This window comes from Chionomys nivalis, chromosome 4 (genome assembly GCF_950005125.1).
Source record: "Chionomys nivalis chromosome 4, mChiNiv1.1, whole genome shotgun sequence".
Classification (NCBI taxonomy): domain Eukaryota; kingdom Metazoa; phylum Chordata; class Mammalia; order Rodentia; family Cricetidae; genus Chionomys; species Chionomys nivalis.
In genome coordinates this window covers 77409887-77554065 of record NC_080089.1, presented here as the reverse complement: position 1 = coordinate 77554065, position 144179 = coordinate 77409887, and the positions used below count along the sequence as shown (strand labels likewise).

At 43.4% G+C, this 144179-nt stretch overlaps 4 protein-coding genes across 4 annotated transcripts; 2 read left to right on the top strand and 2 right to left on the bottom strand.

Moving 5' to 3' along the window:
• The first annotated feature begins 38166 nt into the window (after positions 1-38166).
• On the top strand, positions 38167-41456 carry Eef1a1 (eukaryotic translation elongation factor 1 alpha 1). The gene is made up of 8 exons (XM_057768496.1): positions 38167-38278; positions 39218-39395; positions 39498-39677; positions 39761-40057; positions 40139-40289; positions 40372-40628; positions 40716-40950; positions 41042-41456. The coding sequence occupies exons 2-8, from the start codon at positions 39252-39254 to the stop codon at positions 41164-41166; spliced, it is 1389 nt and encodes a 462-aa protein (XP_057624479.1). The 5' UTR covers positions 38167-38278; positions 39218-39251; the 3' UTR covers positions 41167-41456.
• A 4079-nt stretch (positions 41457-45535) lies between these two features.
• Positions 45536-69387, bottom strand: Mto1 (mitochondrial tRNA translation optimization 1). Its single transcript, XM_057768751.1, has 12 exons — positions 69105-69387; positions 67938-68137; positions 67736-67853; positions 65088-65377; positions 60775-60887; positions 60491-60681; positions 60039-60169; positions 57378-57582; positions 57032-57203; positions 52813-52931; positions 48495-48655; positions 45536-47134 (listed from the first exon to the last, which is right to left on the bottom strand). The coding sequence occupies exons 1-12, from the start codon at positions 69316-69318 to the stop codon at positions 47018-47020; spliced, it is 2031 nt and encodes a 676-aa protein (XP_057624734.1). The 5' UTR covers positions 69319-69387; the 3' UTR covers positions 45536-47017.
• Positions 69388-75049: 5662 nt separating this feature from the next.
• On the top strand, positions 75050-86158 carry Cgas (cyclic GMP-AMP synthase). The gene is made up of 5 exons (XM_057768095.1): positions 75050-75767; positions 78918-79137; positions 80232-80474; positions 81191-81293; positions 84161-86158. The coding sequence occupies exons 1-5, from the start codon at positions 75138-75140 to the stop codon at positions 84501-84503; spliced, it is 1539 nt and encodes a 512-aa protein (XP_057624078.1). The 5' UTR covers positions 75050-75137; the 3' UTR covers positions 84504-86158.
• A 3761-nt stretch (positions 86159-89919) lies between these two features.
• Ddx43 (DEAD-box helicase 43) lies at positions 89920-121523 on the bottom strand. The gene is made up of 17 exons (XM_057768600.1): positions 121268-121523; positions 113703-113758; positions 111542-111668; positions 109429-109560; positions 107272-107353; positions 103536-103692; positions 103180-103298; positions 102068-102178; positions 100533-100674; positions 100100-100200; positions 97871-97958; positions 96669-96796; positions 96395-96504; positions 95320-95458; positions 93798-93885; positions 92418-92549; positions 89920-90045 (listed from the first exon to the last, which is right to left on the bottom strand). Exons 1-16 carry the CDS (start codon positions 121521-121523, stop codon positions 92436-92438), a joined length of 1950 nt encoding a protein of 649 aa, XP_057624583.1. The 3' UTR covers positions 89920-90045; positions 92418-92435.
• Positions 121524-144179: the final 22656 nt, after the last annotated feature.

Sequence of the window (144179 nt, the reverse complement as noted above, 5' to 3'; positions counted from 1 at the left end):
CACTGCGGCAAGCAGACGTCTTTCCTCCCTCAGCAGTCACTGCCTCCTCACCCCACCCCCGCGCACCTACAACCAGACACTCATCCTCCATGTCTGCAGAGTTGCTACGGTGGACAGCTGGTGTAATGGGATCCTTTCAGACGAGAGCCATGGTGGCCAACATCTTTCTTACAGGATCTTAACGTCACAGCCTGTCCCATCCTGTCATACTGTTCTTATTTGTACACTTATCCCTTGATGTGCACACTTGGATTTCTCTAGTTTGGGGCAGTTATTAATAATGCCCGTGTGAGGAGCTGAGAGATGATTCCGTGGGGAAGGTGGCCTGCTGCAGCGCCTGGCCACCTGAGCCGTCTCTGACCTCAACACTCTTTGCCTGGTCTGTGCTTCACTGTGTGAATGCGCGCGCGCACACACACAGACACAAAGACACAGATACAATGTAATTTAGAAGGTTTTTTTTTTTTTGGTTTTTCAAGACAGGGTTTCTCTGTGGCTTTGGAGCCTGTCCTGGAACTAGCTCTGTAGACCAGGCTGGTCTCGAACTCACAGAGATCTGCCTGCCTCTGCCTCCCGAGTGCTGGGATTAAAGGCGTACGCCACCATCGCCCAGCTAATTTAGAAGGTTTTTTTTTTTTTTTTTAGATAATGCTGGTATAAAGAAACATAAATGAATAAAAAATAAATAAATAATGCTGGTATGAACACTCTCGTGTGCAGACATTCTGTGTTCACATGTGGTTTTTGGTGGTGGTAATGGTTTTTTGTTTGTTTGGTTGGTTTTGGTTTTCCAGGACAGGGTTTCTCTGTGCAGTTTTGGAAGCTGTCCTGGAACTCATTCTTAGACCAGGCTGGCCTCAATTGTTTTTCTTGACTATGGTGATTCCACTTCTGCTTTAATGAAACAGACTTAACGGGGGCAGGGAAAACAACTATGAACACAGAGCAAAATGTTAACAGCATTCATGAATTGTGAAGGGAGGATTAGGTTTTTTCTCTTTGACATCTTTTTTCTTAAGTAGATAGGAAGACGAGTGTAGAGGGAAGTTTTTTAACTTATTTATGAGCTTGGGTGTTGGGGCCCCTGGGACTGGAATTATAGACAGTTGTAAGCTGCCAGGTGGATGCTGGGAATTGAAGTGGGGTCCCCTGGAAGAGCAGTCAGTGCTCTTGACCACTGAGCCATCTCTCCAGCCCCTCACTTTGGTATTTTTAATTTGTCTTGTGAGACAAGGTCTCATACCTCCATGGCTGGCTGGCCTTCAGTCCCTGACCTTTGTGCTTTTGTCTCACAAATGCTGGGACTACAGGCATATGCCACCAGGCCTGGGTCCTTTATTTAGTTAAAATGCTTGAAAAAATTAAATCAATCAAGAGAAAAAGAAAAAAAAAATTCAGGGTCAACCCAGAACTGCCCGACGGCTAAGAAGGCCAAAGCAGGGCTGCGCAGCACTGGGCTTTGAGTGCTGGCACCCTCGAGCCTCACCGCTTGGCTGGGCTGTGAAGTGTCACTGTGGGGACAAAGTGGCTCTTGTTGATATTCGCATCAGCCGCGGGGCTTGCCAAATGGCCCACATTTACTTTCCCCGGAGGATGTCCCTCAGTTCTGTCTCTTCCTCCACTTCCTTACCAAAGTATAAATGCCCCACCCCACCCCCTTTTTTTTAAGTTTTTTAAATAACCACGTTTTTCTGTTTTGAGACAGGGTCTCTCTGATGTAATGACTTAAAACTGAGCTGACTGGCCTTGAACTCCTGATCCTCCTGCCTCCATCTCGCAAGTGCTGGGATTACAAGCGTACTCCACCATGTCCAGCTAACAACACTATTTAAGTATTTATGTATTCTTTCATTCATTCATTCATTCATTCCTTTAAAACCCGTGTGAAGCTCAGAGGACAACTTGTTGAAATCGGTTCCCTCTGTCCCAGGGGACTGTTCTCATGTGTTCAGGATTTACGCAAGCGCCTTAACGGCGGAGCCATCTCGCCTGTCTAAAGAAGAAATGTGGTTTTTAGAGAACAGATTTTTAAAGCACACATGCTCCTCTCTTCTGAGGCTGGGGTTTCAATGCCCCACTCACCGCGTGGGTCCTTTGGTCCTGGACGCCAGAGAAACGCAGGTTTGCACCCTGGCGGTGGGCGCTTCCCCTGGGAGATGAGCAAGCGGTTACAGCTCTTGGGAAGCACGAGTTTGACTCACGCCTCAGCGGACTCCGGAAGCCCGATTAGCAAAGCCTAGATTTCTTTGTCTAGGGAAAGGAGATGACTCACAGCCACCACGTGCAAAGAAAGGCATTTAAAAGGGCTCAGCGGCGCAGCTTAGTGGAAAGTCACTGCGGGCCCGGGAGTCCGGGCGCCACCTGCCCGCGCTCCCGTCTCTGGCCTCAGGGGGCAGCAGAGGCACGAGGCAAAAGCGACCTACTTGATTCTTGCTTCTCCATTTCATTCTAGATTCTAGATCCTTGCTTCTCCATTTCATTCTAGAGAGTAGCTCTTAACAGCAATTCTGTCCAAGCGACCAGAATTTAATCCCAGCACTAACATGGCAGAGGCAGGCGGATCTCTGAATTCCAGGCCAGACTGGTCTACATAATAAATTCCAGCCAGGGCTATGTAGACCCTGTCTCAAAACAATACTGCCTAATACAGCACTAAGGGTCAGGACTTCAGAAGCATCCTCAGCTAAACAGTGAGTTTGAGACCAGCCCAAACTGTAGGGCTCTGGGCACAGAATAAGGGCCTAGCATGGTAGCATATGCTTGTAATACCTGTAATGCCTGAAAGGATGAAGTAAGAAGATTGCAAGTCTGTGGCTAGCCTGGTCTACAAATGGAGACACTCTCAAAACAAAAGAAAATCAAGAACCCATCCCAATTTTTTTTTGGGGGGGGGGTCGAGACAGGGTTTTTCTGTAGTTTTGGAGCCTGTCCTGGAACTAGCTCTTGTAGACCAGGCTGGCCTCGAACTCACAAAGATCCGCCTGCCTCTGTCTCCCGAGTGCTGGGATTAAAGGCGTGCACCACCACCGCCTGGTCCCATCTCTATTTTGACCACATCTCAGGCATAAACTTCCCTCTATAGCTGAAGGCAAGCATGGATCTCAGTAAAGAATTTGTCTTCCTGCCAGGAACAGAGACTCCGCAAAGAAGTTGGCTGAGGCCCTGAAGTTAGAAGGAGGTTCCTAAAAAAATACCGACAGTTGTTTAATACAGAATGTGTTGTCTTTGGGATTTCTTCTGCAGAACTCTCAAGGAATAGAGAAGCCGCGGCCAGTATCGAGAAAGCCAATAGCAACCAGGCTTGGTGGTGCAGTCTCCTAATCCTAATACCTGTGAGACAGAAACGGGGGCTTGCTAGATCAAGGTCATCTTGACCTACATAGTTCTAGGTCAGCCTGGCTAGATAGCGAAACCCTGTCTCAAAAAGAATTTATTTAAAGAACCGGTGGAAATGTCAATAGAACGTGTTGAATACCAACTTTTCTTGTGGGAGGGCGTCTCCCAGCATGTAGTATAAACAACAGTCTAGGCTGAGACAGCTGGCTCTGAATTTCTCCGTGAGTCCCACCAATACCTGCAGAGCTGCTGCTCTCATCCCAGCACCGCTTGAACCCCATCCAATTTGAGACCAGGCATCCCAGGTCACTAAAAGCACCTACTCTACTAGGGAGAGGAAGATCTGCCTTCAAGCAAGATCTTGATGATCAATGCTCTCTTCTCCTAGTGTGAATTCCAGGACAACCAAGGCTACATAGAGAAACCCTGTCTTAAAAAAAAAAAAAAAAAAAAAGCAAACTAGCAATGATGATAATGAAGAGGAAGAGGATGATGCGATGATGCGATCGATGCTGAGGATGCTGTTGAGGATGCTGAGGATTCTGAGGATGCATCTCAGTGGCAGAGTACCAGAGCACTTGGTTAATATATATGGAGTTCTGAGTTCAGTCTCCGATACCACCAAAAACAAAACACACAGAAAGAGTTAAATTTCTCGGCCGGGCGGTGGTGGCGCACGCCTTTAATCCCAGCACTCGGGAGGCAGAGGCAGGCGGATCTCTGTGAGTTCGAGGCCAGCCTGGTCTACAAGAGCTAGTTCCAGGACAGGCACCAAAAACTACAGAGAAACCCTGTCTCGAAAAATCCAAAAAAAAAAAAAAAAAAAAAAAAAGAGTTAAATTTCTGGGATTTAGTATTACATTTTTGCAAAGCAAATTAATTCAGACCAACTGCCATTCAAGTTCCACCAAACACAGAGTTAGTTTTGGTCAGGGCAGGTCTGAACTGATCAATACCATATGCCCCACCCCTCACAATCCTGCAAACCAAAATATACTCAGTATGGGTTCCGGAGTGACAGCCTGGGGACCTACATTGTGCCAACCAAACTGAAACAAAGTGTTTGTAATTTCTGTGGTTTGTACTGACCAAAGAAGCCTGGGATTTTGATTAGTGGGAATTGTTTTGCAACCAAGAACTGTCAGGGGGCTGGAGAGATGGCTCAACGGTTAAAAGCATTGCCTGCTCTTCCAAAGGTACTGAGTTCAATTCCCAGCAACCACATGGTGGCTCACAACCCTCTGTAATGAGGTCTGGTGCCCTCTTCTGGCCTTCAGGCGTACACGCAGAAAGAATATTGTATACATAATAAATAAATATTTAAAAATTAAAAAAAAAAAAGAAGAACTGTCAGGCCCAGGATCAGGAGGACGTCAGCATCAAGAATCAGAAGGATGTCAGCATCAAGGACTGAAAGAACAGGCAGACAAAAAGAACACATCCTTAATAAGATCAATAATTATACCTGCCTGTAAGGCGGAGGCAGGAGAATCACCGTAAGCTTAAAGTCAGCCTACTCTACATAGTGACAGGTCTACATCTTGTCCCTATTAATAATAGTTCTTTTTATTTAAGCCAGACTGTGTCAGAACATCCAAGAGCACTCAACGGTCAGAGCTAACCACTGAATCCAGTTCTTCAAGTTTCTCTGCCGTGGTGCCTCACCAGGAAGATACGTAAGTGATTCTTCTGTGGCGCAGTGGTGGGAGCGACCAATAAAGTGAGTCTGCACAACAGCAAGTGTCATCTGAAGAGCATGGGCGGGTGGGAAGTCCCTTCTCAGATAAGTCAGGCACTGCTTGTACCATCTGCCAGGTCGGTCATTTGTCACAGCCTTTCAACACCTCTCCTGGACCTAGTAGATGCTGGGGCTGTCCAAAAGCTGGATAAGCAAACTCCCTTTACCAGGAGGCTGCCCAGAAAGTCATTCCAATGCGCTATGGCAACCTTCTCTGGCAGGCACTGAAAATAGGATCAGCATGTCCTAGGCCAACCAACGTTGTGAGGGATGTGGAGAGAAGGTCAGAAAGATAGCCGGGTGGCGGTGGCATGCGCCTTTAATCCCAGCACTCAGGAGGCAAAGGCAGGCGGATCTCTGTGAGGTCGAGGCCAGCCTGGCCTGCAAGAGCTAGTTCCAGGACAGGCTCCAAAGCTACAAAGAAACCCTGTCTAGAAAAACCAAAAAAAAAAAAAAAAAAAAAAAGGAAAGGTCAGAAAGAAAGATTGACAAGAACATTGGCAACTATGTGGCTTTAGACAGCAAGGAAGGGCCACTGGAGAGAGAGAATTGAGAGGGAATTGCTCATATATATTCAATTCATTCCACAGTATTGATTAGCAACTTGTGGACGAACCTTGAAGCCAGCACTAATAGTTCCCTGATGGTACACAGGCACTGTAGCCCCCACAACAATCAGGAAAGAAGACACTTCCCAGGCAGTCAGGAAAGAAGACAATTCCCAATGTGTCTTGGAAGACAGCCTGCACCAGTTAGGGGAAGTATTATGGGAAGAAGAGTGTGAGTTTGCGGGCAGAAAACTGGCCTCAGTGCCAGGACGATGTGGGAAAGCCGCAGACCTCCAGGGGATGTTTTCTAGTCTCTGGTGTGCACCATTATCGCTCACAGCCCTGGAATGCCTACTTTACCCTAAAAGACGCTTTGTGAGTGCTAAAACTGTTGGTTGCGTTATGACTCCTTTATAAGGAAAAAAAGAAAAGAAAACCTACCTCTGTTGGCGCTTTTTCTCTTGTATACATGTGTGTTTGAAATGGGGTCTTGCTATGATGCGTAAGCTAGCTGTCTTCTAAGCTTTGGAAATTCATGTTAGCTTCCTGAGTATCTAGAATACAGACATTCGACACCTCATCTAACTTATCTGGTTGGTTTTTAGTGTCCAGAAAGTATTACTGCTGTGTGACATTTCCTAGGATGTCTCTTTATCCCAGCTCGGTCAGCAATGACAGACTAAAGAACCCCACCCAAGTACAGCTTGGTGAAACAGTCGATTTATTTGAAGCTATTTACGGAGCATGAGTTAGAAGATACTTATTGGGAGCATGACCAACTTGTGGACGGCTGTACTACCGCCACCATACACCACTGCCTCCGCCTCCACCTCCTCCTCTAGTTCACAGCTTTCCTCTGGGAGAAGACAATGTTTTTATGCACCTTGGTGCTGCCTTGTGAGGCCTGCCAACTTCAACAAGAGAATAGACTGTCTCATGCGGATAGTTACAACTGTTCTGATTTCAAGATGGCAATGCCTGTGTTGTCCTGAAAACAGAGTTCCTCAACATTCCACCTCTTCCTCTGGCTTCTCTGGCTTTATATTCTTTTTGTTTGTTTGTCTTTTATTTCTGTTTTTGTTTCTCGAGACAGGGTTTCTCTGTGTAACAGCCCTAGCTGTCCTGGTACCAGCTCTTATTGACCAGGCCGGCCTTAAACTCACAGAGATCCGCCTGCCTCTGCCTCCCCGAGTGCTGGGATTAAAGGCGTGCACCACCATTGCTGGGCCTGACTTTACATTCTTTTGGTTCCCTCTACTTCAATATTCCTTGAGCTTTTTTTTCCCCTGGAGTGGGAGTGATACAGATGTATTTTTTCCTACTTAGTGAGGAGCATTGGGCTTTTATGCCATTGCAATAGTCATGTATTCTCAGAACTTTGACTGGTTATGAGTCTCTGAAGTAACCACTGTCTACTGCAAGATGCAGCTTCTCTGACCATGGCAAACAGCAGCAGCAATCAATGGCCATACACAAATGTTTAGAGGGCAATCATAGCCATCTAACAAAACAGCAAATTTCCCACTAGCTCCGTGACTTCCTTAGCTACAGAGTTTTTCTCTTTGCTCACAGTACCAAATATGGGTTCCTTTATATCCAGTTGGAAAGTATTTGGTTGCACCCGTAACCATCACGCCGTTAGTGCACAAGCAGGTACATCTTAGCAAGATTCTGGTAATCCAGAATTCTGCCTGCCTGACATGATGTCTATTGTACTCATGAATTCACAGCACAAGATGAGTTGAGATTCCAGCAAGAGGTAGAGAGGGGCTCCTGAAGCGCCACTCCTAGCTGAAGGACTACAGGTAGCTGACAGCTGCTGCAGGCTGGCCATGCTCTGGTTCACCTTCCCGTGTTCACGCGCACACTGGCCGTACTACTTGGTTTTAGATGGTTGTGCTGAAAAAGAAGAGGCCATGAAGGTCAGAGGGAGACATGTCCGGTGGTCCAGGAACGGGAGATGAAAATTAAGGGGGACATTATTGTGACTGGTTGTATATATGTATAAAATTGTCAAGGAATAAATAAAATATTCTATAAGCCAGCCAGCATTCTGGCATGGAGAGGAAAGGAGTTCACTGGTCCCTAACCTTGGCAGAGGAACCATTAACAGCTGATGGTTTCCGGGAGAGGGAGAGTCAGTTTTCTTTTTTTTTTCCTATTTATTTATTTATTTATTATGTATACAGTATTCTCAGTGCTCTGCCTACAGGCCAGAAGAGGGCACCAGACCCCATTACAGATGGTTGTGAGCCACCATGTGGTCGCTGGGAATTGAACTCAGGACCTTTGGAAGAGCAGGCAATGCTCTTAACCTCTGAACCATCTCTCCAGCCCCAGAGTCAGTTTTCTTTAAGGGTGTGACTGTGTTCCAGTGAGCAGCTCTTCACCCGTGAGTACATGAACAACATAAATTGGATTTGGTAGGATATATATGCAAAAGAGGGTATAGTGAGGGGTAGAAGGTTGAGAGTGAACCTGGGAGGAGTTGGGAGTACGAGTTGGGGTTAAGGTCAAAACAAACTGTATTCATGTATGAATTTGTTGTTGTTGTTGTTGTTTTATTTTTTTGTTTTGTTTTTTTGTTTTGTTTTTAAAGACAGGGTTTCTCTGTAGCTTTGGAGCCTGTTTTGGAACTAGCTCTTGTAGACCAGGCTGGTCTTGAACTCACAGAGATCCCCTTGCCTCTGCATCCCGAGTGCTGGGATTAAAGGTGTGCACCACCATGGCCTGGCTCTTTTCATTTTAATTGATTTTTTGAGCTCTACATTTTTCTCTGCTTCCCTCTCTGCCTCCCCCCTCCCCTTCAACCCTCTCCCAAGGTCCCCATGCTCCCAATTTACTCGGGAGAGCTTGTCTTTTTCTACTTCCCATGCAGATTAGATCCATGTGTGTCTCTCTTAGTGTCCTCATTGTTGTCGAAGTTCTCTGGGATTGTGATTTGTGGGCTGGTTTTCTTTGCTTTATGTTTAAAAAACACTTATGAGTGAGATCATGTGATAATTGTCTTTCTGCTGCCTCTACATTTCAAGAGCTAGGGTTAAAGGTTTGAACTACAATACCCAGCAAATATATTTTTTCAAAATATATTTATTGTATGTGTATGGATATTTCACCTGCATGTATGTTTGTACACCATATGGCTGGTGCATTTGAAAGTCGGAAGTGGGTACCAGATTAACTGGAGTTACACATGGTTGTGAGTCTTTTGGAAAAGTAGCCAGTTCACCTAACCCATGAGCCATCTATCTAGCCCCTATAAATATAATTTTTAAAAATAGTCTTTAGGGGGCTGGAGAGATGGCTCAATGGTTAAGAGCACTGACTGCTCTTCCAGAGGTCGTGAGTTCAGTTCCCAGCAACCACATGATGGCTCACAACCATCTATAATGAGATCTGGTGCCCTCTTCTGGTGTGTGGGTATACATGGAAGCAGAATGTTGTATACATAATAAATAAATAAATCTTTAAAAAAAAAATAGTCTTTAGGGCCAAGTGTGGTGGAACATGCCTTTAATCTCAAACTTCAGAGGCAAATATCTATAGATTCAAGCGCAGCCTGGTTTATATAGCAAGTTCCTAGACAGCCAGAGCTCCATAGAGAGACCGTTTCAGTGCTGCCTCTACCCCACCCCCACCCCAAATCCTTAGGGCTGTTGTAGGATTTTTCTCAGCCACCTTGACGATGATCATCTGTGCCTTATCCAGCTGTAAAACGTCCAAGAATTAATATCTGTGACTGAGTTAGCCCTGTGTGGTGATGCAGGCCTGTAGGAGCAACACTCTGGAGACTGAGATAGAATTGCTGTGAGCTCAAGTCAGTCTGGGCTCCATGGTGAGTCTAAGGCCAGCTTGAGCTTCCGAGACCATGCTTCAATAGACAAACGAGAGTCTACCAACAGTCTTTACCCTTAGGAGGTCAGTGCCTTATCCATTAGGTTACTGGGGCAGTGGTGGTGCACACCTTTAATCCCAGCACTCAGGAGGCAGAGGCAGACGGATCTCTGTGAGTTTGAGGCCAGCCTGGTCTACAAGAGCTAGTTCCAGGATAACTAGGCTGTTACACAGAGAAACCCTGTCTACCAACATCCTACATCTTGTCTGGTTTCTTCTCTTGATCCCTAAACTGCCCTCTCTATGGGCTGGAGAGACGCTCAGTGATGAAGAGCAGTTACTGCTCTTGGAGAGGACCTGAAATCAGTCCCAGCACCATGTCAGGTCACTCACAATCACCTGTAACTCCAGCTCCTGGGGTATCTAACACCTCTGACCTCCGTGGGCACCTGCATTCATGCACACATACTCACACTCAGAAACACACACATACACATAATTAAATAGAATGTTTAGAAAAATAGATAAACTGCCCTTCCTAACTCCCATTTCACTGGATGCTTTGACAGCAGTTCATGATAACCCTTTAACATTCAACTCAGACACTCAAACTAGAAATTCCAGCTGTTTGTCACAACTGATGAAACTTTCTTGCTTTATCATTTCAACCAATCTATTCCAAACAATACCATCCAGGAGCAAAGCGGGCGTATCTTGGTGTGTGTGCGCTGCTCTGTGAGCTAGCCCTGCTCACCTCACCTTTCCAGGCTCATCGCTGCCACGCCCTGCAGGATGGACGTGCTGCACAAGCCACCGGCTTTCTCTCCTCTTTGGCTCTTTGACCTAGATCAGAATGTCCCCATTGATCCAAGACTCAGATCCATTCTCAATCTCTCAGAAACGCTTCTGGGCTCCATCAATTGTGTATTTTGAACGCACCTCTGGGTTCTTTCTTCTTTGCTGAAACTGCTTCTGTGTCTTGATTAGTACTCCGAAAGCCCAAGCAGTCGGAGCAAACAATCCACCACTTGCATTCGGTGCCAGCTTTGCCATGTGACACTGAACCAGTGTTTGAGCAAATAGCTGAGAGTTTACAAACAAATGGCAAACAAGCGCCACCCAGCAAAGCTGTATATATTTTTTTAATTTTTATTTTTTACCTCATTATTTTCTTTCTTTTCGTTTCGTTTCCGTTTTGTTTTTTGTTTGTTTTGAGACAGGATCTCATGTATTTCCCAGTCTAGCTTTGAACCCTTCGCCACCCGAGTCCTGGGATTACCAGCATATACCACCATAGTCAGTATCATTATTTTAAAGGTTAATGCAGGGTAAGAAAAAAAGTTTAGTGAGCTCCGTGATTGCTGAGCCCCGGGGACAGGGGACATGTGATCCGGAAGTTCCTACAAAGGCTCTGCCAATCCCCAGTAAGACAAATGCTGAGAAGCAGCTTCCACTGAAAGATGCTGGCTGCCTGTAACTACAACTGGTGTTTATGTTGCCTGTCAACGCAAACACCAGAACAGAGGCAGATACTGAGTCTTCAAGTAACGATTGATTCAGACAGCCAGCAAGCAAGAAGCAGCAATTTCACACACTGAGAAACAGGCCACCTTATACCTCATCTCCAGCCAGCAAGTTTGGGGGAGTAGAGGGGGGACGGGACAAAGGCAGGCAGCCAAGCACTGGAGAACTCGGTCTTGCCCTCTGGCCGGGTGGTCAGTCTTGTCCCTGAGAGTCACCCTGTCGATGCAGCTCTCCTTATCTCCTCCTGGCCCCCCTTCTTTATCTCTCCCTGGTCGTCCCTCTGCACAGCTGGATTAGTATCTGCTGGCTTCTGACCTGCATTCCTTTCAGCATTTAGGTTAGGGATTAACTCAGAACCAGCTAATCATAACAGTGTGTGTGTGTGTGTGTGTATGTGTGTGTGTGTGCACGTGCGCCCATCCTTCCTACTTCCTACACCGTGGAGTGCAAAAGTGCCCTGTGTATTCCCCTAAACCCTGTCATCCTCACTTGTACCCACAAGGGCACTAAAAGTCACACGAAAGCATGACGTGCCTACTTTTCTGTCTGCCCTCATCTCTGCCTCTGGAGCCACCTTGGGTTTCAGGGACAGCAGGACCTGGCAGAGCACCTCTGGATTCCACTCCAGATGAAGGCCGCCGACCAGGAGAGTGAGGTCACAGCCTGGAGCAGAAACAGCCATCTCTTGAAAACCAGCTTGTTCCTCTGAGCCACGAGAACTGCTCCGGACCAGTTTGCAGGCCCAGAGCTAAGTCAGTCACCAGAGAACACATCGGAATCTGGATGTTTTAATTCTGCACACCACTTGCCATTTGCTCTGATTGATCTTCTAGTTGAGCCTAAAGTTCCTGTCAACACCATGGAGACAAAGTGTGGGGTCACTAAACCCCTTTATCACCTCCGTGTGAACACATTGAACAAATCTCTTTTCTTTCCACCATTAGGTGGCCTCTTTAGTTGACATATCAGGACAGATGACTGAAGCTAGCTTATTGGGGCTGCTTAGTCTAAAATAAACTCCTAGATGTTTACACCCATTCAGTACTGGGCATATTAATGATACATTTTATTGTATGTTGAATTCATCTTCTACACATCCATTTAACCATATCACAATCAGTTCCCCATTAACTACTCATCCCGTGGCCTCAGACCCAACCTCTGTTGACATATTCTTTGTAAAATATATTTTATTAATTATTTGAAATTTTCCTATGTCCTTTGATCAAATTTACTTCCTATTCCTCCACCTAACTCCTCCTATATCCACCCCCACCTCCCTACTCCTTTTCTCTTTTTTAAGATTTATTTAAACCGGGGCGGTAGTGGCACATGCTTTTAATCCCAACACTCAGGAGGCAGAGGCAGGCAGATCTCTGTGAATTCGAGGCCAGGTTGATCTCTGTGAATTCGATGCCAGGTTGATCTACAAGAGCTAGTTCCAGGACAGCTAGGGCTGTTACACAAAGAAACCCTGTCTCGAAAAATGAAACAAAACAACAACAACAAAAGATTTATTTACTTTTACGTGTAAGGTCTTTTACCTGCATGCATGTTTATGCAGCACTTCTGGGCTTGGCTCCTGCAGAAGCCAGAGAAAGGCTTCAGATTTCCTTGATCGGGAGTTCTAGATGGTTGTGAGCTGTCATGTGGGTGCTAGGAAGCTGAACCAGGTCCTCTGGAAGCACAACCAACAGTCTTAGCGCAGCCCCCACCCCTTATTTGTAATAATTCACTGAGTCCAATATGGATGCAGGGCCACTCACTCGAGTGTGGTTGACCCAGCAGGGACCCCAGAAAAAGAAAACTGACTCTTCCTCCTCTGGGATTCACACACTGTCAACAGCTGCTCAGTCAGGGGTGGCGCTCAGGAGCCTCCTCCCTCTTCCCTTCTGGAACGTTGGCTAGCTTGAGTTGTGTGTGTGCAGGCCACCTGTGCGTGAGCTCAGGGGCACAGTGGTCCTAGTGTGTCCAGAAGAAACTGGTTCATTCCAGTCCTCCCCCAACCTGTGTGTCTTACAACTTTTCCATCCCCATGTTGACTTATTCTTTCCACAGTTTTTGGGCTATAGAAAACAAATTACAGCAATGTAAACATTTTTGGGCTTAAGGAAGGATTATTTCCCAGAGTTGCACTTTCTAGCCCAGATTGGCCTTGAACTCAGTATGTAGTTGAGCAGTGTCTTGAGTATTATTTCTTTATCATTTGTCTTACCTTTCAAGTACTGGAGTTACAGATGTGTACCATGATGCCTTGTCGTAGTGTGTGTCTGTGTGTGTGTGTGTGTGTGTGCGTGCGCGCTCACACTTCTACCCACTAAGCTATCTCTCTGGCTCTAGCTTTTCTTGTTTTACCCAATGCCAAGGATTAAGTCCACAGCCTCAGTCACACGAGGCAAATGCTCTAACAGTGAGCTACATCACTGCTCTGGGCTTCCCTTTCAATTCTATAACAGGCAGCCCATCATATTTTGGTGAACTAAGCATAGAAGGTTGCTTTTACAGACTAAGAAAGGCTGAAAGGGGGCCGGGTGGTGGTGGTGCATGCCTTTAATCCCAACACTCAGGAGGCAGAAGCAGGTGGATCTCTATGAGTTTGAGGCCAGCATGGTCTACAAGAGATAGTTTGAGGACAGGTCTGAAAACTACAGAGATACCCTGTCTCAAAAAACCAAAAAAGAAGAAGGGGAAAAAAAGAAAAGAAAAAAGAAAGACTGAAAAGGGCAAAACAAAAGGAGACAGAGTAGCTCACCCCAAAAATCCCAGTTCCCAGAATCTGAGGACAGAGGGTTATCACAAGTTCATAGTCTAGTGCCACTACTCAGTGAGCTCCCAGATAATCTAAACTATAGAGTAAACAGTCAAAAAAAAAAAAAAGATGAAAAATAAGAGGGCTGGAGAAATTGGTCAATGGCTAAGAACACACACTGCTCCCCAGAGGACCCAGGTTTAAGTCCCAGCACTCACATGGTGGCTCAGTCATTTGTAACTCCAGTCTAGGGCCTGATGCTGCCTTCTGGACTGCAGCACCAGGCATGCATATGATGCATATATACTCATACAGGCAAAACACTCACATACATGAAATAAAATAAACCTCTAGGCATGGTGACACACACCTTTAGTCCCAGAGGAGACAAAGGCAGGCAGATCTAGGTGAGTTCAAGGGCAGCCTGGTCTACAAATCAAGTTCCAGGACAATCAGAACTGTTAAACAGAGAAACCCTGTCTTGAATAAAACCAAAAACAAACAAAAAGATTTATCTATTTTATTTTATTTTGAAAAAGGATCTCCTTATGTAGACCTGGCTGGCCTGGAACTCTATTTAAAGCAGACTGGCTTTGAACTCACAGAGATCCACCTGCCACTGCCTACTTCCAAGTGCTGAGATTAGACATGTGTGCAACCACACCCTGTTTATTTTTGCTTTATGTGTAGATGTGTCTGGATGCATGTATGTATGTATGTTAATGTGTGCCAGTGTCCTAGAAGTCCTGAAGAAGGCTGCAGATACCCTGGACCTGGAGCTAGACTGTTGTGTTCCTGATGTGGGCCTCGGGATCCCATCTAAACCTTCTGCAAGAGCAGCAAGTACTCCTCAACTGTTGACCCATCTCTCCAGCCCCCTAAAGTTACTTTCATTGTGACTAGGGATTTTATAATTAGGAAATGAATTACCATTAGGATACCTCTTTTGTGTGTGCAGGAAAGCATAAGGAACATTGATATTTTCCAATTTGGAGAAATGAGCAACACTCTGTATTATCCCCGCATGTGTATGTATGTACATAGTCCAAGCTGGGCTCAAGATTCTGATCCTCCTGCCTCCACCTTCCCACTGCTGGGACTACAGGTGTGGACCACCACACCTGCTCAGGCTGTTATGACCTTCGTCCTGATTTCCTGATTCCGCAAAGATCAGATAAACAGCTCAGTTTTGGTTGTGTAACCTGGAAGTGTATTATGAGTGACTCCTTCCCGACTTTTAGTCTAGTTTGTGACGTCACTTGGAGTAAAATGGCAGCTTCCTGTAGTGTTTATCTAAATGAGCGCTACTCTCCCTCGAGCACCACAGGGATTCAAGAAAGGCAAAGACCAAGAAGAGGAGTATGAACCAGAAGGTCAGGCTTCGTGGCTCACACCTCTAGTCCCAGCACTCGGTAGGCAGCAATGGGTGGATCTCTGTGATTTCAAAATCAGCCCCATCTAAATGAGAAGTTTCAGGCCAGCCATGAATGTATAGGGAGACCTTGTCTCAATAAAATAATAATAATAATAATAATAATAATAATAATAATAATAATAATAATAAAAACCAAGCATGAGCCAAGCCTAATGGTACAGGCCTGTAATCTCACCTAATTGGGAAGCTGAAAGAAGTTCCAAATTCAAGGCCAACATGGAAGAATTAATGAGATCCTGCATGAATGGAACCCTCTGTTTAATCTCCTGTATGGAGACAGAAGAAGAGGAGGGAAAGGGAGAGAGAAAGGGGGAGGGAGGAGGGAGGAGGATGGGTGGAAGAAGAGGAAGGGGCAGGCTCACTCTGGCTTAACTTCTGATTTCTTTCTCACAAATACCTACAAACAGTCTAGCCCTGCTGGAGTTCAGTCCCGCAGAGTCTCCTACCATGCCTCCAGCAAGTGCCTACGCATCCTCAAAGCCTGACGAGATGCAGTGTGTCTCAATAGCATGCCCGCCACCGCAGCCAGGAAGCAAGGGTGGACACCTGACCCAAGGCCCCTTCAGAGTGTCCTTCCCTTATTTTCATGAAGCTGTATGATGCAGGCTGAGCAGACCCAGAAGAGGAGAGGTATTCCTGTCTGACATTTTAACCTCCAAACACGTGGTCTATGACTATAGGCTAATCATTCCCAAACACGTGATCGTCTGTCATCTTTTCTTCTTAGATTAGGATCTTCAACTGCACATGCTCAAACATGCCCCCAATCTGGAGTACTTTTCTACCCAAATAAGAACAAAAATCTCTGCACTTCCTCTGTTAGGAGAGGGCGTTGCTTTGGGAAGAACTCCTGCGCTCTCCTTGCGCACCACAGGAAATCTTTCTCCACTCATTGAAGACTTGGTTGTGTTTCTTTCATTTTCGGACTCACCAAGATACGATCTACTACATTCAGCTCCAGTACGTGCTTCAAAAGAATTCTGCTAGAGAGCTGCAGCCACTGGAGTTAGTAACAGATGCACAGATGCATCTGATGGGCGGGGAGAATTCTCTTGTTCTCTCTGCTTTCCCTAGGGTGGGGGAGGGCATACTTATGGTACAGACTCTATTTAGCTCATTGACTGATTGGAACTTAAAAAAAAAGATTTTTATTATTTTTAATTACGCATAGGTGTGTATATCTGCATGAGTATGTACACTCACACACAAGTGCGGGTGCCCTCAGAAACCAGAAGCCTTGGATCCCCTGGTGCTGGAGTCACACCACCTGACGTAGCTAGAGAGAAAGAATGGAGGTCTCTAAGAACCTCTTGATGGCTGGGGACCTGGAGAACTCCTTTAGAACTTGCCAGTCCACATTCTTTTAGACAGGGTCTCACCAAGTAGCCCAGACTGGGACTATGAGACTGAAATCCCAATCTCTGGTTTCTGGCTCTGGCATGCAGGATTGACAGGGGGCCACTGTCAGATCCAGGGCATAACATTTTTCTAATGTCAGGTCTCATTCATATCTGAACAAATGAAAGCGACGATCAAAAAGATGCAACCGTACTCAGGCTAACAAGCTACGGGTCCCTGGGTAGAACTATAAACTACCCCTTAATTAACATTCTCACTAATTACTCTTTTCCGAGAACAATTTTTGAAGTCACACTGCTAATCACACAGCAGCTAAAACCTAATCCTAAAACCTCATTTTTTTCTCACAGCTCCACGTGGGCTCACAATTCTGCTCAGTCGCTTTTCAACTGTATCTTCATCAGTGTCAAGCTGCCGCAGGAACCATAATTTTATAAGGCCGTCATCAAAGTCAGACACTGTGATCCCCTCTGTAATCCTAGTCATTGCGAGGCAGAGGCAGACTCACTTCAAGTCTGAGGTCAGAAAGACCACTTCCTCTCCCTTTCTCTCTCTCTCTCTCTCTCTCTCTCTCTCTCTCTCTCTCACACACACACACACACACACACACACACACACACACACACAAAGAAAATAAAGATCCCATTACATAACTTTATTTTGTTTTCTTTTATTGTTTGAGACAGGGTCTCATTATATAGCCCTGGCTGTCCCGGAACTCACCATGTAGATCAGGTTGGCTTCAACCTCACAGAGACTTACTACCTACCTGTGTCTGCCTCTCGAATACTGGGATTAAAGGCATGTGCCGCCACCACCTGGCGTATTGTAATTTTTAATCATAATGTTTTGGCTTTTTTTTTTTTTTGGTTTTCGAGACAGGGTTTCTCTGTAGCTTTGGAACCTGTCCTGGAACTAGCCCTTGTAGACCAGGCTGTCTGTCTGTCTGTCTTTCTTTTTCTTTCTTTTTTTATAGACAGGGTTTCTCTGTGTAACAGCACTAGCTGTCCTGGAACTCACTCTGTAGACCAGACTGGCCTCGAACTCACAGAGATCCTTCTGCCTCTTCCTCCCGAGTGCTAGACACCACCATCTGGCCAATGTGTTTTCAACTAGAGGTGGCCAGCAAGCCCTAGCACTCCTCCTGTCTCTGCCCCCAATGGAGCTGGGGTTACCAGAATGTGCCAGACCATCATGACTTGCGACGTGGATACCGGGAGCACTCTTTAACACCAAGCCCCATGAATAGCTTTCATTAAAATTCAAATCCCAGCACTTGGGAAGCAGAGGCAGGCATATCTCTGTAAGTTTGAGACCAGCCTGGTCTACAAAGTGAGTTCCAGAATAGCCAGGAAATCTGTCTCTAAAAAACAAAACAAGCAAACAAACAATAAAAAAAGAAAGCAGGCAGGCAGAGTAAGCCACGGACAACAGGCCAGTAAACAGAGCTCCTCCGTGGTTTCTGTTTCTAGTTTCTACCTTGAGTTCCTGCATTGGTTATGTAGGCCAAACAAACCCTTTATTCAGTTGCTTTGTTCCTGGCCTTTCCATAGCAACAGAGAATGAACCTAGGACACACATGAAGCCAAAACACACATGAGGAGGTCGGGACAACTTGGTGGAGTTCTCGCTCCCCATCTTTACATGTGTCTAGGGATCAAACGCAGGTTGTCAGACTTTCACAGCAAACTCCTTTTACCCATTTGAGCCATCTGCTCAGACTGTGTTCCTTTACTTAGAAGATCTCATTTAGCACGGGCTAACCCCGAACTGCTCTGAAGACCAAGGCTGGCACGGAATTACCCATCCTCCAACCCCACAGCCCTACGATTGCAAGCCTTTGATGTGTGACACCACCCAGATAGATTTAAATTTTGGATTGAAATTGAGTCTTAGAATAGAGTAGCTAGGATCTGTAAACACACCCACACGGGGGGAGGGGGGCGCACCCTCACTGGCTGTTTGCAGAGGTCATCTGCTTTTTTGTTGTTGTTTTATCAGACAGGATCTTCCTGTGAAGTCAAGGCTGGCCCAGTTTCTGCCCCTGAGTGCTGGGATTACAGACTTGTGCTACTTCGCTGTTGGGTTTTTGTTGGGGGAGAAAGTAAATTGGGGTGTGGGTACTGGGGGCTGAACCCCGGGGCCTTAAATATGCTACACAAATATTCTGCCAGTCATTTGAGACTTTTCTTCAAAAATGTTATATGATATATAATAAGAAGTCTCTAATATTTTTGCAAGTTTTTTTGCAAATCTAAAATTATTACGAAATATCTTTTTGTTACTCGACTATTTCTGATTTCTTTGGCAGTGTAGGGAGGACAGGTGGCAGTGGGTACAGCTTCTCTCTCTAATAATGTGGAAGCCCCGAGAAATCCCACCATCTTTAAAAAGGGGGGGTGGTGGTGAGTGAAAACAGGGGCTTTTCTATGATATAACTCTGGCTTTCCTGAAATTCAGTCTGTAAACCAGGCTGGCTTCCAGCTCACAGAGATCCACCTACTTCTGCCTCCCGAGTGCTGGGATTAAAGGTCACCACACGGGACCTCTGCCATCTTTTTATTGGTGGAATTAACAGTATAGACACTAGGAGATTACTTCAAGAAACTGCCCTAAACCGGGCGGTGGTGGCGCACGCCTTTAATCCCAGCACTCGGGAGGCAGAGGCAGGCGGATCTCTGCGAGTTCGAGACCAGCCTGGTCTACAGAGCTAGTTCCAGGACAGGCTCCAAAACCACAGAGAAACCCTGTCTCGAAAAACCAAAAAAAAAAAAAGGAAAAAAAAAAAAGAAACTGCTCTAAGTATAAAACTGAGAATCACTGGTCTACAAGAGCTAGTTCCGGGACAGGCACCAAAGCTACAGAGAAACCCTGTCTCGAAAAAAAACAAAAAAAAAAAAAACAAAAAAAAACCAAAAAAAAAAACTGAGAATCAATATCAGTTTCCACACAAAAGTCAGGTTTCATTTTATTTCTTTGTTTGTTTATGGGTTGTTTTTTTCAAGACAGGTTTTCTGTGTGTAACCCTGCCTGTCCTGGAACTCGCTTTGTAGACTAGACTGGCCTCAAACTCACAAAGATGTGCCTCTGCCTCTCAAGTGCTAGGATTAGAGGTGTGTGCCATCACCACCCAGCTAATTTTATTTATTGATACCAAAGTTGCTTTTTTAGATTGATCTGTAACATGGACTATTAAAGATAATACAGGGCTGAGCAGAAGTAGAGCACATACCTTTAATCCCAGCACTCTGGAGGTAGGAGGATCTCTGTGAGTTTGAGGCCAGCCTGGTCTACAGATGGAGTTCCAGGACAGCCAGCAGTGCACAGAGAAACCCCGTCTCAAAACAAAACAAAAAGATACAACAGGAAGCTGGTTGTGAGGGTGAATGCCTTTAATCCCAGTACTTGGGAGGCAGACACTGCTGGTCTGCATTTCTAGTCCCAGGCCATCCAGGGCTACACAGTGAGACCCTGCCTCACAAATAGATAAATAAAATAAGAAAACAGGGCTGTAGAGGGAGCTTAGTTGGAAGAGTCCTTACCTAGCATATTTGAAGCTGTGGGTTTGACCTCTGGCACTGTATGTAACTAAGTGTGGTGGTACTTGCCAGTAATCCCAGCAATTCAAGGTTTTCTTTTTTTTTTTTTTTTTTTTTGGTTTTTCGAGACAGGGTTTCTCTGTGGTTTTGGAGTCTGTCCTGGAACTAGCTCTTGTAGACCAGGCTGGTCTCGAATTCACAGAGATCCGCCTGCCTCTGCCTCCCAAGTGCTGGGATTAAAGGCGTGCGCCACCACCGCCCGGCTTGAATTCAAGGTTTTCTTTTGGTACATAGTTTGAGGTCAATCTGGACTACATGAGACCCTGTCCAAAAAAAAAAAAAAAAAATACATGCAGAATGCAGAGGTAAATCGGGTATAGACGTGCAGAAGTAGCTCAGTTGGCGCTTGCCCAACATGAAACCGTGGGTTTGACTCCCACCACTGCACAACAGTTGGAGGTAAGTGGATCAGTTCAGGATCGTCTCTGACTGGCCCACACTTTCTCTATACACCCAACTGGCCTTAACTCAGAGATCCCTGGCTCTGCTTCCTGAACGCTGGGTTAAAGGTGTCTACCACCAAACCCAGTTTAGCAGAAATTCTGTCTCCTAAATTTACAGATTTTAGGTTATATGAGACATGGATATTTTGGCCATTGTTGACCCTAAGCATTTGACAAATTCTTTTTTTTATATATAAACTTTAAATATTACTAATAGAGCAGCGGGGGGGGGGGTTAAACTCATAAACATCCACCTGTCTTTCCCTCCCTAAAACTTAAGTTTTATTTTGTTTTTAGGATCACATCTCAAGTAGCCTAGGTGGCTTTGAATTTTCTCTGTAGCCCAGGATGACCTTGGTTTCCTGATCCTCTTGCCTCTACTCTTTTCTTTTTGAATTTTTGAGTTTTATTTTTATGTGTATACTGGTGTTTTGTCTACGTGTGTGTGTGTGTGTGTGTGTGTGTGCACCATATGTTTGTGTAGTGTCCCTGTAGGCCGGAAGAAGGCATTGGATTCCCTTGGGACTGAAGTTGCATGTGCTAGGAACTGGACCCTGGTCCTCTGCAAGAGCAGCAAGTGCTCTTAACCACTGAAGTTATCTCTCCAGCCCCCTGCCCCCATTCTTGAGTGCTGAGATTACAAGCATGTACCACCAACTTTATTTTTGCTTAATTTTGTTTATTTATATATGTATATGTATGTTCATCACTTGCATTCAGTACTTGAAGAGACCAGAGGAGGATATTGACTCTCCTGAAACTCATAGGTGGTTGTGAGCTGCCATGTGGGTGCTGGGAACTGAACCCATGCTCTCTTCAAGCGAGTGCTCAGAACTGTTGTCTCTCCAGCCCCCTATTTATTTACTCTTGTAGCACTGGGGAATGAGTCGGGGGCCTTTCATATGCTAGGCAAGTACTGTACCACTGAACTATATCCTCAGTCTTCTTCTGCTTTTATTTTTTTATTTGTATCTCTTTATTTATTTATTTTGAGGTTTCTGAGACAAGGTCTCATTCTGTAGTCCAAACTGGCCTTAAATTTGTAGCCTTTCGAACTCAGCATCCCAAGTAACTAGGATTAGGATAGGAGCCACTAGACGTGAAGCAGACCCCAGTTGGTAACTGGAAAACTACAGTTGGTGCTTAGGAAATCATATCTACCTGCCATGGAAAAGTTGAGTTTAAGCCGGGCGGTGGTGGTGCACACCTTTAATTCCAGCACTTGGGAGGCAGAGGCAGGCGGATTTCTGTGAGTTCGAGACCAGCCTGGTCTACAAGAGCTAGTTCCAGGACAGGCTCCAAAGTGACAGAGAAACTCTGTCTCAAAAACCAAAAAAAGAGAGCACTTGCCATGTAAGCATAAGGAGTAGAGTTCAAATCCCTAGGACCTAAGCACACACTCACACAAAAGTAAAAATAAAGCCAGGCATGGTGTATAGCACTGAAGAAGCCGAGGCAAGAGGATTACTCCAGCACCAACACATGGCCTCACTTCTACCAAACAGGGTACTTACAGACACAGGAGAAGCAGAAGCTTGAGGTCATCTTCAGCTACATAGTAAGTTTGAGGACAACGTGGGCTGCATGAGACTCCATCTCAAAAAATTAAAATTAGCTGGGCCTGGTGGCACACGCCTTTAATCCCAGCACTAGAGAGACAGAGGCAGATGGATCATCACCGCCCTGCTCCCCCAATGGTTCTTATTATAAAGATTAACAACATCAAGGCGGGTGTTGGGGTTGGAGAGATAGTTCATCATGTAAGAGTGCTTTCCATGGGGCAGTGGTGGCACACACTTTAAATCCTAGCACTCCGGAGGCAGAGACAGGCTGATCTCTGTGAGTTCGAGGCCAGCCTGGTCTACAGAGTGAGTTCCAGGACAGTCAAAGATACGTAGAGAAAACCCTGTCTCAGAAAACAAACAAAACAAAACAAAAATTTATTTTTTTTTTCTATTTTTATTTTTTTTTTTGGTTTTTCGAGACAGGGTTTCTCTGTGGTTTTGGAGCCTGTCCTGGAACTAGCTCTTGTAGACCAGGCTGGTCTCGAACTCACAGAGATCTGCCTGCCTCTGCCTCCCGAGTGCTGCAAAACAAAAATTTAAATTAACAATAGGAAAAAAAAGGAAGAGGAATGGGGGAAGGAAAAGAATATCTACAATTGGAGTGCAGACAGAATGTGTGGCGAACTTTGCATTGTTTCAAACCTGCTTCTCCCAATTCATCAGCTTTCTTCCTAGAAAAAGAGAACTGACAGGAGCAGGTGTATACATACTATACACCTATACACCACACCTATATACCTGTAATCTCCATACCTGGTAGGCAGAGGCAGGAGGACCCCGGGTCAGGATAACCTGGACTACTTTACTTAGTTGAACTTACTTAGTTGAACCCTGTTGCAAAAAAAACAAACAGAAAGAGAGATCAATGCGGGTGAGAGTCTGTTCCTGTTATGTACTTGCCTCTGTACTTGTGGATTTTGCTGCCTGACCTCCTGACCCATGTTTGCCCGAAGAAACTCATTCTCTTCTGATTTAGAGTGAGCAGTTGAGCTTCAGAGTGCATGTTGAGCATGCCCAAGATCCTGGGTGCTATCAGTAAGAAGGAGAAAGTGAAAAACTGATTCCTGGCTTCAGGAGAAACCTGGCTCCTTGATTACAATACACACACACACACACACACAGGCCTGGTGATGCCTGCCTGAGTCAACACCCCTGCCTGAGCTTCAGCCAAAACATCTTCCAACCCCTTCCCCCTGCACAGCTCCTCCATCCCCAGGAGCAGATCATACGGAAACTTCCCAGTGCCTGCTTCTCTCCTGTAGAGGCTCTTTTTTCCAGAGCATTTTGGATTAAGCCCAGTGTGGGGGTTTGAAGGCCAATGTAGTTCACTGCCACCCCCATCCTTATCCCCCCTCTAATGGTGTTCAGAAATAAAGCAGTAAAAGACAAACGTCTTAGAAGTTGGATGATGGCTGTATTATATATTTTGTTAATTTCAGTGTTGAGGACAAAACCTAGGGCCTTGTAGCTGTTAGACAAGCCCTCTACTCCTGAGCGACACACCCAGCTCTTTTACTTATTCATTCTGTTTTGAGACAAGGTCTCATGTAGTTCAGGCTGGCCTAAAACTCACCATGTAACTCAGGCTCGCCTTGAACTCCTGAGCTTACTGCTGCCATTACCTCCCAAGTGCTGGGATTCCAGGCTTGTACCTCTGTGTTCATTTATCTTTGAAAGACAATTACATGTGTTTGCTTGAGAGCTTCTTCCATTTTACATCCCCACACCGGCAAGGCCCAGCTGCTCTCCAAAGGTTGTCACTGGCAGTATCTTTCCGAAGACTTGTAAGGGACTCGATGGTTTTGTCATCTTCACTTGTGAAAGATTTCCACGAGAATGAGAGATCTGGTTCTGTTTTTGTTTTTTGGTTTTTTGGTTTTTTTGTTTTGTTTTGTTTTTTTTTTGTTGTTTTTGTTTTTTTTTTTTTTTTTTTTTTTTTTTTTTTTTTTTTTTTTTTTGGTTTTTCGAGACAGGGTTTCTCTGAGCCTGTCCTGGAACTAGCTCTTGTAGACCAGGCTGGTCTCGAACTCACAGAGATCCGCCTGCCTCTGCCTCCCAAGTGCTGGAATTAAAGGCGTGCGCCACCACCGCCCGGCTTGGTTTTGTTGTTGCTTGTTTTTTCTGTCAACTGTTTAAGACATAGTTCTTTTTCTTTCTTGTTTTTCGTTTCTCCCAAGCCATCCACACCAAGTCCCTGTGCCCTTCATGTAGTCGGCTACTTTCCTCTTCTGCTCCAAGCATTTTCCTGCCTTTCTGTTTGTCTTTGGTTTTGTTGTAGGCAGCCTGGTGTCTAGGAAGGTCTCCATAACACGTGTGAATCCCACTGATCGGAAATGAGTCTTTTGCCGTGCCTGGCAAGTGCATAGCCGTTATTTTTCCATGACCTGTGTCATAGATCAAAGAATTTAAGAATAGCCCGGCTACAGTGTTCACTGTTCTTCTGAGACCAAAACCTGCCAATGAAGTGACCATGAGAACCAGTACTTCACAGTGATTTGAGGGGGTAATTTTTTTTTTTACTTAAAAATTTCCACCTCCTCCCCTCCTCCTATTTCCCTCCCCCTCCCCCTGTCCCCCTCCTCCCCATCTCCTTCCCCCTCCCTCTCCAGTCCAAAGAGCAGTCAGGGTTCCCTGCCCTGTGGGAAGTCCAAGGTCCTCCCCCCTCCATCCAGGTCTAGGAAGGTGAGCATCCAAACAGACTAGGCTCCCACAAAGCCAGTACGTGCAGTAGGATCAAAACCCAGTGCCGGCCGGGCGGTGGTGGCGCACGCCTTTAATCCCAGCACTCAGGAGGCAGAGGCAGGTGGATCTCTGTGATTTCGAGACCAGCCTGGTCTACAAGAGCTAGTTCCAGGACAGGCTCCAAAACCACAGAGAAACCCTGTCTCGAAAAACAAAAAAAAAAAAACAAACAAACAAAAACCAGTGCCATTGTCCTTGGCTTCTCAGTCAGCCCTCCTTGTCCAACACGACACGTTCAGAGAGTCTGGTTTGATCACATGCTCCAAGAGTCCCAGTCCAGTTTGCTTTGGTGAGCTCCCATTAGATCAGCCCCACCGTCTCAGTGGGTGGGTGCACTAGGGTGGAATTTTTTTTCACATACACGCTTTCAATTGAAAGTTTGCTTTCAATTGCTGTAATAAAGACCATGACCAGAGCCAGGCGTGGTGGCACACACAAGCCTTTAATCCTAGCACTCTGAAGGCAGAGCCAGGCAAATTTCTGTGAGTTTCAGGCCAGCCTGGTCTACAAAGTTAGTTCCAGTACAACCAGTTACACGGAGAAATCCTGTCTCGAAAAACAAAACAAAAGTGAACAGAAAAGACCATGACCAAAAATAACTTGAGGGGGATATAGTTTGTTTGACCCACATACTCCAATTGTAGGCCGTCACTGAGGGAAGTCAGGATAGGAACTGAGGCAGAGGCAATGGAGGAATGCTTCTTACTGGCTTGTTTCCCATGGGTTACTCGGTTTGTTTTTTTATATCACATGGCACCATCTGCCCAGCGGTGGCAATGCCCACAGCAGGCTGGGCCCTCCCCAATTTATTATTAAGAAAATGCTCACAAAGACTTACCTATAGGCCAATCTGATCTGATGGAGATGTTAAAAAAACAACAACCAACCAAACACACACACACATACACACTGCACAACCTTTGTGTGGACGTCAGAGGACCACCAGACCACTTGTGGGATTGGTTTTCTCCTTCCACTTTGCGTTTCTCAGGAGCGAACTCAGGTTATCAGGTTTGACAACTAGTGCCTTAACCTGCTGAGCCTTCTCACCAAGCCCCCTTTTTATCTATTTCTGAGTGTGGCCCAGGCTGGCCTCAAACTCTACATAACCAAAGATGACTTTCAATTTTTTATCTTTTCACTCCTGAGTCCTGGGATTACAGACACCTGCCACCACAACAGGATTTTTCTTTTTGTTCCTCTCTTCTCTGTTTGTTTTTTTTTTTTTTGTTTTTTGTTTTTGTTTTTTGTTTTTTTTTGTGACAGGGTCTCTTTCTATAGTCCTGGATGGCTTCAAACTCACGTAGATCTTCCTCCTCTGTCTCCAAGTGCTGGGATTAACGTTGAGGTTTTACACCGTTGTTCTGGATGACCTTGGCTTCTTGGACTCTCCTACCTCAGCCTACCGAGGAGGAACACAGGCACAAGCAGACACCTCCAGTTCCGACATCTTTGAAGTCTTTACTATTTTGTCTTCTGAAATCCTAGGACAGGGAACTTTGCTCTTCAGTCTCGTGAGCACTGGGCAAACCGCTCAGTCATCTTGATACTTTTCCTTGCATATAAAGTTATTTTCAGTGGGTGCAGCTGAGCATTTATTATTCTAGCCCATAAACAGTCAGCAAAAGCTGCTATCGGTTGACTGAAATTAAGTCAATTAAGGAAATGAGGCAGTAATGTGTGACAGTTGTCAGTACAGGTTATTTATCTGCCGTGGCTCACAGGTGACAGAAAGAGAAACTGATGTGGGAGGGAGCAGTACCTTTTATTTTTTGGCTGGTTGGTTTATTTATTTCCTTCTGTTTTTATATGTTGCTGTGTTTTAGACAGGGTCTCACTCTGTAGTCCTGGCTGGGCCTAGAACTCACTGTATAGACCAGGCTGGCCTCAGATTCACAGAAATCTATCCACTCTTGCTTTTTGAGTACTGGTATTAAATTTGTGCACCATGCCTGATCTGGTTCTGTTCTTGTAGCCAGGCTGGCTTAAAATGCAATGCAAACCTTCTGCATTAGAATCCTGAGCTCTAGGACTATTGTAGGGGTATGCCATCATACCCAGCTTATCAATGGTCTTCTTTTTTTTTTTTGGTTTTTCGAGACAGGGTTTCTCTGTAGTTTTGGAGCCTGTCCTGGAACTAGCTCTTGTAGACCAGGCTGGTCTCGAACTCCCAGAGATCCGCCTGCCTCTGCCTCCCGAGTGCTGGGATTAAAGGCTTGTCAGTGGTCTTAAAAATATTTATTATTTTATGTGTATAAGTTTTTGTCTGTGTGTGTGTGTGTGTGTGTGTGTGTGTGTGTGTGTGTGTGCACAACATGCATGCCTGGTGACTGTGGAGACCAGAAGAGACGCTTCAAATTGGAGTCATAGCAAGTTGTGAGCCACCCTGTGGGTGCTGGAAATTAAATCCTGTCCTCTATGGAGAGATGAAGGGCTGGAGAGATGGCTCAGTGGTTAAGAGTACTGCCTGCTCTTCCAAAGGTCCTGAGTTCAATTCCCAGCAACCACATGGTGGCTCACAACCATCTGTAATGAGATCTGGTGTCCTCTTCTGACCTGCAGACATACATGCAGACAGAATACTGAGAATACTGTATACATAATAAATAAACAAATCTTTAAAAAAAAGAGAGAGAGAGAGATGAACTAGCTGCTATTCTATTTTCAAAGAGAATAACTGAACTGAAAGCCCCTCTCTGACTGTTAGTTCCGGATCATACAGAATCATTTGTTTGCAATGACATTTCAATAAATTCTGCATACTTATTGGAAAATACTTTTTTAAAAAATTAAACTAATGTTACCTTTGACACTTTTCTTTCTCATCAATATCTACTTCATGTTTCTATATCTTCAGTACTGAGTATTAAATATCAGGATTCTTTTTAAATACTAGATTTTCGTTATGACTTTGTACCTCATACAAAACCTCTTGTCAGCAGTCTTTAAGAACGTGATGATGATGAGTGAGGTAACCCAGACCCATTATCACGTGGACTCACTCATAGGTGGCTTTTAAACATAAAGAAAAGAAAACCAGCCTATAAACCACAATCCCAGAGAACTTCGACAACAATGAGGACACTAAGAGAGACTTTCATAGATCTAATCTACATGGGTAGTAGAAAAAGACAAGATCTCCTGAGTAAATTGGGAGCATGGGGACCTTGGGGGAGGCTTGAAGGGAGGAGGGGAGAAGCAGGGAGGGGAGCAGAGAAAAATGTAGAGCTCAATAAAAAACAATAAATAGGGGCTGGAGAGATGGCTCAGAGGTGAAGAGCACTGCCTGTTCTTCCCAAGGTCCTGAGTTCAATTCCCAGCAACCACATGGTGGTTCACAACCATCTGTAATGAGGTCTGGTGCCTTCTTCTGGCCTGCAGGCATACACACAGACAGAATATTGTATACATAATAAATAAATAATAATAAAAACAAGAAAGAAAGAAAGAAAGAAAGAAAGAAAGAAAGAAAGAAAGAAAGAAAGAAAAGAAAGGAAGAAAGAACGTGATGATCTCCTAATTCTTTGTTGTTGCTGTTTGAGGGCGTGTGGCTCTCCTTCACCCTGCCCTGACTGTCCTAGAACTCACTAGGTAGACGGGTATGAACTCTGAACTCACAGCAATCCTCCTGCCTCTGCCTCCTGAGTGCTGGGATTAAAGGTGTGTCCCACCACCGCCTGGCAGGATCCCTGACTCTTTGAGGGTGTGTTATTAGAAAAAGATGCTCAGCCGGGCGGTGGTGGCGCACACCTTTAATCCCAGCACTTGGGAGGCAGAGGCAGGCGGATCTCTGTGAGTTCGAGACCAGCCTGGTCTACAAGAGCTAGTTCCAGGACAGGCTCCAAAACCACAGAGAAACCCTGTCAAGAAAAAAAAAAGAAAAAGATGCTCAAAGAGCATAACCGCATAACCACAATGACACAATGATACCCAGCTGGGACCTGGTTTTCCAGTGTTATGTGTGCAAAGTTTGGGCATTTTTAAACCAAGTCTGGAAAGTTCCTCTGGCAGCAGGGAAAGCTTACTAATTGACATAAGGAAGCAGATGGCACTAGAAAGACAGTGGCAACTAAAAAGATGTCGTACTTAGAAAGAAAAAGATAAAGGACATTTGGTCACCAAGAACACAAATGCATGACAAGATTTTAGAAGTAAGGGTAACTGGTTGTGTTTTGTTTTTGGTCTTGGTCTTGGTTTCTCAACCAATGGCATTCCCCTAATATAATCCTAGAACTCAAGAGCCTAATGTAGTTTGGAGTCTGTCCTGTAGACCTGGCAAGGGTAACTGTTATGTTTCTTCTAAAAAAAAAAAAAAAACCACATGTAATTTTGAGGTGGTGGTAGCCTACACCTTTAGTCCCAGCAGAGACAGAGGCCTGATCTACAGAGTGAGTTCCAGGACAGCCTAAGGATACATAGAAGGACACTGCCTCAAAACAACAACAAAAAGGTTTTATTTAATATCTAACTTTGAAAATCTGTCCTGGAACTCTGTAGACCAGGCTGGCCTCAAACTCAGAGATTCACCAGCCTCTGCTTCCAGAGTGCTGAGATTAAAGGTATATGCCACCATACCCTGTTAAATTTTACTGTTTGTTTGGTTTTTTTGTTTGTTTGTTTGTCTGTTTGTTTTTCCGAGAGTTTCTTTGTGTAGCCCTGGCTGTTCTGGAAACTCACTCTGTAAACCACGCTGGCCTTGAACACACAGAGATCTGCCAGTCTTTGCCTCCCAAGTGCTGGAATTAAAGTTGTGCAACACCACTGCCAGGTCAGGCTAAACTTTTCAAATTTTCCTCCCCAAGACAGGGTTTCTCTGTAGCTTTGGAGTCTGTCCTGGAACTAGTTCTTGTAGAACAGGAGTAGCTCTTGTAGACAAGGTTGGCCTTGAACTCACAGAGATCTGCCTGTCTCTGTCTCCCAAATGCTGGGATTAAAGGTGCGTCCCACCACCGCCCAGTTTAAACTTTGCAGCATTTAAAACATGGCACATGCTATGGTTTGAATGTTAATGCTCACCCCCAGCTTCATATATTGGAGCCTAATAACCGTGTACTGTTATTAAAAGGTGAGACATTTGAGAAGCGATTAAGTCTTAAGGGGGGGGGATGTCTACTCTGATGCCTATGGGGCAGCCACTGTGACAAAAATGCCAAGGTATATTTGTTTATTTACTTTTCAGAAAGTCTGTTTCAAGAGGACTATTTATAAATTACTGAGTCCAAGGCATTTTGTTATAGCAACCGGAGCAGACTGAAAATTAAGCTAAGTCTGAGATATAACTTAATGACCACACTAATATAACTTAATAATTGCCTTGCATGCTTAAGCCCTCTGGATTTGCTGGTGCATATCTGTAATCTCGGTATTCAGGACATAGCAAGTTCCAAGCCAGTGCTCCACACTGAGGCTCTATATGAGGAGAGCAGGCGCATAGAAAGAGCTTTCCAATATGTTTTCCTGGAACTGAGTGCACAGCATTGGGACTGAGTGAACAGCATTGGGACTGAGTGCACAGCATTTTAGCATAGGGGTATGGGCTGTGCTTTGGATGCAGAAGGCCTTGAGTTCAATTTCTAGTCTTTTTTTTTTTTGGTGCCTGTCCTGGAACTAGCTCTTGTAGACCAGGCTGGCCTCGAACTCATAGAGACCCACATGTCTCTGCCTCCCAAGTGCTGGGATTAAAGGCGTGTAAACCACCACCTGGCCCCTTTTCAGCCTTCACTCACACAGGGCTTCCTCTGCTCCTGACTCTGGCTTTTAACTGCTACATCTCAAAAATGTCGATAGTGAGCCTACATTATAGACTGAAAATTTGGATTATCACTTCAAAACATTATTTAATTGCCTGCTCCCTTGTGTGTGTGTGATTTGTTTCTGTGTAGGGTTGCACTATGTAACTTGCTATATAGAACAAGTTGGATCACAGAGATCCAGCTGCCTCAGCGTCCTGGGATTAAAGTTATGTGTTACCACTTCCTGGTCTAATCCTACTCCCCCCCCCATTTCCTTTTTAAATAATTTATTCTTATTTTATGTGCATTGATATTTTGCCTTCATGGATGTCTATCCAGAGATAGACATTGGTATTTTGCCTGCATGGATGTCTACGTGTGAGTGTCAGATCTTGGAATTACAAACAGTTGAGAGCTGCCATGTGGTTCCTGGGATCTGAACCTGGGTCCTCAAGAACAGCAGTCAGTGCTCTTAACCACTGAGCCACCCCTCCAGCCCCCTAATCCTACCCTTAAGTACCCTTTAAAAAGTCACTTTGATCCTGCACTCCTGTAATCCCAGCACCTAGGAGGTAGAGGCCAGAAGTTCAGGGGCTTAAGGCTAATTTTCCGTTACTTAGGGAGTTTAAGGTCAGCTCAGGCTGCATGAGGAGAGAGGGAAGAAAGGAGAGCGCGATGAGAACAAGAAAATGTGAGAGTCTGGAACTAAGGCCTTGTGCAGCTAGAACAGCACTTTACTACTGAGCTACATTCAAAGTCTGAGTGAGCGTGGTGGGGCAGGCCTGCAATCCCCACACTTAAGAAGCTGAGGTAGGAAGAGCCCCTGTTCAAGGCCAGCCTGAGCTATGTAGTGAAGAAATATAATCTTCTTTTCATTGTTGTTTTGTTTGAGACAAGGTTTCTATGTATAGCCCTGGCTGTCCTGGAGCTTACTCTGTAGACAAAGCTGGCCTCGAACTCATAGAGATCCACCTACCTCTGCCTCCTGAGGGCTGGAATTAAGGATGTGTGCCACCATGCTCAGGAGAAATCATTTTCAATTGGTATAGCAAGATGAAGATGTGATAGAAAAGTGTTAGTGTCTAAAAGCGCCTTAAGTTAGGACCTACAGTACAGTGATTAGCCAGTCCAGAAAGACTCTTGGAGAACTGCAATCATATACATAAAATGGAGGAATGTTAGTTTGCCACTTTACTCTGTTAGTATTTGTAATCTTTACCTTCCTAAGAGTGCACCCTCGTGGATGGGTGAGCAAATTAAGGAAAGTGTCAGGCAAAATATGATTATTAGTCAAAAATAGCTGGGCTGTGGAGGTGCACACCTTTAATCCCAGCACTAGAGAAGCAGAGGCAGGCGGATCTCTGGGTTTGAGGCCACCCTGATAGATCTACAGAGAGAGTTCTAGGACAGTCAGGGCTACAAAGAGAAACCCTGTCTCAAAAAACATTTTATATATACATGTATGTGTGTGTGTGTGTGTGTATATATATAGATACATAGAGTCTCAACAAAGTCACTGTTCTTAGCACTGATTTTAGTAAAAAGCCTACTGTATCAGCTGTAACATGAAGTAGAGCAGGAGGAGACAAAAATGAGTTAGGGCTGCGCTCAAAATAGGGATTGTGCAAAATGTGCTTTTAATAAATCCTGATATTAACTTCAGTCTTTTAGAAGCGAAACCCTTGAACCTTTCCATCCTCCAGGTCTCTTCTGCAGACTGAGGATACACGAAAGTGACCTCAGTGTGGGGACGGGTGGAAGGGTGGCCTGGGTCACCTCATTCTTGGGAGAACAGACGTGGCCCTTGGTGGGGCAGGTGGTAAGCGAGTGCACCGGCAACAGGGAATCGCCGCCGGCCCGCGTGGGGGGGGGGGGAGATGGGAGGGGACTGCGCTGCCTCCCCACCCCAGAAGCGGAAGTGGCTGCCTGCCAGGAGCCCAGGCTGCGGCCAGAGTCGACCAGAAATACTAAAGACCCCTCGGCTAAAAGGTATCTACGCTGAAACACAAGACTGGCGCTTTCCCTTCCTCTGTAGAAAGTTCCAGCCATTATCTAACTTCAAGAGCACCCTGTAGGCTACTTACAAACTAAAGAGTCCTATGTGATTTTTCTCTTTTTTGGGTTGGTATCTTAGATAGCATCCTCCGTATGGCGTTTATAAAGTGTATGCCCTCATTCTTTAATATCTAAGAAAAGACCTACATTCTAGGGTAGGCTTGGGAGGAGTGGTTCAATTTTTGAATATTTCCTCTCTGCCTTTCTTTCTTAGCATAACCAAAATGTGAGCTGTACCTAGTGTCACAGGTTTGTAATTCTAACTATCCAGGATGCTGAGGCAAGACCATCCCAAGCTCGATGCTTTCCTGGGCAATTTAGCAAGACCCTGTCTCAAAAACTAAAGCAAGCCGGGCCATGGTGGCGCACGCCTTTAATCCCAGCACTCGGGAGGCAGAGGCAGGCGGATCTCTGTGAGTTCGAGGCCAGCCTGGTCTACAAGAGCTAGTTCCAGGACAGGAACCAAAAGCTACGGAGAAACCCTGTCTCGAAAAATCCAAAATAAATAAATAAAGAAAGAAAGCAGATTTTGAAATCCACACCTAAAATCCCAGGACTTAGGGAGATAAGGCTATGTGAAACTATCTTCAAATCCAAGGAAATAAACTATTTTTTTTTTTTTTGGTTTTTTGAGATAGGGTTTCTCTGTGTAGTTTTGGAGCCTATCCTGGCACTAGCTCTTGTAGACCAGGCTGGCCTCGAACTCACAGAGATTAGCTTGCCTCAGCTCCCGAGTGCTGAGATTAAAGACGTGCACCGCCACCGCCCGGCTGAAGTAAAAATATTTTTAAACTGCCTTAGAATACAGATAGAATGCTGGCTTGGTGTGTGCAAGAGCCTAGGTTCAACCTCCACTATCAAATAACAACAATAATAGCAATAACAAATGGTGATGGTGAATATATGGCTAAATATCATTTTTGTCCCAACAGTAATTTTGGATCCATTCTGTCAGTTAATTATATTTAGAATGTTTGATTAGAATGTTCGATTTTTTTAAACAATAGGCAAAAGCTTAAGATATATTTCAATCAGGAAATGTACTTTTCATAAGCTGTGGAAGTATAGTTTCTTACAGAAACGCAACATATTGCTGGATATAGACAAACACACCTCTAAAGACAGTTTGCAATAGGTCCATATATTTTAAAAGTTAGAGTCACTCGTTTTATTTCTATCTATCTATCTATCTATCTATCTATCTATCTATCTATCTATCTATCTATTTATTCTGTGTAGCCCTGGCTGTCTTGAAACTTGCTCTGTAGAGCAGGTTGACCTTGAACACTCCCAGAGACTCTCCTGCCTCTGCCTCCTAAGTGGGTTATCCTTGGAGGCCAGAGACATCAGGTTCCCCAGAAGATGGGAACTGAACTTATATGTTCAGTTAAATAACTGCTCTTAGGTGCTGATCCATCTCTGCAGCCTTTATTTTTTTTTATTAGTTTTAACTATATGTAGGTATGTTGTATGTCTGCACTGTAGACCTGTGCCAATGAATGCAGGTGCCCTGGGAGGCATGAGGTGATGGATCCCCTAGAGCTGAGAACTGAACTTCTCCCCTCTGGAAGAAGAACGAGTACTCTTTACCACTGAGCCATTTCTCCAGCTCTGTCCGTCAGGGCTTCTCTGTGTAGCCTTGGCTGTCCTGGAGCTCTCTCTCTCTGTAGATCAGGGTGGCCTCAATTAGAATAACTAAACTGAACGCACACCTCCAATTATTAGTTTCCAGATAATACAGAATCATTTGTTTGCAATGTTATTTCAATAAATTTGCATACTTCTTGGAAATTACTTTTTTTAATAAATTAAAATTATCTTTGATGCTTTTCTTTCTTACCAATATCTACTTTCATTTTTCCATTTCTTTCAGTACTGGGGATTAAATATCAAGACTCACCTTAGGTTTTTTTTTTTGGTTTTTCGAGACAGAGTTTCTCTGTAGCTTTGGAGCCTGTCCTGGAACTCCCTTTGTAGACCAGGCTGGTCTCGAACTCACAGAGATCCGCCTGCCTCTGCCTCCCAAGTGCTCAAGACTCACCTTAAGGAGTAGATTTTAATCTTGATCTGGACCTCATATAAAACTCAAAAGCTCAACTTTCAGGTTTCAGGGCTGAAGACCAGTCTCAGTTGCTAGAGTGCTTGCCTAACATTTAGAAAGCCCAAGGTTGGATATAACCAGGCAAGGTGATGAATGCCTATATTCTCAGCATCTGAGAGGTAGAGGCAGGGCTAGCCTTAGTGACATATGAATTTGAGGCCAGCCTAGTCTATATGATGTTCCGTCTCAAGAAAACAAACAGAATAAAACAAAGACCAGACAGACCCCCAAGCTTGGGAGGCAGAGTCAAGAGGATCTTCGTGGACAGCATAGTCTACATAGTAAACTCTAGGCCAGCCAGGGCTACACAGTAAGATCTGCCTCAGAAAACAACCACGCAACACACAACACACAACAACTAGGACTGGGGAGATGACACGGCAGTTAAGAGCGCTTGCTGCTCTTGCAGAGGACAGGAGTTCAGTTCCCTGCACCCAGATCCGGCAGCACACAGCCATCTTAGCTGGCTCCAGGGGACCCGACACACTCTGGCCTCCGAGGGCACCAGGCACACACATAGCGCACAGACACAGATGAAGGCAAAACATCCACACACATAACATTAAAAAAAAATTAAAACAGATAAAACACCCAAATTGTCAGCCTTTCTCTAATCTTTGCTTCAATCCCTTAGGTCATGAAATATTCATTTCTTAATGTGGTCAAACATTTGCCCTTCTTGTTAAGATATGTACTGTTGCCAGGCATGGTGATGCATTTGGGGAGGCAAAAGCAGGCAAATCTTTGTGAATGAGGCCAGTCTGGTCTACAAAGTGAATCCCAGGACAGCCAGAACTGTTACACAAAGAAACCTTATCTGGGGGGAAAAAAAACAGAAAAAAGATGTACTATTGTATTATCCTAATAATATATAAGCCTAAACCATTAGAAGCATATACTGTTAAAGCAAGCATGGAAAATAATATCTAGTGTGGTACAGTTATTACTACTACAATACACTAATATAGCTAGCCGACTGTGGGAAACTAGTTCCAAAGAGGAATCACTAACCAGTGTTTCCAAGGAAATAAATGAGAGCAGAGAGATTGGTTCTATTGCTAGTGATTGGTTTTCGTGTATTTCTTACCCTTTCTCTTGTTACAAATAGGCACTAGGGTATCAAGATAATTTTGTATGATTGGTTAAGAATCCTAGAACAATTCCCTGTGAACAGAATTTGTGAAATGGGAGAAGGTAATGTGGACATTATAGAAAAGGCTTTCGTGTGTCTAGCGTGCACAGACCCTGTGTTTGATCCCTTAATGCCCTCCTGGACCACAAAAAGCTTCTGTGGATAGAAAATGATTAGTTATATCTACTTTAAGGGAAACTTTGTCCTAGATTCTTTGGTCACAAATGATCAGAGTTAAATGAAAACGAAGCCAGACACCTCCTGATGACGGAGAAAACCTGCTTTTAGAAGGTTGCAAAGAGCTGCAAAATAAGAATTAGGAAGGCAATCACCGAAGGCTCTTTTCTTTTTCAACCATGGAAGAAAAGAAGCCTGTGTGATAGGGCATGCCAGTAATCCGGGCATTTTGTGGTAGGGCACGCCAGTAAGCCCGGCATTTGAGAAGCTGAGGTAGACGCTTCGAGGTTGAAGGCCAGCCTCGGCAAGATAGTGAGTTTGAGGCCAGCCTGAGCCACATCAGGTTCTGTCTCAAACAAACAAAAACAACATAAGGAGGTGGTGAGGTGGGTCCAGCGTTCTCGGAAAAGCCTGACTGGGGTTGGATCCCTAGGGCCTCCGTGGTTGAGGAAGAGAAGTAACTATTGAAAGGTGTCCTCTCGTCCCCACACAGCCTCTGTGGCACGCGCATTCACACACACTAGACAATGCTACTTTTTAAAAAGTTAAAAAACTACAGTTTGAGTTATGAAAAAGTTGAAAAATAGAACTAGATAATAGATAAGAAGCAAGTAAGCATCATGTAAATTTGCTTTGAACTCTTTTCAAAATTGTTTTATATTTCAGCCTCTTCCTTTCTAGCTGGACTGCGAACTCTTGTGCAGAAGCAAATAGTTCCTTTGAGGATTCCATGTGTTTCTGTGGACACTGGACAGTAGGTCCTCAAATGCTCCTTACTGAGTTGGTTCAAAGACATCAAATGTTTGTTACTAAGCAGTGATGTTGTACATCTGGAAGAGGAGATCTAATGATCCACAGTCAGGTTATTAAAAATAAATGCTCTATGGGCTAAGAATGGAATTTAAAGATTAGAGTGCTTGCCTGGTGTGCAGAGGCCCTGGGTACTATCTCCACCAGCCCACATCCCATTCAAAAATACTTCTTTCCGTTCTTAGCATTAAGAAACAAAACAACAAAGAAGTTTTTCTTTCTCCTCAGTAACACTTCTGAGTGCCTGCCCTGAGAGGCATTTAAAAATGGCCAGGGCCGGCATGGTGGCACACGCCTTTAATCCCACGCTAGAGGCAGAGGTAGGGCGGACGTCTGCTGAGTTTGATGTCAGCCTGGTCTACATAGTGAGTTCCAGGGCACTCAGGCCTCAAGAGAGACCTTGTCTCAAAAAAACAAAACAAAACAAAAAATGCAGTCATCCCTGGAACTGCAGGAAAGAAAAGCATTTAAATAATAGTACGAGCCATTTTTGATAAGCCCTGATCTCATAAGTGTTAGGGCAAGACTGCTGATGCTGGCCTCTAAATGAGACCATGTGGCGTGAATAGATTCTTCTCAGGTTCCTCATGCTCTGTCAAATAACTGTACGCACACACACATGCGCGCACACACATTCTTAGCGTTAACAAGCCCAGAATGAGAAGTACAGCTAACTGTAGGGCTGAAGTACGTTTTGAACGGAACTCCTAGGGCGTGAAGCGCGCTTCAGGCTTCCAGAGAAGCAGCTGGCGTTGGATGGAACGAACCAAGAGGCCAGGACAGGGGCAGATCCGTCGAGCTCTCGGTCCCTGAGCTGAGCCCTTGTGTTCTGGGGCCACGAAGGGTCCCCAGCTTTGTGCTCCTCTCCGGCAAGGAGGGCGGGGGGCGAGCAGGAGGGGATGGCGGGGCTGATGTCGGGAGGTGCCTCCGTGGGAAGGGACACCCGGATCTCGATGGAGCCTTGGCAATGGAGTCAGGAAGGGTAGGGACAAATTCTGGACGCCCTCTTGGCCAGCTCCTCACCGCCCCACCCCCAGCTGCTGCACAGAGTAATTCATACAAAAGGAGGGATCGCCTTCGCCCCGGGGAATCCCAGGGACCGTCGCTAAATTCTCTCCTCCGTCACAGCCCGGAATCTCCGGGCCCGCCCTGCACGGCGGGGAGGAGGAGCATGCGCCGAGGGCCGCTCGCGGGTGGGCCGGAGCGCACAAGCCCACGGTCCCCGGCGGTGGGGGAAGGGCGCGCGGAGCGGGGGCCGGGGAGCTGGCGCGGGGCAGACTGGGAAAGTGGTGTCGTGTGCTGGCTCCGCCCTCTTCCCGAGGGTGGGGGAGAACGGTATAAAAGTGCGGTAGTCGCCTCGGACGTTCTTTTTCGCAACGGGTTTGCCGTCAGAACGCAGGTGAGTGGCGGGTGTGGCTTCCGCGGGCCCGGGAGCCCCTCTTCCAGCGGGCCGGGCCGGCGTGCGGGCGTCGTCCGCCGTGCTCGCCTGCGAGCATTGCCGCCGCCCCGATCGGCGGGCCCGGCGGGCGGGAGCGAGTGCGGCCTAGCGGCGGCTCCGGAGCCTCGCCTCGTGTCCGCCCAGAGGCCTAGCGTGGCTTCCGCGTCGCCACCGCGTGCCACTCGGAGCGCACTTCGGTTTCGGCCCCGCTCTCCGCCCTTCCTCCAGCAGCCCGGGCTAACAAAGGGAGGTTGTGGGTTTGGCTCCTCCGGAGCCCGCAGACCTTTGGGCGGGAAGGAAGAAGGCGGCCAAAGTGGGGGCGCTGGGGCCCGCCCGTCTCGGAGCACATGTCCGACGCCACTCGGACGGGGCGAGGCCTGAGGTTTACGGAGGTGACCGGGCGTGGGGTTTAGGTGCCGGGATCGGGCAGCCTTGGTGCCCGACACGACGCTGCCCCGGTGGGGCTGTGCGTCTCGCCGCTGACGAGGGTGAGGCCGGCCCGCCCGGCACCAGTTGCGTGCGCGGAAAGATGGCCGCTCCCGGGCCCTGTAGCCAGGAGCTCAAAATGGAGGACGCGGCTGCCCGGCGGGGCGGGTGAGTCACCCACACAAAGGAAGAGGGCCTTGCCCCTCGCTGGCGGCTGCTTCCTGTGACCCCGTGGTGTACCGGCCGCAGTTCAGTCACCCCGGAGCCTCCTTTCGGAGCACCGCTCGTCTCGGCAGGGGGAGGGGAATGTAATGGCGTTGGAGTTTGCTCACGTTTGGTGGGTGGAGACTGCAGCCAGGCCAGCCTGGCAGTGGAAGAAATCCTTGGAATTTGCCCCTTTGAGTTTGGAGCGAAGCTCATAATTCTCAAGCGGCTTGGCGGTTTCAAGGTACTTATCAAACCCCCCTTTTTTAGGTGTTGTGAAAACCACCGCTAATTCAAAGCCAAAATGGGAAAGGAAAAGACTCACATCAACATCGTCGTCATTGGACACGTCGATTCCGGCAAGTCCACTACAACCGGCCACCTGATCTACAAGTGTGGTGGAATCGACAAACGAACCATCGAGAAGTTTGAGAAGGAGGCTGCGGAGGCAAGTATAAGAAGGGAGAGAAGGGTGGGGATACGCTGTAAGGAGGAATTTTGAATTTTCTTAAGAGCCAGAGGTTTGAGTGTACTCTGAATCACTTCTCAGATGGGAAAAGGCTCCTTCAAGTATGCCTGGGTCTTGGACAAACTGAAAGCTGAGCGTGAGCGTGGTATCACTATTGACATCTCCCTGTGGAAGTTTGAGACCAGCAAGTACTATGTTACTATCATTGATGCCCCAGGACACAGAGACTTCATCAAAAACATGATTACAGGCACATCACAGGTTCGTAAAATTTACTAACTCCTGGCTTGCATTCCGGTGGGAAAGCTATCGTTAATTAACAAAGTATAACTCATTTCCTAAAGGCTGACTGTGCTGTCCTGATTGTTGCTGCTGGTGTTGGTGAATTCGAAGCTGGTATTTCCAAGAATGGGCAGACCCGTGAGCATGCACTTCTGGCTTACACCCTGGGTGTGAAACAGCTTATTGTTGGTGTCAACAAAATGGATTCCACCGAGCCACCCTACAGCCAGAAGAGATACGAGGAAATTGTTAAGGAAGTCAGCACCTACATTAAGAAAATTGGCTACAACCCTGACACAGTAGCATTTGTGCCAATTTCTGGTTGGAATGGTGACAACATGCTGGAGCCAAGTGCTAATGTAAGTGACTTTTGAATGTTTCTGAATGAAGAAAGCTGGAAGTGGGGTAGGTTATTAATAACTTTGATGTTTGTATTTTAGATGCCTTGGTTCAAGGGATGGAAAGTCACTCGCAAAGATGGTAGTTCCAGTGGAACCACCCTGTTGGAAGCTTTGGATTGCATCCTGCCACCAACTCGTCCAACTGACAAGCCTCTGCGACTGCCCCTCCAGGATGTCTATAAAATTGGTGGTAAGTAGAACGGTAGGACACTAAACTGATTGTCTTAAGGTATGTCTCCAATTGCCTTCACCTTGCCTATTGTATATTGTAGGCATTGGGACTGTCCCTGTGGGCCGAGTGGAGACTGGTGTTTTAAAACCTGGCATGGTGGTGACCTTTGCTCCAGTCAACGTGACAACAGAAGTAAAGTCTGTTGAAATGCACCATGAAGCTTTGAGTGAGGCTCTTCCTGGGGACAACGTGGGCTTCAATGTGAAGAACGTGTCTGTCAAAGATGTTCGACGTGGTAACGTTGCTGGTGACAGCAAAAATGACCCACCAATGGAAGCTGCTGGCTTCACTGCTCAGGTAACAACATAGTTTACAAGTATATAAGATTGATTGCATGTAACCAGAACTTGAAGGCAAAAATTAAATGCTTTTTCTTAATTAAAGGTGATTATCCTGAACCACCCAGGCCAAATTAGTGCTGGCTACGCTCCTGTACTAGATTGTCACACAGCTCACATAGCATGCAAGTTTGCTGAGCTTAAAGAAAAGATTGATCGTCGTTCTGGCAAGAAGTTGGAAGATGGACCGAAATTCTTGAAATCTGGTGATGCAGCCATTGTTGATATGGTTCCTGGCAAGCCCATGTGCGTCGAGAGCTTCTCTGACTATCCTCCACTGGGTAAGCATAACTTAGATTCCTTTGTACTGGATACCATGGAATAGGAAATGATACATGAGCCAATTCTCACAAGCAATCTTCTTCTGTATAGGTCGTTTTGCTGTTCGTGACATGAGGCAGACAGTTGCTGTGGGTGTCATCAAAGCTGTGGACAAGAAGGCTGCTGGAGCTGGCAAGGTCACCAAGTCTGCCCAGAAAGCTCAGAAGGCTAAATGAATATTATCCCTAACACCTGCCACCCCAGTCTTAATCAGTGGTGGAAGAACGGTCTCAGAACTGTTTGTCTCAATTGGCCATTTAAGTTTAATAGTAAAAGACTGGTTAATGATAACAATGCATCGTAAAACCTTCAGAAGGAAAGGAGAATGTTTTGTGGACCATTTTTTTTGTGTGTGGCAGTTTTAAGTTATTAGTTTTCAAAATCAGTACTTTTTAATGGAACAACTTGACCAAAAATCTGTCACAGAATTTTGAGACCCATTAAAGCAAGTTTAATGAGAAATCTGTCTTGTCAATGCTGAAACGTCATTTCTAAGTGCTTGGAAAGATGTGGAGGTCCACTTTGTCCCAAGGGATTTGTAATTAAGAGTATTTGAGAATTAAAATGGGAGGCAGGCTTGGTTTAGTGATTTAGTCTAAGATACATTCATTCTTCAAGGAGAAATAGTGAATGGCTACAGTCTAAAAACCAAAGAAACAATGATAAATGCTAAGCAAAAGTTTTTTTTAAAGCTTTTTATAGCTTTTCGTGGTGTTTATATATATATATATATACACACACATGCACATATATACCACTGTTGGTAGTGTGTAAATATTTGTAAATGGTATCATTCAAGATCTGGGGCTTGATTTCAGCTGAAAGGTAAGGCTGTTTTCAGAGGTGGGACGTTAGTGTGGAAACAGATTAGGAAGAAAATTGTAAAATGGTTTGTGACTCTGCGTGTAGTGTATAACTTTAGCCAGAAGAGGGCATCAGATCATCTCGAGGCACCATGTTGATTGGAAATTGAACTTTTTTGTTAACTCCTTTGTTCAGAGGTAATTAAACTCTTAACCTCTAGAACAGCTAGTGCTTCTTTACACCGGAGCCATCTCCAGCCCAGAAACTGTTTTAAAACCTAAATTTGAAAGTGTTTCAAGTCTGAATTACAATGATATAATTATACATATATAATTATGAATTAAGGTTATCTGCAGGATATTTACTGAGCTGGAGATGGTGACAGAATATAGTTGTGTCCTAGGTGTGGATGGGCAAAATGGCAAAGCATGTGTTAAGGGTTTGCTCTTTGTTCTGGGGGAGGGAGGCTTTAAAGATGAGTTTTCCAGTAGCTACTAGCTCTAGACACAGGTCTGCCTGCCCCCGCCTCCCAAGTGCTAGAGTTAAAGGCCCACACCACTATCCCTGCAAGGGTTTGCTGCAATTTGTGGGTCCCTTATTACAAGTGGCCTAATTTAAGCTTAGATACAGCAGATTGTCTAGGGTTATAAATCACTTTGAAGTACCTGGGCCATAAGCAAAGAAGTTACATTTTCACTAAACGGAGTAAGTGTGGGATTGGTCTGTAAATCAGTGGGTTAAAGGTTTTTCAGTTTATGTTAGTGAGTTGGGTTGCAGGTTTTAGAAATCTTAACATGATTTAATAAGCCATACTCCAAAGGAATCAAGATCTACCTACCTGGAAAGTAGATAAAGGCAGGACTGGATCCAAGAGATGTAGTTCATTGGATATGGAGATTTGTGCATGTGTAGAATTTTGTGGATAGCACCACCTACTGGTACTTAGAACACAATTTATAAAAGGAAAAAGCATGGATATGGGATCCAGGCCTGTTGGATAAGCTTCCCACTACTAAGTTAGCTACAAACCAGGAGTGCATCTGTAGTCCTTATGCACTGATGAGAAGTCCAGAAGTGAAAGCTAATTACTTGGTGCTTGCTTTAAGTAGGCTAGCTGATTACATTTCTGGTTACAAATTGGACTTGCCCTCATTCTAGCACTCACGTGGTGTTTGAGCATTCTAAGTTGGGTGAGTAATGAATGGCCTGTGTACTAGGCAGGAATGTGCACATGTGTGGGTAAAATAAAGCTAAGGAATTTAAAGGAAAGCATTGTAGAGAAATTTTGGACTTAAGTTTTAACCCTTAAGTTAAAGACTTAAGTCTAACCCTGGTTGTTCTTAGAACTAGCTCTGTAGACCAGGCTGGCCTCAACAAACTCGCAGCTAATGTAGGGATTAAATGTGAGCACCAAGGCACCCTGCTTGAGCATATTTTTAATGCTGGGAAATTTGAACTACTTGGCCTTTAGCCTATCAATAAAGGGCTGTTGCTACTGACATTACCCCTGGCAACTAAAGGAGTTGCAGGTCTGGATTACACAGGTTTGGGAGTCCAACATCCTTAGAAATACTGGGTAAAGGGGTGCGCTCCCGAGGACAAGTGGGAGAAAAAACTAGGTTCCACAGGCACATGGCTCTAGTAAAAAGATGAATCATTTTTAGTGCTCTTCAATGCTGTGCCTACACTGCTACTCTGTCATCCGGGGGTGTTTAAATCGACCTAGTCTGGCAGTTTCCTTTGAAGTGGGTACTGGGTGTGCTGAACATGGTAAGCGTAGGTATACTGAACTATAATCCTTATTCCTTTATAAAAATTCAGTCAGGCTCAGGCAGTCATTAAATTTGTGATCCTTTATTCCAGCCTACTACAACCTATTAATATTTGGATCAATAAGTTAACTTATTTTGGAACAGGTATGCCAAATATGCCTGGTTTGGCCTTCCAAGTGTTGGGATTAAAGGCTAGACCACCACAGCCTGGCTCTTAAAATTTTTTTTTTTTTTTTGGACATGGGGGTTTCTCTGTACATTCAGCCCTGACCTAGAACTCCAGGAGTTTTGTTCTGTAAACCAGGTTGTCATGCAACTCTGTCTCCCGAGTGCTGGGGTTAAAGGCCTTGCCACAATGCCTAGCTACATAACCCCTTTTTAAAAAAAATCTAAAACAGTTTAACTGGGTGGCACACAACCTAATCCCAGCACTCCCTTGTTGGCTCTGAGATTTTGTCTCGGGAATGAAGACGAATTTTTCTTTTGAGGCAGGGTTTCTGTGTAGCTTTGGAGGCTGTCCTGGAACTAGCTCTTGTAGACCAGGCTGGCCGCGAACTCTGGTCTGCCTCCCAAGTGCTGGGATCAAAGGCATGCGCCACCACTGCCCGGCAGATCATCTTTTATTTACTCTTGAACTAGACAGATACAAAGCAAGTTTGACTGTACAAGTTCAGTTTGAGAACATGGATGAAACTAATGTCAGATGGCCTTCAATGGTACTAGTTCATCACGACCCAGACCCATGGGGATTACTGGATGTATAGGACCTGTATTGACAGAGAACAGTGTCTTGTAAATCCTGTATGGATGAGACCTCTTCATCTTGTTTTCTTAAGACTTAACTTTCCTGAGTTCGAGGCCAGCCTGGTCTACAAGAGCTAGTTACAGGACAGGCACCAAAATTAGAGAAACTTTGTCTCAACGCTCCCCCCCCCAAAAAAAAACAACCCTCTGGCCCATTTAGTTATATTCATCCCCTAGTCTACTCATAAAGGCTAGTCAAGGGACCCACATTTGGTCACCCCAATGCAGCACATACTATCCCTGTACCAGTAAAGAAAGGATATGGCATTACTAGACACGATTCATCAGTAATTATATATTGCTTTATTAATGTTAAATCATGGCCAGGTCAGTTGGATCAGCAAACATTTTTATTGCATGAAATATGACCACCTTTAACCAGTTTACAAAATAAGTTTGTGTTCGTTTTATAGTATGAAAATTTCCAAAGTACTGAAATCTAAGATTTAAATGTTCTGGGTCAGCTTTTTTTTTAGGTTTTTCGAGACAGGGTTTCTCTGTGGCTTTGGAGCCTGTCCTGGAACTAGCTCTTGTAGACCAGGCTGGTCTGGAACTCACAGAGATCCGCCTGCCTCTGCCTCCCAAGTGCTGGGATTAAAGGCATGCGCCACCACCACCTGGCCTGGGTCAGCTTTTAACCTACACAATTAATTCCATAATTAGAAACTGCATGGGCATTCAGCCCTCACCCACCCACACCCCTGAGGCAGAGTCTCATGTAGTCCAGATTAGCCTCAAACTGACGGTAACAATTTCTGAGCTTCCTGCTACCTCTGTCAAACTAAAATTAGAAAGTATTATGTATATGGGTGCTTGGCCTACATGTATGCCTGTGTATCACATGGCCATAAAGGCCAGGTGTTGGATCCCATCTTGATCCCTTGTCCTCTGAAAAAGCAGCCATTGCACTTACCTGCTGACCCATTTCTCCTGTTCTCCCCTGCCTACACGTATTAGATGACATGTATAATGCTGTAATAGCACACCAGCTGAAAACTTCTCAAAAGAAGAAAAACAGCTGAGTGAATCGGGGTAGTTTTGTAGTCTTCATTTTTCTTTTTTTGGAGTTTTTTTTTTTTTTTTTTTGGTTTTTCGAGACAGGGTTTCTCTGTTGCCTCTGCCTCCCGAGTGCTGGGATTAAAGGCGTGCGCCACCACAGCCCGGCTGGAGTTTTTTGAAACAGGTTTCTCTGTGTAGACTTGGCCATCCTGGAACTTGTTTTGTAGACCAGACTGGCCTTGAACTCATAGAGATCCGATCCATCTTCTGCCTTCCAGTGCTGGGATTAAAGGTGTGTGCCACCATTGCCCCAGTTCAGTCTTCATTTTTCATCCTAGTTTAGGACTTGAATCACCGTTTGCTAACCACAGTAAGCAGACAAGACTAAGACTAAGTCTGTGGTCTGGTGTGCTTTATGAGGAAAAAATAGCAAATTAACTTTACATATGGGCTTAAGAGTAGAAAATCTACAAACTGAAAAATTTTTTCCCATCTTAAGTTTACCTGTAAAAACATCACAGGACAGTAAACTAGCCACCTGCACACAATATGGGGTATGGGGTTATCACATAAATTCATCAGTCTCCATACTGGCAGACAGGCCTTCACTAGGGTTGATACCCTCAGCATGTCCACTCACCAAATGAGCACAGCTTGTCTTCTGTAGTCTCAGGATGGCCTCAGACTTTCTTGAGAAAATAACATGCTCATCACGCATTTGCAGCCAAGCCCTGAGATTTTATATTTATAGTTGGGTTTCTTTATGCCATTTCTGGGCTGGTTATATCTGTATGGTTCTTAGGCTTGGCAATGTCTACCCAGTAACTGGAGGTTCCTGAAGAGCCTGGGACTGGAAAAGAGCAAGCTTCCCCTCAAAGATTTTATTTGGGGAGGGGCACAAAGGAGGTCTGGGTACTAGTGCAGGTCAGAAGAGGGCACCAGACCCCTTGGACTGCAGTTGCAGGCATCAGGCTGATGTGGGTGCTGGGAACCAAACTCAGGTCTTCTGCAGGCCAAGAAAGACTCTGGGTTCGCTCTCCTGCCCCTGAATTCTTTTTGTTTCTAGAGCTCCAGGACAGTTTTACTGCCAGGAAGAGGGAGCTGGAAAGAGGGAGAATACCACTTGACTAAAAGAGCAGGCAGGAACGGAGGACCTTCCAAGTATCAGGAAAAGCACTTCTGCATAACTGACAGAAGTGGGTAGGCCAAGGGGCATAGGCTCTGGACGTGGCTCTTAGAGACCAGGTCCGTGGAGACAGGGTTTCTCTGAGTCCCGAGTTCTGGGATTCTTAAGGTGTGCATCACCACTGCCCAGCCCAGCTTCAACCTCTTAACAGATGGGATTGCTTAAAATCTGTATCAACACTCAGTTTCAGGTTTAGTTTTGGCTTAATTATTACCCTTTGATGAATGCTACATGACCTACTAATGTTTTGAAGTATTTTGCCTACATACATAAAAAAAGTACAACTGTCTTATAAATACAACCTTTGTCTTATAAGGACAAATCTAAAATAATCTAACAATGCTATTCTCACAGGTATTATTTTTATCTCCTTTTATACCCTCTAAACCCTCTTTCTAAAAGTCCTCTATGAAATGAAAGTTACAATTCTCTGTCTGGAAGTTTCTTTGTATCACATAAGTACTAATTGGTTTGGTGTTCCGTCATTGCTGCCTGTCTCTGCTGAGCGGTCTTCACAAATCTGAGCAGATTGACGATGGCAGCTGGTGTCACTCCAGGTATACGACTAGCAGCCCCAATCTAGGAATTAAAATGACAAAAGAACCAAAGTGAGCTATGGCACATAAAAACACATCAAATTTCCCACGTAGATAGGACTACAGGCAGGTGTCATCACACCTAGCTATTAAAAATTATCTGAGAGCTGGGTGTGATGATGGCCATTAGAAAGCCTTTATTCCCAGCACTCGGGAGGTAGAGGCAGGTGATTCTCTGAGTTCTAGGCCAGCCTGGACTACAGAGCCAGGACTACATTAGTTTAACTAGTTCCACTCCTAGCACCCACAAAGTGACTGGCTCAACCATCTATAACTCCAGTTCCAGGGAACCTGAATCCGATGCTCTCTTCTGACCTCCACAGGCTCCAGACATGCATGTACTGTGCATAGGCACATGTAGGGAAAACATACATATACAACACCCCCCCCCCATATTTTTAAGAAAGAAAATAATGTGGTCTAGATGGCAATTAACACAGATTCACAACTGGTCAACATGCAGAAAATACAACACTTTGGAGTGCTCAGTCCTAAATGAGACATCTGTACCAACACTCTTCCCTCCAAGTTCAGGGATCGTGGAGGAAGAGGGGATGGAAAAATGCTGAGAGTGGATTACTTAAAGGAAGCAGTGTTTTCAGAACACAACAGACAAGGCTTGCCTAAGTTCAAGCCAGGCAAAAATCTCATGATGGAGTGAGGAAGGGGAGGAGGGGAGGAGAGCACAAAGTCCCCCTGTAGCTCAGTTATTGTCTTTTCATAATTACTGGGAGGGAGGGAAAGAATCAGTTTTGTCTTTCGTTTTTGTTTTAGATGAGAAAACATCATGCTTACATTACACTGCTTTGCCTTGGTGGCTGTACAATAAGAGGGTCTGTACCAATGCTTTAGCACAGGGTTAGAATAAAAACCATTTATTTTTAAAGAAAGATTTTCTTTCTAGGTTATTGTCATGTGCATGAATGTTTTTTTGTTTTCTTTTTGAGCCAGTCCTAAAACTCACTCTGTAGACCAGGGTGGCTTCAAACTCACAGAGATCCGCCTGCCTCTGCCTCCCGAGTGCTGGGATTAAAAGGTGTGCACCACCGCTGCCCAGATCATGAGTGTTTTTGAATGTACATAAGTACACCATGTACATGCAGTGCCCTCAGAGGTCAGAAAGGGACATCAAATTCCCTGGAACTTGGGAGCCACCATGGCAACCAAACCAGGGTCCTTTGCAAAGCAGCAAGGACTCTTAGCTATAGAGCCAACACTCCAGCCCCAAGATTAGGTTTCTCAAGATCACTCATGTGACCATTCTAAGTCCAGGATTAAAATAAAGCACTAGCCCTTTCTGGCTTAGCTTCTAACTTGTTTTTCCCCATTGCTTGTTTGCTTACTGTCTGTGGGCGACTCAAGTGTAGCTTCTCTCGAACTTCTTGGGACAACGACACATCCTTGATTGTTAGATAATCTAAATCTTGTGGCAGTTGGAAAGCTTCATCTCGCTGAACCTCCTTTATTTCTTGTAGTTGATACAACAATACTGACTCATAAGTAGCTGGTAAAAAAGAATGAGAATTCTATTATGATATATAACTGTGTTTGTACAGCCCTTTACTATTTACAAACAGCTTTGGCATGCATCACCTCATCAATACTTGATACTCTGAGACAGGTAGGGCAGATAATCTCATGTGTCCCAGGCTAGCCTCAAACTTGCAGTGAAGCTGACCTTGAATTCCTGGATGGTGTCCTTTTTGAGGTGAAGAATCTGAAGGGTATCATGGAGCTGTACTACATATAGTTAAGGGCGACTTTAAACTACTGACTGTCATCCAGCTTCCACTGGCAAAGGGGTAGTAAGCACTACAGGTGTCTGCCATCACGCCCAGCTGAATCTGACTGTGTCAGTGCAAATGTTAAGTCCTAAGGACGGGCTGTTTCTCCAAGAAAATAGTTCTTAGGTTATTTCATTATGAAGCTGTGTGTGGTCCCAGGATGAACCCACGGCCTACACACACCTGACAAACAGGTCTACTGCTCAAGGCAGTCATTTTTACACGTGGGGTTCTTGGTTGGCAAACATAACTTATGCAATTTAGTTAAGGTTTTTATCGAGAAGTAATGTTATAAAGAGAGTTTGGCAATTATTTTATCAAGCATTCTATTCTTAGAAAAATAAAGTCAAACTGGGTGGTGGTGGCGCACGCCTTTAATTCCAGCACTCGGGAGGCAGGCAGGCAGACCTGCGAGGTCAGCCTGAACTACCAAGTAAATTCCAGGACAAGGCCCCAAAGCTACACAGAGAAACCCTCTCTCAAAACAAACAAACAAATAAACTAAAAAATAAAGCTGTCTGGTTTTGGTACTGGTGATTAAGACCAGGCCTCAGGGCATCGTGAATGCTAGGCAAGAAGACACACACTCTACCATTACTAGAGTCATGTCCCTAGCCCCTTTTATATTTTTTAGACATTGTCTTACTGAGTTGGCCAGAAAGATCTTTTACAATCCCTGCCTCAGCTCCCAACTGCTGGGATTACACAGGAATGCTTCACTATACCTGGCATAATCTTATGATTCATACATAGCCCTCAGGGTATAATGTAATGTGACGTGTAGTGACATTTCATTTGTATTTTAATAAATAAAGCTTGCCTGAAGATCAGAGAGTAAAACAGTCCCACTGGTCAGCCTTACAGACCAGGCAGTGGTGGCACACCTTTAATCCCAGTAGCCACACTAGTTTGTTAAAGAAACCAGGTGGTAGTGCACACCTTTAATCCCAGCCCTAGAGAGGAATATAAGATGGGAGGAGACAGCTCTCATACACAGTCTCATTCTGAGACTCCTGGAGGCAGGATTGCCATTTCAGACTGAGGTGGCTGGCTGCTTTGCTTTCCTGACCTTCAGACTAAACCCCAATATCTGCCTCTGGGTTTTCATTAATCGTGCTACAGTGGTGGTTACTACTGATTATCAATTTGACAAGATTTAAAATCACTACAGAAACTTCCCAGCATGCCTGCCAGAATGTTTCCAAAATAGTTTAAATGCAAAGGAAGACCCACCTAAATGCAGGTGGTATCACCCCACTGGCTGTGGCCTTGGACTCAACAAAAAGGAGAGAGGAAGTGAGTGCTGGCATCTCTACTTCCTGACTGTGGATGCGCTCCGATTAACTGCCTCATGTGCAGCAAACCATAGGTCAGCTGCTCTCACTACTATGCCTTTCCCACCAGGATGAACTTTGCCTCCTCAAGTCACGAGCCAAAGCAGACTCATTCGGATGAATAACACTCCAGGTTAATTCTCTGAAGTTTACATGCATAAACCCTTCCTTGAGTGTTATTTTTTTAATAATTTATTTTTATTTTATGTTATTTGGTGTTTTGCCTGCATGTATGGAAGTGTCAGAAGTCCTGGAACTGGAGTTACAGATGGTTGTGATCTGCCATGAGGAGGCTGGGAATTGAACCTGGATCCTCTGGAAGAGCAGCCAGTGCTCTTAAATACTGAGCCGTCTCCTCTCCAAGCCCTCGAGTGGTTTCTTGCCAGTACTCTGTCACAGCAACAAAAGAGTAACTATGTTAATACATGGATAGCTGAGATCTTGCATATGGCCATGGGCACATATATTTTAATATCTCAGATATAAATTGCAAAACAAGAAAGATAATACAACGTGACACTAACTTCTGCCCTCAAGAATTTTGTCTAGGGGCTGGCATGTAGCTCAGTTGGCAAAGGGCTTGTCTGGCATGCTTGTGTCTTTGGGTGACTCTAAATCCTACCAAGCTGACAACTGGTATCAACCATCATCTTCCACCACTGCACAAAACCAGGAACAGTGAGTGGCATATACTGGCAATCCTGGCACTTAGGAGATCTAAGAGCTCATGGTCATCCTCAGCTGCTTAGGAGTTTGGGATGACCTACACTACATGAGACCATATCTCAAACAAACAAATGGGTTATCAAGATGTGAGAGTTAGCCAGTGAGAGGCTAGAGCTAATGGGCCAATCAGCTTATAATTTATGGAGACCTATGTGTGATTTTCTTTGGGGCTAAACAGTCGTGGGTACCGGGCAGGACAGAAACCCAAACAAGCAGGCCTGGCCCCCCTTCATGTTACATCCAGCACTCATATCACACAGTTCACAACTGAAGTCTGTAACTCCAGTTCTAGAGGATTCAACACCCTCTTCTGCCTCCATGAGCACCTACATACATGTGCATACACACACAGAAGCAAACATAAAAATGTAAATAAAAATAAAATTAAAAATGAAAAGGATTAAAAGAAACTTGTAAGGTTGGGATATTAAAGTGGCAACTTGAAAATTACCCATATATGTTGTACTTTAACCCAATGTGGTTTCTTCTAAACCTCAAGTGGGTGCTGGAATTTTTTAGGTACTGGTCTTCACAGAGCAAGAACAGCTATGTCATGGTTGAATTATTTCCTGGAAACAAGTTAATGATAAATGCTTCTGGACTATGCTAACTGGAACCTAATATTTACTGAACAAAGTAAAGCTGTGCACCAAGTTAAAAAAAGGTAATCTAAGCAGCTGTTTCCAGTGCCACCCCCTAAATAGCTAATGAAGCTCTTTAGTAGAGGAGTCATAATGGCGAAATAACGTCTGTACTCTTCTTGTAGGTTGTCACTAGTACGGGGTGACGAGTTTTGTTTTTTCAGATTTCACAAGTTATTTTTAACCATGCGTCTGTGGTGTATGTGTGTGAGTGCAGGTGCCTGTGGATCCCCTTGCAGCTGAAGTTGCAGGTGTGACGTGGGTGCTGGGAACTGAATGAACTCTAGTCCTCTGGAAGAGCAGCATGTGCTCTTAACCACTGAGCCATCTTTCCAGCCCCATCGGGGTTACTTTTTAATTAAATTTAATTTTTTAAAAAAATATTTATTTATTTATTATGTATACAACATTCCTTCCATGTATGCTTGCAAGCCAGAAGAGGGCACCAGATCTCATTACAGATGGCTGTGAGCCACCATGTGGTTGCTGGGAATTGAACTCAGTACCTCTGGAAGAGCAGTCAGTGCTCTTAACCTCTGAGCTATTTCTCCAGTTCCTCAAATTTAATTTTTTAATAATGGGTCATTTGGAAAAATGTTTCTAGAATTTCTGACAGTTTTTTTTTTTTTTTTTGGTTTTTTGAGACAGGGTTTCTCTGTGGTTTTGGAGCCTGTCCTGGAACTAGCTCTGTAGACCAGGCTGGTCTCGAACTCACAGAGATCCACCTGCCTCTGCCTCCCAAGTGCTGGGATTAAAGGCGTGCGCCACCACCGCCCGGCTTCTGACAGGTTTCTTTTCACAATGCAATGGCAGTCAACATATGGCCATTCTACACACACAGCCAAAGCATGGTAAGCTGATAGACCTCTGTGGAATTGAAAGAGAACGCCGACCCTGCAAGGAATGCACCATTCTTACTACCCTGGTAAAGGTCTTTTCCTGTATAAACAGCACTATCAATCAAATTTTCCTACCATTCCCATAATCAGCCTGTTCTGTGCCCTTTTCACTGCTTAGTATCTACAGAGGGCAAACCTGCCAAAACCTAAAGCCAGCGTTATCCTCCGGCATGCATCACTATATTCAGCGAGTAGTTAGACAGGTCTACTGCTCATTCATAATCTGCACATCCAGAAAAGAGAATACAGGCACCGAAGGAAAACAACTCCCCTTTACCTTCTATTTTCAGTCTTCTAGCCAGCTCTCTGTAAGCAGTATACTTCTTCAGGGGCTCGGGGACAGCACTGGCCAGCAACTCCATGTCAACTCCTTCATACTTAAGAACATCTAGAGCACTGCCAATGCAAAGACTTTATCAACATAAGGATCTATACCCTATAAGGCAAACTAAGAACAAAATCCTTGGCATAATACCAAATATTAGAATAATTAAATGAGACTTTTAATTTTTTCCCATGTATAGTGGGCAAATACAGTAGCACCAGGTCAGTCATGGTAGTGAACACTTTTAATCCTAACACTCAGGAGGCAGAAAGATCTGAGTTCAAGACCAGCTTAGTTTACTTAACCATGAGTCAGGGCTATGACCCTGATACAGAATAAAATAAAGAGCATAGCATCTGTAAAATAGGTTATCAAAAAAAAAAAAAAAAAAAGAAAGAAAGAAAAAAAAAGGAAAAAGAACAATTGGGGCTGGAGAGATGGTTCAGTGTTTAGGAACACCGGCTGTTCTTCCAGAGGATCTGGGTTCAATTCCCAGCACCCACATGGTAGCTCACAACTGTATAACTCCAGTTCCAGGGGATCTGACATGCTCACAGCAATGCACATAAAAAAAACAAACAAAACAACAACAACAACAAAAGGAACAATTGATTCTCTCTGGGCGTGGTAACATATGTCTATAATCCTAGCACTCGAGAGGCAGAGGCAGGAGCACTGGGAGTACCAGGCCAGGCTTTGTTATCCAGAAAGTTTGAAGACAGCCTGGGTTACATAAAATCCCAGCTTAAAACTCCCATCCAAAAGTATTGATTTCCTGACTTCCTGACTACATTAGAATTACACTGTTATTAAGGTTTTATGAGGCACTTGTGCACGCGCTCTCTCTCCCTCTCCCTCCCTCTCTGCTTACAAAGAATATCATCTGCTGATCAGGGCTTTGTCACATCCATCTAGAGGATGAGGAAAGTGTTTCACGTCTATGCAGTCTTGGTTAGCATATTATGAATGAGCCGTCCTGCAGGCTAGGGTTCACATATGATCGGTGTCCCTCAGAGGCTCTGGAAGTCAATCTCTATGTCACATTGCTGAGGTACACCCGAGGAAGGACAGTGACCACAGTAACTAGGTCTCTGCTCTTCAGAAGAGGTCAACACTTTATTCTGAAGTCAGTGTTCATGCTACTGAGTTCTCTAGATTCCGGTTTCCCATCTCTCTATATGGTCTCTGAAGAGCAGCACACGCTTTTAACCAGATACCTCTCTAGGCCCTCATGGGTTACTTTCAAATTAAATGCCACCATGAATCGATCTGATGGGTTAGAATACCCTAAAAAAGCATCAGCAGAGTTCAAAGGGAGGGAGCTGCCTAACCTTAGAGTTTCAGCTTCCAAATTTGAAGCCAGATAAAGCTTTTTAAAAAACAAAATATGCGCCGGGCGGTGGTGGCGCACGCCTTTAATCCCAGCATTCCGGAGGCAGAGGTGGGCGGATCTCTGTGAGTTGGAGGCCAGCCTGGTCTACAAGAGCTAGTTCCAGGACAAGCTCCAAAGCTACAGAAAAACCCTGTCTCAAAAACCAATAAATAAATAAAATAAAATACGCAGCCTCAAGTATTTTATTGTAACATAAAATTGATTAATAGAGCTAGTAAACAGATATATTGACGTCAATGGTGACAATGTGGTGTTTCCAAATTTGTAATTTGGAGCCTAATAACTAATATCCTATTATTTTATAAAGAGGTGAGGAGAGTCATAAGGACTAGTGCCCTCAGAAAAGAGGCCACTAGGAGTCTATCTGCCATGAAAGGGCCAAGAGCTTAAAGTAATTGTCAGTCACGAAGAAAGTTTGGGCCACCCACTCTCAAAATAAAACTAAATACAACACAACAAAAACTGGAGCAGGCAACATCCATGAGAGCCGTCACAGAAGGCAAGTGTCGTAAGAGGGAGGGTATCAGTGCCATCATGATGTGCACAATGCACCTCTAAAGTACAGAGCATTACTGATTTGTGCCCTGCTGACTCCCTCTCCTATCTAAAGCACATTTTTTTTTTCAAATGGAGAGAAAACAAAAACCAATACTGAACACCACATTTTGTGTTATTCAAGGTCCCCAGAATTTTTTTTTTTTTTTTTTTTTTTTTTTTTGGTTTTTCGAGACAGGGTTTCTCTGTGGTTTTGGAGCCTGTCCTGGAACTAGCTCTGTAGACCAGGCTGGTCTCGAACTCACAGAGATCCGCCTGCCTCTGCCTCCCAAGTGCTGGGATTAAAGGCGTGCGCCACCACCGCCCGGCCCCAGAATTTATTTTTGTCCTAGCACTTGAGTGTGGGGCAGGATAATCAGGGGTGCAAATTTATTCATCCTAAGCTACCTCAGCTTTTGAGCAAGTTTAAAGCTGGCTTGGACTACATAACACAGACACATGCCCCTTGTTCCTGTAGCAAAAGCGCTCCTCTATGAACGTCCTTTAGTCTCAGAGGCCTTGTAACTAATCTGAGGGAAAGAAAATCTCAGAAGGCATGGTATTTCTTTTCTTTTTTCTTTTTTTTTTTAAATAAGATTTATTTATTATGTATACAGTATTCTGCCTATATATATCCTATAGGCCAGTAGAGGGCACCAGATCTCACTACAGATGGCTGTGAGCCACATGTGGTTGCTGGGAACTGAACTCAGGACCTCTGGAAGAACAGTCAGTGCTCTTAACCCTCTGAGCCATCTCTCCAGCCCTCTTTTTTTTTTTTTAATTTTCGAGACAGGGTTTCTCCGTAGCTTTTTTGGTTCCTGTCCTGGAACTAGCTCTTCTAGACCAGGCTGGCCTCGAACTCACAGAGATCCGTCTGCCTCTGCCTCCCGAGTGCTGGGATTAAAGGCATGCGCCACCACCGCCCGGCTAAGGCATGGTATTTCAAAAAATTTGTAATAAATACAAATAAGAACTTAGAACATGCCGGGCGGTGGTGGCACATGCCTTGAATTCTAGCACTTGGGAGGTAGAAACAGGCAGGATCTCTGTGAGTTTGAGGTCACCCTGGTCTACAAGAGCTAGTTCCAGGACAGCTAGGGCTGTTACACAGAGAAACCCTGTTTTGAAAAACAGAAAAACCACAAAAAAAAAAAAAAAAAAAGAACTTAGAATATATAATACAATGAAAAAAACAAAAAAGAATTTATAATATTATGGGTTTTTTGTTTTGTTTTTTGGTTTCTTTTTTCTTTTTTTTTTTTCGAGACAGGGTTTCTCTGTAAGCTTTGGCTATCTTGGAAGTCACTCTGTAGGTCAGGCTGACCTCGAACTAACAGAGATCCGCCTGCCCCTGCCTCCTGAGTGCTGCGATTACAGGCATGCGTCACCACTACCCAGCAATGTATGTTTTTTTTTTTTTAATTAAATGATTTTCCTTACCATAGACCATGTATTAGATGGAACCACTCTAATTGGTCTGAACCTAGCCAAGAAAATGGGTCCTTCTATTTTTTGGTTTGGAGCTTCTAAAATTGAGGAAGAACAACAAAAGATGGGTACCACAAAGAAATTATACATATACAAAAAGTTAAGAACTGAAGAGATGGCTCAGGGGTTAAGAACACTGACTGCTATTCCAGTGGGCTGGGTTTGATTCCCAGAATCCACAGGGCAGCCCATAACCATCTGTAACTCTAGCTCATGGGACCTGATGCCCTCTTCTGGTTCCCTGGGCACCAGACATGCATATGGTGCACATACATACATGTAGGCAAAACACCTATACATAAAAAATAACTTATAATCATACATGAACGTATTTTATTAAGAAAAAATTTTCACTGTTATGGTGATACATGCTTTTAGCCAAGCACTTGGGAGGCAGAGCTTCTGGGGACTGAATCTAAGGCCTCGCTCATGCTAAGCATGCAGTCTACAAATAAGTTACAAGCCCAGACATACACATTTTACTTTTCTTTTAAAATTTATTTTTGAAGACAGGGTCTTACAGAGCCCAGTTTAGACTGATCTGAAACTCCTGATCCCGTCTCCACCTCCTAACTGCTGAGATTAATGTCAACACGCTCACATACTGATATATATTGAATAAGTAGATAAATTATACTAAAGTTGCTGAGAAGCTAAGAGCAATCTGTATTCATTTAAAATGTGTAGGTAGGGGACCTGTATATGATGTGTCTCTGAAATCTCATTTTTCAGTAAAAACTAAGAAAACCATACCTGACAGGAGGGCTTCTATTAATACTTATAGGAGCTTGTGGAATTAACTTTTTCCACTTGGAGCTTGAAAACTCAATGGATTTCAACACAGACATGCCTTCTTCTAAAGACGACTTCATCCAGGAAGCTCTTTCATATCGCTGCGGGGACACACAGCCAGCGTCCTTATGGGCTAGGTAAGGAAGAGGGAAGAAGTTTTAAAGAACAATAGAATGCAGGGCGGCTGCACACACCCATTATAAGAGCACTTAGAGGAAAGGGAGGGAGACTACAGTAATTCAACTACACAAACCAACAAAAACCCCCAAAAAGCAGTGCAATACCTTACAGGATTTGGTAAAGTTACCTCGGAACGTGAGGCGCATGTCAGCATTATCTGGGCGTAGTGACAAACGGAACTCTACTCTGCTGGTAAACATGCGGTATGGTTCGCTGGTGCCCAGTGTGGTGAGGTCATCAATTAAGACTCCTATGTAGCCTTCTGTACGACTTACAATAAAGGGTGGTTTTCGATTGACTCGAAGACTGGCGTTGATTCCAGCTATCACACCCTATAAGAGGACTGAAATGTTTAAGAGGCCATTATGAACTGAACAAATAGCTATTCTATTTAGCACACAACCTGGAAAACACACACACACACAGGGAAGGAAGAACTGGTGAGCAGGGGTGCACACCTTTAATCCCAGAACTCTGGACGCAGAGGCAGGTGGATCTGAGTTAGAGGCCAGCCTGGTCTACAAATTGAGTTTCAGGACAGCCAGGGCTACACAGAGAAACCCTGTCTCAAAAAAATCAAAACAAACACACAGGGTAGGAAGAAAGCAGGCTCATAAGGAACATAAATGTGATCCACATTCAGAAATAGAACACACGTTAGAATGTAAGATTCATTCTGCAGAGGATTGGGAGTTTGGGGGTGGATAATCTTTATAAACCTACTTGTGGAGACTTCTCTAGCTTCTCTAGCTTGTGTACAAACACACAAAAGATACAATTTACCATTGTGTGATGGTATGAGTAAAACCTCCCTGAGGCTGAATGCTTAGACATCAGGGAGAAGGATTAGAAGGTGTGGCTTAGAAGGTTGGAGGAGGTGTGTCACTGGGGATGGGCTGGAGGTTTCAAAAGCCAAAGCAAGCCCAGTATCTCTCTCTTCCTGCTGCCTGTGGATCTAGTTATAGAACCCTCAGCTATTTCTATAGCACTGTCTGCCTGCATGCCACTATGTTCTTCCCCATGATGAGAATAGACTAAGCCTTTGAAACTGTAAACCAGCCCAGATTAAATGCTTTCTTTTATAAGATGCTGTGGTCATGGTGTCTCTTCACAGCAACAGAACAGTGACCAAGACAGCTGTAAAGAATATTACGGAAGGTTGGAAAGGTGTCATAAAACGTCTACCTCTGAAGCATAAAGACCTCAATTTGATAACAGTCTCATGAAAAGGCCGAGCAGAGTGGAACAGACCTATGATCTCAGCTCTAAGAAGGAAGAGACTCACTGGTTAGTCAGTTTAGCCTAACTGGTGAGTGTAATGAGAGATTCTGTCTCAAAAAATAAGGTGGAGGGATTGGGTCAAGATGTTAAGAGTGTATACTGTGCTCTACAAGAGCTAGTTCCAGGACAGGCTCCAAAGCTACCATGAAACCTTGTCTCAAAACAAAAACAAACCAAAAAAAAAAAAAAAAAAAAGAGTGTATACTGCTCTTGCAGAGAACTCAAGTTTGGTTTACTGTACCCATGGTGGGCAACTCCAGCTCCAGAGAATCCCTCTTCTGGCATTCTCTGGCATCTCAGTCATGTGCACATACCCCTTCCCATACATAATAATAGGAAAAACAAAGCAAAACAAAACACGGAGCTAGAGAAATGGCTTGGCAGTTAAGGCTGCTCTTCCACAGGCCCCGAATTTGATTCCTAGCATCCACATGGTGGCGCCAATCATTTGCATTCTAGATTCACGGGACCTAATGCCCTCTTCTGCCCCCATAGGTATTAGGCACACACATGGTACACAGACATACATGCAGACACAACACTCATATACATTAAAAAAAAAAAAGGTGAAGAACAATTGAGAAAGATATCTAATGCTGATTTCTGGCCTCAAGATGCACAGTGTGCACACATACACAACACAGAAAGACAAAATAGTAACAACAACAACATAATTTTCAGAAATCTTAAAAGAATTAAATGTTCTTCTTATCATACTTTAGAAGCAATTCCATAATTTTTCCCCCTCAATACCCTAGCAGATCTAGGGACTCAGAAACTAACTGTACATACTTTCAAAATGATGCCCGACATGCTGGGCACCATGCACATGTCTGTAGTCCCAACACTAGGGAGGCAAAGCAGACCTGTAATCTCAGCACTTGCAAAGTGAGAGTGGGACTGGACTTTCAAGGCCAGCCTTGGATACACAGCAAGTCTGAGGCCAATCTGGGCTCATGAGTCTCTATTTGAAAAAATAAAATAAAAGATCAGCCTGGGCTTCATAGCAAGACCCTATTTCAAAACCAAAACAAGTGCATTATATATAGCAGCTATAAACAGCTATATCCTCTTAGCCTGAAATACTGTTGTATCTAAGATCTGTATAATGAAATGGTCTCTTTTGGTTTATAGCAACATCTGAATAAATCCTTTCTTTCTTTTTTAAGGATTTATTTGTTTCTTATGTATACAGTGTTCTGCCTGTATGCTAGAAGAGGGCACTAGATCTCATTATAGACGGCTGTGAGCCACAAAGTGGTTGCTGGGAACGGAACTCAAAATCTCTATGCATTTAATCTCTAAGCCATCTCTCTAGCCCCATGAATAAATTCTTACCTGGAGCTTGACATGGTAGAGCACACCTTTAATCCTAGCACTTGGGAAGCAGCGGCAGGTGGATCTCTGTGAGTTTGAAGCCAGCCTGGTCTATATAGTGAGTTTAAGGACAGCTAAAACAACCTAGAGAGACCTTGTCTTAAGAAAAGCAAAACAAAACAAATCTTACCTGAGCTGCAGCTTCCTCATAGCCAGTGGTTCCATTTATCTGCCCAGCAAAGAACAACCGCTGAACCAAATGTGTCTCAAGAGAAGGACTGATCTGGCGGGGATCTAAATAATCATACTGAACACCATAGCCTGGACAAAGAACAAGTGCACAAGGTAAGCCAAAATTGCTGCACTGCCTCCAAGAGGAACTACAAAGTCTATCAGACTACGGGAAATGTATACACGCCGGGTTTCATCTATTAATATAGACTTTGACAGAGGTTCTTGCTATGTAGCCACACACAGCCTCAAACTTGAAGGAACCTTCCTGTTTTAGCTTCCCAAGTGTTAGTGTTAGGATTACAGATGTGTGTCACCATGTCCAGCTTGGGCTTATTTTATGGAACACTAAGCAACAATGGAAGAAGACCACCTGACTGCTTACTGAAGTAGACCTGTGACCTTCTTTACCTGGATGAACCATTTTGGCTTTCTCCAGGCCTCTGATGCACGCTATCATTTTCTCTTGTAACTCGGCTGGCAGTGTAACAGATAACCCTTGTGGGTAGATAAGGTCAGAATCCATTCCTTCCGGTTCCAACCAAACCTGATGTACACGGTTTGGAAAACGTAAAACCTTAGATTCAATGGAGGGACAGTATCTAGAATAAGACATTGAAATTTAAAGTAAATTCAATGACAAAAAAGTTTACCTCATTCCTTAAAGAGACTGAGCACTGCCTTCTAGTCCTTACCGGGGTCCTCTTGTAGTCTCCTTAACGTGACTGTTCAGGTGCAGGTTCTCAAGGACAATCTCATCCACTCTGGGGTTGGTGTGAGTCAAGTAACATGGCAGTTGATCTTCTGGCTAGAAAACAGAAACCACATACAACACAGATTTCACTGCTTGTCTGTTTGAGACAGGGTCTCTAGTAGCCTAGACTGGCCTTGAACACTCCGTGCAGAGAAGCTTCTACCTACTTCCTGACAGCTGTGATTGCAGGGGCACCACAGCTGGTATATAACATTAATTTGCTGCTGCTTCTTTCTCTTTGTTTCTTTTTTCTTTGGTTTTTCGAGACAGGGTTTCTCTGTAGCTTTGGAGCCTGTCCTGGAACATACTCTGTAGACCAGTCTGGCCTCAAACTCACAGAGATCTGTCTGCCTCTGCCTCCAGAGTGCTGGGATTAAAGGTGTGCACCACTACTGCCTAGCTATTTTGCTTCTTTACTTACTGATTTGCCTCTTATTCAAATAAAACCTACACAATACTGACTTACTTTAGCACACATTAAATTTGTGCATAACTAAGTATTCCTGCCAAAAATAAGCACAACTTATGCTGTTGTTGAACCTAAATTTAAGCAAGTTTCTAAATCTAATTATCAGTTTCGGAAAAGAAGGTAGAGGAAACAGACAAATCTAAAATATGCTAAGTTCTGGGGGTGGGGGATGGCTTAACTTCTTTTATACATAAACACTAGGGGTGCTGCCAGAAAATGGTAGCACACACCTTTAACCCAGCACTCAGGAGGCAGAGGCAGGCGGATCTCTGTGAGTTTGAGGCTAGCCTGATCTACAAGAGCTAGTTCCAGGACAGATAAACCCTGTCTCGAACCCTCCCCCTCAAAAAACTCAAACAAACAAGCAAGAACAACCCAAAAAACAAAAACACAATGCAGAAAGTGTTGGGCCATCTAGATGGACCAGCAGGTTAAGGCACTTGCTGCCAGGCCTGCTCACCTGACTGCAATCTCTAGGACCCATGTGGCAGGACAGAACCAAATCCTAAAAGTTGTCATCTGACTTCCACGAGCATGCATATCATGCAAACAAATACAAAGAAATTTACAAATAAATATCAAAACAAACAAACAAACCCAACTGTACAGAGCCAGAGCAGGATGAGGACGACTCTGGACAACACAGGGAAATGGGGAGACTCTGATGGGGCCGCCTATTAGATAACAGCACTGCTCAGTCCTCGATCTCAACACTGCTCTGCGTTTATAAAAAAGGATGTCTGTCTAGTTGAGGTTCAGATTGAATTCTCTAGAGAGAAAGGCTCACAATCTCTGCCATTTACTGTTGCATGCTCCATAAAACAAAATGTGTTTTACTGTACTATAACAATAAATATGCACAACTTTATGGGGAGGTGATATGGCAAAATAACGACCATGAGTGGCTTTCAAACAAACATTTAGCCGGGCGATGGTGGCGCACGCCTTTAATCCCAGTACTCGGGAGGCAGAGGCAGGTGGATCTCTGTGAGTTCGAGGCCAGCCTGGTCTAGAAGAGCTAGTTCCAGGACAGGAACCAAAAAAGCTACGGAGAAACCCTGCCTCGAAAAACCAAAACAAACAAACAAACAAAACAAAAAACAAAAAAACCCATACATTTAGGCAGAGTTGATACACTTAAAATAAAAATAGAAGTTTGTTATAACAGCCTTGTCGCCTCCCCCCACCCCCCAGATGGGTTTCTCTGTGTTAACAACTCTGGGTGTCCTGGAATTCAAAGAGATCTGCCTGCCTGTGCCTCCCAAGTACTGGAATTAAAGGCAGCTTGACAGTCTTGTATTTTATTACAATTTTGTACATGTGCTTACATATGTATATGTGTGCATAAATGCATGCCACAGCATGTGTGGAGGTTAGCCTGTCCTGGAACTAGCTCTTTTAGACCAGGCTGGTCTCGAACTCACAGAGATCCGCCTGCCTCTCGAGTGCTGGGATTAAAGGTGTGCGCCACCACCACCTGGCCAGAGAACAACTCTTGGGAGTGGGTTTGTCTCTCCACCATGTGCGTCCTGAGGACTGAGTCCAGGTCTCCAGGCTTGGCGGCAGGAACTTCTACCTGCTGAGTCATCTCCCTAGCCTCAGTCTCAGTTTTTCGTTTCTCTCTCTCTCTCTCTCTCTCTCTCTCTCTCTCTCTCTCTCTCTCTCTCTCTCTCTCTCTCTCTCTCTCTCTCTCTCTCTCTCTGTTTTCTGAGACAGGGTTTCACTGTAGTTTTAGAGCCTAGCCTGGAACTAGCTCTTGTAGACCAGGCTGACATCAAACTCACAGAGATCCACCTGCCTCTGCCTCCTGAGTGCTGGGATTAAAGGCGTGCGCCACCACCGCCCCGCGTGTTTTTCTATTTTGTAAATCTGAAATTGTTTTAAAAAGGTTAGTGTATGTGGTGATTTCTATGACAACGATCCCCACAGGGCCATATATTTGAAAACTTGGTCACCAGTTGTTGGGACTTTTGGGAAGGATTAGGAAGTATGGCCTTGTTGGAGGAGGTGTGTCACTGGGGGTGGGCTTGCGGTTTCAAGACTAGGGCCATTCCCAGCTAGTTTTCTCTCTCTGCCTCAGGCTTGTTGGATCACAACTTAAGCTCTAACCTGTCCAGCGCTATATCTGCTGCCATGCTCCCTGCTGTGATGGTCACAGACTCACCTTCTGAACCTGTAAAGCCCCAATGAACTCTTCTGTAGGTGCCTTGGTCATATCTTACCACAGCAATAGAAAAGTAACCAAGGCAGTACACAAAGTAAGTTATGTAGAAGTAAAGACACAAGAATGTATAGAAAAAAAATCCAACTGCTAATCAGCTAACGCTTTCATTTTTTTCACATTTTTATTCACTGCTATGTGTGCATGATGTGTATGCATGGGCACACATGCCGCTGCACTCAGGTGCACATCAGAGGACAACTTTCTGGAGTCAGTTCTCTCTCACCACCTTTACAAGGTTTCCAGGGACTTTTATCTGCAGAGCCACCTCACTGGCCTTAGCTAATATTTTTAAAGATTCTTTTAAACTCTAAGCAATAGTGATATAAACTGTCACCAGAAGAAGCTGCGAGTGGTAAGTAGGACTGTCACAAATTCTAAGGCCAGCACAGGCTACAGTGAGTTCTAGAGCACATATATTGTGAGAAACCAACCCTGTCTCAAAAACAAAACAAATCAGAACAAAACAGAAAGAGAAAGAAAGATGTAGGGGACTGGAGGGATGGTTCAGTAGTTAAGAATGCCAACTGTAGCCAGATGGTGGTGGCGCACGCCTTTAATCCCAGCACTCGGGAGGCAGAGGCAGGCGGATCTCTGTGAGTTCGAGGCCAGCCTGGTCTACAAGAGCTAGTTCCAGGACAGGAACCAAAAGCTACAGAGAAACCCTGTCTCGAAAATTCAAAAAAAAAAAAAAAGAATGCCAGCTGTACTGGGCAGTGGTAGCACTTGAGAGGCAGGCGGACCTCTGTGAGTTTCTAGTGAGGTTAGCCTAGTCTAGGACAGTCAAGGCTCCACAAAGAAGCCCAGCCTCAAAAAAAAGAAAAAAAAAAGAGAGAGAAAGAGAAAGGGAGGGAGGGAGGGGAGGGAGGGAGGAAAGATGGGACTGGTTCAGTAGTTAAGAACAGTTGCTTTCCAACGGACATGGTTTGATATCCAGCACCCATGCAGTAGCTCAAAACTCTCTGTAATTATAGTTCTGTGGAATCCAACATCTCTTGCTAATCTCCTTGGGTACCAGACATTCACATGGGCACAGGCATAAATAAAGGCAAAACATTCATACACATAAAAGAGAGCAAAAAATAGGAGGTGCAGGAGAGATGACTCAGTAGTTAAAAATGCTTGCTGCTCTTCTAGAGGCTCAGAGTTCAGTTCCTAGCACCCAGAATGGGCAGTTCACAATCTCTTGTAATTCTAGTTCCAAGGGGTTCCAATACTTTGTTCTGGCCTCCACAGGCAATACATACCTCACACTGATACATACACATAAATAAAAACAAAATGAAATTAAAAAAATAAAAGCAAAAGAAGCTGGGTGGTGGTGCACACCTTTAATCCCAGCACTCAGGAGGCAGAGGCAGGTGGATCTTTGTGAGTTTGAGGCCAGCGTGGTCTACTGAGTGAGTTTCAGGACAAGTTCCAAAACTACACTTTCTCAGAAACCCAAAATAAATAAGTAAATAAATAAATAAAAGCAAATGATGAGAAAGATAGATGGTTAGGATACCTCTGCTATCAATAGCCAGCATCAGCTATCAAACTGGGTCGTCATAAACCATCTTACCTTGATCCACACCGTTTCATTGAGAAAGCTGAATGGGATGGATGGATTATCTGGTGTGTGCTTGTTTAGAATGTTGAAATTAATGGAATCTTTGGCAAGTCGGGGTGGAGTCCCAGTCTTCAGTCTTCCTACCACAAATCCCAACTTCTCCAGAGTCTGAGCCAACCCTATCGAGGGTTGATCCCCCAAACGTCCTGCAGGATGCATCTCCAATCCAATTATGACCATGCCTCTCAGAAATGTCCCCGTTGTCAGAATTACACTCTCTGCATCAACTGTACTTCCATCTGCTAAATGAGCAGAAAACAATAAAACCAGTAAACTACTAGAACAAGACAGATCTGAATACTTTCTATCAGAATCACAGAAAAACTTCTTGCCCCTAGAAACGTGAGGCAGTTCAGCCACGCTAGCTGAATCAGTGAGTTCAGGATCAGCGAGAGACACTTGCTCCCAAAGCAAGCAATGCAGGAGCTTGGCAAGAAAGCACTTGCCATGAAGCCTGATGACCTGAGCTTGATCCCTGGAGCACACGTGGTGGAAGGAGAGAGTTGTCTCCTACAAGCTGTTCTCTGACTTCCATGAGTGTGCCAGACATGTGTCTCCACAGACAGAAAAATAAATGTGTGGAAGACACTTAACGCTGACCTCTGGCCACTACGCACATGTACACGTACCTGGATGCACGTGGGCGTGCGAGCACACGCGCACGCACACACACACACGCACGTGCAACACAAACACACACACAAAATATATGTAATGAATTTAAGAAGTGTGGTAGGGAAAACATGATATATCATTACCAATTCACATATTCCTAAAATCAGCTTGGCAGTGGTGGTGCACGTCTTTACCCAGCATTTGGGAGGTAGAGGCAAGCGTATCTCTACAAGTTGGAGCCCAGCCTGATCTACAGAGCAAGTTCCAGGACAGTCAGGGCTACATAGAGAAACCCTGTCTTGAAAAACCAAAAACAAACAAACAACACCAACCCCCAACCAACCAAAAACCAACGCCCCAAAAGCAGTAAATGCATGTTCCTAAGATCACATGGGCACAGTGTAGTTATGAAGGTTCATTTAGAAAATTATTGGCTAGAAAGAAGGATCAGCAGTTAAGAGCAATGGTTGCTCTTGCAAAAGAACTAGATTTAATTCCCAGGACACTCATGGAAGTTCACAACTGTCCATAACTCCAATTCTAGGGGATCAATTGCCCTCTTCTGGCTTCTGCAGGAATCAGGCATACACACATTGTACACAAATACATGGAGACAATCATCCATACACACAAAATAAATATTTTAAAAAGGGAAAATTAGCTGATTTTAGACTTCTGGCTAAATGTGACATGATTTCTTCATCTTTCTGAAACTGTCAGAAACTTAAAGGAATAAAAAAATGTATAAAACAGGCCTGTAGAGCATTTTCTCAACTGGTGAAAAAAGTGGGAGGGCCCAGCCCATTGTGAACGGTGCTACCTCTGGGTGCCATAAAAAGCAGGCTGAGCAAACCCTGGGGAAAAGGCAGTAATCAGCACCCTTCCATGGTCTCTGCATCAGCTCCTGCCTCCAGGTTCTCGCCCTGTTTGAGTTCCTGTCCTGACTTCCCTCAATGACTGCCTATGAACATGAAAGCTAAACCACATAAACCCTTTCTTCCCCAGCATGCCTTTGGTTACGGCGTCTCGTCATAGCAGCAGTAACTCTAACTAAGATAGGAATGCAGGGCCAGGTGTACAGCTCAGTGGGGAGAAGGTAATTTGACATGAATTAGAATCGCAGCATGTAAGAGGCAGAGTTAGCATCCAGGCATTTATACGGGCCTGCTCTCAGGGACCTAGTAGGACACGTCATCAACAGCAGCCGAGATGTTCCACTACAGCTATGGCAGACACCAAGTAGAGCACTCTCCTTATGCGCCTGTGCAGGGCCAACTCCTCCCGCCCCTCGCTCTCTTTCCTTCTGCCCTCACTCCAGAGGATGCCTCTGCACCTCCCCCCAGTAAATCTCCAGAGTGAGGGGTGTAACTAGGTGGTGTCCCTGGCTCCAACCCACCAAGGTCACCTTCCCTCCTGAGTGAAACTTCCACAGTAAAGGTTGGTGAGTCTGAAGTTTCTCAAAGCCATTCTCTGCTACACTGTTGGAGCCCAGCCCAGGATGTACGGGGGGGGGGGGGGGGGGGGGGGGAGGGATAGTAAAAAGAAGGGGACATGTTGAGGTGGCTCAGTGGGTAATGAAGCTTGCTGCCAAGCCCAGTGGCCTGAATTCCATTCCTGGTACCCACATGTTGAGAGTAGGGACTCAACTCTCAAAAGCTGTCCTCTAACTCATACACACGCACGTCACACACAAAATAACAAATTTATGACAGATGAACCCGGCTAAAAGATAAAGCTATGCAGGCTCTGGAGTCTTACGCTAAAACAATCCCTATGAACCCGGAATTGGGCTGAGACTCATTGAAATGGATCATTACACTCATGGGTCAAAACGAAGAGACAGACGGCTGTTTCTGTAATTTCCCTTATCCGGGCAGAGAAAACAAGAATTTCCCGGCATAGGAAAAACATCTTCATACTCTTCTCTGAAGCACATGTCTCACAGGGTCTGTTTGCCGGGATGAGCATTATTAGCCAGTACATACCCAAAATAACACCGCTGACCCGGCACTTCCCAGCATATCCAGGCTCTGCTTCCGTAAGAACTAGATCTTCTACAGCTCCCTCCTGAACAGTGAGCAGGGGCGTATTTAGGATTTCCTTCTGTCAAGAGAGACCGCTAGTTGAAAGAGCAGCCGGAGAGACCCACAGTCCTTCCTGTCCTCATCTCCGTTCACCTCCGCTCACCTGCATGTTCTGTTTATAAAGCTTCCGATCAATTTGCGCTCTCAGCCCCCACACAGCAGGGCCCTTACGCCGGTTTAATACTTTATAATGTATACCAGACTGGTCACAGATCCGCGAACACAAGCCATCCAAAGCATCTACTTCCCTCATCAAATGCCCCTTTCCGATGCCACCAAAGGAAGGATTACAGGACATCTGACCTAAAGAGAATGGACACAGTCATGGTAAATAAACGAGTACCTTGTACATATTATTTAATAAAGAGTTGCTCCTATAGTAATTTCGTAAATTATTCATTTACGAAAAATCTTTTTCCTCTAACTTCAAAGAGAGGAGGGAGTAGCGGAGGGTGGGTGACTCATTCCCACTGTGTTCCTACGGACTGAACCTTCTGAGGCAGTCATTCTTCTTCCTGGAAGCCAAGGAACTCTTGATACTGTACCAAATTTCCTTAAAACAACCATTTTGTCTAGGTGTGATGGGGTACACTTTAAATCCCAGCACTCTGGAGGCTGAGATGGATGGATCACTGTGAGTTCCAAGCCAGATTGGTCTACATAGCAAGTTTCAGACCAGTCAGGCACTGAGACCCTGTCACAAAAAATAACAACAGGCCCCAATCATTTCGTTCCAAATTAGGGCTGCTTTTATTAAACTCATTTATCACAATTATTAATAGGCTTCTGAAATGTTCTTAAATATATATTACTGAGTTGACAGAATAAAGGTCTTGCACGACTGTGTGCATATGCATTGTGCTGAAGCGACAAAGTGTAGTTCTACGTTTAAAGAAACATTACTTGCAAGAACCAAGAAACGCGATCACTCTAATGTTCGTCAAGTGACAAGAGATAAAGAGGTGGCGCGTACGCGACCCCGCGAACCAGCAAGTCTTAGGCACGACTCAATGGCGCCGTTGGTCACAAGGGCTTGACTAGCTCTCGGTAAGCGCACTATGTCTCTTAATCGAGCGGGCGTGAAAATGTCACTCACTCTGTCTTTGAGGTGAAGATCCGGGAAGGTTAACCCAGCAACCTAGCGCGCTTTCCAGTCCTCCGCTCCCGCACCCCGCGAACCCACCGCTCTTGCCCACCTCAACCCTGCCCGCGCTCGGTCCGCGGCAGAGTCCCCGCCGCGCACCACCGTCCGAGGCCACGGGCTGCTCACCGATCGTGTCCACGCGGTGAGTGAGGAGCAGAGTCCGCGAGCCACAGCGAGCAGCGGCGGCGGCCGCCTCGGTGCCCGCGTGCCCCCCTCCGATCACGACCACATCGAAGTGCGCGCTGCACGGAGCGGCGCTGTCGCTGCGGACGCGACACGAGGGCAGGCGTTTGCCGAGGGACGCCGCGGCCCAGCGGCCACGGTCTCGGAGGAGGAACATGCCGAGGGCTGACAGAGAACCCGAAACAACCGAGAGAGTGGAAGCCCACAGGGCGCCGCCACCTTGCCCTGCGTCAGAGCGCAGCACGCCTGCGCCCAGCGTCGCCTCTGATTGGCGGTTGGAGTCGCTGAGGCCCCGGGGTGGCGCGCGCAGGCTGGGTTTGTCCGTTCTCCACCTGCCGGGTTCCTATGGCGCCGGCTGGGGATTCTGCCTTGAAGGTTGAGGTTAGACCTTTCAGGTGGGCCAGTCTTTATAGCCAGGTTGCCAGTCACGAACAATGAGTTTGACCAGTTTGTCTTATCAGGCTCTTTGAATTTGCGGGCACATTATTGTTTGGTCGGAAGCGTCACCTCAGCTCCCTGGCACCCCTTTATACAAAGAGTCTGAATTGTTTAGATGGGGGGGCTTCACCCCAGTCCCCTGGCATCCATCTTAAAATGTTGGGCGGGAAAACTCCATTCCAAGCTCCCTCCCCTGGGAGTGGCCGCAGTCCAGACTCCACCTACAAGGAAGCCGGCCAAACGGTGACCCCTCCCCCGGGAAGGTCGAGACCACGCCCACAGCGACGGAACCGGTGGTCTCTCTTTTTTTTCCTTGGCCGATTTCTAATTCGGTCTGATCTGGTCTAATTTGGATTATTACGTCGGTGGGAAGGTTTACCGGCCAGAAAATACTTAACAATGAGGATTTTTCTTTGTGAAAACTAGTCTGAAATTCGGGTAGCCTTGACAATAAATTCAAATTACATTTGTGGAGGAACAGCGGGAGCAGGCGAAAGGTGGACTTCAAAGGAGGTTCAATGTTCAATGTTTTGGAGTTGACAGTGTTAAAGCCTTCTTCACACACACACACACACACACACACACACACACACACTCACACTTCTCTGGTTGGTCTGTTGTATCCAGGACACAATGCTAGAGAACGCCAGGTCATCATCCCTGGCTCACGGTACCTTTTTTCAGCATGGCAAATTTATCTTGCTTTTTTCTGAGTCTCCTCAGAGTGCTCCACTTCTTCATACTCTTTTTGTCTACAAGTCCCATCTAACCTCTACCAGGTAGAGGTCAGTCATCTCCTCTATTAACCACTGAGAGTAATACATATCTATAGTGTGCAAAGAGATCATTCCACAACAACTTTATAAGTAGTTTAAGCCTGGGGCTGGAGAGATAGCTCAGCGGTTAAGAGCACTGACAGCTCTTCCAGAGGTCCCTGAGTTCAATTCCCAGCAACCATGTAGTGGCTTTGCAATAATGAGATCTGGTGCCCTCTTCTGGCCTGCAGGCAGAACACTGTATACATAATAAATAAATAAATAAATCTTAAAAGAAACGTTTTAAGCCTGTAGTTTAAGCACATGATTAACTGAACTTCTCCTGTGAAAATATATTAAACCCTTATGTAGAAGGTAGTCTGCGATGCCTTGTATCAGGGTCCCCGACAATGGACCTCATATTTATTGTTGTTTGTTTGAGACATGAGCTCCCTCTCACCCAGACTTGTGTTCTGGGCTCAGAGATGCTTTGCTTATCCTCCCGAGTAGCTGGAGCTATGGACCTGTGCCACCACAGGCAAACCTAAGAGCAGATAAGCTTAGAAATATTCACATTAGAAGAAAACCAGTTACGGAATGGTTGTTGCAGTGAACTATGCCCCTTCCAAGATCATTCTCAAGTGTCATGCTCTCGGGATGCACATGCCTTTTTTCTTACTATTTTGTACTATTTTTTTGTTTTGTTTTGTTTTTCAGACAGGGTTTCTCTGTGTAGCCTTGGCAGTTCTCGAACTCACAGAGATCTGCCTGCTTCTGCCTCTTGAGTGCTGGGATTAAAGGAATGCACAACCACTGCCTGCTTATTTTCCTTTTCATTAAAAAAAATACCAGTGTTTTTGTCTGTGCACCATGTGTATGCCTAGTGCCCTTGGAGGCCACAAGAGGGTAATGGATCCCCTGGAATTGACTGCTGGGAAATGGACTTGATCCTTTCAAAGAGCAGTCAGTACCTTAACCACTGAGCCACCTCTCCAGTTCCTTTCCTTTTCTTTCTTTTCTTTATTTTTCATGTAGCCCTAGCTGTCCTGGAACTCACTTTGTAGACCAGGCTGGCCTTGTACTAGTAGAGACCCTCCTGTCTCAGCCTCCTGAGTGCTGGGATAAGAGGTCCCTTTCTTTCTTCGATGGAGATTATCATTTACCATATGGGATAATCTACCTACACATTTACGTTGTTTTTTTGCCTATTTTCCCCTGAGAGAATGTAAGCTCTAGGAAGACAAGAATCATTGTTAGCAAATCCCAAGAGTTAAGAACAGAGCTTGACATGTCTTAGGCAGCCAAATATTTATTGATCAAGTAAGTGAATTACTAGAGACAAACTCTACAAATGAAGGATGGGCTGTAGCTCAGTAGGACCCCGCTGACGTAAAGCACTGGCAGTAAGAAGTCAAGATCATAGGCAGAAAGTGAAGTGCCAATTGCCAAGGAGACTGCTGCAAAGAACTGTTTAATGGTTGCGCCTGTTTGGCAAGGTGTACACTTCTGGAGATAAGTGGTGGTGAGGGTTGCCCAACATATAAACGTGCTTCTCACTGTACTGTGAACTTTCGTGTGTGTGTGTGTGTGTGTGTATGTGTGTGTGTGTGGTGTGCTGGCTCTCCCCTTCCACCTTTAGATGGATGCTGAATGAATGAGCCATCATGCTTACCTAAAAACTGCACCTAGGAATGACCAATTTGAAAAAGCTAATCAGGTCGGGTGGTGGTGGTGCACGCCTTTAATTCCAGCACTCAACAGGCAGAGACAGGCAGATCTCTATGAGTTAGAGGCCAGCCTAGTCCAGAAAGCAAGTTCCATGACATGCTCCAAAGCTACACAGAGAAACCCTGTCTCAAAAATTCAAACAAATAAATGAATAAATAAATAAATAAATAGTTAATCAGCACATTCTAGAGAACAGGCTCTCATGAATTTATTTTTTTGGTTTTCTTTTTTTTCCCCCAAAGACAGGGTTTCTCTGCAGCTTTGGAGCCTGTCCTGGAACTCGCTCTTGTAAACCAGGGTGGCCTCGAACTCACAGACATCCACCCACCTCTGCCTCCTGAGTATTGGGATTAAAGAGGTGGCCCACCACTGCCCGGCTGTTTTTTGGTTTTCTTCTCTTTTTTTCTTTCTTTCTTCCTCCCTTTCTCTCTCTCTCTCTCTCTCTCTCTCTCTCTCTCTCTCTCTCTCTCTCTCTCTCTTCTTTCTTTTTTTTTGGTTTTTTAGAGACAGGGTTTCTCTGTAGCTTTGGTGCCTGTCCCGGAACTAGCTCTTGTAGACCAGGCTGGCCTCGAACTCCCAGAGATCCACCTGCCTCTGCCTCCCGAGTGCTGGGATTAAAGGCGTGCGACACCACCGCCCGGCTTGTTTTTTGGTTTTCTTAAGACAGGTTCTCCACATTGGCACAGGGAACCACTTCCTAAATAGAACCCCAGCAGTACAGACACTGAGAGAAACAATTAATAAAGGGGACCCCCTGAAACTGAAAAGCTTCATAAAGCAAAGGGCATGGTCAACAAGACAAAATGACAGCCTACAGAATGGGAAAAGATCTTCACCTACCCCACATCAGACCGAGGTCTGATCTCCAAAATACAAAAAACTCAAGAAATTGGATACCAAAAGAACACATAATCCAATAAAAAAAAAATGGAGTACAGGCCTAAACAGAGAACTCTCAACAGAGGAATCTAAAATGGCTGAAAGACACTTAAGGAAATGTTCAACATCCTTAGACATCAGAGAAATACAAATCAAAACAACTCTGAGGTTCCATCTTACACCTGTAAGAACAGCCAAAATAAAAAACTCTGATGACAACTTATGCTGGAGAGGTTGTGGGGAAAAGGGAACACTTCTTCTGCATTGCTGGTGGGAATGCAAGCTGGTACAGCCCCTTTAGATGTCAGTGTGGCGATTTCTCAGAAAATTAGGAAACAACCTTCCTCAAGACCCACTAATACCACTTTTGGGTATATGTCCAAAGGCGCTCCAATGTGCCACAAGGACATGTGCTCAACTATGTTCATATTCATAGCAGCTTTGTTTGTCATAGCCAGAACTTGGAAACAACCTAAATGCCCCTCGATCGAAGAGTGGATAAGAAAAATGTAAATTTACACAGCAGAAAAAATAACGACAGCTTGAATTTTGCAGGAAAATGGATGGAGCTAGAAAACATTGAGTGAGGTAACCCAGACCCAGAAAGACAATTATCACAATTACTCACTCATAGGTGGATTTTAAACATAAAGCAAAGAAAGCCATCCTACAAACCACAATCCCAGAGAACTTATACAACAATGTGAACACTAAGAGAGACTTACATAGATCCAATCTACATGGGAAGAAGAAAGTAAAAAAGACAAGATCTCCTGAGTAAACTGGGAGCGTGGGGACCTTGAAGGAGGATTGAAGGGGGGAGGGGAAAGGCAGGGAGGGGAGCAGAGAAAAATGTAGAGCTCAATAAATACCAATAATAATAATAATAAAAGACGGGTTCTCACCGTAGCCCTGGCTTTCCTAGAACTTGCTCTGTAGACCAGTAGGTTGGCCTTGAACTCAGACTTCAGCTGAATTGCCTCTGCCTCCCAAGTGCTGGCACTAAACGTTTGCGCCATCATGCCTGGCAAGGCATTCTAAATATAGAGGTCTCATGTCTAAAGCATATTTCTGCAAAGGAGGAAGTCTTTCTGTCCGCAGGCATGTCTGCTTGGCATTCAAAAGCCAACACTTAGACGACCATTTCCCATTATGATAACTCATGTACAGACATTCACAGGAAGGAGGGAAAAGAATTGCACGGGCAATGGGAAAACATCACAGAGATTAGTGTCTTATCCAGGCAATGTGTCACCTCCCCCCCCCCCCGCACCATTGTCTACCACACACACACACACACACACACACACACACACACACACCACACACACACGCCTACTTTCCCGAAAATTAAACACCGTAGGAACTGTGAGTTTCGTGTTAGGGGACACACAGGACTATGCAATAAGGAGTGGAGTTACACAGTCTAATGTTAGCCGAAGGCTAAGTGGTGTTCTGGGCTGTGTAAATCTACAGAAAGAGCCGGTTTTAGTTTTTGTCAGGTGAAGGCGAAAGAAGGCAAATTAAAGCTAAGCACAGTTTTCAAAGAAACAGCCACTGTTGTCAAGATTGGCTTTAGAGATCGCTTTCTCAAAGTCCGCTTTGAAGTGCTCGGGAATCTGAGCATTCAGATCAGTAGGTGTCTCACACTGCGCTGCTTATGCAACTCACATAGGAACTTTAAGCAAGTTCTTGAAGATTTCGTGTGCGTTTGAGAAAGCCAGATAAGTTGAAATACTAATTCCAGGTAGTCATCTACCTTGTAAAGCTTTCGTGTATTTCTATTTCTCATGAACAAGAACACCAAATTCCTATTTAAAGCTTACACAGAAAACATTAGCAACTTCAAATGTACGAGCGACGATGTCCCTAAATAAATCTCGTAGGTCAGCAAGTCTGAGCAGTAGTCGATGTTTTCCGTGTCGTTGTGGGTGGTTTCCGAGCCAGTGGCTCAACTGGTCCCCAGGAGTGGGTGAGAAAGTTCTCATCTCCTGAACCGCCTCTTCCTGGTCACGACGTGTGAGCTCACGTGGGTCCCTCCGCCTGCTCGCGATACAGGCCGGCTGCGTTCCCGCCAGATATTTGAGTTTCGGTTTTCAGCGGTTACCGAGAGTTCTCCTTCCTGAGGTCTTTCCCCGAAGTCGATTCTTCCCTTCCAGAGTTGAGAGCCACAGCTATGGAAGGTCGGCGCGAAAGACCACCGGCGTCGCGCGCTAAGAAGCCGGCTGCGAAGCGCACCACGACGGAGCACAACGGGACCGTGGCCGCCCCGTCCCACGCCGGAAGCTGCGGTCCGCGAAGGGGGGCGCGATCGCGGGGCGCGGAGCGTGACGGGGACCCCACGAAGAAGCCAACCACCCGAGCGCGACCGGGACAGGCGTCCATGCGCATCACGGACCTACGGTCCTCGGCCACCGGCGCCACAGGAGTCGCCGAACAGCCCGCCTTCCTGGAGCACCTGCCTCCCGCCATCCATGATCCCGAGCCTCCCGCCTCCCCGGAGCTCCAGCCTCCCGCGCACCCCGAGGCTCCAGAGGTCGCAAGGGGTTCTAGCCGCAGGAGAGGCGCGCGCTCCGTTGGGCAGCTGAGAGCGTCTCGGGCGTCCAGGAAGGAGCTGGAAGAGACCCCCGAGGGAAAACTCAAGAATGTACTGGAAAAACTGAAGTTGAAACGCGAGAAGATCTCGAAGGCGGCCGACGTAGTGAATAAGATCGTGAAGCGCCTGCTGTCCAGAATGAAGAACCGTGAGTCAGAGTTCAAAGATGTGCAGCAACTGAACACTGGCAGCTACTATGAGCGTGTGAAGGTGAGCTGCCAGGACCTGCTTTGCTGGAGGGGCTCCAGGCCCACTCTGCCTCACTTCCCTCATCTGCTTGGGGCTCCCCACACCCTTGGGCTCACCCACTTCCCTTCTGGAACAGCCCACGCTCCTCTCTCTCTCTCTCTCTCTCTCTCTCTCTCTCTCTCTCTCTCTCTCTCTCTCTCTTCATTCAGTTATCATAGACCAATATGGATAGCTAGTTTCTCCTAACACTCGCTTTGGAGGAACTCGGCTCCTCCTGAGTTCTGGTAGAGAGGCTATGTGATTGAAAGCAATCACACTGGAAGGTCTGCACCCAGTGCGGATGATGACCATGCTATGGATGAGTGGACAGAGTCACCTTTCTCAATCCATCCCCAAATATATCCTCTAGATTGAGTCTAGTTAATTCCAGAGACATGGTCAGAATTTTTTACAGCTAGTTGGGTGAGGTGGTTGGATACTCAGGTGAGGTTTCTGCGACCTCCTTCTGTGAGGGAGCATCAACAGTCAACACGGGCCAAGCTCTGGTGATCTTTGGAGAGCAGGCCCAGCTGAATTCCTGAAGATAGTGGCAGTGTTGCTCAGACGACAGTCCAGTGCAGCACAATGAAGATTGCAAAAAGTAAATTAATTGTAGTAGTTTTATCCAAATAATTTGGCAACTACTAATCCCAGCAGGGAGGCAGAGGCAAGTAGATCTCTGTGAGTTCAAGGCCAGCCGGGTTTATATAGAGAGTTCCGGGACAGCCAGGGCTCTATAGAGATCCTGTCTCAAAACAAAACAAAACAAAAATAATAAAAAGGGAAAAAAAGCATAGCAACTTACAACATGAATAGATTATGAAAACAAAGTAATGCATATAGCCCTTACAATAAGGCAAGAAAAAGAAGCCACATGAGCAAGATTGGCAAAAGGGCAAAAAACTATTATGTACAGACGACATAATTATGTTTATGGAGAAACTATTAAAATAATCAAAGAATTAGCAAGATTACTAGGTACAAAACCAATAAACTAAAACCACCTATTTAAGTGTGCTAGCAAGAGCTGTGCAAATGAGATAAAATAGCATAAGAACCAGTAGGGGGCAGGAGAGAAACAGCTCAGTGGTTAAGAGTACCGGCTGCTGGTCCAGAGGACCAGGGTTTAGTTCCCAGCACCCACTTGGTAGTTCATAACCCTCTGTGAACTATCCTGAACATCTGAACTTCCAGGGGATCCGATACCCTCTTCTGATTTGCACAGGCACCAAGCATGTACATGGTGCAAGGACATACATGTAGGCAAAGCACCCACATAAATAATTGGTTTTTAAAGCACAACTCTTAACTGATGAAGTCTGTGTGATACTTTTACTTACTTTAGTCTACTTTACTACTTTATGGCAGGGTCTCAGGTACCCCAGGCTGGCCTCTAACACATTGTCTAGCCAAGGATGATCCTACTGACTTGCCTCCCTAGTGCTCACCATCATCATGCCTAGTTTATACAGTGCTGGGCATGGAACCCAGGCCTTCCTGCACGCTGAGCAAAACCGTCTCCCAGAGCTCTCTCCCTAGCTCTCTGGTATTTAATTTGGAAAAGTGTTCATTATGATTGTTGTTGAGAACATGAAAAAGAGTTTTATTGTTTGTTTTGGTTTTAGATGGGATTTTACTGTGTAGCCCAGGCTGGTCTCTCAAACTTTTGATTCTCTTACCTCAGTTTTCGAAGGGCCAGGATTATAGGTGTGTGTCACCTCAACGCACAATTCTGGGACCACTGTGGCAGGAGGGTGGCTGCAAAGTGTATTTTGTGATATAAAAGTAATGTCACACTGGGTGGTGGTGCACACCTGTAATCCCAGCACTATGGAGGCAGAGGCAGGCGAATCTCAGTGAGTTTGAGGACAGCCTGGTCTACAGAGCGAGTTACAGGACAGAGTCCAAGCTACACAGAGAAACCCTGTCTTCAAAACCTAAAAAAAAAAAGGTAACCACAACGGCTTTAATTTCATTAAAAAATATTTTTGGTCACTTTGGTTTTGAGATAGAATCTCACTGTAGCCCTGCCCGAATGAAATTCACTAGGTAGACTGGGGTGGTGTCAATTCAACAGAGATCTACCTGGTTTTGCCTCCTGAATGCTGGGATTAACCCCTATTCCTAGGGTTTTGATATGTAAATTTTATGTTTTTTTGTTTGTTTGTTTTCTGTGTTGGAACAGTTTGCCAGAGAAGCAGTCCAAGACTAGAGTTCATTTTGTGGAAAGGCTTTTATTTAGAGAAATTACTTATATGCTATTTATGTATATATGTGAGTTTATGTGTACCCTGTGTACAGGGACCCGTGCAGGCCAGGAGAGAGTGTCATGGTACTTGGCACTGCAGTTACAGGTGTCTGTGAGCTGCCTGATGTGGATGTTAGGAACCAAACTTGAGTTTAAACCTAGCCTGGGCTATGCCATGTGTTCCAGGACAGTCTGGGCTACAGAGTAAGACCCTATTTTAAAACAAATGAAACAAACATTATTGCTTGTGCTTAAAAAAACCGAGACAGGCCAGGCGGTGGTGGCGCACGCCTTTAATCCCAGCACTTGGGAGGCAGAGGCAGGCGGATCTCTGTGAGTTCGAGACCAGCCTGGTCTACAAGAGCTAGTTCCAGGACAGGCTCCAAAACCACAGAGAAACCCTGTCTCGAAAAACCAAAAAAAAAAAAAAAAAAAAAAAAAAACCGAGACAATCTATAATCTAAAACCGATAGTGTCGTGTACAGTAATAGGGACTGCCTGTTCTCAGGTGTGGTGGTCCTATTCCGAGAAGGGATACATATTGTGGATCTTACCTTTCTTTCTCTCTCTCTCTCTCTCTCTCTCTCTCTCTCTCTCTCTCTCTCTCTCTCTCTCTCTCTCCCCTCCACTACAGACAGGGTTTCTATGTAGTCCTGGCTGTCCGAGACCTCATAAAGATCCACCTGCCTCTGTCTCCCACATGCTGGGTTGAAATGGGTGCATCCCCAAGTGCTGGACTGAAATGTGTGTACCACCAAGGCTAGGTGGGATCTTGCTTTTTGATTGCTTTTTCACATGCAGAGTCTCAAGTGAAATTTCCACCAAAAATTGCAATTGTTTGGAAATATTTTACAAGAAAATATTTTAATGTTTCTATTCCTTAGATTTCTGCTCCTAATGAATTTGATGTCATGTTTAAGCTGGAAGTTCCCAGAATCCAGCTGCAGGAGTATCGTGACACTGGTGCTTTTTATCTTGTGAAGTTCAAAAGAATTCCAAGAGGAAATCCTCTGAGTCACTTTTTAGAAGGGGAAATATTATCAGCTTCCAAGATGCTGTCAAAATTTAGGGAAATCATCAAAGAAGAAGTTAAAGAAATCAAAGGTGAGATTTTTGGTTTGGTTTCTTGCAGACTAGATGCTGTTTTACTCACATACATTCCTCTCCTGATCTCCTCTGATGGCCTCTCCCTCTTCCACGCACCCATGAATGTATCTCTCTGTCTCTCTCCCCAACCTCTCTTTCCCTCTCCCCGCTCTGTGAGCACTCCAGAAGTCTTTTCTTGGAGTAGTGTACTGCCACCTTCCAAAGCTCCCTGAACCAACCACCCTACTGTCTCCACATGGACATCGAGCACTCCTGCTATCTGTTCATCCATCTGTCCATCTGTCTTCAGAAACAGGATCTCTCTATGGAACCCTGGCTGACCTGTGTAGTACCCACTCACTGTGTAGACCAGGTCAGCCTTGTCCCTTGAATGCTATCTTAAAACTTTACACCAACACTCCCAGCAAGCTCATGCTGAGCTCCCCTTTGCTAAGTCTTTCTTCCTCCTGCTTGTTTTGTTTTGGGAAATAGAAATGTCCACCATTTTATAGGACAGACTCCTGCAATCACATCAAAGGCGTCTGCCTTCCTTCCTTAGCTCACAGACTTGGTGCCCTCTTGATTTGAGAATATGTTTGTCTATTTAGAGATGAGGTATATTACATAACTCAGGTTGGCCTTTTTTGGGGGGGGGGAATACAAGGGGTTGAACCCAAGATCTTGTGCATACTGGGCAAGCACTACCACTGGACCTTAGTTTGAATCTCGGTAATTGCTCTCACTTCTACTGTTTCTCGGTACTCACGGTCTCTCTGCTGGATTGTAGCTGTGGTCTGCTCTACTCTCTTTCCTGCTGCTATGTGGCTTCTCTCTAAATACCACTTAAAATTCTAAATGAAAATGAATTACAGTACTCCCAAATCCAAAGTCTTTAGAAATGCTTCACCACAGGTCCTGGATAGAATCCTGACAGTATCTCCAGATAGTTACTGGTTACATGCTAAAACACTATGCCTCACGGGGTGTAGTTGTATATTGAAGCTGATGTTAATTGGAGCTTAGGCTATGGATTTTAAATTACAGTTTTGTGACTTTCCCATATTTCCAGAGAAAATTGATCAACCTTTTCTTTCTTCAATGTGTGTAAACAGACAGCGATGTCTGTGTGGAGGAGGAAAAACCAGGAAGCCCTGCTGTAACACTTCTGATCAGAAACCCAGAAGAAATATCTGTGGATATAATTCTGGCTTTGGAATCAAAAAGCAGCTGGCCTATTAGCACCAAAGAAGGACTACCCATCATAAACTGGCTTGGCACAAAAATGAGGACCAGTTTAAGACGAGAGCCATTTTATCTTGTGCCCAAGGATGCCAAAGTTGGAAATAGTTTTCAAGGTTTGTTAAACGTAAAGATCATTGTGAAGAATATAAAAGGATCATTATTGTTATATACAAAGGCAGCACAAGATCAACAGTCCACAGTGTGTGGGTATTTCCAGAGCCATGAAACTTAATAGATCACAAAATGAGCATGGCTAGCTAGGATTGAGAAATGTACTATTGCCAAGAAGGGAGCAGCAGAGGCAAGGGACGGAGGAACAGGAGATTCAGGTCATCTCAGCTACATAGTGAATACTAAATTGTGTTTCTTTTTAAGCAAAGACAGTGCTGCTTGGACTCACACTGTTGTGGTTCTGAATCTCAAGGCTTTCCCTTGACCAGCTCTGTGATCTTGTGTTACTTTCACAGCCTCTTTAAACCTGCTTAGCAGCTCATCTGTGCAAATCAAAGCGTCTTGAAAGATTCTGGGGGACTTAAACCACCAGAGAAGCAAAATATTAAAGACATGAACTTAGCACAGTATAAGAGATAATATATCTGATCTTGGCTAAGTATATTAAGTTTTGAATTCTGAATTTTCCTCAAACCCACTTTTGGTGTATACTATTTATTTTGATAATTACTTTGAGTATCTATTCACTTCTTTTGGTCTGTCTTCCTCTTAGATGTCTTCAGAATGATATTTTACTGTATGATCTAAATGTAAATATTGTATTGTTTACATATGGCTTCTTTTAGTAAAATAGCTGTTTTTCTTTCTGAAATTAAAGGCAAGACATGGCGCCTCTCTTTCTCTCACATTGAAAAATACATTTTGAGCAATCATGGAACAGAGAAAACATGTTGTGAAGTTGGTGGAGTGAAATGTTGCAGGTAATGTCCTTTATTTAAACGGAATATTGCCTATGATGTTAACATTTAATGCTCTCTTGGCGCCATAGCCCATATGTGAGGATGATTATTGCGGGCCTGGGTTGGGAGAAGGTGGTGCTGGGATGGGATCAAGGGGGAAGGAGCAATGTAGGAATGGAAGGAAACAGAGGAGGTATGTTGTTGACTGACGTTTCTGTCCTGCCTGGTTCCTGCAGTTGTTCAGTCCCAAAGAAATCATACAGAGGTCTACATTAATCATAAGCTGGTTGTCCTATTAGCTCAGGCTTCTTATTAACTCTTATAACTTTTATTACCCCATAATTCTTGTCTCTGTTAGCCATGTGGCTTGGTACCTTTTTCAGTGAGGCAGTCACATCTTGCTTCCTCTGTGTCTGAATGACAACTCCAGACTGAACCTTCCCTCTTCCCAGAATTCTCCTATTCTCATGGTCCCGCCTATACTTTTTGCCTGACTACTGGCCAATCAGCATTTTATTAAAAATAATACAAGTGGCAGGCCCTCACACCCTCCCCTTATTTAAACAAGAACTCTGAATTGAATCTCCTTTGTTTAGCTTTTCTACTGGCCATTATCCATAATAACTTGTAACCAACATTCTAAACAAAGGAAAACATCCATAATCCATTTTTTGGGAATGTGGGATAGTTTTCCAGGATACTTCCTGCTGATTGGGGGTGCTGATAATCTTACGGGGGGCCTAAAGAAAATTTAGAATTATGATCAAGTCCTGACTGGAGTATCCTGTGAGGCTTGATCATCTCAGGCAGCAGTCTTTGAACTATTCTGGATGCAGAACTCAGACATCTGGGCCATTCCTCCAATAGGAGATTTCTCAGGGGGTCTTCATTGGTCAAACCTGATTTTTCTTAACACAGAATGAATCCACAGTCCCTCATTGCCTGTGGAAACAAAAGCAAAACCTCTTCTCCAAAGTAACATACCTTTTGACTTAAATTTTAAAGTCAAAGAATTATACACACACACACACACACACACACACACACACACACACACACACACATTGGATTAATCCAGCAGCATTTATAATCAAATGTCTTTTAGCAGCTTTTGCTCCTTCCTCAGTCATCAAACAATTTAAAGACAACATAATAACATACAGTATCCAGACTCTCTGTGATTTTTCATCTTTATGTGGCTTTATTTTAACCTCTATTTCTTTCTTTTTTTTTCGAGACAGGGTTTCTCTGTGGCTTTGGAGCCTCTCCTGGAACTAGCTCTGTAGACCAGGCTGGTCTCGAACTCACAGAGATCTGCCTGCCTCTGCCTCCCGAGTGCTGGGAGTAAAGGCGTGCGCCACCATCGCCTGGCTAACCTCTATTTCTTTTATTTTTAATTTTTGGCTTTTTGAGACAGGGTTTCTCTGTATATTTTTGGCTGTCCTGGAATTCACTCTGTAGACCAGGTTGTCCTTGAACTCACGGAGATCTGTCTGCCTCTGCCTCCAAAGTGTTGGGATTAGAGGTATGTGCTACCACACCTTGAACTCACAGAAATCTGTCTGCTTCTGCCTCCCAAGTGTTGGAATTAAAGGTGTGTGCCAATACACCCATCTCTATTTTTTCTTTTTTCTTTGAAGAACTTATCCTTTAGAGGCTTTTTTTTTTTTTTGGTCTGGAACTTCTTTACTGTATCTCTCTTTTTTACCACGCGAGTCTTTAATTTGCTAAGTGATGTGGCTAGGATTAAAGCCATGTCTTTGATGGCTGGATTCAGCCCATTCCTTAGCTTTTTTTCTGACAGTCTAGCCTCAGGGCAGAGGTACTGACTGGAGCCATGTTTATTGCTACAGCTCTATGTTGTTTCAAGGTCCCTGCCACCACCAAAAAGTTTGCAGTCAGCTTTTCATCAACAACATTTAAGTGCTTCGTGGCAGAACCTCTTAAAAGAACTGAAAGGTTTTGTAGCGAAAGCTGAGTCAGGAAGCCTCTCTTAAATGAGAGTGCCAGCCTCTAGCAAGAAGAGCCCACCCAAAGAGTGCTGTTATCAAGAAGCCATGCTTAACTCCCAGATGTGGGGGTGATTATTGCTGGGCTGGGTTGGGAGAAGGTGATGCTGGGATTATTTTGGGTAGAGATCAAGGGGGAAGGAGCAATGGAGGAAGGGAAGGAAGCAGAGGAGGTATGTATATATACACATTATATCAACATAATATTTATTATACTCCCTTAATTTCTTTCTTTGTGGGATCTCCCTGTGTAGCCCAGGCTGGCCATGAACTCACTCTGTAGTCAATGTTGATCTTGAACTCATTGTAATCTTCTGCCTCAGTCTCCCAAGTGCTGGGATTATAGGCACACCCACTATACCTGACTGAGTAGATTATTTTCATGAAAGGTGAAGAGGTCAAAGAGTGGTTCTCATTGGATAGTGGTAGCTGCTCTGGCAAGGAGTAGTTTTGTTGCTGTTAGGAATTGACTGGCCAGACTTTAAATCACACTAAGTGGGTCATTTTTCTTGCTAGAATATACACCATCAGGAAGTGAGACTGAGCCAAGGGTGGTAGTACAGACCGTAATCCCAGCACTTGAGAGGGGGAAAGAAGTAGGAGCTGAAGGCTAGCCTCTGCTACATGACAAGTTTAAGGCCAACCTGAGCTATATGAGCCTCTGCCTCAAAGAATTGGAAATAAATAAAGAAGGAAATACATTTAAAAAGGAAAAAAGACAGACAAGATGGTGCTCATCTTTAATTCCAACACTTGTAATTGGGAGGCAGAGGCAGGTGGATGTCTGTGTGTTCCTGGAAAGCCAGGACTACAAAGAGAGACCTTGTCTCAAAAGATGCAGGTTGTAAATAAGTAAAAATATCTTTTTTTATTTCACAGGAAAGATTGTTTAAAATTGATGAAATACCTTTTGGAACAGTTGAAAAAAGAGTATCAAGAACTAGAAGCATTCTGTTCTTACCATGTGAAAACTGCCATCCTTCACATGTGGACTGAGAACCCACAGGACAGAGAGTGGGACCCCAAGCACCTCAGCAGATGCTTTGATAACTTTTTGAAGTTCTTTGTTGATTGCCTCAGGACAGAGAAACTGATGCATTATTTTATTCCAAAGTTCAATCTATTCTCTCAAGAACTAATTGACCAAAAAAGTAAAGAATTTCTGATAGAGAAAATAGAATATGAAAGAAACAATGGATTTCCAATTTTTGATAAGTTTTGAGATTATGCATTTGTCTATGTGTTATAATGTGTTCTTGTGGGTGTGTGTTTAGAACAGAGGTTGATGCCAAATGTCTTCCTTGATCACGCTTCACTTTTTTGAGACAGTCTGCCTCTGAACCCAGAGCTCATGGAGGTGTCCAGGATGATTAGCCCGTGAGCTCCCATGATTCACCTGTCTGTGTTTCCCCAGACCTAGGATCATAGATGGGCATTACCTTTATAGCTTTTACGTTGTTGCTGGGATCTGAACTCAGGTCATTATGCTTGCAAAGCAGGTACTGTATTCACTGAGCCATCTTCCTAGCCTGAAATTTGTATTTTGAGATGAAATTGGGTTAAAGTGCCTTAAGTCCATTGTGGTGGTGTATGCCTTTAGTCACAGCACAAGAGAAGCAGAACAAAATAACTCAATGTAATCCTTGGCCTGGGCTACCTGAAATCTACTTAAACAAAATACGAAGGGACTTGCAGAGATGGCTCAGTAGTGAAGATCACTTACTGCTCCTTCAGAGGACTTGGTTCTGAGCACCTAATGGCAGGTCATAACTGTCACTCCAGTTCTAGGGAATCTAGTCTGACCACTGCAGGATCCTGCTTGCACCTGGTGCTCACACATAAACAAACATACAAAATAAATATTTTTTCAAAGTAGAAAAACTAGAAAATGAAACTGTGAAATGATCCATGATATATTAAGTGTGTTGGCACTTACTTATAATCCTGGCACTTGAGAAGCTGAGGTATGGGAGTTGCCACAAATGCAAGGCCAGCCTGGGTACAGAATAAGATCTTGTCTCAAAAAACAAAACATCAAAAGCCAGCAGTAATCCCTGTGAGTCACCATGAGGTTTGGCCTGAGTCTGCTCATCTGTCCTGACTTAGAAAGGGACAATGGTTTTGTTTTTCTTCTTTTGGGGGCTGGTCAGAACCTAAGGAGGCTTTCCTGGTATTTGTGCTTCCTTTCTCTTTCTCTTGAAGTTCCCCCAACCCCTCGACACACACACACACACACACCATAGACAAGGCTGCTTGTCTATCATGTGGCTCATGGTTTCTTTGAATGTAAAACAACCCCCCCCCCGCCCAAATTGTGATTCTAATAACTCAAAAGTTCACAGAAGTGACTGAAATGAATACAATTATTTAGTTCTCAGTTTTTCATATATTCACTCAAATATCAAGATTATAAAAAGTTAAGTAATGAAAATGAAAACCTTGCCATTTTGGAAAACATACATATCTCTCCAATTATATGCATTAAGTACATAATGAGTATCACTTCACACCTACAGTAGTGATACAGAAGTCTACAGAAGGTTGTGGGAGACAGTATCAGAAATGGTTGATTTAGGCTTTGTTCAAGTACAGGAAATGGACATGGAAGCCGTGCCTGGTTCTGTCCTGTGTCCCAGGGTAGGAAAGGAAAGGAAAGTTGACTTCTGCACCATCTCTACTTCAGGTCCTTTACCATGTGTATATATGTATGTAATTTATATTTTATTTATTTTTGTTTCATATGTGTTTCTATGAAATCAGTGGTACTCAGCGCAGAGAAATGGGTGTGGGCAGAGGCTGACCCACCAGGGTACTTAGTGCATGGATGGTCGCAGGAGCCTCGTCCTTGTCTCGACAGCTGTTCCCTGTGTAACAAATCACGTCTACCATATGTGTTCTCTTTACTTTTTGGTATCTTACAATAAATAAGATTTAAAAGTTTTAATGTAGTTGACTTTATCAGTCTTTGCACCTTGCACTTAACAACCAGTAGTTTTCAATGTCATAGAAAAAGTGTCAGTGTGGGAGGAAAGCTTTGACAACAATGAACAAGTAGAATGCCAGGACTCCCACCCCCAAATGTATCCTTGTCCCCCACTCCCGGAAAAAAAGGTACACAAAGCCCTGGATTCAGTTTCCAGCACCTAAATATGATAAAAATAAAACCTGAGGCCTTGAACTTCAGCTCCCCTTGCCCCAGCCTCACCAGTATCTGTGATTCCATCCATATACTAGCAGGCTGGGTTTGTACCGCTCTTTTGAGTTCAACTCATGCTTAGATTTTGGAAAACTAGTTTCTTACTGTTCTGATGGCTTTTAAAGCACTTTAAGTAAAATGTTATTGAGATATCATGCACCCAACACAATTGATCCATTTAAAGTGTACAGTTCCATGGTGAACCTGGTCTTCTGTAAAAACAGTAGTGTCCCTAATCACTCAGCCACCTTTCCATTCCCAGCAAGTTCTCTTGACTAGAGAGCCATCTTCGCAGCCTCAAATCATTGTCAGTTCACCTTCAATGTGATGGTTGCAGTTTGTTTGTTTTCTGTCACAAAAAGGAATAAAACCTAGGACCATATACATGCAGGTCCAGCACTTTACTCCCTCAAAAAGTGTGTTTTTCTTCTCTTTTTTCCTCTTTCTTGCTTTTTTGAGGCAGGGTTTCTCTTTATAGTACTGGCTGTTCTGGAGTTCACTTTGTAGACCAGACTGGCCTTGAACTCAGAGCCCTGTACCTCAGTCCTGGGATTAAATGAGGATTAACCTAGTGGTTATTGGGGTTCTGATTGTTCTTACATCATCCCAGTACTTGGGTGCAGATTCTGTAAGATCAAGTGATAGAAAGCTGCCCAGTGCCCAGACTGTGCAGTTGTCACTCTTGTTTAAGGTATGGTTTATACAGCTCATTTAAAAATGTAGCACAAAGCCGGGCGATGGTGGCGCACGCCTTTAATCCCAGCACTCAGGAGGCAGAGGTAGGTGGATCTCTGTGAGTTCGAGACCAGCCTGGTCTACAGAGCTAGTTCCAGGACAGGCTCCAAAGCCACAGAGAAACCCTGTCTCAAAAAAAACAAAAACAAAAAAAATGTAGCACAAAATTAAAAATTAGATTAATAGTCATTTATAATAGTCAAACTTGTCATGTTAGTTTTTCTAGATATACAGAGATATTTCAGTTAGATAATCTTCAACACTTCAAAGACCTACAGAATATGGCATTTAAAAGATTTTAAGAACTTAGACTTTTCCTGACAGTGAGACATGTCTGCTTCTGGCAGCACCAATACTTTAGAGAGGCTGATGGGCATTGAAGAAACTTTTTTTAAAAAATATTTATTATGTATGCAATATTTTGTGTGTATGCCTGCAGGTCAGAAGAGGGCACCAGACCCAATTACAGATGGTTGTGAGCCACCAAGTGGTTGCTGAGAATTGAACTCAGGACCTTTGGAAGAGTAGGCAGCACTCTTAACCACTGAGCCATATCTCCAGCCCGCATTGAAGAAACTTGTTATGGAATTTGCCTTTAATGTGCCAAGACTAGCCATTTGGGCAAAAAATTGCTCTTGTCTGGACTGCTTGACAGTATGTTGTATTAACTGGATGTGCAGGACCCACAGAAAAATGACTGCTGAACTTTTGAAAAGATGGGTTCCTGCTTCACAGAAGAAACTGCCAGACATTCTGCAGGACACAGAGGAAAGCAATTGACAAACTTTGCCAGTATAAGGCAGAGAACAGCTTTTCAAATTTCCTGCTTCACTGAAATGTCTGCCAAGCTGGGCAGTGGTGGTGAATGCCTTTAATCCCAACACTCCCGAGGCTGAAGCAGGCAGATCTCTGTGAGTTTGAGACCAGCCTGGTCTATAAGAGCCAGTTCCAGGACAGGCTCCAAAGCTACAGAGAAACCCTGTCAGATACTCTGGGCCTATAAAGATGGATGCCCCAACGTTACAGACAAACTTTGGGTGACTGTTCAGGCGATGAGATATCTCTGTCGTTTCTAGAAATTTGGAAGTTGCTTACAATGCACCTCCTGTTTACTTAGGTAATATATCCTTCTGGGGTCTTTGATGGAGTTGAAGACTAGATAGTTCTAATTACAGTTTTCCTTAGTTATGGTAAAAGATAAATTAGATATGAAACTTTAGACTCACAAAGAAATATTGTAACTAATTCTTGATACCAACTTTGTTGTATGTAATTTTACTATGTTAAAACCTTCCTTTTTATTTAGACAGAAAAGGGGAAATGAGGAGGGATTCCCCTCTGTGTGCTATGAATGTTTTATTACCAGTGGTTAATAAAGAAGCTGTTTTTGCCATTGGGGAAAACTAAACTGAATACAGAAAGATGTAGTCAGGCTGATGCCATGTAGCTGCCGAAGGAGAAAGATACCAGAATGTTACCAGTAAGCCACAGCCTCGTGGTGATACACAGATTAATAGAAATGGGTTAAAGGTGTAAGAGCTATCTAGAAATATTCCTGAGCCATCAGTCAAACCGTGTTCTATTTAATATAGTTTGTGTGATTATTCGGGTCTGGGTGGTTGGGAAACAAAGCGCAATCTCCTTTTACAGATATGCATGCGCAGGAACAACACGCATTTGATTTAGTACTATCCAGTTCCAGGCATCTTCTGCGGGGCTTCGAGTGCAGTCTCCTCAAATAAGGGACTGTTTGTAACTGTCACATTTCAAAGGGTACCTAAAGAAGGAAGACATTTAAAATGACGGGTATGTGAGTGGTGGTACATGCATGTAATGTCAGCACTCAGGAGGTGAAGGCAGGAGGATCAACAGTTGAGAGTCATCTTAGGCTACACAGCAAGTTCAAGACAGGCCTAGGACACATGGTACCCTGTCTTGAAAACCTCAAATTTACCTGATACTTATGTGTTTTTCTGAAGATCCAGCTGTTGATTTCTGATGGTTTCCTTGCTCCTATCAGGCTCTATTATTAATCTTGCCACGAAATCTCAGCAAACACTGGATGAATAATGTAGATGTGAAGATGGTCTAACACCATCATACATAACACACAAATATACAGACACAGATTAGAGCTACAATAACCCTACGGTGGAACAGGTAACACAAAACCATGAATGAGACTGAAGAAACGTTAATGCAAACACAGTCTGATTTTCCCAGGATGTCCGTCTAAACTTATGGGTTGAAATGTAAAGATGGACAAATGGCTCACCCTTTCTGTTAATTGTTTCACACTTCCAGAAGGGATCTGTGCTTTTCTGAACACAGTACATCCAGATAACTGTTTGTATAAAATGAAACTAAAATACCATCCAGAAAGAAAAAAGTCAACTTTTTTTTTTATTGCAAAAATCCACAATTTTGTTCACAGCATCTTTTCAGTGCATGATAACATCTGAGCAAGCATCAGACTCTTCACAGATGCTGGTGCAGCAACATTACAGGTGATAACTGTCTTCTTGTTTTTGTCTTCTGCAGACCTGAGTGTTGAACCCTTGATCTTGTACATGCTAGGCAAGCACCCTACCACTGAGCTACATCTTCAGCCCCAAAAGTTTTCTTTTTAAATTAAAAATATAAATAAAATCTTTTAGTACTACCTTAATGACAATGAAAAAAGTTAAACAAGGTTAAAAACTATTGCTTTTTATTAAAGAAAGTATAAAACATTGAATTCTATATTTATAAACACTATTATTTTAAGAATCAGCCAAGTCTCTTCACATTGATGTATGTTTGAACAATTCCACTTTGAATAAAATCTTGAATCCTGAAAAACAAGCAGGAGAAAAAGTTACTATTTACAAATTTCTTTTTGGTTGTTGTTTGTTTTGCTTTTTTGAGACATGGTTTCTCTGTATAGCCCTGACTGTTCTGGAGTCACAATAACCCTACGGTGGAACAGGTAACACAAAACTACGAATGAGACTGAAGAAATGTTAATGCAAACGCAGTCTGATTTTCCCAGGATGTCCGCCTAAATTTATGGGTTTGAAATGTAAAGATGGACAAATGGCTCACCCTTTCTGTTAATTGTTTCACACTTCCAGAAGGGATCTGTGCTTTTCTGAACACAGTACATCCAGATAACTGTTTGTATAATATGAAACTAAAATACCATCCAGAAAGAAAAAAGTCAACTTTTTTTTTTTATTGCAAAAATCCACAATTTTGTTCACAGCATCTTTTCAGTGCATGCGTAGACCAGACTGGCCTCGGAGACCTGCCTGCCTCCACGTCCCAAATGCTTATAAAGGCATGTACCACCACTGCTCAGCTCAAAATCCTTTCCAGTTTGTTTTTGGTTTTTCGAGACAGGGTTTCTCTGTGGTTTTGGAGCCTGTCCTGGAACTAGCTCTTGTAGACCAGGCTGGTCTCAAACTCACAGAGATCCGCCTGCCTCTGCCTCCCAAGGGCTGGGATTAAAGGCATGCGCCATCACTGCCCGGCCTCCTTTCCAGTTTTTAAAAGGGCAGTGTGATTACATCATATCAAATACATATCCTGTGTAGTTCAGTGCTGATTACTATATTCACTGTTGTGCAATTTCTATAGTCTTCAACTTACAAAATTCAAACTCTACATCCATTAAACAGTATTGTCCACTTTGCTTACTTTACTCCCACTCATCCTCGAAAGCATTATTTTGTTCCCGTGATTTTTCTTCTTTGAGACAGGGTTTCAATAAGCCCAGGCTACCCTAGAACTGCTGATCCTGCTGTCTTCACTGGAATTTGATTATTTTACATGCCTCATACTAGATTCATATATAGTATTTGGTTTTTTTTTTTTTTTTTTTTTTGCAACTTTTTCATTTAAAGTATATAGCCTCAAGATTCACTCTGATTGCAACAGGCCACAAGCCCTTTACGGTTGCCTGTCCCCTTGTTATGGATGTGATGCACTGTATTAACTTATTCTTGGACCTTTGGGTTGTGTGATTAGAAATTTATTTGGGCTGCCAACCAGCTCCTAAATAAAGACACAGATTTATTATTAATTATGAATGCTCGGCCTTAGTTTAGGCTTATCCCACTAGCTCTTTTAACTTAATTTAGCCTGTTTCTATTCATCCATGTTTGCCTCAGGAATTTTTACCTTTCTTTATTCTGTATGTTATACTTTCCTGCTTCCTTCATGTCTGTCTGTCTGGCCCAACATCTCTCTGGTTTCTCCTTTTCATTCTTTGTGTCTAAATTCTTCCTCCTACTTACCCTCCCTGCTCAGAAGTACCACCTATACCTCCTCCCTCACTATTGTTCAGCTTTTTATTAGACCAATCAGGTGCATTAGAAAGGCAAAGAGCAATACTATCTTTACATAATTAAATTAAACAAATGCAACACATCTTTACATAGTTAAGCAAATATTCTGCAACACTAGTTTACATAGTTAAACAAATTCAACACATCTTTGAATACTTAAAAAATATTCCACAACAGGATTCCTTCTAAGAGAGTAGAGCTGTTTTTTAAGTATATGCTCTGAAATAAGGGCATACATTTTTGAGGTCCTGCTTCCTATTCATGTTGAATATATAACCAGAAGCAGACTGGTGACATCAAATGATTGTAAGGAACACTATGGTGTTTTCCACAGGAGACAAATCAACTTATAACCTCACCTGCAGTGAACAAGGCGTCCAAATTTTTCACGTGCTTGCCAAAACCTGATACTTTTTGATAAATATATAAATTACTTCTGGGCTGCATATTCTGTTATGTACCTGTAACCACCTAGGACTCAGAAAGCTAAGGTAGAAATGCAGAAAGGTTGGGGGTGTGAGGCCAGCCTGGGTGGCATATGTCTAAAAAAAAAGGTTTATTAACTAGACTTTTGTAATAGGTGAAAAAGTAAGAATTCATCATTTATTATGTTAGCAGTTCTTAGAGATTATGCTGACTGTAATACATACACCATCTGAACCTGGTTTTGAAGGACAGATTTGCTGGTTGTGGGAGCACACACCTTTAATCCCAGAATTTGGGAGGCAGAAACAGGCAGCTCTTTGAGTTCAGAACCAACCCGGTCTACATAGTGAGTTCCAAGACACCCAGTGATACATAAAGAGACCCTGTCTCAAAAAACAAATAAAACAAAAAGAAAGACAAAGATCTGAATGTCTACACCATAAAAACTTACCTATAGCACACGAGTAAATTAGTGAAACTTCTGTGGCTTCCCTTGAGGTTTCCCCATTTTTTTTTCCATCTCTCTTTTTAGTTTATTTGCTTTGTATCTCTCGGCCATTAAGACAAGTTCCTCTGGGATACTCTGAAATTATTAAATGTGTTATTAGGATTCTGAGCTCCTTCCTACAATATGCTGAATAACCTTTAAATTGTTTCAGAGAAGCCCACAATCACAAGACATCCTTCAAAAAGAGAAAAAAAAAAAAAAGGAAGAAAGGTCTTTCTTTGCCAGTTAAGTCCTAAATATATCTAAGCTACAGAATCACGTGCCCAATCCTTCTACTCCGTTTCTATTGTTTCCTAGCTGCCTAACAGTTCCTTTAACACATTTTTATTTTTATATTTTGTTTAATTTTATGTGTATGACTGTTTTGCCTACATGTATATCTATATACCACTTGCGAGTTTAGTGTCTGCAGAGGCCAGAAGGGGGATTCTTTGGAACTGGAATTAGAGACGATCATGAGCCATCATGTGGGTATTGGGAATTGATCCGGGTCCTCTGGAAGTGTGCTTTTAATTGCTGAGCCATCTTTGCAGCTCCATCACGTTTTAATATATATATATATATATTTGATTTTGTGTATGTTCAGGCTCAGCCCAAGGACAACTCTTGGGAGCCAGTTTTCTCCTGCCACACTGAGGGATCTGGGGATCAAATTGAGGTTGTCAGCCCTACATGTACATGCCTCTACCTGTTGAGCCATCTAAATAATGACCCTTGTGTGTGTGTGTGTATACATATATATATCTATATGTAGATATATATTAATTGAATCATAAAACAGTAGGTTTCTATTATATGACTTTTTTTTTATTACATCCTTCATTTTGGTCGACTCTTCTCTCTCAGTCTGCCTCAGTCTGTTTTTTTGAGACAGGGTTTTTCTCTGTGTAACTTTGGTTGTCCTGGAACTCACTCTGTAGACCAGGATGGCCTTGAACTCATAAAGATCCGCTTGCCTCTGCCTCTCAAGTGCTGGGAATTAAAGGTGTGCGCCACCACCACCTGGCTCCAACACCCCCTTTTAACGGTATCATTTCTCGTGTATTCTGTCTCACACTGAACCTAGAGTGTTCCCATGGCTATCTATTGCTCACTCATATCACATTAGGTTTCTCAGTCATATAGTCCCATAGCTCACAATCATTGCCATGTCATAACCCTCATATTAGTGTTTTTTTTTTTTTTTTTTTTTTTCGGTTTTTTGAGACAGGGTTTCTCTTCGTTTTGTTATTTATCTTACTTGCCAAGCAGGGCCTTCAGTACCTGGCATAACATACAACTAAAACATTAATATAAAAATTTCTATAAGTTGCAAATTCTTACCTGATTTGCTCTTTCCAGAATATTAATCAATTCAGTGGCAACCCTCCAATCATTTCTTGTGATAAGTGTAATTGACATACCAGTTCGCCTTTAAGAGGAAAAAGGTTCACGTAATTTATTTTATACCATGTACTCCTAATTTGGTTAATATAGAAAACAGAAGAAAAACAAGAAACTTCAACCTTTACACATATGTGTTATAGAGTAAATATCACATAAACTGCAATTTAGAATCTAAATAAAGTCATCTCTTTGCATTCAGTGGAGTTGGCTCCAGGACCCCATGAGGACATCAAATCAGAGGATACTCAAGACTCTTCCATAAAATGCTATCACATCTATGTACTGTCCTGTATAATGTAAATCATACCTAGATTACTTACTATATGTGTACATACACACTCTACAAAAACAGATGTCATAATTTTTTTATCTTGGGAACAAAGACAAGAAAAAAAAACTGTGTTCACCACAGGTAGTTTTTTAAAAAATTTACTTTTTTATTTTAATTTTATGTACATTGGTGTTTTGCCTATATGTATGTTTGTATGAAGTACCAGGTGCCCTGAATAGGAGTTACAGACAGTTGTGAATTGCCATATAGATGCTGGGAATTGAACTCAGAACCTCTAGAAGAGCAGCCACGGATCCTACACTGGTACTTTTTAAAAAAATATTTTTGATTTACAGTTCATCAGGTCTGAAACACAGAAATTCTGGGTTCAGATGGCTGGTGCAATTTTCAGTTACTTTAAAAAGAGCCCAATGATTCAACAGGAATGAAAAGGTACTCTTCTCATGTTAATGCAAGTCTGAATACTTTGTCAATAACAATAAAAGTAATAGCTGAACACACTCACTGCTGGAATACTGCAGGCTTAAAACACTAGTACAAACAAGTACATACTTGGGAGGCTAAGGCAAGAAGATCACAAAGTTCAAAGCTTGCCTGGGCAACTTAGTAAGACTGTGGGGTAGGGTGTGGTGCTGGGAGTACAAAGAGGCCCAGGGATATGGCTTAGTGATAGAGCACTTGCTAGTATGTGAGGCCTTAAATTCCAGCCCCAGTACTGAAAACAACAACGACAACAAACACACAGGGCTGGAGAGATGCTCAGCAGTTAAGAGCACTGGCCACTCTTCCAGAGTCCTGAGTCCTCAGCAACCACATGATGGTTTACAACCATCTATAATGGGATCCTACACTCTTCTCATGTGCAGATGAACATTCAAATAAAGTGCTCATCTATGTAAACAAATATCTTAAAAGAAGAACAAAATGCTAAGTAACAACAAAAACAAAACACACAAAACCTACAGACAACAAATGAAAAAAACTTAAATTATGAGAAGCCAATCATGGTGGTATCTAGTTCATTCAGATAAAAAGGGATGAAAGAGTCAATAAGGGTCTAGAGAAGAACAGAACATTTACAAGAGAATAAAATTGGGTTTCTGCAGGGAGTGAAGGGAATCCAGAACCAAAACTGGCTTCTCTCCTGGGCTGACCCAGCTGGCTTACCCCGCTCTCCCAGTGCGTCCTACTCTGTGTACATATTCTTCAATGTTCCGTGGAAAATCGTAATTGTAGACATGAGTGATATCATGGACATCAAGACCTCGAGATGCTAAGTCAGTAGCGATAAGTATTCTCACTTTACCTAAAGAATAAAGGCAAATAAACACTAAACTTGTCTGATAACAGCCAGTCCAAGACATGTGAAATTTAATTATTTTTAGTATTTATTAGATGATTATTGCTTATAGTGAAAGCAGAAAAGAAAGATTTTTTTCTTTTAGTGGTGAGGGATGAAGGGGACACCCACCTAGCCAGCCAGATCAGCCAAATGAACCCTGGCAATCAATGGGGTGGCAGATGTCGCAGCCAGATTGCCCTCACATCCAAGAAAGACTTTTAAACTACTGGCAAGTCAACACCACATACTACAGTTCAGCAAATGGTTCTCTCCTGAACTATCTGAACAATGTGGGAAAGAGAAATGTTTCAGTGGTCTGAATGAAAATGGCCCCATAGACTCCTATGTTTAAATGCTTGGTCCCTGTACATATAATTTTAGGGAAGGATTAGGAGGTGTGGCCTTGTTGGAAAATGTACATCACTGGGAGAGGGTCTGAAGTTTCAGGAGCCTCACCATTTCAGGAGTTTCACCATTCCCAGGGCAGCTCTCTGCTCTATGAGCTCTCAGCTGCTGCACCAACACCTTCCCTGCCTGCTGTCAAGCTCATAATGATGGTGATGGGCCCCAAATAAAGCTTTTCTTTTATAGGTTGCCTTGGCCATGGTGTTTTAACATGGTGTTTAGCAAAGTAAATAAGACATACATCTTTCAGGGAAACTAATACAGTCTCAACTACAAGTTAGTATTCTGACGTCACTCATTCATGAATTGGTCTTTGTAGAGTTAGCTAGTTATTTCTCAGAAGCAGATATTAACATTCAGAGCTCTAACAAGTCTATTTAGGGATTACAAGGTGAGGACAGATTGAGAAATAGAAAATATGAAAAAATACCATCACTCAGTCAAGCCCAGGTACTGGAATCCCCGAAACTGCAACAGCCAGCAATTATAACTCACCTGTCTTAAAGTTCTCTAATGCTTTCTCCCGGTCACTCTGTTCTCTGTTGCCATGCAGAGACTCCACTGATATGTGTCGAAGAATCAGGTCACTTGATAAGTGATCAGCACTGAACCAAATAATAAAGTTAATGAACTTAAGCGCTTATTCTAATACCTTCATCAACTAGCAAACAGTCTCTCAACTTCCCCATTTGAAATTTTATATACAGAAACAGTCATGAGTAAGTCATCTGGATTGCTGATGATAAAGAAAGCACAAAGAAATACCTACACGGCTTTTCTGCTGACAAACACAATGACTTTATCTTTAGGTGACATATTCTCTAGGAAGGTTTGGATATGAGTTCGTTTCTCTTCTTCTGTGGTGATGATTATATTTTGCTTCACTGTACTTACAGCCTAAATAATTCAGAGATCATAGTACATTAGCACCACATACAAATGGCTCAATAATGCATTTATAAACAGCTGAGACTTTGAAAATAGAAAGGTAGTGAGCATAGCAAAGTTACTATTTCTACTCAACACAAGCTCAGTCTTTGATTTTTATCACTTATTTACCCACACTGAGTCTGGGAACACATGAATGATTGGCAGGCATGCTAAAAGCTACTGACTACTGTTGTAAGGACAACCATCAAGTGATATCATGTGTGTAAGCATTATATTCCTGAACTTTACACATCAGACTTTCAGTGACGAGGTGACACAACATGAATCTCACCTCAGGAAGTACCTTGTCAATTTAATACAAAATTGACTAGTGCAATTTTTTAACCATAATGAAAAAAATCTCTTTAGATAAAAGAGATTGTAGTAGCACTTAGTCAAGAATGAAGTACTCACATAGTTTTTCCTGAATGATTATCACTTTTCAATATATATATCAGTCTATATTTACTATTATTTTTTATGTGTATATGTGCAGAAACATTGAGTGTGGAGGCCCAAAGTTGACAAGATCTTCCTCAGTTGCTCCCCACTTTAATAAATAAGACAGGGTCTCTCACTGAACTTGGAGCTCTCTGACTTTGGCTAGTCTCACTAGTCAGTCAGCTTGTCCTAGGGAATCTGTCTTTGTGATTGCCACATCTGCCTAATTTTTCACTTCGGTTCTGAGGATCTGAATTCCATGCTTGAGTAGCAAGCACTTTATCCACTGAGCCCTCTTCCTAACCCCTCTATTTTCTAATACATATATATTTCTAATATGTATATATAGAATTTAGTATATATGCATATTAGAAATACGCATAATATATTAGAAAAATATTTACACACACTCTGTAAACTAATTGAGTTGACAAAACAGACATATCAAAATCAGCCTTTTTTCCCCTTGTGTTGGGACTGAACCCAGAGCCTCATGGATGCTAAGTATCTACTCCATCACTGAAGAACATCCCACTGCCTTTATCTATGTTCTTTAAGTATAATTATAAAAAGTTTTAATAGAAATAAAAACAAGCTTACAACTAGATCCAAAGTACCAACATAGACAATCATTGGCTCTTTCAAATAAGACTGTGCAAGACGGCGGACAGCAGATGGCCAAGTAGCACTGGAAACAAACAAGATACACAAACATCAAAACTTTATTATAACATGTTACCAAATTTCTTTAAGCATGCTGTGTACCAAGCTACTCATGAAAGACATCTTTATGTTTCTGATCTCTGAAATAAGTCAAACAAATTTACAGTTAAATTCTATTGATCTGTCTAGCTGCAGTCAAGCCACTGGACATAACTTTTAAGTTTTTTTTTCCTTTACTTATTCTTTGTTTATATTATCCAAAAGGTTAAGAATGCCTCTATAACATCAAATAAATTTTTACCTATAAAAGGGTAATAAAAGTTTAGTTGTATCTCATTCTTTATAAAAGTCAAAACAAACAAACCACCAAAATTAATCTATATTTATCACACAGTGTCAGCAAGGAAAATCAAGTGTTTAGGCCATACAAATCATTTTAAGTATATTGGTCAAAGGCTATATAAGTTCATACTTTTCTTCAACATATATAAAATAATGAAATTGGTCCCCTTTTGTACCTTCATATACAATGAAATATAACTCCATTTTCTTGAAATGGTAGATAACAGAAAATGAAGTGATTTAGTATTTTTTCCACAGCCATTCAACTATCCTTTCTGTAAACTAAAAATTTTCCATTAATACACAAATGCATTTTATTTGATCAAATCTACCCTTTATTACCCTACTCCCAACTCCTACTAAATTCCTCTCTCCCACCTCCCAAACTTCATGCCTATACCCTTTTTCTGTGTCTTCTTTACACACACACACACACACACACACACACAACCTACTGAGTTCAAATGTGTTGCCACATGCATGTGGGTATAGGGCTACCCACCTTAGCCTAAGAGCCTAACACGGTCCCACCCCTGAAGAAAATTGGCTTTCTACTGGCAAGTGGCAACTGCCTTGAGTATCCCACCCCACGCTGTTTAATCCCTGCTAGGATATTGACTCGATCGATTGTATGCATGTCTTGTGTAGCAACTGCTCACCATGTCCAGAAGACACTGTTTTAAAGTCCTCCCTGATCTATGGTTTCTATATTCTTTCTGCTCAATTCTGTATATTTCATGAGCCTTGTGGGAGGGGGAGTCATATTATTTTAATTACACGCATATGTGTGCATGGGGATATGCTTATGATTGCAGGTGCCCCTACAGGCCAGAGGCATCAGACTTCCTGGAAATGGAGGTACAGGTGGTAGTGGATGCTCATATGTACCTGATGTGGATGCTGGGAACTGAATCTGGGTCCTCTGCATGGGCAACAAGCATTCTTAATCACTGAACCATCTTTCAAACAAAGAATATGGGCCTAGGAAGAATTATTCTTTATAGATTACACAGACAATCATTGTTTTCTCAGTTTTTTTAATATTTATTTATTTATTTATTATGTATACAATGTTTTGTATGTGTGTACGCCTGCAGGCCAGAAGCGGGCACCAGACCTCATTACAGATGGTTGTGAGCCACCATGTGGTTGCTGGGAATTGAACTCAGGACCTCTGGAAGAGCAGCCAGTGCTCTATTCCTCTGAGCCATCTCTCCAGCCACCTCAGTTTTATGTCAGGAAAAGTAATCAGAAATCAAATATTTATCTCTAAAGATAAGTGATCATTTATTCAACATAAGGTCTTTCCAAGAAACACGACTTTCATGTAAAACCCTTTGTGAGCGGCTCAAGCAGGTGAAAGCACTTGCTGCCAAGGCTGACAACCTGATTCCATTCCCAGAACCCACATGGTGGCTGGAACCTACTCCTGCAAGTTGTCCTCTGACCTCTCCACATATGCCACAGTGCATACACACACACAAACAAAAATAAGAATAGTTGGGCATGATAGTATATGGCTTTAATTTCAACACTTGGGAGGCAGATCTCTGTGAGTTTGAGGCCCAGCCTAGTCTACATGGAAAGTTCCAGGCTAGACAGAACTACATATTGTTTCAAAAAAAAAGGTAACAAAAATAACAAACCCATTTATTATGTAGGAAAGGTATAATAGTCAAAGATAAAGTATTCATTGTTACATTCGAGAGCCTCAAAGTACTTTCAAGTAATGCTCTGAAAGGTAGTTGAGAAAGTAACTTAATAGAATAAGTTTTTAATCTACTGATTTCTATTCTGAATACACACATAATTAGGTATACTTACCTTGTCATAATAGTCTGACGGTCTGGGCGTACATCTAACAAAATCTTCATTATCTGGGGTTCAAATCCCATGTCCAACATCTTGTCTGCTTCATCTAAAACCTGCATTCAAAATGAAGAATGTGGCCAATCTCTTTTCTAAACACTTACTTTCCCTATTATCTAAGACATTTCAACTTCTCAAGACCAGAATAAACTTTCTGTGAACAAAGAATGCAGACTGATTTGTTTCACTTGATTCCCAAAAGTTTCTATGGCTACTGAATGAGAAAAACCGAATGTCTAACTTTCCTACTATGCTCAACAGAATGAGAAATAGTTCCAGAATACAAAGCCCTATAAAACAGCCATCCCCCCTTCCCCATTTTTTTTTTTTTTTTTACAAATTCAGTTCTTTTTCCTCCCAGTATTCCAAACCCTTACTCCATGATTACCAAATAGGTTACACTTTTCAGGTTGACAAAGTTATTCATTTGTAGGTCATTCAATCTTCCAGGAGTTGCAATAATGATGTCTACACCTTTTGAAACATCTTGTATTTGTCCATCTCTATCGCCACCACCATATACACAAACACTTTAAAAAAATCCAGAAGTTCATGTTTAAGCAAAGAACATCCCATCATAATGCAAAATTGCAACTAACCTAATCATTTTGGTTACAGATAAGATGAAATAAAAGAATATCTGATGTTTTTAGGAGTAGCCACCCCATTATGCAAACTATCCACACTGCCAGCCTATAATGTCTCCTAAAGAACCATATTTCTACATTTCTGAGCTTTATGACATGGCTATTGTTAATTAAATCAGATTCCTAAGGTATGAAACTAATGAAGATGTCAGAAGCTATGATAATAAAAGGTAAACTCAGAGCAAGAAATTGTTGTGTTATTATAGCACAGCAGTAACTTAAAATGTTATTTATTTATTTATCTTTATTTTACATACATTGGTGCTTTGCCTGAATGTGTGTCTGTGTGAGGGGGTCAGATCCCCTGGAACTAAAACTACAGACAGTTGTGAGCTTCCATGTCGGTGCTGGGAATTGAACCTGGGTCCTCTGGAAGAGCAGACAGTGCGCTTATTGACTAAGCAGTCTCTTCAGCCCCATACAGCAGTGATTTTAATAATACAATGTATTTTTGTTTTGCGATACAAGATTTTTCTGTGGAGCCCTGGCTGTCCTGGAACAGGCTGGTCTTGAACTCAGAGATCCATCTGCCTCTGCCTCCTAAGTGTTGGGATTAAAGGAGTGTGCCACTACTGCCTGGTTATAGTTATGTTTTTTAAGATTTATTTTTACTATTTTAAATTATGTGTTTGTCTGCACACAAGTATGTGCACATAAGTGCATGTGCTCTTGGAGTCAGAGGTGTGGGATTTCCCTGGAGCTGAAGTTCTAAGTGGGTGTGTGCTGACTTAGGTATTAGGAACCAAGCTTGGGTCTTCTGTAAGTGGGCAGGCACTCTTAACTGCTGAGCTAGCTTGTTCGTTCATAAAGTGTACGTTTTAAAGAATTAGAAGGCTTTTGAATGTTTACAACTCAAAAAATGATATTTAAGAAGCCCAGTGGTGGCACATTCCTTTAATCCCAGCACTAGGGAGGCAGAGAAAGGGAGATCTTTGTGACTTTGAGGTCAGCCTTATACACATAGTGAGTTCCAGGACAGCAAGAGAGACCCTGTCTCAAAAAAGAAAGGTTTGAGGAAAGGTTTAATTCAACCTAAACATTACATAATTTATGTACATACCAAAGCATAACATGGTACCCCATTAATAAACATGATTTTATTGTTGTGTACCAATTGAAAATTAATTTGTAGAGCTGGGGTGATAGTTTAGGAACTGAGTATTTGGCAAATATGCACAAGACTGAATTTGAACCAAAGAAACACACATACACACAACTTAAATAACGTGACTACAAATGTGGAGGTAAATATAACACTTATATAGGAATGACTTACCTTTTAAGATCACTATATGAATATTTAGAACATTCAGCTTCTACTTGAAGGGCTAATTCCCGGGTTGGTGTAAGGACTAGCATGCCTGGTCCATTTCTTTGTTCTCTAGCTCTTTAAAAGGGAAACAATAATATTACCTTATTTGTCTCAGGTGCACGGCAAGGTCATTTAGAGCAAGATTTGTAATGATGAGTGCCAAAGAAGCAGAAAAGACATATTTTTACTTTCTGGTGAAGTGTATGATTAGAAAGTTCCTCCTGGCCGGGCGGTGGTGGCGCACGCCTTTAATCCCAGCACTTGGGAGGCAGAGGCAGGCGGATCTCTGTGAGTTCGAGACCAGCCTGGTCTACAAGAGCTAGTTCCAGGACAGGCTCCAAAACCACAGAGAAACCCTGTCTCGAAAAACCAAAAAAAAAAAAAAAAAAAAAAAAGAAAGTTCCTCCTGTAGGCCAGGTGGTGGTGGTGCACGCCTTTAATATCAGCATTTAGGAGGCAGAGGCACGCATTTCTGTGAATCTGAAGCCAATTTGGTCTACAAAGGAGATGCCAGGATAGCCAGAACTGTTACACAGAGAAACCCTGTCTCAGAATAAATAAATAAAAAGTTCCTCATGTAGACTTAATTTTATTAATTACAATTAACATACCTAAAAATAAGCTGCTGGTATAAGTTTCTATAATTTTTATTATAAAGGTAGAGCTACCATAAAATGACAAAAGCCAGAAAATAAGTCACATACACCACAAGTCCACGGCCTCAAATATTGTTCATTTAACATGACATTTTTTTAACATTACATTTTAAATGATAAACATTTTTTCATTGAATAGAACTATATTGGACAATACATTCATAGAAATTTAATTAAACAACATGATTTAGGACAATTTAGGCACTTTGATTCCAGTGTTTTTTATTGACTTTTGGTAGACAGTATCTATTGCTTCCTAAAATGGTTTTATGACCATATACATCATAAGCATAGCCATGTGCAGCCTGGCAAAGAAGAGGCATCACTTTGACCAATGCAAGAAATGACAGAACTTAATTATAGTTTTTGCCATATACTATTAAATCCCTAATAAGAAAATACAGTCAAGGGAGTTCTTACAGTGGTTGAGAGTCTAGGTGGATAAATCCAGGCATTAAATAGGACAGTGTCTTCCCTGTTCCAGTTTGTGCTACTCCAATAAGATCTATTCCTTGTAGAACTATTGGCCACGCCTGTGACTGAAAAAAAAAAGATCAATACTGAAACAAGAATTACAACTCCTCTTCCATTTGTTTATGCCCATCAGCTCTAGGTTTTTAAACACATCTTGTCAGTCATTGGCAGTGCTGCAGGAGGTACCGGGCACATGCTTTTAAGACACAGCTATTCCCTAGTGATTTAACTTCTAACATTTAACAGATATTATCGGGGGGGGGGGAGTGTTCAATGAAATATTGGAGTTAACAAAAGCATACCTGAATTGGTGTAGGTTTTTGAAAGCCTGCTCTTTTAATGTTTTCCATAACTTCTGGGTAACTTTGAAAGGCATCTTCAAATTTACATATAGGGTTAGGGATAGGACGTTTCTCACCATCTTTCAAGTCATCACATGTTATATTAAAATTTTCTTTCCTTTATAGAAAATACAAGTATTAGTGGATTTGTTCAATTGACTTGAGAAAGAAAAGAATATTTCTTTCTCTTTTTTCTTTTTCTTTTTTTCTTTTTTCTTTTTTGGTTTTTCGAGACAGGGTTTCTCTGTTTAACAGTCCTAGCTGTCCTGGAACTAGATCCTGTAGACCAGGCTGGCCTCGAACTCACAGGGATTCACCTGCCTCTGCCTCCCGAGTGCTGGGATTAAAGGCATATGACACCACGGCCTGGCCCAAGGAAAGCATATTTCTTACAGTCAGTTTAGGTAATAGCCAGAAAGTCATTTGTGACTGATTAAAACCAGATTTTTAAGGTGATATAGACTAAGAAATGAAGGGCTGGACGTGGTGGCACACAATTGGAAGTGGAGACAGAAGGACTGAAAGTTTGAGGCCAGCTTGGGCTATACACTCTGTTTCCAAACAAATAAGTAAACAAATGAACAGACAAAAAAAGAAATAGGACTCTGTTTCCCTCTTAAATGAGGGTGCAGAGGTAAAGGAAAACCTGATTCTGTGGGTGAATGAATGAATATGGAAAACAGGACCCAAATATGTGCATGATAATATAAAACTAGGCTAACAAATAGTCCTAAGATGAGTTATTTGACCAAGGCTTAGCATTGTCTCAGTCATCTTTCTGCTACATCTATTTTTTTTTTTTTTTTTTTGCAGAACCTCATGTGGACTTGGCTAGTCTCAAACTCCACACATAGCTTACACTGACCTTGAACTCTTTCCTCATCATCTTACCTCAAACTCCAAAGTGCTAAGATTATAGACATGCACTACTATGCCCACCCATTATTTTTACAGCAAACTTATTATTTGTAAGATTTGTGTCAGTTTTTAAGGTTGCTATTAACGGGATGAAGAGATGGTTCAGTGGTTAAGAGTCCTATTTGCTCTTGCTATCACAGTTTGTAACTCCAGTTCCAGAAGATTTAACACCCTCTTCTGACTTCCTTGGAAACCTAATGTATGTGGTGTACATATATACATGCAGCCCAAACAATCACAAACTCATAAAAAAAAATCTAATGACTTCAGATAAGGACTCAAGAGTTTGAGAAATTATTCTTTGTTTTGTAATAGACAGATAATTGCAGAAAAGTACACCTGGCCAAAACTGAGAGAACAAACTGACTGTAATGTCCAGCTCCAATTGATACATCTGCATCTGAGACAAGCCCTACATCTCAGGCCAGAGGAACATCACCAAAGACAAGGTGGAATGATTATAAGAGCCAGAGGACCAGGTCATCTTTGGTGAAATTGCGTCTTCTAGATATGAGAGTGTAGATGTACCCATGAAATCTCAAATATATTCCTAAATACCAGTTGACATGCCAAGATTGACAGGGGGAATTTCATAAAGAAATGAAGAGCTATAGGGAACTAGTGAATACTGAGGGAGGGAGAATCAGTCATCCCCAAGGACAAAGGCCCTAGCTGATTATTTACCACCAAATAGTAAGCCCTGAAAACATACATATAAGCAACAACAAATGGACTCAGCAGGTTGCTTAATTCATGTAACAATGATATGTAATAGTAACAAAGAGAAAAAAAACATACATTTGAGAAGATGTGGAAGGGACACATGAGGAGTTGGAGGCAGGAGAGGGAAGGGAAAAATGATGTAAGTACAGCACACATATGTGAAATTTTTAAAATGAAAAGACGTGCTGGCCAGATGGCTCAGTGAGTAAAGGTGTGTGACAGTGAAGTTGATGCTCCATCTCTGAGACCCACAGAGTAGGGGAGAAGCAACTGCTGCAAGTGGTCCTTTGGCCTCCATATGTGTGCCAATGCCGTGCATGTATGTATGCACACATACACACATATATAAGTGTAATTAAAAAGCAATGGGATTCATTACAAAAGAAATTACCATATTAAAAAACAATTTTTAAAAGCTTTTCACCTTTTCACTGTTAGCTGCGGATATAGCTAAGTTGTAGAACATTGGCCTCAAATGCATAATGGTACACACTTATAATCTCATCATAAGGAAAGTAGAGGCAGGAGGATAATGTGACATACAGCAGCTCTTATTTTCTTTGAGACGGGGATTTGTATTCCAGACTGTTATCAATCTCATTATATAGACAAGGATGATCTTCAACTTCTGATCCTTGCCTTTATCGAGAGGGCTGGGATTGCAGGCATGTGCCATCTTGCTGTCATGATACTAGGAACCAAACTTAGGGTTTTGTGCATGCTAGGCAATCATTCTACCAATTGAGCTCTATCCTCAGTCCTAGAATTTTTTTCATTTGGCGAGGGTGGGGTAGGGAGGACCAAATGCAGAGTATTGCACATGCCAGGCACGTACTCTACTATTGAGACGTACCTCCAGCCCTAGTATACTTTTGTCAGAATGCATATACTTTAAAATAATAATAAAAGTATAGCAAATATATAAACTAGTAGCAGTTGTCTATTCTCAGCATAAAGGTTTTTTTTTTTTTTTTTTTTTTGGTTTTTCGAGACGGGGTTTCTCTGTGGCTTTGGAGCCTGTCCTGGAACTAGCTCTGTAGACCAGGCTGGTCTCGAACTCACAGAGATCCGCCTGCCTCTGCCTCCCGAGTGCTGGGATTAAAGGCGTGCGCCACCATCGCCCGGCTTTTTTTGTTTTTTTAATGGTTTATTTAACTTTATTTTATGTGCATTGGTGTGAAGGTATCAGATCCCCTGCAACTGGATCTTCAGACAGTTGTGAGCTGCCATGTGGGTGCTGGGAATTGAACCCGGGTCCTCTGGAAGAGCAGTCAGTGCTCTTAACCATTGAGCCACCTCTCTAGCCCCAGCATAAAGTTTTATAAGCTGTACGTAAACATAGTATACTCTGACGAGCATAGCTTTAGTTTACCACCGTCATGTCACCACATACATGTGAATAATGTACTGCATTGTTTATTGCAGCTACAATCACTTCAAAATAGTACTTCTTCAGGTACGTTATAATCTATGGGGTCACTATCATGCAGTTTGAGGTTGACTGTTACATCCCCAGCATTGCATTTAGTTCCTCGGCTATAAGAACCACAGTAAGTGTTCAGGTGCTATCTATGGCCTCTGAGACACAAACAGACCAGCTTCCATCATCACAACTGGACATTTGTTGTTGTTTGTGACAGTCTTGCTGATCTTGAACTCATGATTCTCCTACCTCTGCCTCCTGGGTGCTGGGATTACAGGCATGTGCCACCATGCTCCACTGTAGTATTTGACAACACTGCTCTAAAACTCGTCATGTAAGATGTAGCCAAGGTTTCAGTCGAGCAAACATGAAAGTTGGGAATGGTGTTGGGAATACAACCATTCAACATCCTTACAAGTCAATAGTAAGAACCTAAGAACACTGACATAATGAAACAACTACCCTCCCAGCACTTAGGAGGCAGAGGCAGGCGGATCTCTTGTGAGTTCGAGACCAGCCTGGTCTACAAGAGCTAGTTCCAGGACAGGCTCCAAAACCACAGAGAAACCCTGTCTCGAAAAACCAAAAAAAAAAAAAAAAAAAAAAAAAAAAAAAAGTAAAACAACTACCCACCTCCAGTTGTCTATCTGCACTTTTGACATTGAGCTGGTCGTTGCTGATTCTATGTAAAAGTTTTTCTTAATTGGAGGTAAATCTGGGACAAAGATGACAATCCAAACTTAGATAAAAAACGAGAATGTACATTTACTAACACTTATTCAAAACTACAGATTTCAAACTAGAATAATATTAAGTTCTCTATGCATACAGTTTTTGATAGTTCCACATGTTGCTGTCTAGACTTATGTCAGTCTAAAAGATCTCCTTTTGGTTTCTCTTTCAACTATATTTTTTCACTCAGGAAGGAATCTTTTTAAAAATATTTGTATTTTGTTACTTATTATATATGTGTATACATGTCTCTGTGGATGTATGCCATGTGTATAGGAGCCCGTGGTGGCCAGAAAAGGCATTTAGGTCCGTTGGCAGTTGTGAGTCACCCAACAAGTGTGCTGGGAATTAAACTAGGGTTCTCTGCCAGAGCAGCAGGTATCCTTAACCATTCAGGCATATCTACAGCCTCCAGGAAGGAATCTTTTACATTAAAGGAAAAGAAAGCATGATTTTTTTTCTATGCAGGTCTCACTGTGTAGCTCTGACTGTCCTGGAGCTCACTATGTAGACCAGGTTAACTTCAAATTAACAAGAGATCCACCTGCCTCTGCCTTCTTCATACACTCTGAATGCTGGGATTAAAATGTATAACACTGGGCCTGGCTGGAGAGCATGATTTTTAAAGAAGCCCAACTTACTGCAACAGATGAATTTGCTTTAAAACATTTTAGATTAATTTTAATTTTTCTTCAAAGGTCCATAACATTAGTTTAAAATCTTTCAGATTTATTTATTTAGTTTTGGAGACAAAATTTCATTATGCAGCTCTGGCTGGCCTTAATGTAAGAGATCTGCCTGCCTTTGCCTCCCATGTGCTGGGAATAAAGGGTACTTTATTATGTGGATGAATGTAAGAGATCTGCCTGCCTTTGCCTCCTGTGTGCTGGGAATAAAGGATACTTTTATTATGTGGATGAATGTGTGTCTGCATGTGGGCATGTGAATGTGGCTTGCAGGTCACGGCACTGAATTCCCCCTGGAGCTGATTCTTAGGAACCAAACTCCTGTCTTCTGCAAGAGCAGTACATACACTCTTAATCAAGCCATCTCTTCAGGTCCACACCATTAGCGCTTATTTTTGTAATGTTGACAACCAAACCCAGACCTTCTTGTTCAAAAACTTTCTCTACCACTGATCCACAAATTCCCAGCACCCATACATTTTGGCCTTAAATATAAATCCTCAATTTTCTGAGGTTGTCTCTGTTTGTCTGAGTCTCTCTTTGTGTGAGCATAGTATATGCATGTATGTATGTTTGTATGCATGCATGCATATATGTGTGCATGTGCAAGCCAGAGAATGACGGTGGGTGTCCTCCTTAGTTGCACTCTCATTGAATTTGAAGCTCACCAACTGGCTAGACTGGCTGGCCAGTGAACTCTTAGGATCTACTTGTCTCCATTCCCCAAGCCATGAGATTACAGACGATCAGCACCCATCTTGCTCTATATGTGGTGTTGGAGATCTGAACTTGGTCCTGCTGCTTATGTGACAAGCTCTGTTGTGGCTCTGCAGCCCCTGAGGATGTAAAAGCACCTCTTCTAAGCTTAAATCCTTACACAGTGCCCCATAGCACATCAACTGCCTAAAAACATAACATGTAGAGGTTCAGGCCCACATGATGATATAGTCACTAACACTTTGATTAATTTATTAATAGTGTATTATTTTTGTGTATATATGAAGTATGTGTGAGTGTGTATACAAACATCTGTGTGTGAGAGTAAGTTGCGGTGGGATGGAATGCACCGTCTATGTGTAAATGCAGAGCGCATATCCAAACCGAGGCTATGGTGAAGGCTGCCTGCGCTGTGACACACGTGAGCACGGCCCAAAACGCTTCAGATCTATTATGCTTCTGACTTTGAATTAATGTTTGGTCACTGAGTGTCCAGAAACCTTGTACTGTTGCCACATTTTTCATGACCCTTAAATTCAGTTACATGATCCTACATGGGTCTTGACTCACAGGTTAAGAAGCTGGGTTACAGAAGACATGAACTTCAGTAAAGAAATAGCATCACTGCCTACAAATGGTAGGATACAGCACTGACCTGCCCACTTTTTCTTTTCCCACTTCAAAGCATCTTCTCGAATTTGGTCCCAATCTATCAATGGCTGATCTTCTGTTACACTGTCAAATGTGCTGGTATCTGCTCCAACAGAAGGTTGGACTTCAATAGTATCTGTTAAAAGATTTTTACAAAATTAGCTTTGAAGCAAATCCTGACAGCACAAAATCCCCAATGCAATATTTTTGTGTTTACTTATATGAGGATATTAATATTTGAAATGTAAAGAAATCTGTAATTTCCAGGGTCTAGGGAGATGGTTCTGTGTAAACACAAAGCAAGCATGAGGATCAGATCTGGATCCCCAGCCCCATGTCTGTTCCAGATCTGGATCCCCAGCCCCCATGTCTGCTCCAGATCTGGATCCCCAGCCCCATGTCTGTTCTAGATCTGGATCCCCAGTCCCATGTCTGTTTCAGATCTGGATCCCCAGCCCCCATGTCTATTCCAAGTGGGCATGGAGGTCCTCCTGGATCACAGAACTAGGGAGGTAGACACAGAGGTTCTCTAGAGCAGGCTGGCTAGCTCGAGTAGCTCAGTCAGTAAGGTCTGCATTCAGATCAAAGACCCTATCTAAAATAGGTGGAGAGCACTCAGATCTACGGCCGGCCTCTGAACACAAGTCAGAGCACACACACACAGGACCAATCTTTACCCTTAATACTAAAGTATGCATTAAAGAGTTCTCTCATTTTAACTTACCTATGGCTAAAAGTAAAACTAGATTAAACCGTAACAGTTAAGTAGCCATAGGTATTATGTATGTTTTTTACATCCATTTATTTTTGCTTATTTTTACAGTGTGTGTGTGTATATGTGTGCACTCACATGTCCCTGAATATGCCATGGGGTACAAGTCACAGGACAACATGTAGGAAGTAGTTTTCCCTTTCTACTATATGCGTTCTGGGGATAGAACTCAGGTCAGTTTGTTATTCTTGGTGGCAAGCACCTTTACTGACATTATGTAATTTAAAAAAGCCAAAGTAATCTAGCCCTTTATTGAAAAAAATGTGTAGATCTGGAACATCTAAAGCCTTGCCTGAGGAAAGGAATCAAGTATGATGTTTATAACACTAAAAAAGAACCAGGTATGGTGAAGCGCATTTGTATTCCCATTTCTCCAGAGGCTGAGGTGAATGGATTATGAGTTTGAGATCACCTTGTCCTACATATGGAGACTCCGCATCACAGAAGAGAATAAAACCAATAAAAAATAATGGTAAAAAGTATCTTTAAAATACGACAGGGAAAAAAAAATCAATGAAATAATTCCTAATGATATTCTGCTATACTTATAGACTGGAGCCTAGTATAACCGTCACCAGAGAGGCTTCATTCAGTAACTGATGGGAGAAGACCCAGGGCCAAAACATTAGGTGGAGCTCAGGGAATCCCACAGAAGAGGGAAAGAGGGACTATAGGAGTCAGAGGGGTCAAGGACATCAGAAGAACATAGCCCACATAACCAACCAGGGCTCACAGGGGGCTCACAGAGACTGAAGCCATCAGGGAGTCTGTAAGGGTCTGACCTAGGTCCTCTGCATACATGTTACAGTTATGTAGCTTGGAGTTCTTGTGGGACTCCTAACAGTGGGAGTGGGAGCTGTCTCTGACTCTTTTGTCTGCTTTTGGGGCCCTTTTTCCCCGCTGAGTTGTCTGTCAGCCCTAATATGAAGGTTTGTACCTAGTCATATTGTAACTTGTTATACCATGTTTGGTTGATATCCATGGGACGCCTGCTTTTTTCTTTAAGGGAAATGAAGGAGGAGTGGATCGGAGGGAGAGGGGAGGTATGAGAAGGGCCTGGGAAGAGAGGAGGGAGGGAAAACTGTGGTTGGGATGTAATATATCAGAGAAGAATAAATAAAATTAAATAAAATTAAAAAATATCCAGAGCAGCTGGGCATGGTGGTATATGCCTTTAATCCCAGCACGTGGGAGGCAAAGGCAGGCAGATCTTTATGGGTTCAAGGCCAGCTTGGTCTACAAAGAGTTCCAGACCAGCCAAAGGCTACATAGTGAGAATCTGTCTCAATAACAACAGCAATAACAACAATAAACTAAAGCACTTAAGCGTGTAAAGATTACTTACCAACTTTGTGCCCTGGAATGTAATTTTGTTGTTTTTTAACAACATTATCTATCACTGTTTTTGCTTTTGTTTGCATGGCTTTATTACCAAAAATTTTGATTTCTGCCTCAGGACTTCCTTTTATTACCTAGATAAAAGGAAGAAACAAAGGTGAGATTGAAGTCTCCTCATCAAGCCTAATAATTACTCTACTTCAAACAGTAAGAAAGAATATAAACATGGTCTTGCTACTATTCCATACCCAGTTTGACCGGGATCCTATGTGTCCTGATGGGTAACAATGACAATCTGTAAACTTAAATTCAGAACACACTGGTAGAGGGAAAAATAAACAATACAGGGGCTGCCCAGATGGCTCAGCAGTCAAACAAACTCGCTCCCAAAGCCTGACTTTCAGTTCAATCTCTGGATCCCACTGAAGATGGGAGAGAACCAATTCTGTAAGATTTTTCTGAATGCCACACACAACCCTCTGGTGTTTGTGCTCCCCCCCACATAAAAAATAAATTTAAAATAAAAGGATTCTCTAAGTATTACATGTATGCAATGATAGAGTTAGTTTTGCTTTTAGTTTAGTTTTTTTGAGACAGGGTTTCTCTGTGTAGCCCTGGTTGCCCTGGAATTCACTCTGTAGACCAGGTCAGCCTTCAACTCAGAGAGCGGCCTGCCCTTGTCTCCTGAGTGCTGGGATTAAAAGTGTGCATCACCACTGTCGTGCAGATTTAGGTTTTCAAGGCTAGGGTAATGAGAACTAGGATAGAATACAATTTATTACACCACTGAGGACTGAATCAAGAGCTTCACACAGGCCAGGGAACTATCTCCCAGCCCTCTTTCCACTTTGTATTTTTTTTTTTTTTTTTTTTTTTTTTTTTTTTTTTTTTTTTTTTTTTTTTTGGTTTTTCGAGACAGGGTCTCTCTGTAGCTTTGGTGCCTGTCCCGGTCCACTTTGTATTTTGAGACAGAGTCATGCTAATTTACCCGGGGTTGGCTATGAACTCACACTGTAGCCCAGGCAGGCCTTGAACTTGTGATCTTCCTGAGCAAATGGGTTTATAGCCCACAGCACCAGGGCTAGCAAATGACATATTTAAATGTACTCATCAATATTTATCTTGAAAACTACTCTACGTCAAGTGTTGTCTTTCTTGGCTGGTTATTCAATGTTTGTCAACTCCAGGGTTTACAGATATAAACAACTCTGTGTTAAGTGCTAAATGAAGCCATTATAAGATGCTGGGAGGATGTCATAACTTGGCTCATCTGAAGCTCAGCAGAAGTTTCCTAGAAAGAGACAACTACAGGGTGACAATGTGAGGAAGTATATGGCAGTCTTCAAATATGCCAGGCCAAGTGGACTATGCCAAGGAGTCTGGGATTACCAGGCTTAGTTCTTAGCTGCTGCGGGTAGTGTACACATGTAATTCCACCATTCATGGGCTGAAGGACAGGAGACTCTGGAGTTATAGGGCCAGTCTGAACTAAACACCATGTTCCAGGCCAATCTGTGCTGAAAATTGAGACCTTGGATTGGGCTGGTGAGATGGTTCGGTGGCCCAGTGACCTGAGCTAGATCTCTAAGAACCACATACTGAAAGAGAACCGACTCCTGAATGCTCCTCTCTGACCTCCACATGTCACAGGTGCTAGTATACTAATGCACACATATGTACACACTCACAAATAAATATAATAAAAAATAAAGGGTCTGATATGTTTTTCTGTGGTAGAATGCTTGCCTAGAATACACATGAGACTGTGGGTCCAGTCCCCAGTACCCCAACTAAATAGTTAAAAAAAAAAATCAAAGACTAGAGAACCACCAAAGGTTCTTATGCAGAAAAGGAACTATATGACTATATTTTAGGGGACTCCTCTGACTAGTGGGGAATGGTGAGGAGACTAGAAGAAAGCTGGACAACTAAGGGAAATGAAAACCATGGCATCCGCCTGCAAAATACAGGGTAGAGACAAGACTCTGCAGAAGACAAGGGTTGCTTTCTCGGCCTGAGAGTTTAGTGGCACCTTTCACTGTCAGTACGATTAAGAACATGAAGAGCCCCGGCTGCTCACTTCACCATGTTAAGCACAAAGCAGATGCTAGTCAGGGGCTCCTTATGAAGAGCTACGCTCTCAGGGGTCAAGAACACAAATCACTTACCTGTATTCTAGTGTTTGTTGTATTTTGGATTTCTCTAATTTTTGACCCACCACGACCTGTTTAAAAAAAATAAAGAAATCTATGATTATGAACTGAAATCTATGTAGTTCCTCAAAGGCCTTTGTGTGGCTCGTCCTCAGATCATTCCAGGGCAGGTTCTTAGGGTGCAGGAAATATTCTCTCTTTTCGAAGGGGGCAGAGGCTGACATTTCATATTTGTTGTTTGTTTGTTTGTTTGTTTGTTTATTTATTTATCTGAGACAGGGTTTCTCTGTTTAACAGCCCAGGCTGTCCTAGAACTCTCTTTGTAGACTAGGCTGGCCTCAGACTCACAGAGATCCGCCTGCCTCTGCCTCCCGAGTGCTGGGATTAAAGGTGTGCATCATGACATTTAGCAGATATTTCACATTGTGAGCATAGTAGACGGCATCTTTCACTGAGATGAAGGCAAAAAGAGTCTATTCCAGCAATACAGAAATTGGATCCAAACTGCATTGAAAACAATGTAAAGAAATTGGAGACACTGTTAACAATAGCAAAATTCAGGATTTTGTGTGTGTGTGTTTTGTTTGTTTGTGTTTTAAGACAATGACTCACAAAGCATCCCCAACTGGCCTTAAACGCAAGGCAATCCTCCTGCTTTGCCTCCTAAGTAGAGGCATTTCAAGCACTGAGCCACCACATCTAGCAAAGGAGGATGGAGTACAGCTGAGTGGTATAGCACCTGCCTGAGTAGCATACCTAAGACCCTGGTTATAATCCCTGCAAATTCGAAGGGTGAGGGATTTGAACAGATGTTCTTCAGAAACATTTAAGTCTATAAAGTGTTCAGCATCTCTTAAGAGTGAAACAGACTATAATCACAAAAAGATTGCCTTCTTTTTTTGTTTTAAAAAGATTTTGTTAATTTTAAAAACATGGTTTCCTAGTTAGGATTTCTATTGTTGTGATAAAACACCATGACCAAAAAGCAAGTTAGAGAAAAGGGTTATTTGGTTAATGCTTCCAGATCATAGTCAATCATTGGAGGAAGTCAGAACAGGAACTCAAGCAGGGCTGGTATCAGGAGGCAGGAGCTGATGCAGAGGCTATGGAGAGGAGCTACTTACTGGCTTGCTTGTACCTTGAGGATTTGCTTGGGCCCAATCTTGTATATACCACTTCCATTTGATAATAAACTGTTTCTATGCAAGTCCTACTTGACTTGGTGGCCCACTGTCAAACATTCAGTTTACACTAAGACCCAATAGTAGACCAATATCCCTCTTTTAAAGGGAGAAGAATATGCAGATGATGGTTGAGCCTTGCTCCAAAATCCCAAAGGTCTTCTGTGATTCATCTAGAGGGACTTGTCAAAGGTACAAGCAGCATCCTTATTGGCCACTGACACCTCAAGTATCATAGGTCTTGCTGGATCATATGGTCCAAGAGGTAGAGCAGCCTGAACTGCAGCCTGGACCTGTTGAGGAGACTTCTCTTGTTCCAGGACCAACACAAAGCTAGCAGTTTTCCAAGTCACTTTAGTATGGGACAGAGTAGCACACCCAAGTGAGGAATGTGCTGTCTTCAGAATCTGAAGAGGCCCAGTAAACATTGTGCTTGGTGGTGGGAAGGGACAGCTTCAATAATTTATCCTTCACCTTAGAAGGAATATCTCTGCATGCCCCCATACCACTGGACTCCTAAGAATTTCACTGAGGGCCGGGCGGTGGTGGCGCACGCCTTTAATCCCAGTACTCGGGAGACAGAGGCAGGCAGATCTCTGTGAGTTCGAGGCCAGCCTGGTCTACATGAGCTAGTTCCAGGACAGGAACCAAAAAAGCTACGGAGAAACCCTGTCTCGAAAAATCAACAACAACAACAACAACAAAAAAAGAATTTCACTGAGGTAGAAGGCCCTTGAATTCTGGTTGGATTTATTTCCCATCCTCTGATATGCATATATGTTATCAAAGTGGTTGCTACCTCCTGTTCATTCGATCCAATAAGCATAATGTCATAAATATAGTACACCAGATTGATATTTTGTGGAAGAGACAAACAAATGATCAAGATATTTTCTTTTTTTCTTTTTCTTTTTTTTATTTGTTTTTTTGTTTTTTTTTTTGTTTTGTTTTTTCGAGACAGGGTTTCTCTGTGGTTTTGGAGCCTGTCCTGGAACTAGCTCTTGTAGACCAGGCTGGCAAGATATTTTCTAAATTATGACACAGAGCAGAAAAAAAACTGTAAAGGTATACTGTTGCCCTTGTCAACTGAAAGCAAATTGTTTTTGGTGGTCCTTACAGTCAGGTACCGAGGAAAAGGCATTTGCTAGATCATACCATGTACCTACCAGATGTGTTAATTTGCTCAAGTAAGGACACTCTTACATCTGGTACAGCCGCTGCAACTGGAGTTACTACCTGATCGAGTTTTTGATAGTCAGTTGTCACTCTCCACAACCCATCTGTCTTCTGCACTGGCCAGATAGGAGAGTTAAAATGGCGCCCAGACATGGGGCACTGAACCTACAGAAAGCCTGAGAAAGCTTGGGAAAGAATAGAGTAAAGCATGTTTTCTTGGTAGCAACAGTTTCTCGGGTCTGCTCTGCTTGCTAGAGGCAAGCAAGTGCTCTCATCTAAGAGAGGCTTCCTGACTCAGCTTCAGCTGCAAAAACTTGCAGCTCTCTTAAGAGGTCCTGCCACGAAACACTTAAATGGTATTGATAAAAGCTGAACGCATGCTTTTCGGTTTTCAGCCGTAGCAGGAAAAAATGTGCTGTTTAAAAATGCCGTCTTTCTGGGTCGTCCTGCCAGGGCAAACTCTGACTGTTTGAGGCAGGAGGTCAGCTACAGAGAGAGCATTTGAGTGTTGTAGCTTGTTTGCTAGCAAGGACCTTGAAACACCACAGAGTTGTGGTGATAAACATGGCTACAGCCGGTACCTCTGCCATGAGGCTGTAAAGCTAAGGAATGGGCTGGATTTAGCTGGCAAAGCCATGGCTTTAATCCTACCCATATTGCTCAGTAATTTGAAGGCTCATGTGGTCAGATAAAAAAAAGAGAGATATGCAGTAAAGAGAGACTCAAAAACAAAACAAAAGAAAATTTCTAAATGATTTACAGTGTGTAAAAAATATATGCAGGCTAAAAGAAAGGAAGGAAGAAAGTAGTTGGGTGTGGTAGTACACACCTTTAATCCCAACACTTAGGAGACAGAGGGAGATTGACCTCTGTGACTTCAAGGTGTGGTAGCACACGCCTTTAATCCCAATGCCTGGGAGGCAGAGACAGACACATCTCTGAGAGTCAAAGACAGTCTGGTCTACAGAGTTATTCCAGGACAGATATATACAGAGAATATAAAACAAAAATAAAAATAAACAAAATAGAGTTAAAATAAAGCTGCACAAAGATGGAAAATACACAGAGAATCTTGATACTATATACTATTATGCTCTGTTTGAATTGTTTGAATGCTGAGGAAGGAGCAACAGATGCTAAAAGATATTTGTTTATAAATGCTGCTGAACTAATCCAAGATAGATATTTTCAAAATACCTTGACTTCAGAATTTGGATCTAAGGATATGATACTTTGGAAAAGAGTTTCTTCTTTTGTTTTCACAGCGGATGAAACCCCGTGGATTTCTTCTATTTCAATATGGTATGATAGACCACGCCCTCCTGAAAGGTTGCTGTGAACACCTTCAGAAAATTACTCTGCTCAGCTGCCGACTGAGATGAACCTAGCAGACAGGTTATCCCATAAAAGACCCGAATAACAGTGCCCCCATTCAGCAGGAAGCAGTTTGGAGAGAAATAACTACGTCCATATTCCCAAATATTGTTTATAAATGTTCTTTTACATTTAAAGGGGGATATGATATAGGTATGAATAATTTGCATTGATATGGATTTTGCTTTAGTGATTTAAATTTAAGGTCAATTTTGTTATATGTATATGTATTTCTGATATTGATTAAGGTATTGTGATTGTGTAGCTCATGTAAAAATGTTATGTATATAAGTTGTTAATGAATAGTTATCTATAATAGTCAAGTTTGTAGTCATGTTAGATTTTCTAGATGCACATAGATATATTTTAGATAGGCATTCTTCATATCTTTCAAAGATTATAAAATATGGCATTTTAAGTGTTTTAATAGCTTAGAGTTTTTTATGACAATGAGACACGTCTGCTCCTGGCAGCACCAATCTGCTTCAAGGAGAAAGAAGATGGGCATCGAAGAGGCGCCTTATGGAGTTTGATAGCCATTTGAGCAAGAAACTGCTCTTGCCTGGACTATTGTATAAACTGGACACAGAGAACCTGCAGAGAGAGGACTGCTGAACTTGCCTAAAGGTGAGATGATCTTTCGGGGCTCCTGATTTATGAAAGAGTCTGCGAGACATTCTGTAGGACACAGCAGATAGTGACTGAACTGCCTTTGAAATTTCCTGCTTCATGGAAAAGTCTGCTGGATACTATGGGCCTGAAGGCTGAAGATTGATGCCCCAACGGTACAGAGGAACTTTGGGTGACTGTTCAGGCAGCAAGATGTCTCTGTCATTTCTAGAGTTTAGAAGTTGCTTACTTTTTGTTTGCTTAGGTAATACTGTATTCTTCTGGAGTCTTTGATGGACTTGAAGAATAGATAGATAGTTATAGTTATAGTTTTCCATTGTTATGATAAAAGATAAAATAGATATAAATATTGTAACTGTAATTCTTGCTTGATAACTGTTTTGTTATATGTAATTTTGCTATGTTAAAGTTAAAGCCTTCCTTTTTTTTTTTTAAACAGAAAAGGGGAAATGATAGAGGAAGGTCATTGGCTAATAAAGAAACTGCCTTGGCCCATTTGATTGGCCAGCCTTTAGGTGGGTGGAGTAAACAGAATAGAATGCTGGGAGGAAGAGGAAGTGAGCTCAGATGCAGGGCAGCTCCTCTGAGAGACAGACGCCATGCTCTCCTCTCCAGAGCAGACGCGATGAAGCTCCGACCCAGGATGGACGTAGGCTAGAATCTTCCCGGTAAGCGCACCTTGGGGTGCTACACATATGAACAGAAATGGGTCAAGCAGTGTTTAAAAGAATACAATTTGTGTGTCGTTATTTTGGGGCATAAGCTAGCTAGGCGACCAGGGAGCTAGGCTGTGGGAAGAGGCCCGCAGCTCCTTCAACAGAGATAGATGTGTGGGAGCCAACACTGATGCATCTTTCATGTTCCTGACGGTGGCATTAATTTCTGCAGTTCCTTCAGGGATGCAATATTGTATTTGGTTCACTATTTTCTTTAACAGAGGCAACTCTAACCCTTCCACACATAATAGCCATCACTCCACAGGTCAGGGAACCAATATGAGAATTCTGCCAACTTCTAACTATATCAATCCTAATTATACATTCTGAAACTGGGGAAATATAACCACCAGATGAGTTCAGGGAACGATTATGAGTTGGACACCAGCCAAAACTCCATTAGTTACCTGACCTCCATAATTCCCTACTTTAATGGGAGGGCCACAATATTCCTTGAGATCTCCGGGAATCAGTGTCAATTCAGAACCAGTATCCAAGCAATCCCGGAAAGTTGTTTCCTTTCTCCTAATGTACAGTTATCCTTATAAAAGGCTGTAGGTCCCTCTGGGGAAGAACTGGAGAAAGGTCAACTGTGAATGGAAATAAGGCTGGGTGTCTCAACTGGTCTTCTGTGGAATATGCGGGAATCCCAAAGAGGTAGGCTCCATTGCAAGGCTCGGACAAGCAGGCAAAGAAGGAACACTTCCTTCTTGCATTGTCTTTACATAGGACTCCAGCAGAAGTTGTGGTCCCTCCTGTCTCAAGATCTGGATCACAAGTGTGCCCTCCATTCTGTACTTCACTTCATTTCAGATATAGTCAAGTTGACAACCACGAATAGCTATCACACAGGGTCTCACTATATAGTGTCAACCTGCCTGATCTTGATATATAGACCAGAAGTGCTTCTACCTCCAGAGGGCTGGGGTTGAAGACCTACATCACCATGTCCAACTTTATCCTTCTCTTTAAAAAAGGTAATTAGCAGCTGGGCGGTGGTGGCGCACACCTTTATCCCAGCACTTGGGAGGCAGAGGCAGGCGGATCTCTGTGAGTTAGAGGCCAGTCTGGTCTACAAGAGCTAGTTCCAGGACAGGCTCCAAAGCTACAGAGAAACCCTGTCTTGAAAAAAAAAAAAACATAATAATCAGCAGTACTTGGTATTGAACCAAGAGCTTTGTGCATGCTAGGCTCCATGGACCCATATCACTACCACTAGGATGGCTATTATTTAAAACAAATCACGTGTTTGATAAGGATTTGGACAAATTGGAAAACAAACAAACAAAAAAACCCTGCGATCTAATCCAGCAATTGCCACGTCTGAGCACACATGTAATAAGAACTAGAAGCATGGTGGCGATTATCTCCACTGCTGTGCTCACAGAGGTGCTACTCATGAGAGTGAAAAACTGGAAGCAACTCAAACATCACTAAGGGATAGTGAATAACCACAACAGTGGAAGAGACATATAATATGGAGTTAACTTTCTGTCTTAAGGAAATTCTGTCAGATACTGAGAAACAAATGATGATTGTGGGCATTATTTCAGCACAGTGAGCCCCCATCTCAAACTACAGTGTCTTGATTCTACTTGAGGATCTAAAATAAAATGCTCCAGCAGCACAGAAAATCGATGCAGAGGTCCAAGAACAAGGAAAAGTGAGTTGAGAAATGGCATAGTTCTAATCATGGGAGAGCTGGGATACAATCTTCCATTTATCATTAATACTGAGCTATATATTTATTTTTAAATACAAAAATAAGGTGAGGCTGGGTAGCTGATTAAGGGGAAAGTATTTGCTTAACCTTTATGAAGCTCTGGGTTCAATCCTGAGCACCAACAGGAAGGAAAAGAGAGTGAAGAAGCCGGGCAGTGGCGGCACACGCCGTTAATCCCAGCACTTGGGGGTTCAAGGCCAGCCTGATCCACAAGAGCTAGTTCCAGGACAGACTCCAAAGCTACAGAGAAACCCTGTTTCCAAAAAAACAAAAACAAACAAAAAACCCTATTGGCTCTCTGGTGAGGATCCTGTTCAAATACTGGGATTCTTGTTCAGATTCTTCGAGCATGAACCTTGGAAACGGAATCTGTCTACTCCAGTAAACAGCCTTAAAAATACGATAAATATGCTACAACGCAGGTTTTTAGAACTAAAAATATTAACTCCAAGGACCCAGGGAACAAAAAACTGTAACTGGAGCTAGGAATTAACGCCAGAGGGAAACATCCCCAACACTGTTCATGCATCTCGGAAAACCTGAACATTGCAATCCTAGGACTCCCCGGTGCAGCTTTCCGCAGTTCAGTTCACCTTAAGCTAAACTATGGCAAAGCCCAGGCTCTGGCTTGTCACTACCGCACCCTCTGGGCTCACCCTCGAGGGCACCCAGCTTCACCGCGGACCCCGCGCGAGTCTCCCAGGAGGTTCTCTCCCGCACACCCCGCCGGCCGCCCCAGAACCGCGTCCCGCGCTGCTCCCGCCGCCCACCCGCGCTCACCTATCACCGCGCCCACCACGTCGTTCTTCACCCCGAAGCAGAGCGGCGGTTCGCGGCGGCTGGCGGAGGCCGTGGCCTCGGCGGTGGCACCCGCTGGCTCTCTCAAGCCGCCGGCAGCCCCTCTGCTGCTGCCGACCCGGCCCCTCCGGTTAGGTTCCTCCGCCGCCGTTCGACCGGCGCTGCGGGACCCCGCCGAGCTTCGCCGGGGAGCAACGCTCGAAGAGGAAGCGTTGGCTGCGGACTCCCGCCTAGACATGGCTCTCAGGAGAGCCGCGCGTCGCACGTCGCACGTCGTTTCCCCCCGACTCTGCAGCACAGGCCGCGGCGTCGGAGAAGCTCTGCTGCCGCCCGCGAGCTCGCCCGCCAGTCCTCGGCGCGCTCATTGGTCGCCGCGCCTCGGGGGCGGGGCCTGCCCGGCCTGGCCAATCCGCGCTCACAGTCACGCGGCCGCCTGGACCTGTAAGTCTCCTGGTGTCAGCCAGCCTGAGGACGTCGCACCTTTGAGCCTGGGACACGATCTCAACCGTGCCTCGAAATTCACGTTCAAGCCGGACTGATGGTGCAGGCTTAAGATCTGGGGCAGGAGGGTCTGTGCGACAATGGATTTAAGGTCAGCCTGGCAATTTAGTAAGACTCTTTAAAACGAAAATAAACTGATCAAAGCTTTGGGGATACAGCTCAGGTGTGGGGCGCTTCCCTACCATAGAAGACTCTATGTACAATCTCCAATTGCTAATATAAGTAAAAGACTAGAGGCAAGGCTGAAGCACATCTCGCTTTGCAAGGATTCTGGAGCTGGATACACTCCTTCAGGTCTGGGCTAAACCACAGCGTCTCTGCTGGGATTGGGATCCTCAAATTGTCTGAACATGTCTCAGAGGGTCAACCATCCCTCAGAGGACACTTAGAATCTTAGCACTGTGCTTGTAGGGACAGGGGGAAAAGTGTAGGATCGGGTCCATCCTAGGCGAAATAATTACATACAATTAACTATAGTATTAGGTTCCTGAAGCTAGACTTAATCCTCCTTTCAGGGGCTCAAGTGCTGGGATTACAGATCACTGCCATCATACCCAGATATAGCAACAGCACAGAATGGGGTATGGATAAGGAGTTCAAGAAGACATGAGGAGCAGAGCAAGTCTTGAATGTCCCTACAGTATCTGATCCTTAATCTGAAATGGGTAGTTAGCAGCCTTTAGAAATGACTTTGCTGGGATTAAAGGCGTGTGCCACCACTGCTCGGCACTATCATCTATTTTTATCATATCTAATTGATCTTTTATCATAACTAAAGAAAACTGTAACTATCTGTCTTCAAAGAAGAATATAGCATTACCTAAGTACACAGGAAGTGAATCATAAGCAACTTCCAAAACTTTAGAATTGAAAGCTGGGCGATGGTGGTGCACGCCTTTAATCCCAGCACTCGGGAGGCAGAGGCAGGAGGATCTCTGTGAGTTCGAGACCAGCCTGGTCTACAGAGCTAGTTCCAGGACAGGCTCCAAAGCCACAGAGAAACCCTGTCTCGAAAAACCAAAAAAAAAAAAAAAAAAAAAAAAAAAAAAAAAAAAAACTTTAGAATTGATAGACATTTTGCTGCCTGGACAGTCACCCAAAGTTCTTCTGTAATGTTGGGGCATCTGTCTTCAGATGCCTTCAAAGATTCATAGTATCCAGGCCTTTTCCATGAAGCAGGAAATTTCAAAGACTGTTTCACCTATACTGGCAGTTTGTCAGTCACTTTCTTCTGTGTCCCGCAGAATGTCTTGCCTCTTTCAATAGGCAAATTCAGTAGTCACTTTTCTGTGGGTCCTGATGTCCAATTCATACAGCATATCATCAAGCAGTTCAGACAAGAATAGTTTCTTGCCCAAATGACTAGCAAATTCCATAAAAAGCCTCTTCGATGCCCATCATCCTCTTGAAGTAGATTGGTGCTGCCAGGAGCAGATGAGTCTCATTGTCACAAAAAGTCCTAAGTTTCTAAAGCATTTTAAATATCATATTCTGTACATCTTTGAAAGATTTGAAGGATGCCTATCAATCTGAAATATATCTCTGTACATCTAGAAAACCTAACTAACATGACTACAAGTTTGACTATTATAAATGACCTTCTATTAATTTTTATTTCTTAACTATATATTACATTTTTTTGGTTTTTTTTTAATTTTTTTTATTTTTATTTTTTTTGGTTTTTCGAGACAGGGTTTCTCTGTGGTTTTGGAGCCTGTCCTGGAACTAGCTCTTGTAGACCAGGCTGGTCTCGAACTCACAGAGATCCGCCTGCCTCTGCCTCCCAAGTGCTGGGATTAAAGGCGTGCGCCACCACCGCCTGGTTATATTACATTTTTAAATGAGTTGCACAAACATAATACCTTAAACAAGAGCAAAAATACATATAACAAAATTGACCTGCTTGTCAACAGCAGCCTTTTACCTCTGTTTACCAAATAACAGGACTGAATCACATGACCTACAAAGACTCAAATGTCCATTTTTCTGGGTCTGTTGTCTCTAAGAATTGTACTGATTATCAGTACCTTTGGTGTTGTGTCTGCGTGATAGATAAGCTTTGTGATAGAGAGAGTGGGACCGTTTTTTTCACCGGGAGATACATAAAATTGTATACACAGAGACCTAGAACACTCAGGACTGAGGCTGGGAAAACACACTAGATAAACTTCTGAGGACAGTCTGGCCCAGGATTCAGGGTCAGGAACAAGGTAGCGGGGGGATTAGATGTCTAGCCCTCCATAAAATAGACAGAGCCAACAAAGGAAGGAGCAGGAGGAAGAGGATGGAAAAGCGTATGGGTAAGAGGTAGTCAGGAAAAGTATGACTAGAGAGTGTTGGGGTGCAGATGGCTCCTGGGTCTCTGTGGGACACACTGCTCAAAAGCAGAAGCCCATGAGATTACAGAGGACAAACTAAACATGTTAAATCTACAAATATGGCCTAAATCCTGCTGCACAGAAAGTGAATGCAACAGAGGAGACTCACTTTGGTAAGCACAGGCCCTTGTCCTTCTGAAAAGTTCCAGGGAAAAGACATTTGGGAGAAATGGACTCCTCAGATTATAAAAATCAGCCCCCCCTCCACCCATGAAGGGTAAGATATGTTGGAACTATGCTGAATAGATGACACAGGAGTCCCAGAGTCTTTAAAGGAGAGGCAGACCACAGACAGCCCTAAAATAGTGATATAACAAGACAGGTCAAGGATGTAGGGTTCTACCAGGTGGTGGTGGCACACACCTTTAATCCAGCTGAGTTCAAGGCCAGCCTGGTCTACAGAGTGAGTTCCAGGACAGGCTCCAAAGCTATAGAGAAACCCTGTCTCAAAACAAAACAAAATAAAACAGAAAAACAGCAATAAGAAAAGAATATAAGGTTCAGGGTTCGGACATGGGCTATTAGATCAATGTGAGAGAGATCACAGGAGAAGCCATACCCACATGTTCATGCCCATAGATGTAAGAACATGGAAAGTGAGTTTAATGAACTCCAAACCCACCCTCTGCATCTTGCTTTAAACAAGGGTGCTTGAGATAGGGACAAAACTGAGTCTGAAAGTCTAGGTACCTCCTCATACCCATAGGCTACAAGATGAACCTTAGGCTTCTACCTCTGCTTCCCTGTAAGTTATCTTAGGGCAAGGACCACATGCACATGAGGTCACAATCAAATATCTATTCCGTCCTTGTCCTTACCTACCCACTGGGCATATCCCAAGTAGAAGTTACAACCTGACAGAACAGGCTTAGAATGCAGTTACCTACCCAGATTGTCAGCACTTGATATGTAGTTCCCATGCTTCTACTTACTTCACTTCTGCAAGAAAGTCAGTAGAGAGAGTGGCAACCCCTTTCCTGCCTATAGCGTGTGATGCTACACAGAATCCTACGAGATTAACTTTAGCTTTCTTCTGGCTCATAGGCTTCTCCGGACACTGAATCTCTTGCATGAACCCAACTAAGCAGCCAATCTGTCATCCACCCTGGGAATTACCCTCTGAAGTGGGACTAAACAGGGAAGAGAGGACCATGAAGGTGATTTCTGTAAGTCATAAAAGAGAGAGAGCGAGGATCTTCTGTAAGAACTGTCTCTAGTTTAACGCAGTGTCCTGAGAGAACTGTACCCTGTAGCTGATTCCCTCTATGTCAACAGCTCCAAATGAGTACAACGCTCCATGGGCACAATTCCAAGCAGAGTTGCGACTAATAATAACCAAATAACCAAAGCTTGTAGATGTGGCAGAGGCAGGAAGAGAGGGTGTTCTGGCAAAGAATATCTCGAGATTACAGCTAGAAGCAAAGCCTTTGAAACTACAGGCAGCACTGTTGGCATCATTATGTCATTGAAAGAGGAAGTGTGGGGCTGGAGAGATGGCTCAGTGATTAAGAGCATTGGCTGCTTTTCCAGAGGTCCTGAATTCAATTCCCAGAAATCACTTGGTGGCTCACAACCATCTATAATGAGATCTGGTGTCCTTTTCTGGCCTGCAGGCATACATGCAGGCCAAATACTGTGTACATAATAAATAAATAAAAATTTTTTTAGAAATGTGACTGAAAAAATTAAAAAAAAAAAAAAGCCGGGTGGTGGTGGCGCATGCCTTTAATGCCAGCTCTTGGGAGGCAGAGGCAGGTGGATCTTTGTGAGTTCAAGGCCAGCCTGGTCTACTAGTTCCAGGACAGATTCCAAAACTACAGAGAAACCCTGTCTTGAAAAGCAAGCAAACAAACAAAAAATAGGAAGTGCAACCGAGCCTGCACATTCATCTCCTTGTCCTCATAGAGACCTTTCCTGTTCTTTCATTCACCCAAGAAGGTGTGGTCTGAGTGTTAGTATTTAGGCACCTGTACTGGCCTGCCCTTGAGGTCCAGACAGGCTGCAGCCACTTAAGAGCTCCTCCTGTGCACATTCCCTGTGTTCTCGTTTTAAAGGTGGGCCTTGCCCACCTCCTATCTCTTCTTTTCTTTCTCTATTTCTACTTCTCTGCCTGTCTCTCTGTCTCTATCTCTTTGCCTCTCCAGACCAGTACAGACCGTTGCTTACTCTCCATGCTTTGTCTGAGCACAGCACTGTACAGTGCATGCAGACTCTCCATGCTTTGTCTGAGCACAGCACTGTACAGTGCATGCAGACTCTCCATGCTTTGTCTGAGCACAGCACTGTACAGTGCATGCAGAACACATGGTATCACCTTCACTGTGGTGAGCAGACAAGAAGCCTGCTGTCCCTTTTCCTTTTCATCTCTGGGTACATGCAACTTACTTTCATGTCATCGTGAGCAGATTCCCTGACTCAAAAGGAGGAGTTGTCTCAAAATTGAGTCATTTGAGGAATACTGGTTAGCACAAGAGAGTAGACTTCCTCTACCATCCATATCTTTGCATGATTAGTTGTCTCTCTCTTGAGTGTTTCTGATTGCCATACTGGGAGGAGACTGGTGCCTACATGTCCCACATGATGGAATAGTCTCCAACTCATTTTAACTAGCTGTCACATCAGATGACTGGCGTCCAACATCGGGCTATTTTGCCCCCGCCCCGGCACAGGGGGGGCGCAAGCTCCATCTTTCCCAGCCTTTGCGAGCAAGCTAGTTACCGGAGCTCAGGAAGTGCGATTGGGCAAGCATTGCCTGCTAGCTTTCACAGTGCGCTCCTTGCTCGCTTTCCCTTCCCCCATTCCAGGCCACGATACAGTTGCAGAGCAGCGACCTCCATCATTTCCCCTTTGCTTGGCCTCTGATAGGGTAAAATTTAGATAGGCAGAGTAAACAAAACAAAATGCTGAAAAAAAGAAGCCAAGTCAGGGAGTCGCCATGATTCTCCCACTCCAGACAGAGGCAGGTTAAGATCTTTCCTGGTAAGCCAACTCGTGGTGCTACACAAAATATTAAAAATGGGTTAGATCAATATGTAAGAGCTAGCCAATAAGAGGCTAAAACTAATGGGCCAGACAATGTTTTAAAAAATACAGTTTCTGTATAATTATTTTGGGGCATAAGCCATGCGGGCGGCCGGGTGCCAGGGACGCAGCCCCGCCGCTCATATTACAACAGATGACCAACCCTGGCTTTCAACATGAACTGGCAGGAAAATCGGCCCAGTTCTTTGGCTAATGAAGTGGGCCTCTACATACTGCTTCTGGGTTCAGGGGCTGCAGTAAATGCCTTGGTAGTCTGGACTCAGCCTGGCTAAGGTGAAGGGAGTGGCGGCACTAACCCTGAGAGATCATCTTTCCTCCTCTCCCATCCACCTCCAAGAAACCTTTAGGAACTCTTTCATCCCGCTACCTATACCAGGACAGTAGCCAGGATGCTAACGCCTCCCCCTTTTTGAGAGCGTTTCTAAGAGATCATTAAATTAGGCTGCCCATAAATGGGTCTGTAGACAAAAGAATGACCTTAAACTTATGACCTTCACACCTCAACCTCCCAAAGGCTGAAATTACACCTCTGTGCCTCCAGCAGCAGTTTAATGTAGTCCTGAGGGAGAAAAGGCAGAGCTTTGGACATGCTAGGGAAGCACTATCCTATCTGACCTACATCCCTACCTGCCCTTCCTTCTCGTAACTAAAACTCCATGGCTAAGCCCTGAACATGTAGACACCACCTGATGCAGGCCTTTCTGAAACAATGATACCCAGTGATACTCCTCCTTGCTAACTACATAAAATTGATGGCTTTGACTCCCTAGACACACAATCACAAGCCAACCCTGAGACTCACCCCAGTGAGCAGAAGAATATTTTGTCATTCTGACTTGCCTTTCCAGTGTATCCTTAAATTTATGAATGAGCATAGATCAATACCCAGACAGTGATGGGAGCCCTTAGTAAACTTGAAACCGTGTGGTTCTGTGTTCTTGTGGTGATGTGGTCTGATGAGCACTGTACCAGGGCTTCCTGGGATGAGTCATGTCTAGAACTATAATCATTTTGCACTCCGCTACGTTTCACTAGTTCGACTCAATTTCTGAATCTGTGATCTAAACAGAATCACATGGATTTCCTATCTTTCAACTTGTGCATGTCTGCAGACAGATGAACACAGGCTCTTGGATTTTTGACCACTGCTGCAGTCATGACAATGTTTGTGATCTCTGTAGCTCTGAATTCTTCCAGGTCTACTCTGGAAAGCTGGGAGTCTTCCACAGCGACTAGAGATCCCTTCGCGGTGTGATGTTAGAGCATCACTCTTGGAAAGATGTCTTGCCCTCCACAGGTAGAGAACTTGACCACCTCCTGCTGGGCTTTGCTTTCCTCAGCTTTGCAGAGGTTTGCAAGGAAATAAAGACACCATCCTGAAGTCAGTTATGGAGGCAAAGCCTGACATCTATTTTTTTTTTTCAATCAGAAATTTTTCATTGCCAGGCAGTGGTGGTTCATGTATTTAATCCCAGGACTCAGGAGGCAAAGGCTGGTAGATCTCTGAGTTCGAAGCCAACCTGGTCTACAGAGCAAGTTCCAGGACACCTAAAGCTATACAGAGAAACCCTGTCAAAAAAAAAAAAAAGGAAGGAAGGAAGGAAGGAAGGAAGGAAGGAAGGAAGGAAGGAAGAAAGAAAGAAAGAAAGAAAGAAAGAAAGAAAGAAAGAAAGAAAGAAAGAAAGAAAGAAAAGAAAAGAAATTTGGCTGGGCGGTGGTGGCACACGCCTTTAATGCCAGCACTCGGGAGGCAGAGGCAGGCGGATCTCTGTAAGTTTGAGACCAGCCTGGTCTACAAGAGCTAGTTCCAGGACAGGCACCAAAGCTACAGAGAAACCCTGTCTCGGGGAAAAAAAAAAAAAAAAAAGGAAAAGAAAAGAAAAGAAATTTGTCCTTTGCCATTGGGTCATGTTACTGGGATAAGTACCTGGAAGAAACGCAGATATAGACACATCCCAAAGTACAAAATCCTGAACCGTCATAGGAGATTGCAGCTCAGTGCAGGCGCTGTAGGCTCATGGGTATAATTAACTACTTAGGAAAAAAAATCCTAGTCTTCATTCCCAGGAGTGGCTCAGATCACAGTAAGACGACAACCAGATCAAATTTACACAACCTTATCTAATGAGTCTAATGAGTGTTACTAGAAAGTGATTCCGGATTCCATACTGCACCTCCTCTTTGCTGATGGGTCCTGCAATTTGGTGAAAAGGAAACAATGTGGTCCAGGTCATACTTTGTTTGCATAGGTCTTTGTTTTATTCATTCACTCAGGTTTCTGATGACTATGATGGACAAGACTGGATAAGCTACTGAGTGTGATGTTGCATCTTTTAACCTCAGCACTTATATGGCAGAATAAGGGACATCTCTATGAGTGAGAGGCCAGCCTGGTCTCCACAACAAGTTTCATGCCGGCCAGGACTACATAGTGAGACCCTGTCTCAAGCAAAACAAAACAAAACAAAACAAAACAAAAAAGAACAGTTGTCAAGTGAACGACTCAGAATTAGTGTATTATGTCTTGCTATCCCAAAAGACTTGGAGCTAGGTCTTTGGTAAATAAATTATTTATTTTTTACATGTTCTCTGATTCAGTGACCAGGCCAGGCAACCTTATCAGGCTTAGAGTGAGGGTTACCTAAGTTATGTCATAACATGCCAGAGAGTTTTCATAATAACCTGATCTTGGGCGATTAATCCCTCCTTCAGGGAGGCCTCCATAGCCCAAGAATTTTCACTGAGGCTCATTCTTCAAATATCTCAGTCCCTCAAAGCTATCATATTGGCCATATGAAGTGTCTGTTACATTGCTTTAGGAGAACATGCTAAGGCTCCATGAAGGGTAGAAGACCCCTGTGGAAGATAGCTGAGGTGACACTTTCATAAAAAGAGAAACTTGGAGTAGATATGTCACCTTTTGAGTGAAAATTACCCCCAGTGCAATGAGGAAAGGCCTCCATGGCACACTGGCATCAGGGATGAGCGGGTAGCGTTCTATGCCCTCTTCTTCATAAGTAAACACTGTATGGTACACACAAAGATTTTTACTATTCAAATGTGTTATCCACTAAAACATTGGAATCATGAAAATAACCTTCCTAGCAAAGAAAAAGGGCGTCTTTTGCTGTCATTGCCACTGTATGCTGCTCCTTCTGAGGTGACTCTAGGAAAACAATAATTGTCAGCTCAAAGTACCATTTTCCAGTTCCCTTGGGCTTTTGGGTTGATATGGATAAAGTTATACAGACTTAGTCTATACAGTTAGAGTTAATGCATGTACTTGAAGTACAAACATGATTGTATTGCTGGTCTGGTAAAACAGGGAAAGAGAAGAAAAAGCGATGACCTGAAGGGAAATGAACATATTTTTTGGCTGACTATGTAATGGACACCTAAGGCAATTGGAAAGAATCTGTGTTTGATTTGAGGGCCTGGAGAGATGGCTCAGAGGCTAAGAATGCTTCCTGCCTTTCCAGAGGACGATATTTCAGATACCACAACTATATCAGGGAGCTTACAACTGCCCCTAGCTGCAGCTCCGGGAAATCTGTGCCCTCTTCTGCCCTCTAAGGGCATCTGCACTTTTATGCACACACACATATATGTAATTTAAAAAAATCTGGGGCCTGGTGCATGCCTTTAATCCCAACACTATGGAGTAGAAGCCGCTGGGTCTTTGTGAGTTCGAGGCCAGCCTGGTCTACAGAGCTGGACAGCCAGAGCTACACAGAGGAACCCTGTCTCAAACAACAGCAACCAAAAAAAAAAATATGGGGCTACAGGGATGGCTCAGCTGTTAAGAGCAATGGCTGCTATTCCAGAGGACCTGAGTTCAATTCCCAGCACCCACACAATGGCTCATAAACCATCTATAACTCCAGTTCCAATAGATATGATGCTGTCTCCTGGTTTCCACAGGCAACAGACATGAATGTGGTGCACAGGTGTACATACAGACAGACACCATACACATAAAAATAAAGCCTAACCAAAAAGAAAAATCTAAAATAGGGGTGGTTGTGAAAGTGTACACTTTTAATCCCAGCATGCCAGAGGTAGAGGCAAGTGGATCTATGTTAGTCCTTTACAGAGTGAGCTCCAAGACAGTCAAGGTTACATATGAAGACTCTGTCTCAATAAATAAATGAATACAGAAATAAATAAATCTAAAATGAATATTTTGGTTAAATGGCAGAATTCCGCCATGTCCTGTGATCTCTTTGAAAGCCTGTAAAATGAACACTCCCTTCTACTCCTGTCTTGCCTTCACTGCGTCTTCTCAACTGATTCACATAGGCCGACCCTGTATTTGTCATTAATAAAACATTTCATTCTTGGAAATTTTTATGCTTTACTAAGGAAATGAATTTAATATCAGGCATTAGATGTACCTATGTTGATCCACTCATCCTGTGCTGTACATAATAATAAATTACTGAAGAGTAGAAATTGTGGGCTGGAGAGATGGCTCAGAGGTTAAGAGCACTGCCTGCTCTTCCAGAGGTCCTGAGTTCAATTCCCAGCAACCACATGGTGGCTCACAGCAGTCTGGAATGAGATCTGGTGCCCTCTTCTGGCCAGCAAGCATACAGACAGACAGAACACTGTATACATAATAAATAAATAAATCTAAAAAAAAAAAAGAGTGGAAATTGTAAGTAGCCATTAGTGTGGACTATATGGTGAGCATTGCTGCTTAACAAAGTTCTAGCATTTCAACATTGCAGACCACAATTCTCCAGCATCTTTTTACTTTCAATTTTAAATATTGAAAATTAAATATTCAATTTAAAATAAAAATTTAAAGGCATCACCAATATTGATGTCTTTCCCTTTGAGAAACTTTGTGTGGACTTTGATAAAGGATAAAAATGTGTACAAGGTAGCCTCTCTAAACAAAATAATTCTTTGGAAAAAAAATCCCCGCCACTGCAGAACCAGGAATTCCAATGTACGCTCTGAAGAGTCCAAGAATAAGAATATAAAATGTAGATTCCAAAAATCAAAATGTAGAAATAAAGATATATAAAATTGTAAGTCTAGGAGAATGATAACAGTCTGTCAGCAGCTTTCTCAGCAGCTTAAGGATTAACTATTAACAGTGGGTTATTTTGCTTTACAACCCATAGCTCTATTTACAAGGCCAAAGCATCTCTCTGCAAACTTAGAGCTAGCGTACAGATATGAGCTGAATCAACTTTTAGGATATATGGCCTCTGGGTTACACATTATCCTTGCTATGTGAAACTGGCAACCTCAAAGGGAAGGCACAGGGCTTCAGTAAACATCACCTAAAAGTACCAAGGAAGGCTATAGGTTAAGCACAAACATTAGTTTAACTGAAAAATGAAGATTGTAAAGTAAGGCAATCTGTATCTGAGTTTTATCTTGAGATTGTGTGAGAAGCTTTTTGCTATCTTCTAAGTTCCCAGCCTAAGAACCGATTATTCTAATTTATTAACCCTCTGATATTAGTAGCAGTCCCTTTTTCTGACTAATTGCTAAAAACATGTTTCCGTGCTCCCAGCGATTCCACTGAAATCAGGAACAAGACAAGGTTGTCCACTCTCTCCATACCTATTCAGTATAGTCGTTGAGATCCTAGCTAGAGCAATAAGACACCAAAGGGAGATCAAGGGGATACATTTTGGAAAAGAAGAAGTCAAACTCTCACTGTTTGCTGATGATATGATAGTTTACATAAGTGAACCCAAAAATTCTACCAAGGAACTTCTACAACTCATAAACACTTTCAGCAATGCATCAAGATACAAGATTAACTCAAAAAAATCAGTAGCCCTCTTGTACACAGATGATAAAAGGGCTGGGGAAGAAATCAGAGAATCAACACCCTTCACAATAGCCACAAATAGCATAAAATATCTCAGAGTAACTCTAACCAAACAAGTGGGAGACTTGTATGACAAGGACTTTAAATCTTTGAAGAAAGAAATGGAAGAAGACACCAGAAAGTGGAAAGATCTCCCATGCTCTTGGGTAGGCAGAATTAATATAGTAAAAATGGCAATCTTACCGAAAGCAATCTGTAGATTCAATGCAATGGCCATCAAAATCCCAGCAAAATTCTTCAAAGACCTCAAAAGAATGGTATTCAACTTAATGTGGAAAAGCAAAAACCCAGGATAGCCATAACAATATTGTACAATAAAAGAACTTCTGACTTCAAACTCTACTACAGAGCTACAGTACTGAAAACAGCCTGATACTGGCCTAAGAACAGATAGGAGGACCAATGGAACCGAATAAAAGATCTGGATATCAACCCACACATCTTTGAACACCTGATTTTTGATAAAGAAGCAAAAAATATCAAATGGAAAAAAGAAAGCATACTTGACAAGTGGTGTTGGCATAACTGGATATCAACATGTAGAAAAATGAAAATAGACCCATATTTATCACCATGCACAAAACTCAAGTCCAAATGGATCAAAGACCTCAACATAAAGCCAGCCACACTGAACCTTATAGAAGAGAAAGTGGGAAGTACACTTGAACATGTTGGCACTGGAGACCACTTCCTAAATAGAACCCCAGCAGCACAGACCCTGAGAGAAACAATTAATAAATGGGACCCCCTGAAACTGAAAAGCTTCTGTAAAGCAAAGGACAGGGTCAATAAGACAAAACAACAGCCTACAGAATAGGAAAAGATCTTTACTAACCCCACATCAGACAGAGGTCTGATCTCTAAAATACACAAAGAACTCAAGAAATTGGACACCAAAAGATCACGTAATCCAATAAAAAATGGAGTACAGATCTAAACAGAGAACTCTCAACAGAGGAATCTAAACTGGCTGAAAGACACGTAAGGAAATGTTCAACATCGTTAGTCATCAGAGGAATGCAAATCAAAACAACTCTGAGATTCCATCTTACACCTTAAGAATGGCCAAGATCAAAAACACTGATGACAATTTATGCTGGAGAGGTTGTGGGGAAAAGGGAACATTTCTGTATTGCTAGTGGGAATGCAAGCTGGTACAACTCCTTTGGATGTCAGTGTGGCGATTTCTCAGAAAATTAGGAAACAATCTTCCTCAAGACCCAGTAATACCACTTTTGGGTATATATCCAAAGGATGCTCAGTTGTGCCTCAAGGACATGTGCTCAACTATGTTCATAGCAACTTTGTTTGTCATAGCCAGAACCTGGAAACAACCTAAATGCCCCTCGATCGAAGAGTGGATAAGAAAAATGTGGTACGTTTACACAGTGGAGTACTACACAGAAGAAAAATATAATGACAGCTTGAATTTTGCAGGAAAATGGATGGAACTAGAAAACATTATTTTGAGTGAGGTAACCCAGTCACAGAAAGACAATTATCACATGTACTAACTCATAGCTGTTTTTTAAACATAAAGCAAAAAAAGCTAGCCTACAAACCACAATCCCAGAGAACTTAGACAACAATGAGGACATTTTACATAGATCTAATGTACATGGGAAGTAGAAAGTATAAAAAGACAAGATCCCCTGAGTAAATTGGGAGTATGGGGACCTTGGGAGAGGGTTGAAGGAGGGAGGGGAGCAGAGAAAAATGTGGAGTTCAGTATCAATAAAAAAAATGAAAAAAACCCAACAAACATGTTTCCTTACAATTAGTGACTTTCGCTGTAATCTCCTTTAAAACATATTGCATGATAGCTGCCTAGTTACCCATTCCCTTTAGAACCCACTGCCCACTTAGAGTCTCCGTTGACTAACCCGCGGGTCGGGGCAAGATCGTAAAAATTTTTTTGTTCAGACTTAATGCTTGGTGCCCCTACTATAAAAAGAAGGATTCAGAAACCGGCCCTTTGGGGCCACAGCCTAACAAACACCATCTCTGGCTGTGGTCTCAGCTAGCTGATAACCTTCTGTGCCCCGTGGTGGTTTATTTATTTATTTATTTTTATTTTTAATTTTTTTTATTTTTAAGTTTGCTTCTGGAATCTGGTTTTTGGAATAAAGTTTGCTTCTGGTTTATTAGACTTTGGTGGTCTGTCCACCATTTTTGCGTGACCCCCCTGGACCTGACACCCTCTTAATTACACCAAGAACAGGAAAGTTGGAGATCTGCTAGACACACCTGATCCCAAGGATAAAATACCTACAATTCACACCCAGAGCCCGAGGCCAATAAAGGCAAGAGTTCAGTTAATAAATACAGAGAAATCAGAATGGTATGGTATAATGGGAAAAGAGTTAAGACACCAGGACTTTCCCTTTTGGGAGAATTGTGAGAGGAACAGGCCCATTTAGTAAGACTAAGAAACTGTAGTTTACTGTCCGTTCCCCAGAAGTCCTTTTCCCAAGGTCAGGCATTTGGGTAGGGTCTCCATTCCCTAGAGGCTTGTGGGAAGTTCCTGTTTGATAAAGCAGTCTTTCAGCTCTCCGGCAAAAGGAACGTGTGGTGCCTTTTGTCAAGGTCAATGCTAGATTCCTGACTTCAACCCCTGACCTCAAGCCACACCCCAGTTCACAGGCCGCTTATCTCCCGTTTAATCCTACGAGCAACTATAAAGTATAAAAGGTGTACTCTTTTCTCTTTGTTATTAAGATCTATCTATCTATCTATCTATCTATCTATCTATCTATCTATCTATCTATCTATCTATCTATCTATCTATTATGTATACAATGTTCTGCCTGCATGTGTGCCTGCGGGCCAAAAGAGGGCACCAGATCTCTTTACAGATGGTTGTGAGCCACCATAGGTTGCTGGGATTTGAACTCAGGACCCTTGGATGAGCAGGCAGTGCTCTTAACCACTGAAACATCTCTCTAGCCCCCATAAATATATTTTTTATTTTATGTGTATGAGTGTTTTGCCTGCACATATGGAAGTCTATGTGCAGCAACCGTAGACGCCAGCAGAGGATACCAAATTCCCAGAACTGGATGAAACTAGAGCTACAGACAGTTAGGAACTGCCATGTGGAGCCAAACCCACGTCCTCTACAAGAGCAGCCAGTGCTCTTTAACCACTGGGCCATCTCCCCAGGCCTTTTTTTTTTTAACTCTTTTTTTTCAATTAAATGCTGTCAGCCATCCCATTTCACCCTCAGAAACTGCCTGTGTCCCCACCCCACGCCCCATCCTCCCCATTCCCCTACCTACGATGAAGCAGGTTTCCGAAGCCACTCTGTCACTTGTTTCTCCTGCTCTCTCTTTACTGTGCCATGATTTTTAAAAAAGATTTATTTATTATGTATGTAGTGTTTGCCTGCATGTATGTCTACATGCCAGAAGAGGGTGTCAAATCTCATTAGAGATGGTTGTGAGCCATCACGTGGTTGCTGGGAATTGAACTCAGGTCCTCTGGAAGAGCAGCCAGTGCTCTTAACTGCTGAACCATCTCTCCAGCCCCTGGTGCCATCCTCACAGTGAGATAGGGCAGGATGGGTGTCTGGCCTCTGTTGACCACTGGTGGCCTTTATCCCATTTCTACATAAGTGCTGCTAGGGAGTGATGGATCAGGCTAAAATTGGGGTGACCCTCTGAATTCTCGTATGCAACTTTCCAACTCAGGTGTAGCTGACACTTTCTTCACAATTCTAGGATGCAAATTTACAGTGCCATCAAATGTCACTAAAGGATTAATTACCCCATTTAGGCTTTTTAAGGTTAATTTTTTATGTGTATGCATGTGAGCCTGTGTGGATGTGTGGGAACCAGAAGAAGGTGTTGGATCCCATGGAACTGGAGTCAAAGGCTGTTGTGAGCACTCAGCATGGGTATGGGAGGAGGAAACTCTAGTCCTATTCAAGAGTTATATGTGATCTTAACCACTTAGCCAACTCTACAACCCCAATTCCTTCCTTCTTTCTTCTTTGTTAGCTTCTTCTATTTCTTCTTCCTCATCCTTCCTCCTCCTCCTTCCTTCTTCTCCTTCTTCGTGGCTTGAGAAGTCCCAGAACTCACCGGGTAGACTAAATTGACCTTGAACTCACAAAGATCTGCTGCCTCTGCCTCCCTATTAAAGGCAAGCACAGATCCCCATTTCTAAGCAGCGTTAGTCCATGTGAGAGAGATTCAGCACTCACCAAGTTTGGCTGGACCACCAGGTATGCCCATCTATCAGCATCTGTGAACCAACTGTGTGCTTGCCACATAACGGCTGATGAACTCCAAAAGTCAGGCAGCAGTAATTGCCCTGGACTTTGGCTAGAGGCTGTACCTTACAAAGCAGATAATGTATAGTATCCCCATAGACCTGTACACATCTAGGCATGTGCATATATGAACTCTTGTGTGGTGACTAATGACCCCACAGATCACCTATGAGCGAGGGTTAGCAGTTTAGAACTCATCATTGAGGGATACATGCATGTGTCCCCACACGAACTAGGGTACATTCATGTCTGCCTCTCTTATTCTACCTAGGAAATGCACATCAACAGATGTGTGTCCGTGCCACTGATGAATGATGTGACTAATGTGAAGGATGCAGGGTAAGTGCTCAAGAAGGCTAGCTATCGGCTCTCATAGCTTATCACAGGCCACAGACTCACTAAAGCCATGGGCTCCAAATTCTCAGGCCATTGGTTTTCTACGACATATACCTGCCTGGACTATAAGCAGCCATTTTAACTTCATTTAGACGTTTACCTGGACAGAGTCATATGAAACTTTAAACATGATGCCTGTGCTAGCTCGAGCATACACTCTGTATTTACTCCTAAATGAAGGTCAGCTTTTTCTGTACAGTGTTCCAATTGACTGCCCACGCAGGAGACATTAGTTTGAATGAGATGGCCTGGTGGTGGTGGCACATGCCTTTAATCCCAGCACTTGAGAGGCAGAGACAGGAGGATCTCTGTGAGTTTAAGGCCAGTCTGGTCTATAAAGCAGGGCAGGACTAGGACAGGCCAAAGCTACACAGAGAAACCCTGTCTCACAAAAACAACAACAAAAAATGAGATGGATCCAGAAACCTTGGCCAATCAGCATTATGTATTAAAATGTTCAGTAGCCTGAGACCTCTGAAAACCCACCATATTACAAGATGAGTACATCAGTAATATGAGGGCCTCTATATGTTGTTTTTGGACAAGACATAGGGAAGTCTGTAGCTCAACTTTGTGACAGAGAACTGAGGCATGGTTAGGAGAACTAAGCCACACAACACAACTGTTGCTTGTTTTTACTTCTTTGGCTCTCTGGGGCCAATCAGCTCCCAGGAGGAGTTTTCTTTCTTATAAATGCCCGGCCTTAGCTTGCCTTGCTTCTAGCCAGCTTTTCTTAAATTAGTTAATCTACCTGTCTGTGCTCTATGAGCTACCATACAGTTCACGAGCTTTGGGAAAGAGGCTGGAGGTTGAAACACACAGAGACAGACAGAGACACGGACCTCTAGTCACTGGTAAGAAGCTCTTTATTCAATAGCACCACAGAGGCTTATATACCCAACATGGTCAGGCGGGCCAACTGGTGAAAACCTCATCCTCTGATCCTCAAGGCCAAGGCAACACGTGCTCTTGAAGCAGAGCTGGTAAACAACTCTGACACAGCCTTTAGTAACTCAAATCAGAAGGAAAGTAAAGATCCCCAGCAGGGAAGAGCAGCTGGAGGCCAGGACTCCAAATGGTCCCAACATCTACCCATCTTAAATTAGCCCATCTACCTTTTGCCTTTGGGCTTTTACCTTTCTCTATTTTTATATATCTTTTCTTTACTTTTTTCTCCGTGGCTTCCTGTGTAACTGGTGACTGACCCCTGGAGTCTTCCTCTCCTTTCTCACTGCCTGCCAACCCTGCCTATCTTTTCTCCTGCCTTGCTACCAACTGTTCAGCTCTTTATTAGACAATCAGGTGTTTTAGACGGGCAAAGTAACACAGCTTCACAGAGTTAAACAAATACAGCTCTACAGAAACTTATACAGCTATTAACAGTTCAGGTAACACTAAACCCAGAAACAGCACATCCAAACCTGCTTGTGTCTGAGGATAGAAAATGTGTCACATTGTTAAAGAAAAGACAAGGTCCTCCGGGTTCTTCAAAAAGGTTTAGCAATAGCCCTGTTGTGTTGGGGACTCCGAATTTTAATTCTGGGAGACATTTCTGGGAGGTGAAGGTGGGAAAGGAGCCCGAGTGGGCGATTGGTATCTGCCAAGCCAATCTGTCCCCTGGGCAAGGCGGTCCTCCTCTGCCCCTCAGGGGTGCTGGAGGGTCGTCTGCCAGGGTGACTGCTTTGATGTCTCAGGAGCTGCTGATCCAAACTCTCAGTGAAGGCCACAACACCCAGAGTCATTGGCATTTTCCTGGACTATGAGCTGGGAGAGGTCTCCTTTCATAGCATGCCTGAGAAATCTCACATCTATACTTTCAGGGAAAATTTCACTTAGCCTGTTTGCCCTTATGTCTACCTGAGACTTCATTCAGAACCTCTTAGGCTCTGTTCTGCCTCAGATGGTGAGCGAAAACCCACAGGTGGTCTTAACTCTGACATTTAGCTCAGACTCCATACTGCCTTGTTCCCATGCCAGGTGGTCCCCAAGGTTGTACAGCTGAGGACGACTCTGAATTTGTGCTCCTCCACACTACACGTCATGGCTAGCATTATGGGTGAGTGCTGTACCCACATTCTCTTTTATTTCATTTATTTATCTTTTTTCAAGGTAAGTTCTTTCTGTGTCACCCAGATTGGCCTGGAACTTGCTAGGCTGTCCAGGCCGACCCCTGTCTGCATGCCTATATCAGCTTGCTATACCCTGGGTTACAGCCGTGGATCAACACACCAGGCAACAGGTGTATTTTTTTTTTAACTTCTATGTCTTACTTCTGAAAGAAGTTTTGTTATTAAACCCCATGCCTAGCCAATGATGGACCATCAAGCCACACACACATCCTTGTCATCCTAGAGACTGTCCTGGGGAGTCATCCAGGCTAGCCTTGACTAACTCTGCAGCCTCTCTGGCTCAGCACATCCAAGTGGCTTGAGTCACAGCCCTGTATCACAGACACATCACACCTCAGAAAGTGGTGGGAGTTTTAAGAATATATTTAGGGGCTGGAGAGATGGTTCAGTGGTTAAGAGCATTGCCTGCCCTTCCATCTGTAATGAGGTCTGGCGCCCTCTTCTGGCCTGCAGGCATACATGCAGACAGAATCTTGTATTTATTGATAAATAAATATTTTTTTTAAATATATTTATTTAGCCATTTGAATTTCTTCTGTTGAGAATTCTCTGTTCAGTTCAGTGCCCCATTTTTTTATTGGGTTAATTAGCATTTTAAAGTCTAGTTTCTTGAGTTCTTTATATATTTTGGAGATCAGACCTTTGTCTGTTGCAGGGTTGGTGAAGATCTTCTCCCAGTCAGTGGGTTGCCTTTTTGTCTTAGTGACAGTGTCCTTTGCTTTACAGAAGCTACTCAGTTTCAGGAGGTCCCGTTTATTCAATGTTGTCCTTAATGTCTGTGCTGCTGGGGATAAACGTAGGAAGTGATCTCCTGTACCCATATGTTGTAGAGTACTTCCCACTTTTTCTCCAAAAGACACTTAAGGTCATGCTCAACCTCCTTAGCGATCAGGGAAATGCAAATTAAAACAACTTTGAGATACCATCTTACACCTGTCAGAATGGCTAAAATCAAAAACACCAATGATAGCCTTTGCTGGAGAGGTTGTGGAGAAAGGGGCACACTCATTCATTGCTGGTGGGAATGCAAACTTGTGCAACCACTTTGGAAATCAGTGTGGCGATTTCTCAGGAAATTTGGGATCAACCTACCCCAAGATCCAGTAATACCACTATTGGGAATATACCCAAGAGATGCCCCATTAAATGACAAAAGTATCTGTTCAACTATGTTCATAGCAGCATTGTTTTGTAATAGCCAAAACCTGGAAACAACCTAGATGCCCTTCAATGGAGGAATGGATGAAGAAAGTGTGGAATATATACATATTAGAGTACTACTCAGCGGTAAAAAACAATGACTTCTCGAATTTTGCGTGCAAATGGATGGAAATAGAAAACACTATCCTGAGTGAGATATCCCAGACCCAAAAAGAGGAACATGGGATGTACTCACTCATAATCGGTTTCTAGCCATAAATAAAGGACATTGAGCATATAATTTGTGATCCTAGAGAAGCTAAATAAGAAAGTGAACCCAAAGAAAATTGTATAGTCATCCGCCTGGAGAGGGGAAGTAGACAAGATCGCAGGGCAAAAACTGGGAACTTGCGGAACCTTCATCTGGCGATGGATCGAGGTAGAGACAGAGACTCAATTTGGAGCAACAGTCTGAGCTCTTAAGGTCCAAATGAGGAGCAGAAGGAGGGAGAACATGAGCAAGGAAATCAGGACCACGAGGGATGCACCCACCCACTGTGACAGTGGAACTGATTTATTGGGAGCCCACCAAGGCCAGCTTGTCTGGGACTGAATAGCTTGGGTTGAAACTGGACTCTCTGAGCATGGCGGACAATGAAAGCTGATGAGAAGCCAAGGACAATGGCACTAGGCTTTGATCCTAATACATGAACTGGCTTTGTGGGAGCTTAGCCTGTTTAGACGCTCACCTTCCTGGACGTAGATAGAAGACCTTCGTCTTCCCGCAGGGCAGAGAATTTGGACTGCTCTTCAGTATCGAGAGGGAGGGGGAATGGTGTGGAGGGGAGGAGAAGAGGAGTGGGGATAGGGGGAGGGGAGTGGGGGGAGGGGCAATATTTGGGAGGAGGGGAGGGAAATGGGAAACGGGGAGCAGGTGGAAATTTTAATTAAAAAAGAATAAAAATAAAAAAATATATATTTATTTATTTTATATCTGAGAGGGTCTTATGCAGTCTGAGAGGGTCTTATGCAGTCTAGGCTGGCCTCAAACTTGGTACAAAGCAGAGGCTGACCTTGGATTCCTGCTCAGCTACCCCGAGTCACAATTACCCAACCTTTCAAGCTTGTACTTAAAGATAACTGTTTCCTTAGAATCCCAGAAACAACTGAAATATTCATAAAGAACTGGATTAACAATTGTAAAATTCTAAATGTTTAAAACGGTTCCCAAGTTCGTTTTAGTAATCAGATCATTAATGTTAGCCTCCGTCTCTTCCTCCCTCGCCCTGGCTCCATTCTTCCCTCCTTCCCTCCTTTCCCCCTCGCTTCTTCCTTCTCCCCTCTTTCCCTCTCTGTCTTCCAAATCCAGCACTAGGGACTGGGTTCAGGGCCTTGAGCTTCTGTGAAGGTGTCCGCACTGAGCTCACAGCATCAGCCCCGTGTGATTTTGATGTTGTCTTGTCAGGGTGTCCAGGCTACCCTTGAATTTGTTATTCTCACCCTTTACACCTCTTCCCCAGTAGCTGGAACTGCGGGCTAATGCCTCTGTGCCTCGATATTATTTTGTGCAGTTTTTAACCAATTTTTTAAAAATTTGTATGTTTGTATATGTGATAGAGAGATAGACAGAGACACACAGAGAGACAGGTAGATACAGGTAGGCAGACAGACAGACAGACTGACTATAGTTGAGGGTGTGGAGGTCAGGAGACAATTCTCTTCCTTCATCACATGTAATGGGATTGCATTTAGCCCTGAGGTCATCAGGTTTGCAATGGGAAGCACTTTTACCCGGTGAGCCTTCTCAGGCCATGATTGGTTCTTGGTAGAGGAGAGAAACAAGGGAGGGGAGGAAAATGCTGGGTGAGTTTGAGATGTTGTCACCAGAGGGGAGACAAACTGTTGGAAAGGTAGTTGTCCCTTGATAGTTGAACACTACAGGTTGAAATGTGACAAGGTTCCCATGAATGTACTGTTTTTATCCATTACATTTTAATAAAAGAAAAATGGAAAAAAAAAAACACTAGCTGCTCTTCCAAAGGACCCAGGTTCAATTCCCAGCACCCACATGGTGGTTCACAACTGTCTGTAACTCCTGTTCCAGGGAAACCAACATCTTCATACTGACACACTTGCAGGCAAAACATTACTCTCCACAAAACAAATTAAATTAAAAGCAATAATTACGAATTATCAGCCAGGTGTGGTGGCCAACGCTTTTAATGCCATCTTTCAGGGCAGAGGCTGGCAGATCTCTGAGTTGGAGGCCAACCTAGTCTCCAGAGTGAGTTCCAGAACAGCCAGGCAAGACAGAGAAACCGTGTGAGTGTGTGAGTTTGTGTGTGTGTGTGTGGTACGAGTATGAAAATAAAATTTAGAGAAAACAGAACGATGAATCTCTCAGGTAATCTGTTGCCTGTACTGAAACCCATTCAGACTGGTTCCTTCTGGGGATAACTGCTAGAAGTCTTGGTTGTAATTTGGGCTTGAGTCAGGTACAAAGAGTTTAAAAAGCATATATTAGGCTACAAAGAAAATGAGGGAGAAATAGTCATACGACCTCCACCTTCCTCTTAATCAAACTCAAACCAAGACACATGAGGTAAAACAGTGGGCAGCTGACTCAGCGTGCCTGGTAAACAGGAAAGACATTTTAATTCTTTGGAGGCTGCCACTGGGCTCTGCAAGGGATGTGCAGTGATATGTACTTGGGAACCCAGGATTCCAACAGCGCTGCCTTCAAAATAAAGGAAATCATGAATCAGCTATCTTTCAGATGAGATGACCAGGGTTTTTCCTCGCGTCTTCACAAATTTAATACCCACAAACAACACAGTGGCTAGCTAGCTCCAGCTTCCTGTGGGTGTCTGAAAACACAGAGACAAGGTGTGGGTGTGCGTTTGTAAAGTAGCTTTAGCTGGGGACATCTCAGGAGAAGAGCTCAGGCGAATATATGGACCAGAGGGCATCAATGTCATCTCTACCTCATGCCCAGTAGGGACCCAGTTGTCCCAAGTTTCCAGTGTCTGTTAGACATGTCAGCACCGCTGATGGGCAGAGTGGAGCTCTGGACAGAGAGGATTCCTCTAGGAACCAGTGAAACATGCAAACCTCCACAGGTATCGTTGTATTAAGGTTAAAAGTGACTTTTTTTAAACCTTAACAAGGAGATCCCTATAGA

Bases quoted from the DNA above. Each gene is read 5' to 3' on its own strand.
- Eef1a1 (XM_057768496.1), top strand. From the start codon at position 39,252: ATGGGAAAGGAAAAGACTCACATCAACATCGTCGTCATTGGACACGTC. The intron at 39,678-39,760 runs GTTCGTAAAATT...CATTTCCTAAAG, and splicing joins TGATTACAGGCACATCACAG to GCTGACTGTGCTGTCCTGAT. The intron at 40,629-40,715 runs GTAACAACATAG...TCTTAATTAAAG, and splicing joins CTGCTGGCTTCACTGCTCAG to GTGATTATCCTGAACCACCC.
- Mto1 (XM_057768751.1), bottom strand. From the start codon at position 69,318: ATGTTCCTCCTCCGAGACCGTGGCCGCTGGGCCGCGGCGTCCCTCGGC. The intron at 67,854-67,937 runs GTGAGCGGAGGT...CTCTCTTGACAG, and splicing joins TTTATAAACAGAACATGCAG to AAGGAAATCCTAAATACGCC. The intron at 52,932-57,031 runs GTATGGTTTTCT...TTGCATTGGCAG, and splicing joins AATAGAAGCCCTCCTGTCAG to TGCTCTAGATGTTCTTAAGT.
- Cgas (XM_057768095.1), top strand. From the start codon at position 75,138: ATGGAAGGTCGGCGCGAAAGACCACCGGCGTCGCGCGCTAAGAAGCCG. The intron at 75,768-78,917 runs GTGAGCTGCCAG...TCTATTCCTTAG, and splicing joins GCTACTATGAGCGTGTGAAG to ATTTCTGCTCCTAATGAATT. The intron at 80,475-81,190 runs GTTTGTTAAACG...CTGAAATTAAAG, and splicing joins AGTTGGAAATAGTTTTCAAG to GCAAGACATGGCGCCTCTCT.
- Ddx43 (XM_057768600.1), bottom strand. From the start codon at position 121,523: ATGTCTAGGCGGGAGTCCGCAGCCAACGCTTCCTCTTCGAGCGTTGCT. The intron at 113,759-121,267 runs GTGAGCGCGGGT...TTTTTTAAACAG, and splicing joins CGTGGTGGGCGCGGTGATAG to GTCGTGGTGGGTCAAAAATT. The intron at 109,561-111,541 runs GTAAGTAATCTT...ATCTTTTAACAG, and splicing joins CATTCCAGGGCACAAAGTTG to ATACTATTGAAGTCCAACCT.